We start from the raw sequence: 144,179 nt of genomic DNA on the forward strand, positions 1-144,179 counted from the left end.
TTAAGTTTGAGTTTTCTCCGCTAATTTTACAATTACATCATAATTATTAGCTTTCACGTTAGTTTTATGATTATAAAAATTTCTGTACATTCTTAAATTGATAATATTGGCATTTTGATTTAAAAAAAATTTTTTTTTGAGAAACGATAAACAAACCAAATTAAGAAATATATTCAAAACCTGTTAATCCTGTTTATTTATCTCTCTCTTTCTCGATTTGGAATTATTAAAAATAAATCAGCCATGCATAAATCATGCCGTGACTATTTCCTAAAAGAGAGTATATTTTTAGCCAAATAAAAACATAACTCATTATAAAAAGTAGAATCAACTTATTTTTAGTATTCAATCTTTTTTTTTTTATTTAGTCGGTTTCTTTGTTTGTTGCTTATGCAAATAATATAATATAATTAATTATTTAAATACTTTCAAAAAAATCATTTTAATATCGTTTTTGATATCATAATGATATCATAATATAATTTTATTGTTATGATAAAATGATAATTTTAACAATGTACCTAGCTACGATAATCTTAAATAATATCAAAACGAGATAATTAAGATATTTTATAATGATATCTTATCAATATCATATTAACGACCAATATCATTAGAATTTTTTATAATTATACCGAATTGACCTCGAATGATAGCCCCATTGAATTTCTACTGGTTAATTAATAATAAATAAATATTATTTGTATGTTATTAGACTGGGCGTCAGGCATTTCTGATATTTTGACGCCCAGTTAAATAACATACTAATATTAAAAACTACTTAATACCAATAAATAACTTGTAACCATAATTTATAGTTAACAGCTTTCACAATGCTAAACTTTTTTTACCGTTTCACAAGAAAAATTCCAGCCGATCTGAATATAATCCGTCTATGTATTGTATTCCTATTTATATTAACGATTTTTAATAGTATCTAATATAAGTAAGTAATCACCGGGGGTGATCATCATCGTTGGCCAGAATTATCAATTTTTACCGGAACTATATTTTTTAATGCTGGTCGATCGTCATAATTTCAGTCACCGGCGATCATCTCCCTCCGGTGATAGTTAGCAAAATTCTATAAGTAATATTGTAAGATAAATTTTTTTGAAAAAAATAAAAAAAAATAAAAAACTCTTGACAGAATATTCTAATATAATTAATGATTTTTACAAATCATCAAAGATTTTTTTGACAGTAAAACCAGTACAAGAATTAAATTTTTTTTTTAAAAAATCACAATCTTTACAGCAGCAGCATCCATGTAAATAATCCGTTATGAATAAATTATTTTTATTTGGTATTGATAGCGGCGAACTGGAACGATGATCTTAAACTAATTAAGATAATTGTGCGACAGTGGAACTAATCACGAGTGAATATAGAGTGTATGTAGTTCTTCGTTACTCCGGACTACTGTAATTATTTAAAGATCGAAAATTTGTCTATTAGTTTGCAATATATTATAATATAATAAATTACTTTAAATAAATTACTACGCTTATCAATCAATAAAATATTAATGCTCATCAAAGCTCAAGAATTTTAATATTGTATTATGTTCAGTTATAAAGTTGCACAATAGACCAGTTCACATCGCAGAACTTCAGCAAAAGCTGGTAACCATCGGCATCGCTGTACTACACATACCAATACCGCCATCACCAGCCACCATGTACAAGAATGGAAAGGGAGAGATAGGGCAAGGATTAAGGCAATGTAGTAGGATAAGGGTGAAAGAGAGAAATTAGATGAAGAATTAGGGTAAAAGATTAGGTCAGAGTAAAGAGAAAAAATGAATGAGTTTGATTAAAAAAAATAAGAAAAAATCGTATATTATTTTTTAGTCGTATAAATTAGTCTGTATTTGAAAAAATCTTGTACAGTATATGAAAAAACTCGTATATCGTGAAAAATAATTTATTTATCATTTGAGATGTGCAAGCTTTTTTTCATATTCACAATTATAACATGTTAGACTTCTATTTTCTAACTAAGAGAGAATACATATAGTTGAGATATTTGCTACATAATTTATTGTCAGGCTAAATACGTTTTAAGAATTCTTTATTAAAAATAACAAATAATAAATAAATGAGTTTCGTGTTGAGTGTTGATAAATTAAATTTTAAATTACAACTAGCAGTGACATGTTGTTTCGCACCAGGACCAATCAATAAATATTGATAAATTATGTGCTTTTAAAATATATAAGCAGATCATTTATCGGTATTTTTTCAAAAAAAAATTTTTAGAGCTAAAAGGCTTTATTATTTTTTTTTGTTATCTACCAACAGTCCAACGGATCAACTTTTATTTACAGGGGTGTTCTCAAACAACTCAAATGATAAATTGATAAGTGATCTGATCAACCAAAAAAGTATCAGTAAGGTTCAAAGAGTTTTGAAAAGCTTCCTATTTTAATTAATAACAAGCAAGCTAAAACCATTTTTTTCTTCAAATGATCTCAATGATTTTCTATTGACAGAAAATTCTTGATTATCATTTAAGTTTATATTATTTCACTTTTAACGCAAGAAATTTTTAATAGCCTTTTAACTTTTACTCAAGCCATAATTATCATAAAAAAAAAATAAAAAAACCTGTTGCTTAATGCCAAGCTATAAAAAAGATATTCTCTGTGATACTTGAGCATAAATAACATTACTATATCAAATTGAAGGAGACCTTTGGGCGATATGATTAAATCTGCAATGCTTATAATGTCTACAAGAAGTTCAAGATGCCAGTCTATAATTGCAGAAATTGGTAAATATAGTGCAACTATATAATGTAAATATATAACTATAATAAGAAAAAATTAATAATTATGCTCTACTTCGTTACTATTTAGAACTAAAAGTCTGCATTGACCACTATTTTACAACCCAGCCCAGCCCGCACTTGGAAATTACAGCTGTTTTCATAAGACCTAGGACAAAATAAATTTTTGAACCTGACCCACCGATCCAGTTCAGTTGTTATTTATATCAGGATCATGTGCCCAGCTAAAAATACCGGATCGGCGAATCGGCGGATCGGGTTCAAAAATTTAGTTTGTCCCAGGTCTTATGAAACCAGCTGTAACATAAAGTGCGCGGCCCGGCCCGGCCCGGACTTAAAATATTAAAAACCCAACCCGCACCGGACCCGGGCTTTTATTATATCATTTTGTTGTAAAAACAAAAAAATCGGCCAACTTAATTTTGGCCAGTTTAATTTCGGCCGGAATTAAGACGATTTTGGCCAGAATTACGAAAATCTGGGTTCAACGAAAATTCATGTACCGGCCCGGACCCAGCCCGGGTGAATTTTGAAGAAAGTTTGCCCGCCCAAACCCGGATTAGGGTCCGGGCCAGGTTAGGGTTTCCGGGTTCCGGGTCCCGTTTGTAGACCTCTATTTAGAACTATCTAATCGTCATCAAAAATCTATATATCTTTTAATGGTAATTATTTATTTAAGATTATTAACTAAAATAATTTTAAGCAAGTTTGACGACAATCAAATTGAAAACAGTTTTAATAAAAGTATGATAAAAGTCAAAATTTTATATATCAACGCCATTCAATATTTACTAATTAAATAAAATATTTCCAGACAAAATTATTAAAAAGATTAAATTAATCGAAAATGAAAATAATGGTAAAATATTTTGCGTAATTACAATAAATATGATTTATGCTTCATTAAATTAATTTTTTTTTTGTTTTTGTTTGTTTAGATTATATTATGAAAGAATTTGAATTAGATATTGATACAAATTCTGAAAAACGCGCTCAGAAAAGCAAGGAAAACGTTCAGTCAAGAAGCGAAGAAGTTAATCTTGAAAGCGATAGAAAGGAAAAGACAGAAGGTGGGAGGAAGACGAGCAATAATGGGTCATACTCTCAATAATTGGTCACGTGATATCACGTAAAAATTTTTCTGATAAATAATAACATAAAAAAGAGTGCGACAGAGACCAAGGACAGTAAGGAGTGATTGTGATTTCAGACTGACGACCCCTCCCAAACCAACCGTACCATTGCACGTCAAATTGCTTTAATTGTTTTATTATCTTAGTGTTTAATATAGGGGTTTTTGATTAGTTTAGACTGTGGGATTTTACTAGAAAACCAGACCGTAATTTTAGTAATTTTGTTTGGTTCTATAATACCCTGGAGCACAGTTTTCTTTTCTGTCTTTTTTTAGTGTTAGGTTTTGTCTGTTAGACTTTTTATTTTTTTTCTTTTCGTATTTTATTTCTGTTTTCATGGGAGAGTATGGAGATTATTTATTGCGCTTAAGACATTGCATGCCTAGTACATATTATAGAAGCAATCCCTTTGCATATATTTAGATTACACTTTGCTATAGAGTCGCATAACCTTTTGGTCTGCGATTCTAGGTATTTCCAATATGTACTCGTTTTAAGTTTAATAAAGAAATGCATTGCAATTTTTTTTTTAAAAAAAAAAATTCTAAAAAACGCGTCGACAATGAAAGTAAGTAATTATAATATTGTTGAAAATTCTGTATCATCTTAACCTAATTTCTTTAAATTGAAAATACAGGTTATATTACACATGAAATTGATTTTGATATTTGAAATGTCGGTATTTTTTAAAACTTATTAAAGTCCAACATTTATACTTTTTTTTAATATTATATATATTAGTTGAACATCATATAAATTATTAAAAAATAAATTTATTATTATTTTAAATATAGCAAGTTTAAATCAGTTTAATCTAAAAAATATGATTATGAAAAACTATCTTATAAAAAGCGCCAATTATAACGAAATTTTTCAAAAATTTTTTAGCATCATTTTTTCAAATAAAATATTTGTTTTCATTGTATGACATTATGGGATCCCACTAGTTCTTCTTTCTGTTGTAGGAAAAAAGGACAAAATTCTTTTATAGGGATAAAGTCCATTTTTGTGTTGCTAAACCATATAAAAAAGTAGATACGTTTTTATACTGAAAGATACATTTTGTATATTGAGAGGTACGTCTAGATACATCTAGATACTTTATGAGATACGGAAAAATGCACAATTCCGTATCTTGCAAGACACGTTTTGTATACGGAGACACTGAAAAAACATATCATGTGAGATACGGAATTGTGCATTTTTCCGTATCTAAAAACGTATCTAGACGCGTTTTTTATATTCCATCTTTTTTTTCCATAGTAAAAGGCTCATATTTCCGGAATTTATAACCTTATATCACGGAATTTATCGAATTATTTACATTTACTATGAATGGATCCGTGGAAGGCGGATTTTTTATAGAAATAACGGATAAAATTTTTTATAGGGCACAAATAAAATAGTTTATCAATCTAAATTAGAAATAGGATAGAAGCATTAAATAGTAAGTTGTTAAATACTAGTATTGATTATGCAACTTCAATAAATGAATTTCATGATGATATTTTAGGTGTTTAGCTGCTTTTATAATTTATAAAAAATAAATCATGATTATAATATTACTCCAAATTTTTAAAGTATGGATTGGATTTAAACTTAAATCTGCTAAACAAATTGCATAATAATTATCAATATTGAATATAATAATGATTACTTTATTGTAAAAATGGTAGAATAACACAATTATTTACTATATAATAATTAATAACTGATAAATAATCAAATATAAAATAAAGAATAAACAATAGAAATGTTAATCTTCAATTACACATTCAAAACCCTGAGTCTCTTGAACTAAAATTTCAGCAAGCTTGCGACTTGTATAATGTGCTTGTGGATGAGATTGTGTAATGGAAGAATTTACTTGTTCCTGTGATAAAGATTTGTTAGCCATAACAAATTCCAACATAATATCTTTTAATTGATTATCAATATTAGGTACATCAAATTTATAATTTCCATCCCTGTTTATTCTATAGTAATCACTACATCTAATCCATTCAGATATAATATTCTCAAGCATTATTATAGTTGGTCTATTAGCAGGATTTGAATCCCAACATTTTTTCATTAAATCTACATAACATTTTGGAGTATTTTTTATAATTTCAGGACGTTCTCCTTTACAAATATTCAAGATCAGATCATGATCATGTGCTTCATATTTAAATGGGGGAATACCTGATGTAAATTCCCACATTATCATCGAAAAACTATAAATATCACTTGCTGGAGTATAGGGATTATATCTTAATATTTCAGGCGCCATATAAGGTAAAACTCCATAAATTTCATTATCAGAATCCTGTGAATCATTTACAGGTTTACATAATCCTAAATCAATAATAAATAATTCATTGTGATTATCTGACATTAAAATATTGCCATCATGTAAATCACCATGAGTTAAATTTGATTCATGAATTACTTTAAGTCCTAATATAATTTTTTTTAATAATTGTAACTTGTCTTGCCACTTAAATTTAATTATATCAGATAAGCATTTTCTCAAACTTCCTTTTTTTGCATAACTCATTACTACTATATAATTTAAGCTATTTGGATCTTGAGTAATTCCAAAGAATTGAATAAACTTTGAAAATGATTTTTTCTGACAGTTATAATGATATTTCCACTATATAAATAATAAAAAATTATTAAATTTTTGCAAGAGAAAATAAAATTTGATATTAAATAATATAAATAACATACCTCCTCAAGAAATTTACTATTTAAATTTGATGAACTATTAAGTGTTTTAAGAATAACCTCATAGCCTGTTTGAAAATTACATCTATTCCATTGTTTTTTGTCAAAATTCCAACTAAAAATAGGTCCATCTAACCAGATAGCTTTATGAATTTCACTGAATCCTCCTTTATCATAATAATTAACACTTGTCAATTTATTATAAGGTATCCATTCCAAAATTTGATAACTATTTTTAGCATTTAATTGTGCTTCTTGAATAAATTTATCAATAAACTTATTTTTACTAGTCCACTTTGAAAAATCTTGTTGAAATTGTTTAGCATTACATTGTTGACACCACTGGTAATCAGTATCTGGTTGCTTGCATTCATTACATAATTCAACTTTAGTATTAGGGCTCACTTTATTATTACTTATTGCTACTTTTTGATGCCAATAATAAGCTTTTTCTAAATTCTTTTCTGTTCCTTCTCCATTGTCATAACATGTGGCTAATTTATTCATTGCTTCAATATGATCTTTTTCTGCTGCTTTTTGATACCAATGAAAGGCTTTTTCCAAATTCTTTTCTGTTCCTTCCCCATTATAATAACAAATAGCTAAACTAAACATTGCTTCTTTAATACCATTTTCTGCTGTTTTTTGATACCAATAAAAGGCTTTATCTAAATTCTTTTCTGATCCTTTTCCATTTTTATAATATGTGGCTAAATTAAACATTGCAACAGTATGACCATTTTCCACTGCTTTTTGATACCAATAAAAGGCCTCATCTAAATTCTTTTCTGTTCCTTTCCCATTTTTATAACATATGGCCAAACTAAACATTGCATCAGTGTGACCATTTTCTGCTGCTTTTTGATACCAATAAAAGGCTTTTTCGAAATTCTTTTCAGATCCTTCTACATTATAATATCTATTGGCTAAATTAAACATTGCTTCATTATTACCATTTTCTGCTGCTTTTTGATACCAATAAAAGGCTTTTCCTAAATTCTTTTCTGTTCCTATTCCAATCTCATAATATACGACTAAAATACACATTGCAATATTAAAACCATTTTCTGCTGCTTTTTGATACCAATAAAAGGCTTTATCTAAATTCTTTTCTGTTCCTTTTCCATTTTCATAATAAAAAGCTAAAATAAGCATTGCTTCTTTAATACCATTTTCTGCTTCTTTTTGATACCAATAGAAGGCTTTATCTAAATTCTTTTCTGTTCCTTCTCCATTTTCATAACATATGGCTAAGTTAAACATTGCATCAGTGTAATCATTTTCTGCTGCTTTTTGAAACCAATAAAAGGCTTTTTCCAAATGCTTTTCTGTTCCTTCTCCATTTTCATAACATAAGGCTAAAATAAGCATTGCTTCTTTAATACCATTTTCTGCTACTTTTTGTAACCAATAAAAGGCTTTTTCTAAATTCTTTTCTGTTCCTTCTCCATTTTCATAACATATGGCCAAATTAATCATTGCTTCTTTAACACCGTTTTCTGCTGCTTTTTGATACCAATGAAAGGCTTCTCCTAAATTCTTTTCTGTTCCTTCCCCATTTTTATAATATATGGCCAAATTAAACATTGCTTCTTTAACACCATTTTCCGCTGCTTTTTGATACCAATAAAAGGCTTTTTCGAAATTCTTTTCTGTTCCTTCTCCATTATAATATCTATTGACCACATTAAACATTACCTTTTTAACACCATTTTCTGCTGCTTTTTGATACCAATAAAAGGCTTTTTCTAAATTCTTTTCTGTTCCTTTTCCAATTATATAATATATGGCTAAAATAGACATTGCAATAAGAAAACCATTTTCTGCTGCTTTTTGAAACCAATAAAAGGCTTTTTCGAAATTCTTTTCTGTTCCTTCTCCATTTTCATAACATAAGGCTAAAATGAGCATTGCTTCTTTAATACCATTTTCAGCTGCTTTTTGATACCAATAGAAGGCTTTTTCTAAATTCTTTTCTGTTCCTTTTCCATTTTCATAACATATGGCTAAATTAAACATTGTATCAGTGTAACCATTTTCTGCTGCTTTTTGATACCAATAAAAGGCTTTTTCTAAATTCTTTTCTGTTCCTTCTCCATTTTCATAACGTATAGCTAAAATAAGCATTACTTCTTTAATACCACTTTCTGCTATTTTATGATACCAATAAATGGTTTTTTCTAAATTCTTTTCTGTTCCTTTTCCATTTTTATAACATATGATTAAATACATCATTGCAATAATAAAACCATTTTCTGCTGCTTTTTGATACCAATAAAAGGCTTTTTCTAAATCCTTTTCTGTTCCTTCTCCATTTTCATAACGCATGGCTAAAGTAAGCATTGCTTCTTCATTACCATTTTCTACTGCTTTTTGATACCAATAAAAGGCTTTTTCTAAATTCTTTACTGTTCCTTTTCCATTTTCATAACGTAAGGCTAAAATAAGTACTTTTTTATAACAATAAAAGACTTTTTCTAAATTCTTTTCTGTTCGTTTTCCATTTTTATAACATATGGTCAAATTAATAATTGCTTTAATATAATCTTTTTCTGCTGCTTTTTGATGCCAATGAAAAGCTTTTTCTAAATTCTTTTCTGTTTCTTCTTCACCTTCATAATGTATGACTAAATTAAGCATTGCATCTTTAAGACCATTTTCTGCTGCTTTTTGATACCAATAATAGGCTTTTTCTAAATTCTTTTCCATTCCATTTCCATAATGTATGGCTAAATTGAACATTGCTTCTTTATTACCATTTTCTGCTAATTTTTCTAAAGAATTAATGCATTCTTTACACCATAATTTTTTAGTAAAAGGTTTATTGCAATATAAACAATTTTTGATATTTAAATTGCTAAATTTCGTTTCCATTTTATAATTTAAAAACTTACTTTATTGAAAGAATTTATTTTTTGACAAATTTTTTATATCATCATGAATTAGTTACTAAAAAGGAATACTTTACCAAAAGTAGAAGTAATAATAAAAAAGTAAAATAAAATTAATTTTTTTTTGGGTCATATTTTTTCCGGTAAGTGATCTGCATTGAGTTAAAATCAACGCACCGACAAAAATTTAGCGATCACGTGACATACTTTTAAATCATCACAGACAGCACACCCCGTCAGATTTCTATTTATCTGAGGGACTTAGGTTTTTTTTTTTGAGTAGGTAAAATCTTATTTGTTTATTTCACGTGTTTATGCATAAATGCCGTAGTGCTAAATTTTTGTCGGTGCGACTAAGGTAGTTGTTAGAATCAATAGATAAATAGTCACTTTTTCTATCATAGTTAGATAATATTATTTTGAACTAAAAATTTCAGATGACAAATTAATTTCACTTAGGCAAAACTACATTCTATGCCAGAAGTTTTTACTTATTTAATACGTGATTCATTTTGTTCAGCTGTGTCATAAAGATCTTCATGTGACACAAATTTACTGCGCTCTAAAATTTATATAATCAACATGTTTAATTTTTGATTTACATAAGCATTACATAGGATCATTTACACAATAGAGGTCTGCATTGACCACTATTTTACAACCCGGCCCGGCCCGCACTTGGAAATTAACATAAGGTGCCCGGCCCGGCCCGGCCCGGACTTAAAATATCAAAAACCCGGCCCGGACCGGACCCGGACTTTTATTATATTATTTTGTTGTAAAAACAAAAAAAATTGGCCAACTTAATTTTGGCCAGTTTAATTTCGGCCGGAATTAAGACGATTTTGGCCAGAATTACGAAAATCCGGGTTTGACGAAAATTCATGTGCCGGCCCGGACCCGGCCCAGGTGAATTTTGAAGAAAATTTGCCGGCTTAAACCCGGAGCCGGGTCCGGGCCGGGTTAAGGTTTCCGGGTTCCGGGTCCCGTTTGCAGACCTCTAAGCCACAATATGATTGGGGGACAAACATTAAAAAATTTTTTCTATACAATAATTTGGTCTTCTTTTAAGCAAAAAATATATTAAATATGATTCTGATAATATTTGATAATATCCGTTGTGGGTCACACTTTACACAATAATTTCTGGAATTTTTTATTGTAAAATTGAAAGTACACATGTTTTACAATCAGTTTGAGTTTAAAGTTCCTATAATATGTATAATAAATTAATGTGAATTAGTTATATTATTTGAAAAATGTAAAAAATAGACAATTTTATAAACATTATTAGTTTTAAAATATTTTTAAAATATTATAGATGTTGTTTTATCGGCAGGTAGTAATTGTAGTAATTGAGACCTGGGCGATCATCGCTTGGGTTTTTTTTTCAATTATGTCACAATGTCACATGATGTACAATATATAGAGTAAATTTATCAATCGACTGATGGCTGATTGTCTTAACTTAGCTAACTTTTGATCGGTTAAACTTAAAATTTTATTGCGAAGATATTTTTAAAAAATTTTTTTGCAAACATATTTAATTCAAAATAATCTTATTTAATGAGATTTTATTTGCAAATATTAAAACTGAATTTAAGTCACATTTTCGATTTTAAAGAAAAAAATCACCATATTTATTTTTAATGAATTGATACAAATAGAAAAAAACAATAACAATAAATAAAAAGATAAGTAAATTATAATGATCAGGGAGCAAGATGCTAATAAAAAATGAAACAACAATGGAGTAATGGAAAGTAATAGAAGATGAAAGGGAGTAAAAAAGAGCAATAAGAAGTGATAGGAAACAAAAAGGAGAAACAGGACATGATGGGAGATAAAAAGGAGTGATGGGAGACGAAAAGAAGTGATGGGAGACAAAGAGGAGTGATGAGAGACAAAAGGAAGTGATGAGAGACAAAAAGAAATGATGAGAGACAAAAAATAAAAAAATGATCATGATAAGAGGTTGGGTAATGATAGGAAACCAAGTAAAAAATAAACCATAAAGTAAAAAAAAATGAAGTTAGTAAGAAACGAAATATAAGATAAAAACGAAATAAAAAAAAATAAATAAAAAATAAAAAAACATGCCTTTATTAATTTTAGAACTGAAAGAACTAAAATATCTAAAAAAAAAAATAATAATAAAATAACTGAACCTTAATTGCAGAACCGGAAGGAACCGAGGAAATGAACCTATATTGAAACGAGATTCGAAAAACAAATAAACATGACGCGATCATGTGGCAAATATAAGGAGTAACGTAAAGTATTTACCAAAAAAATTTACGTTCCGTACCTATAAGAGAAGTAACGTAATAGATCATGTGACTTTACGTTACTTACTTTGCCAATTACTTTCTGTATATTCATGGAAAATGCAAATTATAAATATTTTAGTTAATTAATTACCTTAAAATTCAAGATAATCGGTATTTATTGATTGATTAGTAATACATTTATTAATTATTAATTGTTTAAATTTTTTTTTCAGTAGGTCGCACCCACGTTCTGAAATGGATCGGGTACTACTTTGCTGCGGATGATCGGTAAGTTATTCCACTAAAAAAAAATTTGTCAATTATTTCCTAATAAACAATATTTTTTTCTTAGGTTCAATGAATGAGTAGACCCATCGGAAAGAATTGTTTTTCTCACCTTAGATTTGGTCTTAGGGTTTTAAATGGAAGGAACCGATCATAATGGAAGCTGCTGGTAGGTAATGTTTTTATCATCCGTTTTTTCATTTTTTTTATTTTTGAACTAAAATTTCTTTTATTGCATTAAAAAATACTTTTTAGATTCTGATTCTTGATTTTTTTATCTTCCCATTAAAAAAATGCTTTTTTAGATGAAAAATTTCCGAATTTGGTTTTTTTTTATCCAAAAAATTATTTATGATAATGCATTTTTTGTACAAATTTTACTAAATAATAAAAAAAAAACAATTAATAAAATGGATAAAAAAAAGATAAAATGTAATGTTTTCATTAATTAAAATTATAAAAAAAATTAGGAGAAAAGTAATTTTTATTTTTAAAAATAATAACAGTACTGTACGCTTATATTTATCAAAATTTTATAATAAAATGCTTTAATTTTTATATTGTTTGAAAGCCATAGTTTTTGAATAATAAATATATGAATTTTTTATATTTTTGTCTTTTAGAAATTAACAAGTATCTAAAAAAAAATGAAATATTATTCAAAATTTTCTTTTCTTTTTTTTTTAATTTAACGATCAATCAGAAATTTTTCATTAATACAGCTCTATAAAGTTTAAAAAAGTATGAAAATTTGACCCTATATTCTTTAAAATCTAATGTTATCACATATTAAAATTTCAAGGGTCCTCTATTTTTGTTTAAGTAATATAACAATTACCAAATTTCTTTTTTAATTAACATAGTTATATGAAAGCTAGAAGTCTAGAACTATGAAATTTTGAATATGTTTTGTAGGGAAGTTAAAGTACTATTAATTAACAAAATAGAAGGTCCACTACTTTTGTCTAAGTAGTGTATTTTCAGTTGTGATCGTCTTATTTATTTATTATAAAATTTAAAAATAGCTAATTTTTATGATATTACGCATTACATGATTTATATATCATAATAAATAAATTGTTTAATTTTATAATTTTATTAAATCATATGTATACTCATAAATAAGTGAATTATTCTATGAAACTTTGCAAATATTGCTACTCTAAATCTTAGAGTTTAAATAATTCTAAATATAATAATAAAATTTAATTTAATAGATAGTTAAGATCCATCTTACCTAAAAATTGAATATTAATCATACTGTAGTACGCAAGAAGATATTTTAAAAATATACTTACAGTCAGAAACTTTTAATTCATCTTGTTTATTATTAATGTTTCATGTCCAAAGTCGAACAATCCTGAAGGCTTTGTGATTATCAACAAGATTGTTGTTGAAATTGTTGTATCTGTTTGTTTTACATATATTGTTATTGTTATTTTTATATGTTAACGTCCAGAATTTATGAAGTGTTTGAGGGGCGAGGGGGGGGGTCTACAATAAACAAACAAACATAATATAACTTTTGGGAAAATTCGGGAAATTCTGGAAAATCGGAATTTAAATTTAGAGGGGATATTTAAACATATTTACAGATTTTTGAAAAAATCGAGGGAAGGGGCACGTTAAACAAATAATTAAATTGTCAGTTGGAACAATTGGTTGAGAATAATAATTAGAATGTATGAATAAAAAGAATGTATTAATAAAGTAGAGAAATGTATTAAATATAAGGAATGTATTTGGATACAATAATTAATGTTAATAATTAATTTGCTCAAATAATATAACCATAATTTAACTGATAAAATCACATGATTAATTCTCTAAACACGTGACATTTGAGGCCTAGCGATATATTGCCATAGCGATAAAAAACAAAACCCTTTTATCTCCTCTCTCAGAAATAAGACAAACCCCTTTTATAAATTCATTTTATGCTATTTTTAATCCACTTTATAAACTTTTCCTATAAAAATTTTCATTTACATCATTTTTTTACTCCACCTTATTATATCAATTAATCAATTATGTAAAATCATGTGTTATAATAAAAATATCGGTCTATGAAAATCTGCATGGGCTGAAAGATGCAAAATATTTTACCATTATTTTCATTTTCAATTAATTTAACCTTTTTAATAAATGACGATATAGTAGAACAAATTAATTCTTTTTTAGGTAGAAATGACATAAATTAGGCAATAATAGAAATACTAAAAGCTTAAAAAGACCATTTTTTTCTTTTACAACTTCACGGTACTCTCATATTACTTTTTAACTTGGTTATTTTTTTCTAATAACGAAAATGGCGCTTAAAAGAATTAACAAAGTAAGTTTATGCGAGGTTATTAGGAGAATGAGGGAGAGAAAAAAAAAAATTTTTCGTTGTCGATCGTTATTTTTAATTCAATTATTCCTAATTTTATTTTACGTAAATGAAATACGAAATATAATTAATATTTGTTTTTGTAATATACTGTTTATATTCTATATTCTATATTAAGCTCTAAGCTTATCGTTATATATACTTTTTTTTACGTTTCTTTTTCATATAACTTTTATAATAATGTACTAAATAATTATTTATTTTTAATTTATTTACTAGGAATTGAAAGATTTAGAAAATGACCCACCAGAAACTTGTACTGCTGGTCCAATTGATGATGATCTTTTCCATTGGCAAGCGACAATTATGGGTCCCGTAAGTAATATTTTCTTTTATTACTTTTTTTCAAGTATAAAAGATTATATTTATCTTCATTTGGTATAAATTGGTTTAGGAGGATTCTCCATACAATGGCGGTATATTTAACCTTGATATTCGTTTCCCTCAAGATTATCCGTTCAAACAACCAAAGGTAAATTTTTATTATGCGTGTTTTTATACTTAATAGTATAACTTACGTTTAAATTGTCATTTACAGGTGACGTTTCAGACAACAATTTATCATCCGAATATTGACTGTAAGGGAAATATATGCTTGGATATTCTAAAAGACCAATGGTCGCCAGGACTTACCATCTCGAATGGTAATTTTATATATTGTTCATAAAGTAATTGAAGTTCTTTCACAAAAAGAAATAGAAAAATATTAATCAAATCTTTTATATTCTATCAAGTACTCTTGTCAATTTGCTCAAGGCTAACTGATCCAAATCCAGGTAATTAATAATATATTAACCTTTATCTTACTTTGTATCTTTTTCTCCGATCAACATTTTCTCTTTTTTATTTTTTTTTCGATTAGATGATCCACTCGCACCCGAAATTGCTCATATATACAAAACAGATCGCTCTCGTTTTGATGATACTGCTAGAGATTGGACACGTAAATATGCTTCTGAATAATAATATGCGTTCAAAATGTTAGTCAGTATGGTTTAAATTAGTTTATACTTTTGTATTTATTTAAATAGTTTAAAAACGTAAATAAATTATTGATAAGAGTAACTTTATTATTAAGATTATTACATGCTTCTGAGTTCTGATGTTGACTATTTATAAAAGTTTGTTATCATTAACAATTAAATTTTATAAGCCGTGAATTCGTTGTTAGAAATATATATCATTTCATACCCAAAATCTAGATGATTTGCGACCATAAATTTAATTAATCATCGGTGTACTTATTGAACTTTATTTTACTTGATTTTTTTTGATGTTGAAAGTGAGAGAGACTGCTCTAGATGAAAATGAATTTTCATAGTCAAGTTCGAAATAAGGTTAATCTATTGAACATCAAAAATTTTTTTTTTTGTGCTAATTTGGTTATTCATTTTTTTACTAACTAATCAAATATAATTATGACATTCCTTCATGATATATTTTTTTAAAAAAAGAAGCGATAATTTAATTATATTTTTTTTATTTATTTTTGTACATACTTCTTTGCTAAATCTTTTAAGAAAAAAAGTATATTCATCAGGAAATTTAAAGATTACTAAAATTATATAAAATTAAACTTTTATATAAAGTTAAATAATTTCTTATATGATATTTATATACTTTTAAAAATATATAAAAATAATATTTTTTAATAGAAAAGCTACCTATTTTTATTATAAATGTAGCTTTGTATCTTTATAAAGTATAAACCAATATAAAAATTATAATTATAATTATTTGTATTTTTATTTTTAAAAAAGAAGTAGAATATTTCATAATTTTATGTAAAATTGTTAAAAAGAAATATAATCTTTTAAAATAATTATTTAACATATGTAATAATTTATATACGAACCTCGCATTTTATTAATTACTCGAAAGCGTACATAATAAGTGGGTTAAATTTTTAATTAAACCATATATAAAACTAATAATTAGTTGGCCAGCCATTATTTTTAATACATACCTCAATTCTGTGTGGCATACTTTCAATTAAACTTATTAAAATATTATTAGGAATTTGGTTCCATTCTTCATGCAAAGCACGCTCAAATTCCTTCAAATTTTTTTCAGGGTTGGGACGTTTTCTAATGCGCCTTTCCAGCTCTGACCATAAGTGTTTAATGGGATTCAAGTCAGGTGATTGACTTGGCCAATTTTCCAAAATTTTGATTTTTTTTGTTTCTATCCATTTTTTAACGTTTTTGGCGGTGTGAGCAGGAGCATTGTCATCTTGGAATAAATAATCTTGTCCATTATAATTATTATTAATAAATGGAAGCAAATGTGATTCAAGTATTTGAATATAATCATGATGGTTCATGGTTTTCATGTTTCCACCAGCTTTTACTAGCGGTCCTAACCCTTTTCCTGAAAAACAGCCCACACCATTATACGTCCACCATTTTCTATTGTAGGAACCATTCTTATAGTACCAAATTCCCTATCAATTTTAAATATTTCAAAGCAGCTTTCATCACTCCAAATAACTGTTTTCCATTTACTAATAGGCCAGCCATTTCTTTCAATACACCAGTTTAAACGATTTTCTCTTTGCTTATCGTTAAATTTGGACACTGTAATACGGGGAAAATTAAGTTCAAACAAATTTCTGCTTATAGTCTTGGTAGAAACTTGCATTTCAGTTTTCTTTGATTATTTATTTTAATGAATTTTTTTTGTGTTTTTTGTTTTTTTGGTGTTCGCAATTCAAAAGTTTAGTACGACCACCTCGTGGCTGAGTTTCAAGACCTTTTCCTTAGTATCCTTAGTAAAAGGCTTGAATAGTGTTGTTTTAATCATGTGTGCTTTTTGTGCTTTTGTGGCGCCACCCTTCCTTAAAAGATCTTTAATGAATAATCTGGTTGCGGTTAAATCAAACATGGTACGAGGTAGTACAAATTCCTATTTTGTCGAAAATATTTTTATAAATAAAATAAATTACATCATTGTTTATGTAGATCATAAATCCGCCACGTGTCAAAATTTCAGCTCATGTACACGTAATTACTAAAACTGATCTCAGTTTAGTAAATAACTAAGTATTTATCTTATATCTTAATGCATATTCTTTCCAAGAAATATTTTCTTAAAACCTTCCTTATTATGTTTATTTCCTATTTTCATATTATGATAATGAATATTATTATTGTCTAATATTGCGAATGAAAAATTTTCTTTTAAATAGTTTCGAAGGGAACTTATATTACATTTCCTATTTAAATATAAATAATTATTCGCTAATATGATATTAAATTATCATATTGTTTTTTGATATTGCTTTTGATATTTGAATTTTTATTATTATTGTAATTGTCATTGATAATTAAACATTTTTCATCCAAATGACTTGATATCATATATATATCTACTATCTTTACTTATCAATAATGGATCAAGGAGTAAAATTATAAGATAATTTTGTTAGTGATTCCATAATAAAAATGAAATATTTAATACAAAAGACTTTCTCCATAGAAACGAGATGGATTAAGATGATAATATATATTATTGTTAATTCTTGTTTATTATTATTATCAATAATTGGCTTCCCTATGAAAAAAGTCTGTGTGATTTTTGTTGAAAAATCATTCAATTAAATTCACTACGATTTCTGTATATTTGACCATACAATAATTGTGCTAAAAATTGCAATAAATCACACAATTATTGCATGGTAATTCATTCAATAATTATCCTATTTTTGACCTGAATTTATACAATTATTGTGTGATTTTTGAGCCAAATTTTTTTATGCCATATTTTAGGAATTATAGGTTAAATTTTACAGTAATAACAGGCAATTTATAAAGTGAAATTATGAATTTTTTTTATTGACTTAAAATATAAAAAATATACACAATATTTCATAAATAAAATACTAAATTTGATATAATCATAAATATAAAAATTTGTAAGAAAATAAAATAAATAAAGTATGTTAGTAACATGAAAGTAAATTAGTATTATCAAAGAAGAAAGTAAATTATTAGTGTAAGTAAATTATTAGTATTAAATAAAAAAGTATGAAGTTAGTGAAGAAAGCAAATTAGTAGTGTTAAAAAGTACTAAATTATTAGTGTTAGTAATAAAAAAGTATGAAGTTAGTGAAGAAAGCAAATTAGTAGTGTTAAAAAGTAAATTATTAGTATTAGTAATAAAAAAAAGTATGAAGTTAGTGAAGAAAGCAAGTTAGTAACATTAAAATGTAAAAAGTTAGGAAAATAAAAAGATAAAGAACACAAGTTTTTCTTACCTGATATTTTAAAAGAAAGTTGAAGAAAAGTTAAAAGGTTAAAAAAACATAAACAAAAACATTTCGCGTCGTCATATTTATTTTGACGATCAGATCACGTGATCAACATATATAATTTTAAGAGTTGATTTTTACCGCATAATTCTGGCCAAATTATAATTCCGGTCAGAACTAATTGTGTAACCTAATAAAAAGTTTTTGACTTTTTTTTAGTTACAAGATGATACAAAAATTTCACCAATGGGTCCAGAAGATGCCCATTTATAAGCAAATATGCAGTTGAATTTTATGTAACCTTACTGCATAAATCACTTTACTTAGGAAAATCTATTTGTAATGGTTAAAAGTGGTCTATTCGACCCTAAAAGTGGTCAAATGTAACCATACAGGTAAGATGGAAAGTAGTATAGTAGGATTACCCAAAAATTGCTTTCTGTATCCTAAATTTAAGTCTATTTTCAAGTTGTACAATAATCACAATTTTTATTGTACAAAAATTGAATGTTTTCTGTATCCTAAATTTAAGTTGTATAAAAATCACACAAAAATTGAACATTTTCTATATCTTAAATTTAAGTTGTACAAAAATTGCATACTTTTAATATGCTTTGAAAAACTTCATAGCTATTTTTATCTAAAAATCTGCAATAATTGTACAATTTCCACACGGACTTGAACAAATATTGTACAAAAATTGGATGATTTTTTTTCATAGGGCTTTACAATTAACAATAATTCCTTTATTATCATCATTACATCAATATAATCGTGTTTACTATTAACTAACATATTTTCATTATCATTTCTATGGTTACTATTAAAAAAAAGTAACGTGTCAATTTGATCAGCCGGATGATTTAATGATGATCTGCAACACATTAAATTATCTGGACGCGCCAATTAAATGATATAAATTTTTTCTTTTTTATTTAACAATGAAATTTTACTACTTGTGTATTAATATTATTTAATATAATCTTTTAATTCTAATATTTGAATGTTATATATCATACCTAATAAAACTTTTATATAGCTGGTTGGAGGTCAAAGTCAAAGTCAACATTGTAGTAAAATTCAAGGTAAAAGTTATAAAAAGAACCTTGTTATAATATAATGATGAAGGAGACTTTGAATGGTATATTACCTCACGTAGATATTATCAATTTCTCTATGATCAATGTGCTATAGCTACTTCCATTTTATTAATTTTACATAATTTATCATTTATGTTTTATGATCATTTTTTCTTTTTTCTTTTTTATTTTTTATTTTTTCTTTTCGTAATGGCTGCTGGCTAGGCATGTAGTACAGTCATGTCCTTTTCCTCTTCCTTTTTAAGATGGTTAGTCTACACTCTACAGGCAGGACCCGAGTTATATATATAGGTCAGGGGAGATCGGAACACATTTACTATTAGCTCTACGCATTTCTTCAGCAGGGCCGGCACTATGTAATGCTGGTCGGAATTATCCACAAATGGAAGCGATCTACATGATGTTGGCTCATTCTAAGCAAATAACCAGGACCCCTTTCTATGTATAGCTCGGGGTCCTCTACAGGCTTCTTGAATGTCAGGTTATAATACTTAGTATTGTAGAAAATTTTAATTTCAATGTAATTGATACTGCTTCAATTTCCCTTGTACAATAAATAAATTGTTTTTGATCTTGTGCTTTATTTTATGTTATAAAATGAAAATTTGTTAACAAGTAAACATTAAACATGTCAGGGAGCTTTAAATATTAACAAATAGTAAAATTTACTATAAATTAGAAGTTATGAAAAATATTTGATGTTTCAGAAAAAAAATTATTAAATTTATTAAATTGTTTTTTACTTCAAATCACCGCGTGGTGATCATCACCGTTGGCCAGAATTATCATTTTTTACCGGCACTATATCATAATTTCAGTCACCAGTGATCATCCCCGGGATAGTTATCGTAGAAAAATTCTATTAAATTTATTTTGCATTTTTTGATGACAGTATATTTATACCAATAATGAATAATTAATACTCTACAATTGAAAAAGGTCTTAAACTTTTAAGAACCATTAATAAACCCATCATTTAATTTATCATAGAATCGTAACAGATGAAGGCATTTATGTTGTTTATTTATTAACTAAATGAATAATAAACGATTATTTATTTAATCATGATAAAAATTTATGTTAATCAATCACTGACTGTACAACTAAAATTTATTTGATTAATAAAAGACATTTGTCATCATAAATCATTTATTATCATTGTAATTAATGAATTTCTTGTATTTTATTTTTGTTTCATCCTAGGAATGATTCCATTCTCTCCAACCAAATCGGACAACCCAGACTGGTATTATAAGTAATACCTTTAAAATTTTCAAAGGATATATTTCATATAAATGCACACTTGCACAGTATTGAGTTGTGATCGTTGAATAAATTCATCAATAACATTATTTTGATAATCCAATTTTTTTAAAGTTATCCTTGAATCTTCTAACATTACAAGATTGACACCAATTTTCTCCTGCATTCACCACATATTCCATATGCTTGTTTTCCTTTTTTTTAAATCTTCCATATAAACTATTTTATCATCTATTCCTTCTGCTGATTCGGTAATTGAACTAATAATAGAAATTGTAACATGTCTATAATGATTAAAATAACATTATTATTCAAATTAAAAATTCAATAATGTTTGATAAAATGATTGTTTCACCTGTTACTTAAGAAGCCCAACAATACTTTCCAATTTCTTTTATTTCCTTTAGAGTTCATTTTTCATTATTCCATATTAAATTAATTTGGATTGTATATATATATATAGATTACAATTTACTTAGCGTTAGTCAATTCACAGATAACGTTAACTAATATAATGAAATGAAACGTAAAAAATTTTTTTAAAATTACGAAGTTCGGATAAATTTATGCACAAATAAGCCCTTGTGCAGAATGTGTAACATTCAAAAATTTTATCTATATGCAAGAGCTAATAAAGACTACTGGTCCTACTAATTGGTTATGTATTTTTCATAAAATGAACTTATGTAAAATATTTCTTACCAAAAGTATGTCCGGCTATGGTAATAATTATCCTAATAATGCAAAGATGTAATGGTGAATTTTCAATAAGATTATAATGAACTAGATTTAACTGAAGAAAACCTTGAACTAGATCTTTAAAATATTATTTTTTTTTTTGGTGGAAATTGAAGTAAAAGAAGGAGGATCAATATACAAAATAAATTACAATACTGTCAAATGGTTCAGAAGGTATAAAAATAGATGTTTGTCAACAAATAGTTACCTTTTTACATGAATAAATATGAAAGCGTTGAAGACATTCTTTATTTTAAAAAAAAATCCCTTAACAATATAAAGATATTAGTTATGAAGATTAAATGACGGAGAATTACCCATCCATCTCTTTTTTCAACAACTTGGTCAAAAAGAATATGAGATGTATTATATAAGTAAGGCTTAACAGAAAAAGACATGATCCTGTCATATAACAGTTATAGAAATCCTTCTTTAACATTTTAGCGTAATAACTAATAATATAGTTAATAGAATTAATAAGTGCGTGCAAGGTCAAATTGAAATATGTATTGATGTAGGAGTAAAATCAAACATTACCAGTAATTTTTTTTATGATTTTCATACCTGTAATCTTCTGATGATATTTTCATGTTGGTTTTTTTTTTGGTGACATTTTTTTATACTTTTTCACGTCTCCAGATAAGAGTTATTCAACGTACTAAAAATCATTGATACCCATAATTCCTATAATATTAAAAAAACTGATAATATTATTGTAAATTTGGGCCGTAGTAATTCATGTTTAATTCTGATCAAATTTTTAATACCCCCTCCGAATAAAGTCATATTTGTCATGTTTTGTGAAAATTTTGAACAACCAGCTTTATCATCATATGCTTATTAAATCGCGTAAATTAAAAAATTACTAAACTTTTTATGACTGTATTAATCAATTATGATTCATATGATTCATAAATCTTTAATGCGGGAATAATTAAATAAAACTCGTACAATAAATATTTTCAAATTCATAATAAAATGGGAGGCAGAGGATTTGTCAAAATAATTATATGCACATACTATATAAGCATATAATAAAGCTTAGCAGTTAGCTTAGGAATTTATTTTCTTAATTATCTTAATTATCTTAATAACATATAGCATTCATCGAAAAAAACGAATGAAAACAAAAAAATGAGGATAAAAAAGATCGAGAATAAAAAAAAACGATCGGGAACAAAAAAAGGTCGAGAACAAAAACAACGATCGAGATATAACATTCATCGAAAAAAATGGATGAAAACAAAAAAAATGAGAATAAAAAAACGGTCGAGAACAAAAAAAACGATCGAGATATAACATTCATCGAAAAAAATGGATAAAAACAAAAAAAAGAGAATAAAAAAAACGGTCGAGAACAAAAAAGACGATCGTGAATAAAAAAAAAAGATTGAGAACAGAAAAAACGAATGAAATCAAAAAAAAACAACAAAAAATATAAACGAATTTGAAATTAAAAAAATACTTAAATATATTAAGTATACGAATCAGAACTAATAATTTCATTAAACAATATTTCGATTGCATCTTCAGCGTTCTCTTCGAATATGTTTATGTAATTCACCGAAGATGGAGGCAGCTGGGCCGAATGGTAATTTTGCATTGCTCTCTCTTTTGTAGCATGCAAAATGAATGAGTTTTTCAATTTTGGAGGGGAGGCCCTCCATCTTTCGCCCGCTTTTCTCATGATCTCTTGGGGCGTGAGTGTAGGAAATTCTTTTTTTAAAAAATTTCGATACATCTTAAAAAAAATTGAAAACCCATTAGGGGACTTTTTTTTTTTATTATATTCCGTCGAAGGGTGATTTGAGCGAATCCTTCTTAACGACCGCATACTGCCTACCGAAAAAGGTGAGCCAAATTTTTGTCATTTTATACTTTTTTTTCATAATTAATTTCTTGCTGAAGTCAATGAACAGTTATTCGCTCCGATTAAAAAAGTAAATGTATCGAAATTTGGAAATAGATGAAGGCAACTTCATTCAAGGACAAGCTCATTGCGTCAGCGAGCATTAAAAAAACTACATGCGTTCATTATTTCGATTCTCCAAATCAAAATAATGACAATAGAAATAGATTGATAATAGCGTAAATGTTAAAAAGGATCTATTGTCAAAATATTATTAGTATATTAAACAAAGTTCGAATGTAAAGTAATGAGAAAAAAAAAATAATTTTATTGTAATCTAATTTTAGGATATGTGAACCGTATTTGTAAACTATAGAAATGTTTTATAATGATCCAAAAAAAAAAAAAAAATTACGATAATAATGGAAATATATGGTGTCATTTTTTTTTTAATATATAAACTGATTATGTATAGGAAAAAAATACGATCGTACAAAATGAAAGATCGGCATTATCTGTGTAAAAATGTCACAAATTTCCGAAATAGGATACTGAGATGATTTTAATTTTATTGGTGTAAAAAGAAATTATGGTGCGATCTACTTGATACTATCACGATCAATAATTCTAACAACAAATTTAGTAATTTTATCAAAGCATTATAATGTTATAACTGAATATATTCGAAGAAGATTTCATTCGAAAATTATAATTTTATTAGCCGTAATGAAATTCTAATAAAAATTCTTTTTCGTACGCCGCAAACATTCTTTTTTCTTCCCATTTTTCTAAATATTTCCAAATATTTCTTTCATTTTCTGTTATTTATTATTATTAGTTAGCGCTGTGGTATAGTGGCAATATAATCATTAATCTATTGAATTCTCTTACATTATGCGTAATCTTTCATTGCTTGTGACAATATGTTACATTCCAAAATTGTTAATTTCTCGGAGTTTTGTGTGATTATTAACCTTTCTTGTAATTATCATATAATAATAATAAAAATGATAAAGTTTAAGCGAGTGTTTGACCGTTTTAGTAGCGCTGTACCTTTCACAACAAGGAACCACCAGGTAATTATTGAATGACCCGATAATAGGAGTGTCCGGTTCGCTTAATAATATCAAATTGAGTTCTAGAAAGTGAACAAAAGTTTTTTAGATAGTATTGTTCTATATCGAATGTTCAGATTGTTATTGATTGATCACAATGCAAAAAAAAATTATTTTCCATCAATTTGGTCCTTTTTTATATACTCACCCCATATTGACGCAGATGACGCTGGTAATCTTCATTAGAAGTTTTTCCGATTGATAATCGGTCCTTAAATCATAAGAAAACATTTATGACTTAATTCTTTCAAATATTGCATTCTAATAAGCTTTTACGTTGCGTTACGGAGTTTGGAATATACATAATATGGATTAATTAATTAATGGAAGTGGAAGTATCAAAGGTTTACATCTAGAAAACCGGTACCTGTATATTTCATGATTTCCAGTGAGCTTGTTTTAATACAAACTAATTATGTACACAATTGCTGCAGTAAAAATATAAAGAAAAAAATTATGTCATGAATATCATACAACTTTACCACGTGTTATAAACTTTAGAATCCGCAGATGTGAGAATATGAACAACAATCTGTTATTGACGTTACTGACGTTACTGACGTTACTGAGATAGAAGTATTATTACGCGTGCAAATATTTTTTTCATATTATTAGATTGTTTTGTGTATACGTAGCTTTCTCCCTTATTTATTCCTCTCTCCCTCACACTTGTCTTTTTTCCATCCTTCTCCCTTTACACTTACCGTCCCTCTTTCCTCTCCCAGCCTTCTCCTTCTCTTCTTCTCACTCACTCTTGCCATCTTCCTACTATTTCTTACTTTTTTCTTTCTCTCTCTTAGCATCTCACCCTCTTCCTTCTTTTCCTTTTTTTACCCTCCTTTTCTTTTCTCCTTCGCTACTCTTTTCTTCTCCCTCTTTATCTTCTTCACTTTCCTCCTTTCTTAATTACTTCCCTCCCTCTTTCTCCTCTTTCCTTTCCCTTCATCTCGTTCACATTCCTTATATTTTGGGTACTGTCGATGTCGATGTCATGTGATCATCATGTGCCGGTTCGGAATTGATCGATGTTACGAAAGTTTAACATGAATATATATTTAACCAGTACGGTACGAATTTGCAAACCAGTACGGTACAGTTGATCAATTTTTGTAATTTTGTATGGGTGATCAACCGTACCGTACAGATTTGCAATTTCGTACCGTACCGATTATCCTACTACCTGTTTAACATGATTAACATGTTCAACATATTATATATAAGACATATTAAACATATTAAACATGAAGATATATTTAATGTATTAAACATGTTAAATATGTTAAATTTATTAATTATTTAGTATATGTAATTTTGGTCAATTTTTTGTAGTAATTTTTTTTGGAATTGTCAAATTTTCACCGGTGGTGATTTTCACCGGTCATGTGATCATGTGATTACTTATGTTACACAACATAACATATATTTATCATATTTATGAAATTTGTTTTTGCTTTGCTTGCTTTGCTTTTCTTTTAATATTTTACGTGTTTTTAATACAAAAAATATTACTTTTGTTACACTATTAAACCCATAGGAGTATATTTCAATTTCATAAAGTTAGATATAATATTTATGAAAAAAAAACACATTTAAATATTTGTTTTTCTGTTTACCAACTTCAAAGCGTAATTTCAACACTTTAGTCAAATGAAATCAGCTTTCTTTATTAAGTGAAAGTTGTTCAGCGAGGTTGAAACTAGTTGTATATCAAATTTCATGAGTGTAAGTTTAATACTTGTAGAGAAAATTACGTTTTTCATAACGGTACTAACTTTCGAATTTTTTTTTTCCGTTTGTAAACTTCAGAGCGTAATTTCAACACTTTAGTCAAATGAAATCAGCTTTCTTTATTAAGTGAAAGTTGTTCAGCGAGGTTGAAACTAGTTGTATATCAAATTTCATGAGTGTAAGTTTAATACTTGTGGAGAAAATCACGTTTTTCATAACGGTACTAACTTTCGAATTTTTTTTTTTTCCGTTTGTGAACTTCAGAGCGTAATTTCACCACTTTAGTCAAATGAAATCGTCTTTCTTCATTAATTGAAAGTTGTTCAGCGAGGTCGAAACTAGTTGTATATAAAATTTAATGGATGTAAGTATAATACTTGTGGAAAAAATCACATTTTTCATAACGGTACTAACTTTCGAATTTTTTTTTTCCGTTTGTGAACTTCAGAGCGTAATTTCACCACTTTAGTCAAATGAAATCGTCTTTCTTTATTAAGTGAAAGTTGTTCAGCGTGGTCGAAACTAGTTGTATATAAAATTTCATGGATGTAAGTGTAATACTTGTGAAGAAAATCGCATTTTTCATAATGATACTAACTTTCGAATTTTTCTTTTTTATTTGTTAATTTCAGAGTGTACTTTCACCACTTTGGTCAAATGAAATCGTTGTTCAGCAAGATTAAAACTAGTTGTGTATCAAATTTCATGAGTGTAAATGTATTACTTTTGGAAAAAATTGCATTTCTCATAATAGTATTAACTTTCAAATTTTTTTTTCTGTCTATTAAATTTAAAGTGTAATTTCCTTACTTTGGTCAAATAAATTAAGTTTTTTTATTAAGTAAAACATGTTCAATATTTAAAAAAACTACTTACATTTAATTTTTTTTCTCGGTAAAAATTTGCAAAAAAATTTTTTATAATTCTGGCTAAATCATAATTTCTGCCAACATTAATAACGGTGAAAATCACCGCCGGTGAGAATCACCACCGGTGAGATTTAGCAATACCCATTTTTTTTCAGATAACAATAGATAACAACAGAAATAAAGATTTATTTGAAGTTATAAAAGGTTTTCTCAATTATTGTTTAAGTATACAGTTTATTTGTGTGAAATACTTTATTCGTGGTTGGACGTATATGCCGACGTACTTAATAGTTATTCGACACGAAGTGCCGAATAACTGTTATATTGGGTAAATCAAATTTGATTCAAGCTACCTTTAGATTATTAGGTAGCGTTAGTTATTCGGCTCAAAGTGCCGAATAAGTGATTTATCCGGTGTAACCATCAAACTTTTTTAAACTTTTTTTAAACTTCATCTGATACACATGATATTTTGACCATCATCAATTATAAAATACCGGATAAAGTGCTATACTACACGTCTGATTGGATATTATTTTCAATATACTGGTTAATTATATACCATTTAATACATATAAACTTTCTGCTTACATAATTATAATATTTTTAAGTGTAAAAGAACTGACCTAACAGTACTTAGCATGATAATGTGCATTGGTGGAGCATGTTGTGTTTACTTTGCAAGCCTGTGAGTACCAGCTTTCGGTAGGGCTGGTTGGGAACTTTTTGGAGCAGTATAGTACTATGCAAGGGTTGGAGCATAGGCACTTGCTTTAATAAGCTCGTGGTACCAGTTTTTGCTGCAGTCCTGCTGCGATAGGACCAGTTGGTTTTGCTATGCGTAATTTTCAAATTTTCATGGGAGGAGTTCTATATTTAATACATATTTCAATATTTCACCATGATCAATTTTCAGTTTCATTTAATAAAATTCTTTTTTATAAATTATTTTTGGTGGAAGAATTAAATTTAATTAATTAAGAACGATTGATTTATTTTTAATAAAGCAAAAAATTTTATGGCAATTAAAAATAACTTTAAAGTACTGTATACCTTCATCTTATTTTTTACATATTTTAAAATGACATAATGATTGATTATTTGAATCATTTAATTTTTTCTTTTTATTTTTAAAAACTAATAAATAATTGAATAAATAAGGTAATATAATAAATAACTGAGAGGTAAAACTTTAAATAATTGCGAAATTGTAGTCAAACTTGTGAAATCTACAATTTACTTTTGATAGTAATTGATAAACACTATTGACTTCAATTAACGGATTTGAAATGTAAAATTAGCCATGTATTTGAATATGAAAATTTGTATGTTTTGTTTTTAATTTTTTTATGACATACTTAAATAGTTGGTTTTTGATTTATAACAAGTAAATAAATACAACTAATACTAATCTTAAATTAGGTACAAGAAAGTAAAAATTATTGATTCCTGAAAAATATAGTGAAGCATATCGCTATATAACTTTGTCATTTTTTTTATTTTGTATTTTTATTTTTAAGGAAGGAGAATGATATACTGAGAAAAGTTAGGAATTTAAAGCGTGTATTGATGTCGAGCGAGTCGCGTGATTCGTGTCAGATGACAATGTGACAAATGATTAGTCATCCGGACGTGTGATTTTGTATAAGCCACTTAAGCCATAAACCAAAAAACTCGGATATGTTATTATGTTATCTGTTTTATCTGTTCAAACGCTCATTTCTAGTATTATTACATTTTTTATTCTCGCGTATTACTTTATGAAAAAATACAATAAAGAATTTTGCTTTCAAACTTTTTAACTATTTTCTCGCATTTATCAATACTTGATTTTTCTTGAAATATCAATCATGAAAAAATATCACGTTCATTACACAAATAGAAAAAAATGTTTATTAAATAACATGCAAATTTCTTTGAATTTGAAAGATCTTCCTTATCTTCCTGCCTAAATGTCTTTCCCGTACTTATTTTCCTATTGAAAGCAATCACTATACTCCGTGCTTTGTTTTCATATTCAATTTATGACTTTGCAAATAAATTACTTTAAATTATAAAGCCACGTTTTTGTATAATACGCAAGGATAAAGATAAAACCGAATGATATGTAGATTTTCTCTCGCCGTCTCGCCATAATATTATGTCCAATCTTAAACAAAGCATTGTTTATTAATACAGTATTTATTGATTTATTTTTTTTTTTGAAAAAATAAATTTTATTGAATACTCGAATCTAAACTTTAGCTACTACCATCGAAATGTTAATATAATAGAACAACATTAAAAAATTTGAATAATTTAAATAGTATACTAATTCATTAAATCAATATACGGTATTTGTACCGAATAATTTTATTAAAATTATTTAAATTACAAACTAAGAATTTTGTAAAACATTTACTACTCTAGTCTTAGTGTTTAAATAATCCATGATAAATAAATAATGTGATAATAATTTAAAATATAAAAAAAAAATATTGTTAATTTGATTTATTAAAAGACAATTTAAAATCCATCTAAAGATAAAAAATAGATTAATTATTTGCTTTATAAAGAAATTACTTTATTTTAAGAGCTTACCATCAGGAATTTCCAGTTCATCTTGTTCGTTTGAATGAAAGTTTGGATTATTATATACTTCATCATCTTCTGTAATAGATAAGTAAATAGAATTAAAACAGTATTAAAATCGTTCGTTATTACGTAAAATTTTCACCTACCATCGACATATTTTTGAGTTTTTTCTTTTTCGTCATCTAAATTTTAAATAAAAGTCGCATTTAATAAATGAAATTGATATAGTAACTTTATTTGTTAGTAATTTACTTACTATTTGACTTTATTTGCAACTCTTCAAATGATTTAGATAATTTTTTATTACTATCTAAAAATTAAGATATAGAATTAATATATAAATCAATCTCAATTTGACAATAATTAAAATATATTACCTCTAAAAATAGTAATTACTTTTGATGATTTGCTACTATTCTGCTCATTTGATTTATTAAAATCGTCAACTAAAAAAAATTAATTATTAAGCATCATTATATGATAATTCAACGCTATAATGTTATTAAATACTTACTATTGTTAGGAATGTTAAAATCATACAATTTACTATGAAACACTATTAGCAGTAAAATAAAGTATTTTAAAAATTAAATTATGATAGTAACTAAAAAATAGTAGAAATTATTATTTATATGGTTATACCTTCTTGTTCTTCTATTATAATAAAGAGATAACATTAATAATGTAGTTAAAATAAATAATTCATTAATAAAATATTATATACTTATACCTTCCGTTGCATTTCTTGGTTCAGGTAGGTTTCCAAAGTTGTGAATTTTACTTGTAAATAATCTGCTACTCGTATAATTTTCTTCTACTTTATTCATTTCTAAATTATCCATTTCTGATTTGAATAATTCATCCGGCATATTTTGATAATCTAAATTAATATCATTTATTTTTGCCCAAAGTGCATTAACGTCAGGTCTTTTTAATGGATCAGCATCCCAACATTCTTTCATTAAATTTTTATATTCTAATGGAGTTCCTGGCACAATTTTTGGTCTTACACCGTTAATAATATTCATTACAAGATCATTTTCATGTTCACAATTTACAAATGGTGTTTGTCCAGATGAAATTTCCCACATAAGAATTGCAATACTATAAATATCAGATGCAAAAGTATATTCTCTTCCAACAATAACTTCAGGTGCTATGTAAGGAAGATTTCCATATATACTTGTTGAAGATTTATCAGCAGGTCCACAAAATCCAAGATCACTAATATACCAGGAATCATTATATTGTGAAAATAATATATTTCCAGAATGTAAATCTCTATGCATAGCTTTCTCTTCATGAATATAATAAAGTGCAAGAGATATTTTATCAATAATATTCATTTTATCTTTCCATGTAAGTTGATTATGGTTTTGTTGTAAATATTTTCTTAAATCTATATCCATTTTATTCATTACAAGCATATAATGTCCATTTGATGGATTTTGCGTTAAACCATAACATTGGACAACATCCGCCCATTTATTACTTATATTTAAATGTGATTTAGCCTAAAAGACAATAATTTGTAAAAATACTAGTGCTAATACAAAAAATTACAACAATTTTATAAAATATATAATACAATAATACAAACCTCTTCAAACCAACTTTGATTTGCACTTTCAACATTTTCTAATTTTTTAAGCACTATATCATGATTTCCGTGTCTCGTTAATTGTTTTTTTTCAGAATCCCATTCTTCACACGCTCCGTCAATCCAATCTGCTGTATAAATTTCAGAAAATCCACCTTTTGTTAAATATTTAATATTTCTTAAATTACTATATGGGATCCATTCAACTACCATATTTGGCATAAGTGTTTCCATTTGACATTTCTGTATTAAATTATCAATATCATTATTTCCAGATGTCCAATTTGAAAAATTTTCTTTTAAATAATTTTGAACACAATATTCACAATATAATGTGGCTAAACATTCTTGGTTACAATCTTCACAAATTCTTTTTATACCATCGTTATCCATAACTTTATCTCGATCATAAGCTTTAGTTAAATCTCTTATTGCTTCAGTTTTTTCATCATTTGTAAGAATTTTATCAGCAAGGACTGTTTGTTTTCGAAATTCAAATTGTTTGTGTATATCATTGTAAATATTAGTATCTAATAATGTATATGTCCTACTAATTGTTGCATAAATTAATTCATATCGAAGAGTGGACATAATGTAATTTATAAATTAAGGGAAGAGAAAGAATTATTTTAAGTTCGTTCATTCAAACCGTAATAAATTAATAAAATGCAAATTGTTGATCAAACTTCATGTTGTGCCCGCATAAATTTGTGACCTTTAGGCGTAATATTTTACGCCTCATAACCAAAAAAAGAAAAATATTACCATTTACATATTTAGTATGATTTACGTTTTTTTTTATTTTTTACACAGTATTTATTTTTTTTCAGCGAATGTAATTTGCGTTTAACAAATTTGATTGTCTACTTAATGAATAAATGGAGTATCCTTATTTAATATATTCGAATAATTTAATAAACAAAAATCAATGATTGGACTATTAATTTGTAGTTATTTTTAAATCTTACTTAAAAATCAATATAAACATGATTGATGAAAAGCCAATTTTCTTTTACTTTATCGTAATAAATATTGTTAAATTAAATTATGTTACAATAAATTTAGTAATAAAAAAAAAAAAATTCTTTTTACATAGTGTTTTAATTTTACTATAATAGGACTGAAGAATATATTAATATTAGGACCTAATTTTGTAATAAATAAACTTACTATATAATTTTCCAGTTAAGTCAAATTGAAAGTGATTTATTGTAAGATTTTTTAATATTCATCTAAAATCTTTTTATTTTAAAATAAAATTCATTTTTTAAAAAAATCTTTTTTTTAATGAGAAATTTTTTTTTTTATAAAGTCTATGGAAATTTTTTAATAAAATCCATTTAAATTTTTGATATAGATTTTGTTTGAGAAAAATTTAATGTGAGAGATTTTTTTTGAGAAATTTCTGTATTAAGTAATTGATGCATTTTGAAAATTTTACAAAATTAATTTATTGTTGAAAAAAGGTATTTAAATTGAAAAATCTTAAAATATTAATAATTTTTGGTAAAACAGAAATCGGAAAAAATGGAGTTGGAAATTTTTCATGTCCAAAAATTTTAGGACGGAACAAAAGGTGGAAGAGTCCAAAAAAGTATGTAAAATTTACATTTTTAACGCATTTCGACATGACAATGTATTTACTATGATTTTCAAAGAAGCTACAGTAAAATAAACAGCATCTTAAGTTCCACTTTTTATGACGATTAGAAAATTTATTTTTTATTGTTTTTTTTTAGAGCTCAAGCCATTTTAAATATTGAATTAGAATTTTCATTACATGATAGTAACAGGTTTTTCAGTGACTTTGGCGGTAGGTGGTTTAGCGACATATGTAATTGGATTCATTTTTTCTTAGGAAGTTTGTTAAAATTATTCGAATTGTTTGATAATTTTGTTTTGATAATCTTTTGAAATATTAAAGCTTTTTCAAGTGCTCATTTTTTTTGTCAAAAAATTAAACATTGCAAGCTGGTTATTTTATACATTATTCAAGTTCATAATTCACTGCGCGTGTACGAATGATTCTCATTGTTAGTGTTTATTGCATGTCGCCGTGTTTCTTGAACCATTTGATGCGACCACCATGTCGATCCTATTGTGCTTGTAACTGATTTTATTTGAACAATCGCGTGTGAAAAGTAAATTTTCCATGTTACATGATAAACTGGCCAATGGAAGTAAGATTATACAATTTAAAATTTATTTATCTGTCAAATTTGAGGAATTCCGGTTTAAGGATCGCAAAGTTTTAATAGCCACTCACTACAAACAGTCACAATCTTATTTTCTGTGTAATTACGAATACACATTTGTTTTCTTAGGAGGTTGAAACGCAAATATATCGTTCTTGACCTGTGCGACGTGTCTGACTTGACCAGCATACAATTGGTAAAATTAAAAAATATTTCCTTAATTGGTAATAAAAAATAGATTGTTTATTTTTAAAAATTATTTTTTTTTGATGTCGTACCATCTTTTTATTATTATTGTTAAGGTTAAGGGAACTTGAATAATATTAAACATAAATTATTTGCAAATTTTTTTTTAAATTTTTTTTAAATGGTCTAATAGGGAAGAGAATAATGATTAGGACGAGATTTACCTTAATTTTGTCAATAATATTGACCTGCTTATAAATTTCTTATGATCAATATCTGATATCAAATGTATTATTTTTTGAAGAAAACTATTTTCATAATCATTAATCTGACTTTATTGATTACACTGGCGAATAAATTTGATCAAATATGTGAAATTAATAATATTATCCTTAAATAATACAAAGTATCCGTAACGAGTCAAATATTTTAATTATTTCATATATCAATAAAATATGAAGATTGCAATTTTCAAGGATATATCGTACGCAAACATTTATATTGCGCAAATAGCAAACTATTTAAAATCGGCGTCTTGACGCTGACACGCGTCAGTAATTCAATGATACTGAATTTAATAATATACGACATACAAATACAGTAGTATTGATACCAACAAACACATATTTCTGGTGTAAATTTTACTTATTCCTAATTAGCCAGGAGTTAATTGAATTATCCTCTGCCATTTACACAATAGTAAGTGTTTTATAGTTTATTGTGAGTATAATATAGTATATTTTATTGTTGAATCTTATTTTTTCTTTCGCTTGGTTTTTTTTCATTTTAAAAGATTTTTAAAAAATAATTAAATTTTAAAAAGCTTCGGAGCTATTACTATTATAGTTGAAAAATAATATTGAGATTACAAATAAATCAAAAGAAAGTTTTTCTCATTTGGAAACTCAAATTTTCAAATCAGTCCATTATAGTATAATCAATAGTTAATTTTTACCGCAAAATTTCCTAGAAACGGATAAATAAATACATATAAAATTTCTACCCAGTAGGTATAACTACATTTGCATAATCGTGTAAATGGTGCTGATATATCTATTATGAATTATTATGACCAAGGTGATAATTTAGTTAGTTTAAACTAGCTTTTCATAAATTTTTGATGTTGCCTTGTAAATACTATAGAATTTAAAAATATTTTGCTTCTTACAAACGAGGTGTCAAATGTAAATGATCATCTTTTGGATCATATGTTTTCAGGTGGGAAAAATTATTTCTGTTGAAGAATTTCTTTTTCTTGCATTTACAGTATGTGCTTTTTAAAGCGACAATATTGTACTCTTTGAAAAGGATATTGGTAAGAAAAAAATTCTAATGGCATGGCCAGATTTGAAATTAATTTATTGGAAATTCTGCAAAGTTTAATGAAATAAATCCATTTTTTATCAATAATAAAATAAAAAGATAGCGTTCATATTGCATTGTTGCTATAAATTATTCATGATCCCTTTTTTATGATTATACGAAAATTTCGCTCTATTAGTTTTTGATCCGTGGATAAACGGATAATTTTATCCGAATTATCCGGATTATCCGGCGGATATCTGATTATCCGATGTACAGTATATACAGGTTATCTGAAGTGTTAATTCGGGCCAATTTATAATTCCGGCCAGAATTATCATTCGTGAAGACGATCGTTTCCTTTTTTGGCGATAGCTGCCCCACAAAAGTCGAAACCAAAATTTCCTTATAGAGACGTTGTATAACATGAATTCCTAAACGGCCTTGTACAATAATTTTGGCCGGCACTAATGTTCTGAACCGGATATCCGGGATAAATTTATATCCGGAACTCTAATTAGTTTATGTGCACGTGATTTTATTGACAAATTTACTATATTTTTCAATAATGATCGACATTATATGTAGTACATTGTATTTTTGTACCTTCTAGGTTGTGAAAATTTTTTTGCAGTCATCTTTCCATATTATTTAGTTATTCTATTACCCTATATCTACTGTTTGTAATTTTCTCAATGAATTCTATTATTAAGGGTTTTAAGATGCTAATAACTGAGTCGTCATATATTAATGAGATATGTGAAGAATGTGATTATACATGTAACACAATACATTTTAAACGAAATTTTAAAAATTGGACTAGTGGTAACGACAATATTGATAAACTTATTCAGGATACTCAGTTATCAGCTCATGATAATTACGATTTACTAAATGTATTAGAATGGATACCTAGTGATAGATTGTATAATATCAAATATGTTGCAGGAAAGAAAATGTATAGAGCAAATTGGGTTGATGGATGTATGGATAAATGGGATAATGAAAATGAAAATTGGAAGAGAGTAAATCAACATATGACTGTGGATCTAAAAAGTTTAAATAATTCAAACAATATCTCATTAGAATTTATGAATGAGGTATAATTAATTATATATTTAATAAATTTTAATATTAATTTTACTAATTTATTATATTCTCTTTTTTAGATTAGAATAGATTATGAATTTTACGGAATAACTCAGGATTCTAAAACAAAAGCTTTCATGATGGTTTTAAATACTAAATGTAGAAAATGTGAATGTATATGTAATATAATACATTTACAACGAAATTTTGTAAACTGGACTAGTGGTAATGATGATATTGATAAATTTATTCAATTTACTCAGCTGTCAGCTCATAAAAATACACACAATGTATTAGAATGGATACCTTTTGATAAATTTTATGGTATTAAATATATTAAAAAAATGGAAGTATATAGAGCAAATTGGATCAATGGATATATTGATGAATGGAATAATATAAATCAAAATTGGAGAAGAGTAAATCAAAATATGATTGTGATTCTGAAAAATTTTAATAATTTAGAAAATATCACATTAGAATTTATGAATAAGGTATAATTATTTTTATTTAATAAATTTTGATATTAATTTTCACTAATTTTATTGTATTTTTAGGTTAAAATGAATTATAAATTTTATGGAATTACCCAAAATCCAGAAACAAAGAATTATAAAATAGTTTATAATTGTAAAAAATGTAAGCATGTATGTAATGCAGTGTATTTTCAGCAAAATTTTATAAATTGGACTAGTGGCAATGATGTTATTGATAAATTTATTCAGTATACTCAGTTATTAACTCATAATGATATAAAAGAAGCATTAGAATGGATACCTTATGATAAATTTTATGATATTAAATATATTGAAGAAATGGAAGTATATAGAGCAAATTGGATCAATGGATGTATTGATAAATGGAGTGATAAAAGTCAAAGTTGGAATAGATTAAATCAAAATATGACTGTGATTCTGAAAAATTTAAATAATCCGGAAAATACCACATTAGAATTTATGAATGAGGTATAATTATTTTTATTTAAATAAATTTTGATATTAATTTTCACTAATTTATTGTATTTATAGGTTAAAATAAATTATAAATTTTATGGAATTACCCAAAATCCAGAAACAAAGAATTATAAAATAGTTTATAATTGTAAAAAATGTAAGCATGTATGTAATGCAGTATATTTTCAGCAAAATTTTATAAATTGGACTAGTGGCAATGATGTTATTGATAAATTTATTCAGTATACTCAGTTATTAACTCATAATGATATAAGAGAAGCATTAGAATGGATACCTTATGATAAATTTTATGATATTAAATATATTGAAGAAATAGAAGTATATAAAGCAAATTGGATCAATGGATGTATTGATAAATGGAGTGATAAAAGTCAAAGTTGGAATAGATTAAATCAAAATATGACTGTGATTCTGAAAAATTTAAATAATCCGGAAAATACCACATTAGAATTCATGAATGAGGTATAATTATTTTTATTTAAATAAATTTTGATATTAATTTCCACTAATTTTATTGTATTTATAGGTTAAAATAAATTATAAATTTTATGGAATTACCCAAAATCCAGAAACAAAGAATTATAAAATAGTTTATAATTGTAAAAAATGTAAGCATGTATGTAATGCAGTATATTTTCAACAAAATTTTGTAAATTGGACTAGCGGCAGTAACATTATTGATGGATTTATTCAAAAAACTCAGCTATCTGCTTGTACCCATTATGATTTAATATACGCATTAGAATGGATACCTTTTGATAGATTTTATAATGTAAAATATATTGCAAAAGGTGGATTTGGCAAAGTATATAGGGCAAATTGGATTGATGGATATATTAATGAATGGAATAATGAAACTCAAAATTGGAAAAGAAATAATAAAAATATGTGTGTAGCTCTAAAAAGTTTAAATAATTCAAAAAATATTACATTTGAATTTATAAATGAGGTAAATTTAATTATAATAAAATACTGGAATTGTGTAATTTTTATCTATAAAAAAAATTCTGGAAAAAACTTCAATAAATTGATCATTTTTCTAGTTTTTAACTCAGACGTGATCATTTTTCTGAAAAATTTTCCATAGGGTTATTAATATATTGTTTCTTTATTTTTTGTACAGATTACATTACATAAAAAAGGAAAACAACACAATGCTTTTATTATTGGGTTTTATGGAATAACTCAAGATCCAGAAACAAAAAATTATGTGATGGTTTTAGAATATGCAAAAGATGGAAGTTTACGAAATTATTTAGATAAAAGATATCATGAATTAAATTGGGAAAATAAAATTAGTTATTTACAAGATATTATACTTGGACTTAAAGGTATTCATGAAAAGGAACTTATTCATCGAGATTTACATATTGGCAATGTATTAAAGTTAAAATATAATACTGCTATAGCAGATATGGGATTATGTAAACCTGCAGATTATAAGGCATCAGAAAATGCAAAAAATAATATTTATGGTATTTTATCTTATATAGCTCCTGAAATTTTAAGAGGACAAAATTATACCCAGGCAGCCGATATTTATAGTTTTGGTATAATTATGTATGAAGTAATTGCTGGATTACCTCCATATTATGATTTAAGCCACGATAAAAATTTAGCAATAAAAATTTGTATGGGACTTAGACCTAGGTTTAATATCAAAGTACCCCAATTAATTGTATCTTTAATTAAAAGTTGCCTAGATGCAAATCCGTCAAATCGACCAGAAGTAGATGACATTTATGAAATGCTAAAATATGGTCAATATGGCCGAACAGAATTACAAGAGCAAATTAAAGAAATAGAGGAAACAAATAAAATTTTACCAACTAGTTGTATATCTTTAAATTTAGGATTATCATATAAAACACACTCGGAAGCTATTTATACAAGTAGATTACTTAATTTTAGTGATCTTCCTAAACCAAAAAATTCTGATGATTATTACGAACAAAATGATAATATAATAAGCAAGGAATTTTCAGGTATTACTTTAAAACTTGATTTGCATTTTAAAATAATAATATTATTATGTTACTAATAAAATTTTAAATTTATTAAATAGAATCTTTACAGATCGATATTTCTTAATTAAGATGATGGTATTTTATTTATATGAGAATAAAAATTATGGCATAAAAGTAGTTGACAAATTTTGATGTTTCAAACGTTATGTACCTTTTATTTTCAAGAAAAATTTTTGTTTAATGTTAGGTTTATTAGCCACAGTGTGCTTCAAAATAGAGCATTTTATTTATTTACATCTTCCCCAGCGTAATCAACAAAAAAATGCTCGGGCACGTGATCCGGGATGTGGCTGTGTTTGATGCGATATAAATAAATATTTTTTTTCTCGCGTCAAATATTAACTTGCCCGTTCACTTATTTCTTTATACATTTTATTAGGAAACCTTGGAAATCTATATTATATAAATACTGTCTTTTCTTTTTATTTATTTCTTTTTATTATTTTTATCACATATTATAAACAATAAATATTAATATTTTATGTTTCTTTGAAATTTTTAAAGATTGTTTTAGCAAGTATTAAAGTATTAATATACATAATTTTATATATTTTGACGTTTTTTGTATAAATAGCACAAACTTGTATATTTTAGTTAGGTAGCTGCTACTTTACTTTATCAGTTATACAGAGAATTTTAAAAACAGAGGAAAAAAAAAATTTTTTATTTCATTAATATATCAAGAGTATTATTCAATAAAAATATAATAAAACTATTTAAAACTTAAAAAAATTTATTTTATTTTTATAAAGTCTGAAAAAAATAAAACATTCGCGAAAAAAAAAATTAAAAGTTAAATGTTACACAAGATCAACCAATCAAAATTTAGGCGCCACACTTTATATCACGTGTCCGAGCTTTTTTTGTTGGGAGTTATTTATTTACTATATTATTTATTAATTAATTAATTCTTTTATTTTACTAAATCAATAGAATATCAAATTTTTTTAACTAATAGGTGAGAGTTACGTTTAAATTTTAATGGTCATATGTTTACAGTAAATTAATACTGTTTTTATATTGAGGTGATTAAAAATTTAAAAAATTTAAATTAAAAATGTTAGTAGGGTTTACTGGTTTACATACTACATACACCACAAAATATCATATGATTGTGATTTTTTTTGATGGGTTAGTTGATGAAATGGTTACATGCTTTCTTTTATAGCAGTTTTTCATTTAAAAAGTTTAGCCAATAAATATTATTTTTACTAATAATATTTTTTTAAAATTAAAGCATGATGAAAATTTTGTGAAAAAATATCAAAAAAATTCTTTATTATTTAGTATATTTTTATTTTCAGTGCATTTAGAATTAAATTATATTAATAGAAAAATGAAATGGGATAAGGAATTTTCCATCCCATTAATATGGGTAACATGTATATATGTACAAGCCTCAGTATACCAAGAGATATTGACTAACCCTATAAAAAAAATGTGTCCGGAAGATGTCTGGAAAAAATTGCACAAATTCTGGACATTTTCATTTTCCAGAAAATGTCCAGGACATGTTCCAAATCTTGGCATAAATTTTCAATTGAATGAAACCAAATAAAAATAATTTCAGCCAATATTAGCTAATAATTTTTTTTATTAACTGGATTCGATTTTTGGTACCATTCCTTTTTAGACTACTAATAAAAGTGTTAATTTATTCTTTTTTTTTTTTTACCTTTTTTTAGGATCAACTCTTACTTGAATGAAATTGATTGTATGGATTTTATTGACAATTTTTTTGATTACCAATTTGAGAAATTAATTTAGTGAATTTTATGGCAAATGTAATTCAATGTTAGGTTTACTTAGCGAATAATTTCCTTTTAGTGACACTTAATTTGTTCTAGAATTAAAATGATATTTTTAATAAATAAATTTTTAATAAATTAAAAAATTTTAGAATTAAATTTTTATAATAAATATCATAATTATAATTAAATAAAATTAAAATTTTAATCGATCTGGCGATGATTTAACAAAAAAAAAAAATGTAAATATTATTAATATTAGATTAAAATAATATTTTACAATTACCTGTTAAAATGGTTGGATCAAAATGCAATACTTATGTCATGAAAGATAGGACGACTTACTGTATATACTGTATTTAAACTACTCAAATAACTAATTAAAAAATCCCGAAAATAATTGTGTAAGTTAAATAGGTCAGCTGATATTCGTAAGGAAAGTTAATTAATCAAGAATTATAAAAATTACGATGACGTCAACCTTACTTATGTAAGGGAGCATTTTGATTATTTATTCGTTAACATGTTGTTTATGGTTATTACAGCTCTGGGAAATTATTTATCTATATAATTAAAAAGTTTGATTATTCTGTATAAATTAATTTGACGCAATTGTCTTGACTATATGACTATATCGCGAATTTTTGCAGATTTGATCATTTTTATTGACGAGATTAATAACTTTATCATAAAGATAAAATTATATATATAGTTCGTATGTAATTAATTTATTTCCCAATTTTTTTTCAACTACCATTGATATTCACTTTAAAATTCTTAATTATAGACCTATTGTTTTAAAATATTATTTATTTCCTTCATTTTAGTATCCGTCTTGGATCCGTAAAATAAGATTTTACCTTAATAAATTATATGTTTATGGAAAATATTTCGAGTTGAAAGGTAAGTAATAATATGTAAATTTTTAAGAGAGGTATGATTTAATGTATTTTTAATATTTTTCGTAATCTAACCCACGATTGGACCTTGGTGAAAGTCATTTAAACTCGTAGAATATGTATCATTAAATTGTTTGAATTATAACGAGAAAAATTTTATTTTCTTTTTTTTAAGTGATGGCGATACAGTAAAAGATTGCTGATTGATATATTTTCATATATTTGGGATTGTATTTAAAAAAAATTTTAAGAAATACATACTCGTCTATAAGAGAAAGGTAGGTTCCAGGAATTGAGTTTTGAAAAAACTATAGTATATACTATAATAAAATCCCGCCCTAGTTTATAATAGTCAGTCTGGTTAATATATTAACCATGTGTTAAATTTCCAAACTATGCAAATTTATAAGAATAGTGACCTATAAAATAATTTCATAGAGTATGTCTGTCATTCGCGATTGCCAAGTACCTTTAGCACTTTCTTTATGAACTCAACCTCTAATAGAAAAGCCAATTTCTCTTAGATTTAAACGTTTGGATAATAAATAATGTATGTGAATGAAATAAACTATCATCATTATTATTATTTAAATTATGTAAATAAATTTTCATAAATTATAATTATTAGGAAGTTTAGAAAATTTAATTGAAAATAGATCTTCCCATAATAATGAAATTGCTAAGTGTCACCATAATCTATTTACGAATATAATGGTTTATAATCATGATGAAAATTTATAAAATTTATTTAATATTCGGGAAAATCTCCCGAAAATATCCCATACGTTAGGCGAAAAGAGAGAAGGAGATTTTCCGAAATTCTTCAAAATATGGCAAATTTATTTTGGACCGGTAACTCTGTTTTCTACACAAACGTTATACAACGGTTTCAAAGTTCTGATTGGTTCTTATTATTTCCTATTTGCACAGCACAGTGATTGATCACTTTTTCTCGTTCCTCTTACAAGAATCTAAGTTTTCCACTTTTTACATTAATAAACAAATACAAAAGATATTTATAATAATCATACGTTAGATACAAAGTAACATTGAGAAAACTGATAATACTAAAAAATAACGAAAAAAAGATGTAGACAATAGTTAGACTAACAAGTTTACGAAAAGATTACAGAAACTCCTTTACAAATACAAAAATCAAAATATATCTTATATAGCTCTAGAAGTTTTGAGAGGACAAAATTATACTAAAGCTTCTGATAATTATAGTTTTGGTATAATTATATATCTGGATTACCTCCATATCATGATTTAAGCCATGATAAAAATTTAGCAATAAAAATTTGTCAACAAGATTTAAAATACCAACTAATTTTAAACTTAATTATAAGATGTTTAGATGTAAATCCATTAAATCGACCAACATCAGACGAAATAAGCAAAATTTTAGAAGTTAATTTGCTTGAATCACGTAAATCACGTAAATCACATAAATTGTTATCAAACAGAATTACTAAAACAAATTAATGAATCAGATGAAATCAATAATAAATCATCAACTAGTAACATGTTTCAACTAGTTTGTTATTATTTATACAAGCAGATTACTCGATTTTAATAATCTTCCTGAACCAAAAAAATTCTGATAATTACTATGAACAATATGATAATATAACATTTATGAAATATTCAGGTATTATTTAACAGTCCAATTACCTCAAGAAAATTTAATAGTACTAATGATTTTATTTTATCAAACAAATTTATATTTTTAAATTGAAAATAAACGAATAACGTGACGCGTCCTTTTAACTTTTACATGTTATTTAGAATATGAAAGAAATATCAATAATAATAATGCAATTGTAGTTTATTTATAGCTTTAATAAAAAAATATCAACACGATGAAAAAAGTATGATCCTACTTGGCTGTAGGATAGCGAATATTTTAGTAGTGTTAATTCCTATTGGTCACAGCAGCATTCTTAATGACTGTCAGTTATTGGATGGGTCTTCGACCGATATCTCGCTATTTATTATTAGTCCAAATGTTTTAGTAATATTTACTTTGATTTGTTAATTACATTATAATAAATTTAATAATATTACATATAAAATTCCTAATATTAAAAAATTTAAGCTATAATCATCTCTAGTTATTAATATGACTCAATTTTAACTCTTTACAAACATTATTACATCTATGATTTCCCAAGAATAACTGTTTGATTCCATTTTTACCAAAATTTGTTCTTCCAAATCTTAAAGGATCAATACAATGTATTGCTGGATCAGTCAATAAGAATTCATTATTAAGTTCAATTCCTTGAAGATCACAAACCACTAAATATCCTTTTGTGTATTCATATGTGAAGTGAACAAATGCTTCAAGGGTAGGTCGAAGTTCTGTAATTACACCGGTATTTGCATTGAATCGTTTATACTCTGTATCTTTAAGTCTTGGTTCAATAGTATAATATCGAGTACAAAGGTCAATAGTTCCACAACGTAAAAGTTTTGTATAAAGAAAATTTACTTTAGGAATACTTTTTCGTTCTGAAATCAAATTAAATTTTGTGGCGAGAAAATGTGCGACTGTAGAGACTTCTACCGCCTCAAGATATTTTTCAAAAGGATCATTTCGACCAACATAAAGGTATTCTTTCATCACCATGTTTTTTGCTGGATTACTTTTAATACTTTTAATATCGAAAGCAAAATATGCATATTTTTCAACACCCGCAGAAAATGGTTGTGAGGCAATTTTGAAGGAGAAACTTTCAGAAAAGAGATTCGATTTGTCGAAATAGTTGGAGTCTTTAAGTTCATTCAAGGTATCGGGAATATGATACCACATAACTACCCCTTCTTGCAATGGAAGAATATTCCAATCAGGCTCATTTAAATTCATATCAAGTTTTTTTTGTTGCAAAGAATATATATCCTTGGTTTTGCTTCCAATAGTACTAGTTAGTGAAACGGCACAAGTGATAGATGATGAGGTGGCCTTAACAAATTTGTCTAGTAATTTAATAGGATCCCCTCCTACAAGATCAAATACCGGAAATTCACCAATTATACTACGGAATCCCTATGAAAAAAGTCTGTGTGATTTTTGTTGAAAAATCATTCAATTAAATTCACTACGATTTCTGTATATTTGACCATACAATAATTGTGCTAAAAATTGCAATAAATCACACAATTATTGCATGGTAATTCATTCAATAATTATCCTATTTTTGACCTGAATTTATACAATTATTGTGTGATTTTTGAGCCAAATTTTTTTAGGCCATATTTTAGGAATTATAGGTTAAATTTTACAGTAATAACAGGCAATTTATAAAGTGAAATTATGAATTTTTTTTATTGACTTAAAATATAAAAAATATACACAATATTTCATAAATAAAATACTAAATTTGATATAATCATAAATATAAAAATTTGTAAGAAAATAAAATAAATAAAGTATGTTAGTAACATGAAAGTAAATTAGTATTATCAAAGAAGAAAGTAAATTATTAGTGTAAGTAAATTATTAGTATTAAATAAAAAAGTATGAAGTTAGTGAAGAAAGCAAATTAGTAGTGTTAAAAAGTACTAAATTATTAGTGTTAGTAATAAAAAAGTATGAAGTTAGTGAAGAAAGCAAATTAGTAGTGTTAAAAAGTAAATTATTAGTATTAGTAATAAAAAAAAGTATGAAGTTAGTGAAGAAAGCAAGTTAGTAACATTAAAATGTAAAAAGTTAGGAAAATAAAAAGATAAAGAACACAAGTTTTTCTTACCTGATATTTTAAAAGAAAGTTGAAGAAAAGTTAAAAGGTTAAAAAAACATAAACAAAAACATTTCGCGTCGTCATATTTATTTTGACGATCAGATCACGTGATCAACATATATAATTTTAAGAGTTGATTTTTACCGCATAATTCTGGCCAAATTATAATTCCGGTCAGAACTAATTGTGTAACCTAATAAAAAAGTTTTTGACTTTTTTTTAGTTACAAGATGATACAAAAATTTCACCAATGGGTCCAGAAAATGCCCATTTATAAGCAAATATGCAGTTGAATTTTATGTAACCTTACTGCATAAATCACTTTACTTAGGAAAATCTATTTGTAATGGTTAAAAGTGGTCTATTCGACCCTAAAAGTGGTCAAATGTAACCATACAGGTAAGATGGAAAGTAGTATAGTAGGATTACCCAAAAATTGCTTTTTGTATCCTAAATTTAAGTCTATTTTCAAGTTGTACAATAATCACAATTTTTATTGTACAAAAATTGAATGTTTTCTGTATCCTAAATTTAAGTTGTATAAAAATCACACAAAAATTGGACATTTTCTATATCTTAAATTTAAGTTGTACAAAAATTGCATACTTTTAATATGCTTTGAAAAACTTCATAGCTATTTTTATCCAAAAATCTGCAATAATTGTACAATTTCCACACGGACTTGAACAAATATTGTACAAAAATTGGATGATTTTTTTTCATAGGGAATATTTCAAGCATTTTGTCGGTGTAATTTGCAATTTTACCAAAAAAGTAAAGGATATTTTTTGATTGCATCTTTTCTAGTACATTTTCTGCGGTTAAGCCATTTGGATCGCCATCTGGATAGTTATCTTTTAAGTTTGTGAAACGACGACCATGTGGTGGAAAATCACCAATATGAAGGAGAATTCGAGTACTACTTTGCCAATTCATTTGAGTTATTGCTGCATTAAGACCTCCAAGAACGTCCTCTGGTTCATCACTATATTGTGAATATACACCAGGTGATACTTCATGCATATATTTTGTAAATTTAATATATTTGTCGGTAAAATTAAAAACTTGTAATTGATCATGAGGTTTATTATTGTGGTCTCGATAGCCACAAAAACCAATTCGAAGTTTAATGCTTGGATTTGTACATTTAATGTAGTTTGAAACATGTGAGATACAATCTTTTGCAGCAGCAATATGAGGTTTCATAGAACCAGTGCAGTCTAAAACAAAACAAAGATCGACTTTCATTGAACGTTTGATGTTGTTAAGCGTTTTAGAAATAGCCTTTTCTCGTAAAATTTTCGCTTTATTCTTTAATTCTTTTTCCGTATTACTAATCAATGTTGTATCGGAAGATAGAGTATTTGCCTCATCTACATAGCGTTTTAAACGTTCTTCAGTGAGGTTTAATTTGTCTAAATCAGATACAAGCGAGGAAGGGATAGTGGAGGTGGATGACGTACTAGTGCTTGCATTATTTGAATTTCTTTTTAAACAGAAAAACTTAGACATTTTTTAATATTTAAAAATTATTTGAAGAGAGAAAAAAAAAATTTAAGTAATGATGACTTCAATAACGTTTGATAAACGGCGCTTTTCCGTATTAACCAAATAAAGATTTACAAAGATTAAATGATGTTACTAAATTAATAAATATAAAGATTAATATTTGAAAGAAATTTCAAATTATTAATGATTTTTATCTTGAAAATGAAAACTTCGTATTAAAATAGAATGTTAATAGTTTAAAAAATAAAATTTAAATGAAAATAATGTTACGAAAGGAATATTCTTTTTATTTTCGTCTTAAAATATTAAAAATAAGCAAGTGAAAAATTTCTTTTTCAAGAAAAAAAACAAAAAGAAATTTTTAATAACAATGATATTTGACTTTGAATGAATTTCCAAATTAATAGCAAATGATTTTCCCAAATTAGTACAAACAATAACGATAAAGATCAACATGAACACGTAATCTCAAAATTTTGATTGAAATTTGCTTTCTTTATCATGGTATGATGTTGAGGGTACAAAAAAATTTTTTTTGTTTATAAATAACTCGGTAAGGTTTGTTCTATAATTAGAAAACTAGACATTAATAATCATATCACCTCCAAAATATATCACCTTTCGTATACAATGATGGGCAATCAGACGTATCGTGATAAGGCGATTCGTCAAAAGAGCAACAGCCCAGAACAGATGTGCAGGTACCTAACAAGCTACTGAGTGAATATTAATCTATCACAATGATCGAGAACGAATCTTTGAATTTTTTGACTCAGGAGTAACCATTTGTAAATTGTATCTAAATAGTGATCACATGATTATCACATATCACATGATTGTGATTTCGGATAAACGGTTACGTACTACATAAATTAAACTTCCCCTTCCAATCAAGGTTCCGCATAAATCTGGTCCAACAGGGATCTAAACTATGAATATGTCCTTATTTCAAAAAGTCAAGGAAATGGTAATTTATTCTCCATGTAGTGAAACTTCCACTTTTTTTGTCGGTTTAAAAGAATCTTTATGATATGGATATGTTAACAGATCGTGTTTCGTCTCTGTAATGCGTTAAAATGTAACGAAAAAGTAATTGCGACATGAACACGGAGTTATATATTTTTAGCAGCTGAAGAATCAATTCAATATCCATTCTATAGTCCAAACAATGGTAAATAGTAAATAAATATCTTATGCATTTTAATTAGGGATGGCAACGGTCACGGTCATTAACCGGTTATGACCGGTCATGACCGTGACCGATATCGGTCGGTCAAAGACCTCTGACCGACCGTTTGACCGACCGGTCTGACCGACCGGTTAACCGACCGTTTGACCGACCGTTTAACCGATCCTGAAAACGTTTGCGAAACGTAATTTAATAAAAAAAATGTTTTGCAAACGTTTTTTTAATTATTTTAATAGAAAACGTTGCGAAAACGTTTTTTATTAAGTATTTCAATTAAATTACGTTTCGCAAACGTTTTCAGGATCGGTTAACCAGTCGGTCAAACGGTCGGTTAACCGGTCGGTCAAACGGTCGGTCGGTCGGTCAAAGGTTCTTGACCGGTTATGACCGACCGATGACCGACCATGACCGACCGTTGCCATCCCTAATTCTAATATTAACAAAATAATTCATTTTTAATTTTTTTAGATAATGTATTAAATAATGTAACGAATAAAATGAATATGTAATGATGAATCTACCTAACTTACAATTGTAAATTCAACGAGTGACGATGATTACAATCATTTAAATAAAGATTAAAAATTACTGTACGTGAAAACATTGAGAATTGCAGAAGCACAAGAAAATATTTTTAATAAATGATGAACACAAAGCAGTTCAGACAAGTTCAAGGATGCTAAAAATTTAATAACTAATGTTAATAAATACGAAAGACAAATTACAAAACCACGTACTTAAAAAGACCACAATAAGCATACAATATTTTTTAGAAAAGTGATTTACTTATAGGTAAGATAGTAAATTAATTGACTAATGAAATGTTTGTTTTTTAAAAACAGTTTTAATGTTTTTTTAAAGGTAATTTTAAAATAAAATGAAAAGAATGAATAAGAAATAACATTAAATCAATCGTTTTCGAAAATGAATTTATTTTATTAATTGCTTATGCTCATTATAGAAATAATAATGAAAATATTCCATTTGTTAGATTTAAATTTGTTTTATTAAGTTACTTATAGTAAATCTTCGTACTAACCGCTGTAGTTTGCAACCGTTAACGACATGGAGACATCATAAACGCGTTTTCCCGAAAATTATTAAATGAAAAATGTACCATTATTATTCATTATTTTATTGCAATATTTTATTATCTCCAATACTTCTCCAATCCACATAATATAACGCTACTGGATACTTTAAATTTTGAGCTATTACGTAATTGATTAAGCATTGATAAGATTGAACAATTTTCATTTTGAAGTGTAACTCCGATTGCTATTATCGCCTGCTATAATATTTGAAATAACCTTAAGCAGCTCTTTTCTTGGAACCAAATCTCATCATCATGCAAACTATGTCGGCAATGTATCCTGTAAAAAAATTAATAAGAAATCAATGTTATAGTTTCGCTTATTAATACATTTCATTACCTTTATTTATTCTGTAGTTGATTGAATTGTTAAAACCAGATATATAATTATTATAAATTCGTTTTTGTATTACTTTCTTTTTTATGAATCTCTGTTGAACTTTGTTAAACTTTATCTTGAAGTTCTTTACTCAACGTAACGCAAATTTATTCTAATACTGCGACCAAGGTATATATATGTAACTCTAATCTAATCACACTCTGTTTTTCATAATAATCATTAGATGTTGAATCCACCAATATAACTAAAGAATTAAGGTGAAAACTGATTAAGTTGGTTTTCTAAAAGTAATTTAGGAGAAGAGACATTTTAATTTAGTTAAATTTTTAATAAGTTATTACCGCCGCTTTTCCATTCTTTTCTAACTCAAGAACGATACAATTGTTAGAAGTGTTTTCAAGCAGTGGCTTTCTGAATTCTATAAAGTCATCAGATGAAGAACTACCGTGCTATATATAATGTCATAATACAAGCCTGATAATCTTAAATTATCAAATTATTTATATTTACATATATTTTATTACCTAATTTGAATTTGTTTCCATTTTATTTATTGTAAACTGTTAAAAGTCCAAAAGCGAAAAAAAATCATCAAAACTCACTGTCACTGTATTTATAAAATCCATATCAGAATTTATATAACTGAACTTCATGCATGAGTTGTATATTACCTTTTATTTTAACTCTAAATTTAATAAAACGTTCTATTTAAAAAATTTAAAAAGGAAAAATTAAAAAAATTAAAAAATATGATGCACCAATGAGGCAATGATATAATGAGACTACATAAATGAGAGCTGAACATTCGTGCGTGAGATAATATTACTAAATTCTGTCAGAATTATTTGTTTACTAGTAATTATAATTATATATGGGCGGACTTGTAGCAAAATGGGGGCTTGGCCAAAAATTTTTTTTTGAAATTTTATTTTAATTATATATTACTCTATTTAACTTTTTAGAAAAAAAAAATTTTGCTTAATAAAAAAATTTTTTATTTAAGAATTTGCAAATTTTGTATTTTTCTATTATTGCATTTAACAAATAACATAGATGCTCTAGAAAAAAACTAATGCTTTTAATGAATTCCTTGCAAAATTTTACCCTAGTTTGCAAAAAATTGATTTTAAAAATCTTTAAAAATGATGGAATAATTATAACTGATAATATATTAAAATTAACCAATAATATTAAAGTTCGATTTTTTTCGAAATCACGTGATTGTTCGAGCCCCACCTTTTGCTATAAGTCTGCCCATATACTGTTCCAAAGGTTTCGAAAATAAATAATTATCGCTTAGTTTGATTACAAGAAACCTAAGCCATCATGAGGTAGGGAATCTACTAATAAGATTTGGAGTGACTTTTTTTATAGCTATACATATACAATGATTAAAGATATATTTTTTTCCATTTCATTTTAAAAGGTCCGTCTGGTAAGCCTTAGTTAACCATTTTTCACACGGACTTCCCAAGATCATTAACTTTCATTTTTCTCAACATTCTAACCTATTTAAACGTTCATTTTTTCTTTGAAAATCGATTCCTTGACACAAAACACCTTAATACATGTATTTATTTAACAAGTTTTTGTATTATGTAGAGGGCACATCAAGTGCAGAATTTTTTCAAGGCCTCGTAATGAAAAGTTTTGGCTTCTATTTACTTGTGGTTTTGACTTTTGAAACAAGGAAAGCGGTTTTAAACGGTCCCTGGCTAGCTCTAGAGACGAAGTTACATTGGAACATCAGTACTTGGAAGTTAAAGGGTCGGTTTGGACGAAAGAAAATGGGCTTTTGGTAGAATGAGGACGAGAAAGTGAGGGTGTGCGCGTGGTAAGAAGGTATACTTCGAAGTGGTGCGTTGGTGGAAGTGGTAAAAAACTTTTCTGATGGTAGTTTTGTTTGGTATTTTTCCTTTCTTATTTGTTTTTCCTTTCATTTACTTTGGGTTCATTTGGTTTGGCACAGTCATTTTTAGTGCATATTTTAAATGTCCCTTTAATGTTGTGATGCAAGGTGGTGGTTTACCGTGCAAGGCGATTTCAAGCATAAGGCGCTGTAGCCTGTAGGATCCGAAGTTACCTAATGAAATTATTAATTTTGGGGCGCAGTATTATTTTAACGTGTAAAATTTGTTTTTTTTTTGTACTGCGTCTGTAATGACGTAAAACTATTTTGATGATTTTATTGGTTACTTACTCGACACTCTTGAAATGATCTACATAATATAAGGAAATGAACGAATCAATTTATATGGACGTCGACGAAAAGTACTCCTCTACTTCTGAGAGAAATATCTACACTCACTTTAGGCCCTCGGAAACCTTCACCGGAAAGTTTGGCCTCTCCTTACATCATACCTACACTACCAACTTGCGAAATATGGGACCGGGACTTCGCTTACGATGAAATTAACGTATCTATATTTATTTATTTATTTTATGTGAAGACGGACAGACTATTAACAGGACATATACGTAACCGTGCTATCCTACTTCTAGCTATCATCCCCCCGAGGACGGACCCGAACTTCTTTAAATCCAACGAACCAGGATGATCCCCTCCCCTACTAGAAAGGAACCAATGAACCCAATGATATCAAGGACGAACAAAACTAAAAAGGGAGTTCAAATCTATCATCCGTATTTTTCTTTTAACTAAAACTAGCTATTGTATGTAAATACTGTCATATACAAAATAATATACGTTACAAAGGTCCATGATTGTTTTACATATAGTAAAAAATAAAAGTAGAAACTAAGTAAACTAATGAGGAAAAATATTCCAATTATTGGTCAGGCCCAGGTGTGGGCGGAAGTATAGTTCTTCGTTTTCTTGGTTTCCTGATGGGTCTTTCATCACCATCTTTGATCCATTTGAGAGGATCAGGTTTAGGCGGAGACGGATATTGATGTAGAGTAGGAGTAGAACGAGCAAAATGTGCTCTATGGGAGTTCGAAATAAGTTTATCTGAAAAAAAAGTAGCTTCAGGTTGAGTATTAGTATCAATGGTCTTGTCCTCAACTATTGGAGGTGGGGGTGAACGTAAACGATTTTGATATTTGCCATAACGTCTGATCGCTTTGAGGTAACCAAATTTATAATCAGGGATGCTGGACAAATTATAGCGTCGTCGCACTTTATACGCAGCGAGATTAATATTATGTGTATTAAAGTAATAGGATATGGCTTTCCCAGTAAAATTATCTGGTAAAGGAGGTAAAGGTTTCCTTTTCTTGTTACGCATTTTGGTACGGCGTTTCCAGTTTTTGGTCCTTTTGCGAATAATCTTATCGCTTTCAATTTCCAATTTGCTTTTTCTATTATATGGAGGAAAACGTTCAACTGCATGTTGAATTTTTTTGTACACATGTGAGTGTTCATTGATTAGGAAGGGTCTGACTTGACCCAGGGATCTTTCCGCTTTAAAATTCGAAAATTTTAGGCGATTCCACCGATTGATTTGTTGTTGTGTACGGTTAGCGTCAAGCTCAAAGTTATAATATTCTTTATAAAACGTGCGTGTGGTCTTCACACCTTTCTTCGTTTTAGTAGATAGTGGTTCCATAACATTTTTAAGATAAAAATCTTGTTTTCCTCTCCATTCATTGTATCTTCGAGTGATAACATTGTATGAGATACCAAGTCGTGTTGAATGAACTTCTTTTGCGTGATTATGAGTCTGATATCGATTATAGGCAAGAAAACTAGGGTTTTGAGGTAATATACCAGTTCGGAATCTCCCATGTATTATAAATTTAGGGAGATGTTGATTATATTGTTGTCGATTGTGTGAAAGTACGACAGCAGCTGGTTGTTGACAACATTTATTATTTTCTGTAAATCCGCAGGCGAAGTAGTACCCCAGGTAAATCACGTGGGGCCCAGAAGAAAATCGAATAAAGGTCTTTGTTTGTCTATTTTTATTTGATATGGAAGAAGTTCTATTTTTAACTGCCAATATTTTGTCTAATAATAATTGGCGTAAATGATAAAAATATTTATCTACAATAGCAGGAGAGAATTGTTTGTTTAAGGTAAAGACGAAGGTCAGGTATGTCCCTATAAGGTAATTCAGATTGAGCTTTTTGCAGTTTGAATTGAAGATCCTATGATGATCATCGGGCAATTGAATATCATTGGTGCAGACGTTGAAAAAATTTTTCTTTCTTAGATCTACATGTGAGGAGTTATCTAACTCGATAAGGAAATATCTTCCTTTTTTAGTGTTATACAGAGTGCCACATCCACGTGTGTCCCTAACCTTGTATGGGTTGATTTTCTTGGTACTGAGCGAAAATTTGAAAGTTGAGAAAGACGAAGGTAATGAGAAAAGCAAAGGAGCGTTGGTTATAATTGTTGAGAGTATATTATCCTGTGGTTGTGTATCCATATCTAATACTATATTTTCAGCAAGTCCACCTTCGGAGATTTATATGCCGCTATTGGAGTGAGTCCAACTGTAAATATGGCTCAGAAATGTGTACGAAACTGGGGAAAAATTTATCTCGACTTGATATAAAAAGAATAAAATAACCTTTTAAGTATAGGTAATATTAAGAGAACAAGACCTCGTATAGAACTGAGGCGCCCTCTTGGGCCTCCTCCCCTTTGGTGTTTCAAATAGAAACGAAAAAAAACAAACTTTGCAGAGTTACTGCGGAAAACTAACAAAATAGAAAAAAGGGGAAAGAGTTTTTCCGCATGCCAAATTAACGTATCCTCAACCCTTGTAGGGTCAACTCATATTACAAGCTACACCCACGTGACTTAGAGCTTTGGCTCTTGAACGCAACTTTTAATACTTTTGACCCAACTACTCTTCGCTAGCTCTACCCAGCCTACCTGCTGTCCGCACTTAATTGGAATGGCTATGACAACTTATTTTGAGATGAAACAACCTACACATCCATTATGGCAACCATCGGTGGCTCCGCCTTTACTGGCTCTTTCTCTTCCCAGCTTTTCTTTTTTTATTACGTGATGATGAGTGATGATGGTCAATCGGCTGGTGGCAGCCGTTTTATTTCTTTCACATATAGATGTTAATCTTATTTTTCTGCATCTGGGTTTCCTTGTAGAAGGCTTTTTCACTCTCTTTTCTTTATATGTATATATTTAAATCACATTAATTTTTTATTCCTTGGTGTGTCTGTCCGGGAGATGGTTTACCTGATCCTGTGCAGTTCATTTAACGACCAAGGAGAAAACTCCCTGATTTTGCAAGGGCCAGTTCGAGTTTTAGTTTCAGTTAGCATAGTTACTTACAGGTTCTTGTTTATAGAGTCTTTGTAATTTTTACTGTAAACTTGATTTGCCTTAATTATTTGCCTTGTGATTTAAAATAAAAATAAAAAAGAATCATTTACATGATAAAATAAGAAATTAATATTCGGTTTAGGGGATGTTGATCGAAATGACTATTCATGTTGTTTTTTAATAAACTTGGAATTTGTCCAAAATTTTATGCTGGACAAATATTGGACAAATTCTGGACAAAGTCCGATATGTCAAAATTTTGAGTTACAGATTTGTACCAAAAAATAGGCATTTTTTGGATGTTTTTCGGACATGCCAGATTTATTCTAGACTATTTTTGGACATTTATTTTTTATAGGGAAATATTAAATTCTGTTTGAGTTTGATTGCTCAAGCTAATTAACCTATATATGATAATAAAGTCAATCTGCATCTACGGTGATAGAGATGGATCATAACACTAATCATCAACATCTTTAATCATCATTTACAATTTTCAAATGTTATTTCTATTCAGCATTTTTAAATATTAAGGAATGAAAGTTTAATTTGCAATTAATAAATATAATAATTATTACAATTCAGACCAAGCATTTTAAAAATATTTTATTCAATTTAATGAGTTACAAACTGATTCTATTTATTATAAATAAAAACTTACATATCTATTTATAATAATGTTAGATAAATATAGCAGATCATCACGCACACGTACATTAAAAAAAATTTAAATGCAAATTTCCTATAAAATAACAATTATATTTAAGATAGAATATCAAATCAAGTTAGCATATTTTTTTTAATTAATGAGAAAATTTGTATTGTAAAATACTCATTTATAACCTAATTTAGATTACATAATCTAAAAGGTCAGATTCATAATCTTCATTATATGATTGTGAAAGATTTTTTGTAAAAGGATTAAGTAATCGAGATGTGTAAATAGCCTGCGGATGAGTATCTGCTTGGTAATTTTTAATGGATGAAAGATTTGCCTTTCTATATTCTTCTGCTTCTTTAAATTGCATTTCAATTTCTTCGTTTTCTACAATAAAAATATCCACTCCAGATGACTTATGCAATGATGTAATCACTTCATCCGCTTCATTAATGTTTGGTCTATTCTTTGGGTTTAAATCCCAACACTTTTTCATCAAATCAATATAAAATCTTGGTGCTTCTGGTTCATTTATTTCAGGTCTACCTCCATTACAAATATCTAACGCTAATAAGTTATCATGTGCACGATTGTAAAAAGGTTGTCTTCCAGTTGCTACAAAATACATAATCATACCAAAACTATAGATATCTGCTGCTTTAGTATAAGACTTTCCTCTTAATACTTCAGGAGCCACATAAGGCATAACTCCAAAAATATTTGTTTCATCTATATTACCAACTTCTCCACATAATCCCATATCTGAGATTGATATACAATTACCAAAATCATCTATACTACTTAAAAATAATATATTACCTGTATGAAAATCACGATGAACTACATTTTTTTGATGAATTTCTTTAAGGCCATTAATGATATTAAGTAATGCAGATAATTTATCTTGCCAATTAAAATATTCGTAATTTTCATTTGTCCATTTAATAAAATTCCCATCTTTTGCATAATCAAGAACCATAATATAGTCTTTTGTATGTGGATTTTGAGATAAACCATATACATTAATAATATTACTTCTTTTATTTATTGAGTATTCTTTAACCTATTAAAATAAATTAATAGCAAACAATAATTATTACATTTGCTTAAATTTAATTTATAAATTAAATTCATAAAAATTATTCTATTATAATGATTTTTTTAAAAAGAAATTTCATACCTCATTTAAAAATTTATCAGTAATGTTTTGGGAATCATGTAAACATTTCAAGACAATTACTCTATTTGAATCCCTATTAGTATATATATTTTTATCTGCATCATACTCTAATGGGCCATCTTTCCAAATTGCTGAATATACTGTAGAGAAGCCACCTTTACCTATTTCCTTAATATTATTAAGCTGACTGTCATATGGTATCCATTCAAATACTATATCATCATAGTCATTTATCTTTAATTGCATTTCTTGTATAAAATTATCAATTTTTTTATTTCCGCTTGCCCATGCAAGAACTAAAATATAATTATTTGTATTTGGATTTTGAGATATTCCATATATATCACGAATTGCTCTTCCAAGAATTTTTGCTGAATATTTTTTAACCTAATATACAAATAAAGGAATTAATATATTTTATTTATTTTATTAAGAATGATAAAATATTTATACCTTATTTGTTAAGAAATCAGTGGAATTTCCTGAATTATGCAAATATTTTAGGGCAACTTCTTTATTTGAATTTCTTGTATAATTACTATACTGATCATTATAATATAATGGACCATCCTTCCATATTGCTGAATACATTGTATAATAACCATTTTTGCCTATTTCCTTAATTTCATTAAATTGATTATATGGTATCCATTCAAATACTGTATCTTCATATTTGTTTATTTTTAATTGCATTTCTTGAATGAAATTATCTATTATTTCATTTCCACTTGCCCATGCAAGAACTAAAATATAATTATTTGTATTTGGATTCTGAGATATTCCATATATATCATAAATTGCTCTTCCAAATATTTTTACTGAATACTTTTTAACCTAATATACATAAATAAAAGGATTAATATATTTTATTTATTTTATGAAAAAATGATAAATATTTATACCTTATTTGTTAAGAAATCAGTGAAATTTCCTGAATTATGCAAATATTTTAAGGCAACTTCTTTATTTGAATTTCTTGTATAATCACTATACTGATTATTATAATATAATGGACCATCCTTCCATATTGCTGAATACATTGTATAATAACTATTTTTGCCTATTTCCTTAATTTCATTAAATTGATTATATGGTATCCATTCAAATACTGTATCTTCATATTTGTTTATTTTTAATTGCATTTCTTGAATGAAATTATCTATTAATTTATTTCCACTTGCCCATGCAAGAACTAAAATATAATTGTTTGTATTTGGATTTTGAGATATTCCATATATACCACGAATTGTTCTTCCAAATACTTTTGCTGAATATTTTTTAGCCTAATATACAAATAAAGAAATCAATATATTTATTAAAATATATATAGCAGAAATATTCGTAAAATTTTGTACCTTATTTATTAGAAGATCAATTGAATCTTCTGAATTATGTAAATATTTTAAAGCAATTCTTTTATTTGAATCTCTTGTATAATTACTATACTGATAATTATAGTATAAAGGACCATCCTTCCATATTGCTGAATACATTGTAATAGAATCATTTTTACTTATTTCTTTAATTTCATCAAATTGATTATATAATATCCATTCAAATACTATATCATTATAGTTATTTATCTTTAATTGCATTTTTTGAATGAAATTATCAATTTTTTTATTTCCACTTTTCCAGAAATAATTATTTAAAACAAAAATATAATCATTTGTATATGGATTTTGGGATATTCCATATATTTGAAAAATCATTTTATTAACCATTTCTGAATATTTAGTTGCCTAAAATGTAAATAAAAGAAATAATAAATATACTGAATTAAAAAAAAATAGTGTTTGAAATATCTAAAAAATATTATACCTCATTTATTAGGGAATCAATAGAATCTTGTGAGTTATGTAAATATTTCAAAGTAACTTTTTTATTCGAATCTCTTATATAATTAATATACTGATTATTATATAATGGACCATCCTTCCATATTGCTGAATATATTGTAATAGAATCATTTTTATTGATTTCTTTAATTTCATCAAATTGATTATATAATATCCATTCAAATATTGTATCATTATATTTATTTATCTTTAATTGCATTTCTTGAATAAAATTATCAATTTTTTCATTCCCACTTGCCCAAATAAAATTTTTTAATACTAAAATATAATTATTTGTATATGGATTTTGAGATATTCCATATATTTGAAAAACCATTTTATTAACCATTTCTGAATATTTAGTTGCCTAAAATGTAAGCAAAAGAAATAATAAATATGTTGAATTAAAAAAAATAGTGTTTGAAATATTTAAAAAATATTATACCTCATTTATTAGGGAATCAATAGAATCTTGTGAGTTATGTAAGTATTTTAAAGTAACTTCTTTATTTGAATCTCTTATATAGTTAATATACTGATTATTATATAATGGACCATCTTTCCATATTGCTGAATATATTGTAATAGAATCATTTTTACTTATTTCTTTAATTTCATCAAATTGATTATATGATATCCATTCAAATACTACATCATTATAGTCTTTTATCTTTAATTGCATTTCTTGGATGAAATTGTCAATTTTTTTATTTCCACTTTTCCAGAAATAATTATTTAAAACAAAAATATAATCATTCGTATATGGATTTTGGGATATTCCATATATCTGAAAAACCATTGTATTAACCATTTCTGAATAATTTTTCATCTAAATATGGCAAAGAAATAATAAATATATTTTGAATTAAAAAAAATAGTGTTTGAAATATTTTAAAAAATATTATACCTCATTTATTAGATAATCAATGGAATTCTGTGAGTCATGAAAATATTTCAAAGCAACTTGTTTATTCGAATTCCTCGTATAATTACTATACTGATTATTATAATATAAAGGACCATCCTTCCATATTGCTGAATATACTGTAATAGAACCATTTTTACTTATTTCTTTAATTTTATCAAATTGATTATATAATATCCATTCAAATACTATATCATTATAGTCTTTTATTTTTAATTGCATTTTTTGAATGAAATTATCAATTTTTTTATTTCCACTTTTCCAGAAATAATTGTTTAAAACAAAAATATAATCATTCGTATATGGATTTTGGGATATTCCATATATTTGAAAAATCATTTTATTAACAATTTTTGAATATTTATTTACCTAAAATATAAATAAAGGAAATAATAAATATATTGAATTAAAAAAAAAACTGGTTAAATATTTAAAAGAATATTTTACCTCATTTATTAGGAAATCAATGGAATTTTGTGAGTTATGTAAATATTTTAAAGTAACTTTTTTATTTGAATTTCTTGTATAGTTACTATACTTTTTATTATAATATAATGGACCATCCTTCCATATTGCTGAATATGTTGTGATAGAATCATTTTTATCTATTTTTTTAATTTCATCAAATTGATTATATAATATCCATTCAAATATTATATCATTATATTTATTTATCTTAGATTGCATTTCTTGAATAAAATTATCAATTTCTTCATTTCCACTTGCCCAGATAAGATTTTTTAATACCAAAACATAATCATGTGTATATGGATTTTGGGATATTCCATATATTTGAAAAATCATTTTATTGACCATTTCTGAATATTTATTTACCTAAATATAAATAAAGAAATAATAAACATTGAATTTAAAGAAACAGTGTTTAAATATTTAAAAGAATATTTACCTCATTTATTAGGAAATCAATGGAATTTTGTGAGTTATGTAAATATTTTAAAGTAACTTTTTTATTTGAATTTCTTGTATAATAACTATACTTTTTATTATAATATAAAGGACCATCCTTCCATATTGCTGAATATGTTGTGATAGAATCATTTTTATCTATTTTTTTAATTTCATCAAATTGATTATATAATATCCATTCAAGTATTATATCATTATATTTATTTATCTTTGATTGCATTTCTTGAATAAAATTATCAATTTTTTCATTTCCACTTGCCCAGATAAGATCTTCTAATACCAAAATATAATCATGTGTATATGGATTTTGGGATATTCCATATATTTGAAAAATCATTTTATTGACCATTTCTGAATATTTAGTTGCCTAAAATGTAAAAAAAAGAAATAATAAATATATTGAATTAAAAAAAATAGTGTTTGAAATATTTAAAAAATATTATACCTCGTTTATTAGAAAATCAATAGAATCTTGCGAGTTATGTAAATATTTTAAAGTAACTTTTTTATTTGAATCTCTTATATAATTAATATACTGATTATTATATAATGGACCATCCTTCCATATTGCTGAATATATTGTAATAGAATCATTTTTATTTATTTCTTTAATTTTATCAAATTGATTATATAATATCCATTCAAATATTGTATCATTATATTTATTTATCTTTAATTGCATTTCTTGAATAAAATTATCAATCTTTTCATTTCCACTTTTCCGGGAATGATTGTTTAAATCCGAAATATAATCATTTATCTTTGTTTTAAGCATTATACTTTCGTTTGATGGAAAAAACTGATATAAATTAGTATTATACTTATAAACTGTTAGTTGATCATAGACATTTTGATAATATAAATTTCTTATTTCAAATATTTTATTATGAAGATAATCTATATCAGGTCTCTTTGATGGGTCAGCATACCAACATTGTTCTATTAACTGTTTATATTCTAAGGGAATTTCTGATACCATTTTCGGTCTAATTCCATTGATAATTTTCATTGCAAGATCATAATCATATTCATAATCATTAAATGGTGGTTTGCCGGAAGAAATTTCCCATATAAGCATACCAATACTATATACATCAGATGCAAAACTATGAGCTTTTCCACTAATAACCTCAGGTGCTATATAAGGACATATACTATTCAGTGATTTATCAGCAGGTCCACAAAATCCAAGATCAGAAATGCACCATAAATTTGCACTTTGTAAATATAATATATTCCCGGAATGTAAGTCTTCATGAATTGCTTTCTCTCTATGAATTTCGTAAAGTGCTTTTATTATATCACAAATTATGTTAATTCTTTCTTTCCATGTAAGTTTATTATGATTTTGTTGTAAATATTTCCTTAAATCAATGTCCATTTGCTGTAATAAAAGCATATAATACCCCTCTGGATTGGTAGTTAAACCAAAACATCTAATGACGCCTGAAATTTTATTACTTATTACTAAATGTGATTTGGCCTGTAAAGTTTTTTGTTGAAAAAAAGTTAATTTACATAAAAATTAAATAATCGATAATACTTTAAAAGAATAATATATTTTACCTCCTCAAACCAACTCATATTTGCACTTTCAACATTTTCTAACTTTTTAAGTATCACTCTAAGATTTATACGGCAAAATGGACTGATGGACCTTATGATAAATGGGATTCTAAAAAACAATAATTGAAAAGGTTTGGTATGCTTAGAGCATCCACCTTTAGTTAAGTACTTAATATTTCGAAAATTATTATATGGTATCCATTCAATTATCCTAGTTGGAGCAATTGTTTCCATTTGACAATTCCGTATTAAATTATCTATATCACCATTTCCGGATGTCCAGTCTGAAAAATATACTTTTAAATAATTTCGAATACATATTTCACAATAAAATGTGGCCAAACATTCATGTTGACAATTTTCGCAAATTCTTCTTTCGCCTTCGTTCCTAATGATTCTAAAATAATCGTAACTCTCAGTTATTATTCTTACTGTTTCTGCTTTTTCGTCTTTTGTAAGAGATTTATTAGCAAAAATTATTTTATCTAATAATTTCTGTTGATTGGTTAAGTCGTAATTAAGATAAGGATTCTTATCCGCTTCACTAAAAGTTTCTTGAATTACCGTATAAATCAATTTTTTACGAATAACAGCCATGAAGAGTGCAAAAAACACTTTAGAAAATTTGGGTGAGTGTTGAAGAGAATAAAAAAATTATTCACCAAAAAAAAGAGAAAAAAATATTATTCACCAAAAAAGAGAAAAAAAATTATTCACCAAAAAAAAGAGAAAAAAATATTATTCACCAAAAAAGAGAAAAAAAATTATTCACCAAAAAAAAGAGAAAAAAATATTATTCACCAAAAAAGAGAAAAAAAAATTATTCACCAAAAAAGAGAAAAAAAAATTATTCACCAAAAAAGAAAAAAAAATTATTCATAAAAAAAAAGAGAAAAATTATTCACCAAAAAAAAGAGAGAAAAAACTTTTTCCCCAAAAAAAGAGAAAAAAAAATTATTCACCAAAAAAGATAAAAAAAAAATATTCAAAAAAATGAATTTCTAAAATTTTAGATAATTTGAGCGCACACAAAAATTTTGTATGTGCGGAGTTTGTGAAAAAAAAAATTTATGTAAAAAAAAATTGAATTTCGGATAAAAATAAAAAAAGAATTGGTCATTGTTAATTCACCATATTCTTTCGAAATTAAGCACACTTTTTTTATATAATGCCGACCAAAGTTATTATAATTGTCGTCATAATTTAGGCTAGGGCCTAGGGATCAAAGATGCTTATTTAGGGAAGATTTGAATTTCGGGAGTTAACGTGGTTAAGAATTAGTGATCGAATTCGTGATACAAACAAAACTACGATTTATGATATCTCAATTATTATAGTGGAGATTAATATATATATATTACATGATCATAATTATTTTAAAATAAAAAGCGAAATAAAATCCGCTTAATACACATATGAAAATTAAAAGGGGTATGTACGAAACCTGATCCAAACCAAATAAATAATAAGAATATATTTATACAAAAAAAAATTAAAGAACTGAAAAAAAAACAAAAAAAATTCGGTTTAAGAAAACCGAAAAATTTAAAATACCGATGGCCAGCCAAGCCGCCAAGGAAGCTTCCATATATACTTTCTGATTATTTGTCTACCACTAAATTGTGAATATAATACACTTAAATCTTCTTCATGAATCCAACGAAGTGCATCGATTGAAAAAACAATAATTTCCCTTTCTTTCCGTGAAGTTGTCAATGATATTGTTGAAATATTTCTCTTAAATTTACGTCCATTCCGTCATTACAAACATATAACTTCCATTTGATGACTTTTGTGATTTGGCCTATAAAAATATTTACTGTATTTGTTAAAATAAAAAAATTCGATTATTATCGAATGATCGATGCTAATCAATATTCAGACGTAAAATTGAAAAGTTTTACAAAACCTTTTTATCATCATAATTGAAGAGAGGCACATTTGCGCAAGAGAAAAGGATTTATTTGCTGGGAGGATGTGATGTACAAATTTTTTATTCAAGCTGTCTTATGTATGATTACGTTAAAAAAAAGTTATATTTTTATATTGAAAGCTGTAAATAGAAACAAAAAATTTAGTTGTTTGTCTTAACAACATGAATTATAAATCAGTACCTTAAAAATTGTAAAATGAAATTTCGGGATAACTTTAATGTCAGATAGTCTTAACTCTTAACCTACATAAACAATAAAAATATCTTTGTTCGGTAATAAGGCCATATAAATAAAATAGTTCGTTTCTCATGAATATAAATAGTAAAAAGTAATCCGGCCGTTCGGGAAAATAATTTATTTTAAAAAAAAATTAGACGATTTCTGAAATATGATTGGTTAAAAAAAAAGTAAAAATTTTTTTCCTACTCGGGAAAAAAATTTATTATTTTTAAAAATTTTTTTTTCCTATCCGGTGACCCGCATGAAAAATTTAAGATCGATTAGTAATACAAAAAAACCCTTAACTATATAAATTAAATAATAATAAAAAAATATTTATTTTAAAATTTTTTGGACCCGGCCGGTATCATGTGATTAAAAAAATAAAAAAAAGTGTTTTTCGTGACGTTCATGTGACCTGGCCGCTGATGAGAAACTAACAATTTTATTTATATGGCCTTAAATATTAAGTATATGTTTTTTTTAAGGTCGTAGTGAATTTTTTTAAAAAATACATAGTGCCATACGATGGTAACAAATACAACTAAGGATTTTATCATCTGAAAAATTTCGTGGATAGGTAAATATGTAGGAATTTTTGTTAGGTCAGAAAGTTTTAGTAAACGACTTTATATTAAAAGATTTTACCGAATTTTTTGATGAATAATACATTTATTAGCTAAACATTTAATATAGTGAATGATGTGAAAATTCAAATTACGTTTATCTTTATTATATTAGATAAACTTTTTTAAGCTTTCTATATTTGAAATATCCAGTAAATTCATGTTTTATATAATGTATGTTTGATAAAAGAAAATAAAAATAAATTAAGAATATTAAATAAATAAATAAATAAATAAAAATGATGAATTCTGAAAATCATTAGTAAATTTAAATATCAAAATGTAGTATAATCTATAATTTTAAATTAAAGGAATTAGATTAAGGTAATACAGATTTAGTATTTTACTTACAGTATATAGTATTTACTTACTTTCATCAATGATACATTTTTTAGAATTCATATCGATATTCAATTCAAATTCAAATTCTTTCGTAATATAATCTAAACGAACGAAAACAAAAAAAAAAATTTAATTTATTTAAAATGAAGCGTAAATCGCATTAATTGCAAAGATACAAAATATTTTACCATTATTTTCATTTTCGATTAATTTAATCTTTTTAATAATTTTATCTGGAAATATTTTATCTAAATTAATAAATATTGAATAGAGTTTATATATAAAAATTTGACTTTTATTCATACCTCCATTATCAATTTGATTGTCTTCAAACTTTCTTTTGACTTAAAGAGGAAATTTATTAATATTGCTTAAATTGTATTAATTACACTAAATAAATAATTACCATTCAAAGAATTATTGTTTCTTTGGTGACAATGAAATAAGTCTAAATAGTAATGAAGTAGAGTATAATTATTAATTTTTTTTATTAAAGTTTAATCTTCCGTGTTATTATATTTACCAATTTCTGCAGTTATAGACTGGCTTCTTAAACTTCTTGTAGATATTGTAAACATTGCAGATTGAATCATACTACTCAAAGGCCTACTTCTATAAATAGCACCTGGATCATTTGCCGAAACAGGTCCAATGTCTGATGATTTCATAATTTCACAATTATAACCGTTCATTTTACCAATTCTATTATATATATCAGTAGCTACTGGTCTTTTATTAGGATCTGAATTCCAGTATTCTTTCATTAATTCAATATATGTTTCGGGTGCATTTGTAACAATTGGTGGTCTTGAACCAATAAATATTTCTATTATAAGTTCTGCATCATGACTTCTATTCCAAAAAGGTCTTCTACCTGTCATGAACTCCCACATAATCATTCCTAAACTATATATGTCTGATTCTTTGGTATATTTTTGTCCTTTAAAAATCTCTGGAGCCATATAAGGAATGATACCATAATTATCTTCATTATTATCATCATTTGCAGCTTCAGTTGCAGATTTACTTAATCCCAAATCTCCTAAATATAACTTATTCTTACCATGAAAAAATATATTTCCACTATGAAAATCTCTATGTAAAATATTTGCATGATGAATTTTAACAAGACCGATTGCTATTCTTCTTAAATTGTCCAATTTTATCCTCCAATCCATATTATAATAATCATTGGTTATATAATTTGCCAGATCACCTGATTTATAATATGGCATAATGATCATAATATCTTTTGTAACGGGATCTTGAGTAATTCCAAAATATTTACTAACATAATTGAAATGATCATAAAACTTTTCAAAATTTCTCTTTTTCCAATTTAAAGAAAATTCATGAAATATCCTGAGCTAAAATAAAAAACTGAAGTTTATTAAATTACTTAACTCAAATTTAGTTAAATTTATTTGATAAATAATTACAATATAATCACCTCATTTAACTTTTCAGATGTGATGTCTTTAGAATTTTTAAGCTTTTTAAGAACAACTTCATAATTTTTATTACAAGCAGGTTTACAAAAACTTAATTTTTCTTTATTCCATTTAGTTATTATTGGGCCATCAATCCAAATAGCTTTATAAACTTTACTAAAACCTCCTTCAGCAATAAATTTTACATCTTTAAATTGGTTATAAGGTACAAACACCATTTTTCCAGCTAATTTATTGCTACTAGTTAGTGTATGCATGATAAAATCATCAATAACTTTGTTTCCACTTGGTATATATACCGATTTCGCTTTATAACAAACGTGACAAATCTGATGATTTTCATCTAAACGTTTCCTTTTTTTGTTACATTCGCTGCATACTATCATCATCATTTTACGCATTTTACTTTTATGATTTTGTTTAATTGTGGTTTGTATTGGTATACCTAAAGATGTGTTGTCTGATAATAAAAAATCAATTTTGTGTTTATGATTTATTAATTGTCCCATCATTAATTTTTGAAAAAAAATTATTTCTTTTGTTTGAGACAAAAAGCCTAAATATATATATTTTCTTTTAAGCAATTTTAATCCGAAGTCTAGAAAATTCTATAATAATATAATATTCGTAGTAGAAGTTTCTAATTATGAGAATCGTGCTAAGGAAGAATCTACTAGAACTGCAATATGGAAAGAATTTTCGAATGGACTTTCCATCAAGAATTCTAAAAGATGCGGCGTGAGTGGATCACATACTTACTTGTACAGGTACAACGTGACATAATTTCATAATTAATAAAACAGTTATGACTTATGACGTACATACGAGATACAACGTACAAAAACATTTACTCCAATCTCTTTTTAATAATACAAAGTAGTACTAATCATCAAATCTTCGGACTTATTGCTTATAATTTACCAAAATAAGTAAGATATTAATCAGTAAAATTTGTACGTTCTTGAAAGAATATTCCAAGTTAAATAATGATTAATATAGTAAACTTTATAACTAGAATAAAAAATTTCATGCAAAAGTAATATTAAAGCTAAATCTTTTTATACTTTTAATACTAAAATTTAGAACATAGATAACTTTACAACAGGAAGTTAACATTTTTTTTACCTGGAATATTATTTTCGTTCTTAACTAATGGACCGCCAATATAAAGTGTTTCAGTTATTATAAGATTTGATATATAAAATGACGTCATCATAAACTACAGCAATAGATACCAATAATTATTCATTTTAGGTATCCTTATTATGACATAGTAGCTTATGGGTTACGTAAAAATGACTCATTAACTGTCAAAAGCATCTGCATAATTAAACTAATGTTCGAACAGTTTGCCTTGTTTTCCCATCAATCACCAAAATTAATGAAATAATCAGGAAGCTAGCGTCTAAATCAAGCGTAGCTTACAGCTTACTGTTCTCTCATATTTTTAAAATAAAATTTTTTCGATAACTTTACTATATAACTTCAAATATATTATTATAGGAAAATTTAAACGTTTATTCTGTATAAATCTCTATAACGATAGTAGTTATATTTCGTATTATATATCTTATTTTATATTTAGCTATGCTAAAAACAACAAGAAGCGATATTATGAGGCAATATTGATGATAGTTTAAGGTCATTCCGGACCGCAGTCCCTAATATTATAATACCCAATCAGATAAATGTAATAGTTTAACGTCATTCCGCCGGATCACAGTAAATAAAAATACTTGAAAATTTTATACACTAAAACTAAATATAATACTGCGTCCCACAATTAATAAATTCACTATATAAGTTCAGATATTACAGTCGTTACACCGTATCCTGATTTGTCGATCATCCGGGTCCAGAAATTTTTTAATAAAACTCGGAAAAATAACAAGAGTTTTTGTTTTCTTTCTTTCTTTTTTGTGGCTATATTTCAATGAAACAGTTAACTTGAAATATCTAATATCTCGTAGTAATACCTTATAAACTATATTTATCCTTATATCTGTAAGTCTGCTACGTTTCACGAGGCACGAGCGCAAGATTCGTCACGTGATATCTCTCATATAACAAAAAGTTTATCATATTCGATTTTTTATTCTTTCGCTTAACGTTCAAATTCAAATAATAAAAAAAATGGATGATAACAAACTTTTACGTGAAATTTTAAATGATGAAGAATACTGTGATGTTATTATTGAGGTCGGCAATGATCCTCATGTAAAAATATTTCATGCTCATATGGTTATCTTGCATTATCGTTCTCAATATTTTCAAAGAATTTTATCAACTAATAAAAAGAAAAATGATGGAACTTTGACATATATCAAATTATCAAATATTTTACCTGAGATATTTCAAATAATTTTAAGGTAATATTTAAATTAAAATTATATACTGTAACTATTGATTTTTTTTATTTTATTAATTTTATTAAATCTAAAATTATTAATTTTAGATATATTTATTGTGGTAATCTACCCTTTAATGATTATGATGCTTCAGATATAATTAAAATTCTAATTGCTTCCAGTGAACTTTGTCTTCAAGAATTAATTACAAGTTTACAATCCTTTATGATCGAAAAAAATACGAGCTGGATAGAGAAAAATTTATATTTTGCTTATCAAACAAGTATTGAAAATAATTCTTTAGTGGAACTACGAGAATATTGTACTGATTTAATAACAAATGAACCAAATAAGTTATTCAAATCACCAAATTTCCCTTCAGCTTCAGAAAATCTTTTGATTTCAATCATTCAAAATGATAACCTTCAAATAAGTGATGTTCAAATTTGGGAGAATATTCTTAAATGGGGACTTGCTCAAAATCAAGAACTTCCTTCTGATATTACAAACTTTTCAAAAAATGATTTCAAAATTTTAAAGGATATCTTACAACAATATATTCCATTTATTAAATTCTACAATTTTACATGCAAGGAATTTTCTGATAAAGTACTACCTTACAAAAAAGTTTTATCAAAGGATTTATATAAAGATTTATTAAAAACTTTTCTAACACTTTCGGAATCTGATAGAGAACTAAGTGATATTAACCTAAGAACTGTTGATTCAAAAATTATTACGTATAAACATGCTGAATTAATTTCAAAATGGATCAATAGATTAAATATTACGGATGAGTTGACTTCTCCATTTGAATTTAAATTATTATTTCGCGGATCTCGTGATGGACTTACAAGAAATAAATTTCATAGAATTTGCAATAATAAATCTCGCACCGTAACCATCATTAAAGTAAAGGACAGTAGTGAAATTCTTGGAGGATACAATCCAATTGAATGGAAATCTGATGAAAGTTATGGAACTACTAAAGATAGTTTTATCTTCTCTTTTAGTAATAATGATGGAATTGAAAATTATATTTTAAGTCGTATAATGAATGAAAAACATGCTATATTTAATAGTCCTTATTATGGTCCAACATTTGGTGAAGGTGATCTTATTTTATGGTACTTATCATTTTATTGTAATTATTGTGTAAAAACTTCCTATATAAACCCGATTAGAAAAACTGGAAATGTTTTTACTGTGGAAGAATGTGAAGTATTCCAAATCATATAATTGAAGGTTATATAATTTAACAGATATATACTATACTTTTCTAATAGTGATTAAATATTGGAACAATACTGTAGATTTACTTATAAAACAAAATATAGAGTTCTTACAAAAAAAAAATAACTTTGCAATTTCGATGGTTTGCACTGACACTAAAAAGGAATATTTCAAAGAAGTGAACTTATCCCCATTGCTTGTAATTTATTCATCACATTTGCTTTCCTTTTATTTATCTTTATTGCTTATTAATTTCTGTATTATTTTTCAAATTGCGAGAATTGATAATTAAAGATTTTTAGTAAATTTGTTTTATTGCTTACCATATATCTATAATTGCTAAACATGTATAAATATTTTATTTCCTAATTAGAAATTTTGAAAATATTTTAATCTTTAATATGTTTACGTCTCGTTTCTATTTACATTTGATTATCCAATCGTCTAATAAAGGAGTGGCAAAGTACATTTGACATTAAATATAAAACCTATGGGATGACGCTTTATTAAACCAACTAATGATTTAATGACTATAGCATTTACTTTTTTCTTAAAATAATAATTGAATTGGTAACACGTTCAAAGGTATAAGCAGCAACATGTTCAAATCACAAAAATAGATGGAATAAATTTTTAAAGGCATAGAATAGTTATTTGAATAGTTTAAATACAGTATATTGATCGTCCTACCTTTTATTAAATGATTATTACAACCATTTTAATACAAAGAATGACCAGGTTATTTATTGATAAATATAAAATATTATTTTTAATAATATTTACATTTTTTTTTATCTCTTAAATCGATCAGCCAGAATAAATTGCAAAGATTATTTGTTAAATCACAAACAGATCGATTAAATTTTAATTTTGTTTAGTTATAATTATGATATTTATTATAAAAAAATTTAATTTCTAAAATTTTTAAATTTATTAAAAATTATTTATTAAAAATATCATTTTAATTCTAAAACAAATTATGTGTCGCTAAAAGGAAATTATTCGCTATTTAAAGTAAACCTAACATTCATTGAATTACACTTGCCCATAAAATTCACAAAATTAATTTAATCCATCCTGAAACTACCTAAAAATAGTACAATCAAATGTAATATCGAATTAGTAATCAAAAAAAATTGTCAATGAAATCCATACAATCAATTCATTTAAGCAAAGAGTTGATCCTAAAAAAAAAAAAATAAAATAAAAAATTTAACGAATAAATTAACATTTTTATTAGTAGTCTAAAAAAGAATGGTACCAAAAATCGAAAAAAAAGATTATTAGATAATATTGGCTGAAATTATTTTTATTTGGTTTCATTCAAATTGAAAATTTCCTTTTTTTATGTCGATCAATAATGTAACATGGTGTTTTATTTTTATCATCAGATTACTACATATAGAATTTTTGTATCAAATTTTTGAATGTTACATATGCACAAGGGCTTATTTGTTTATTTGTTGAATAAATTTATCCGAACTCCGTAATTTTAAAAAAATTTTTTTTTTACGTTTCATTTTATTATATGGTTAACGTTATCTTTGAATACACTTAATATATACAATTCAAATTAATTTAGTACGGAAATATCAGAAATGAACCCTAAAGAAAATAAAAGAAATTTATGAAAGAATGTTTTTGCTAGTATATATCAGGTAAAACAATTTATTTTATCATTTAATAATATAACATGAATAATAATGTTTTTTTAATCATTTATCTTTAAAAGTACCATGTTACAATTTCTACTATTGGTTCAACTACTGAATCAGCAGAAGAGATAGATGATAAAGTAGTTTATATGGAAGATTTAGAAAAAAGAAAACAAGTATATGGAATATGTGGAGAATGTAATGAACCTGGCACAGGATCTAAATGGTGTCAACCTTGTAATGCTAAAAGATTTAAGGATAACTTTAAAAATTGGACTGGTGGAAATAAAGATATTGATGAATTTATACAACAATCACAACTTAATGCTGTGTACTATAAAAAATATCTTGAATGGATACCTTTTGAAAATTTTAAAGTTATTACTTATATTACCAAAGGTGGATTTGGTAAAATTTATTCGGCTGAATGGTCTGAAGGATGTATTTATTTTTGGGATATTGAAAATCAAAAATGGATTAGGCATAGCAGAAAAGTTGCATTAAAAAGTTTGGATAATTCATCTTGTATAAGTGCAGAATTTTTAAATGAGGTAATTAAAATAAGAAAGGCAATCTATTTAATTTTATTTTTTATTTATATATTAAAAATTTCACTTTCAATATTTTCGTTAGATTAAAACTCATCTTCAGATTTATCTTTATAATGTTATTCAATGTTATGGAATAACTCAAGATCCAAATACCAAAGATTATATGATGGTTTTAGAATATTGTGAAAATGGAAATTTGAGAAATTATTATATGAATAATGAATCAAGTTATGGTCCAAAAATTGAAGAATTAACGCGAATTGCAAGTGGACTTCTAGATATTCATAATGCTGGAAAAATTCATAAAGATTTTCATTCAGGCAATATATTATATGATATGGGTTATCCATATATAAGTGATTTAGGAATGTGTAAACCAGCAAATAATGAAAAGCAATTAGTTAAACAAGAAGGAATTTATGGAGTATTACCTTATATGGCACCAGAAGTTTTACGTGGATATCAATATACAAAAGCATCTGATATTTATTCATTTGGAATAATGATGAATGAATATATATCTGAAGAAACTCCTTATAATAATATTCCTCATGATTATGCTTTATCTATTAAAATATGTAAAGGACTTAGACCAAATATTTTTAAATATACACCAAAATTACTTGCAGATTTGATTACTAAATGTTGGGATGCTAAAGCAGAAAATAGACCAACTTCTAAGGAAGTGTATAAAGAACTTGAAAAATTGTTCATTGAACAATCTAAATATCATTCTCAAATAAATGAATATGATGATAAAATCAAATTAAGCAGAACAAGTGAAAAAAGATCTAATAACATTCAAACGCATCCACAAGCAATCTATACTAGTAGACTTTTAAATTTTGAAAATCTTCCAGAACCAATAAATTCAGGTAATTTAATTTAACTTACACTTTGATAACCAAAAAAAAGGTTTACATTACTAATAACTTTATATTTTAATAGATGCTACTAAAACAACATTACGTAAGTAATTATTATTTATAACCAATATAAATTTTTGTATTGTTTTTAATATTATGTTAATTAATTCATAGATTCAGAATGTTTAGATTGTCAATTAGACGAATTAGGTAAGATATTTATTCTTTAGTTCATTATTTTGCTTAATATTTATTAATTTCAGTTACTTATTTTGTAGATCTTAATGAAATCAATCAAGATGAAGAAAATAATATTGAATGATTTTTTTTATAAGAATCAAAGAATTTAGTTTAACTAAAATTATATTATCATTAAATTATTTCTTTTATACTAGTTATTATTTATAGTTTTGTATGTAATATTTTGGTTTAATAAAAATAAATTATAAATTGGTTAGCTATTGATTGTTCATTTATAGCAAATCAATTTTATCATTAAACTACCCAAAATATTAATTGCAACTTTATTTTTGACGTAAAAGATTTAATATACAGTACGTAATGTAATTTCAAATTAAATTATCAATTATTGAATTATTTTTTTTTTACTTGATTATATTTAAACGAACAATGATTTTGAAATTTTTTACAAAAATGGTTTAAAAGATTTTAATTATTGAATTATAAATTGGAAAATTACACTGAATCACTTAAAATATTTTTGATTGCAAAATAACATAAAACATAATGGAAAAACTGAACAAAAACACTAATGAAGGATTATTAAATTAAACAAAGACCAAAAATGAAACAAATCAAAACAATAAGATAAAAAGTGAAACAAAAATAGAGAAACCAAATGATAAAGTTGAATCGACAAAAAATGAAACAAAATGAAAATATAATTGAAAAGAAATCCGAGCATAAAGTACTATAAAACAAATATAAAATGAAAGTCTAATAAGTGATAATAACTCTCATCCAGATTATTTATCCGGATTGATCCAGATTCTTTATCCGGGTCAAAAATCCAGATAGAAACCGAAATCCGGATTGGTTTTACAACTGATCAGCAGTACAAATTTGTGTAACATTAAATTTTGTCCGGTGGCTAAACTATTTTCCGATGTCACGTGATATATTTTCGGCCAGAATTACAAATTTGGCCAAAATTATCTAAGACCGCTAAATTTTCATAATTACAGACTATTGTTTGACATTTCTTTGAAAATTAACTAATTACGAAATTTTGGATAAACAAGATATTTTTATATACAGATAAAGATTACTATAGATAGATGTGTTGGGTTAGTAAGGCAATGTTTAAAATGTTAAAAAGGATTTGTTTCTTCTTTCAAAAATTAAAGAATCATTTGAATCATATTATACAATATTAAGATTTTAATTTTTAAAAAAAGTTGTTGTAATTATATAATTATATAAATTTTATAATATTTTAATTTTTTGTAATTTGATTTGAATAATTTTTCATTTAAAAATAATAATTATTATTTCATTGTAAAAAAAATAATAAAAGTTTTTTTTTTGAATGTTTGGGTAAATATGAATATTTAAAATATTTGTCTATGGTCGCACTTTGATGAAAAAAAATATATACTTAATTCTATAAATAATTTGTAAATCTTATTATATAAAGTTACGGTGCTATGCAAAAAAAAAAATAAATAAAGATTCATCTGGATTCTGGTTTAAACTGGATATTTTTCATCTGGATTAAATTCAGATGAAAACCACAAATCCAGATATCTGATTGACAACAATCACAACTTAATGCTGTGTGCTATAAAAACTATCTTGAATGGATACCTTTTGAAAATTTTAAAGATATTGCTTATATTACCAGAGGTGGATTTGATAAAATTTATTCAGCTGAATTGAAGGATGCATTATTATATTGGGATATTGAAGATCAAAAATGGAAAAGGTATAGCATAAAAGTTGCACTAAAAAGTTTGGATAATTCACCTTGTATAAGTGCAGAATTTTTAAATGAGTAGCTTCATCAAGTTTACTGTGATTATAGAGACTCCATCAAAAGGCTTTGAAGAATGGTCATTCCCGAAGGTGTGTCAGCTTTACGGACTCAGCGAATCAGAGGATCCTTCATATCTGTCTTTCCGCCTTTCACTTATGAGTGCAAAGACCTGGAAGATGATTTTTCTCAGGAAATACTTAGAAATCTTATAACCAAACTGAAGGCCCGTCTCAAGTCCATTCCAATCAGTGGAAATGAAGCATCGAAATTGCAATACGTGTGTTCTTACCTTGTTGCAAATGCAAATCTATATGAAGGGAAATTTGAACTTCAACCAGAAAAAAATATCACAGGGCCTAATGGACACGGACCAGTTGATTTTGCAATAGACTTATTCCAAACTGCAAAAACTGTTGGTGTAATAGAAGTAAATGACAAGGATTTTTTTAAGGGTATTGCTCAGAATGCTGTACAACTTGAATCAGCCTTATCAAACCGTAAGCGTAAAGCAAGTAAGATGGAAGAAGGAGATACTTTTACGGGAAAGACTTTTGGAATTATTACAGATGCAAAAGTATGGTATTTTATGGAATGTTCGTACAATAAGGGGAAGCCATCGTTTAAGCTATCAGAACTGTATGCAAATTGCAAAGATTAGGATTTGCAAGCTAAGGTGGAAAAGGTCCTCAGACATATTGCATAGTTATTGGACTCAGCTCTTGACATAGGCAAAGAGAGGGAAATAAAAAAGGTAAGGTCGATAGGCAATCTTGCGAGAAAGTCAAATTAGAAATTAGGTTTTAGGATATAATTTTAAGGAGTTGTTCCAATTATGTAATTTGTTTTACGTGTATACTTTTTTATAAATTTTTGTGTTATATTTTTGTGTTACATCAACAATACACACAACACTGATCGTGACAAAATGTTACAGTTTTCTTACTGCATGCGGGACAACTTATGTGAACGCTTATTCTTAATTCTAAATTTTTACATGATTTTTGATCTTCACGGTTACACCTATAAAATATATGTACTTGTTTATCTTATAAGGATATCAAATTGTATAAATTACTACGTCGATACCAGGTATATGATTTGCTGATGTTTTCTAACATAAAAAATTACATCAAACTCAAATCCCATTCTAATATAATTTAGTCACTAAAACTTATAACAATAATCAAGTGAAATATGAAAACATTACAGAAGTAAGAAATGGCTATATTGACCTTGATTTACTGAAGGAAGTTAATATCAAGAGATATATTAGTTTGTGTTTCTTAATACGCCTGGCGTCAAAAATTTTTTTATTTTGAGCGGATCTATTGATTGGATCTTCATGTTAGATCAAGTTAGTGTAATTCACTAATTCACATTCCAAATTTGATTATGGAAAGGTGATCCATCTCAAATTTATTTTCAGATTATTCTCATTTAGCAATTTGAGTTCGTGATATCATTTGACTTTGCTGTTTTACTTGAACAAGGCTTGATTATACTCATTAGCTGAGCCACTTCGAATTCTTACATACTGTATATACTATTTAGTGATTTTTGGATTTGGATTGTTCTTTTTCAGTTATATTATATCGAAAAAAGTCTTTTATTTTGGTTGTATTGTCATATTGTCGTTATGCTATGTTATTACTATTACACTAGAGGTCTATTGGATAATATACACAAAAAATTTTTCTACGAACCAAGTAATCAAGTGATTATTGAATTAAAAGTGTACAATTTTTTTCATTTATATTTTCCTTTTTTTTTGACTTTCTATTTGACTTTCCATTCTCCTTCTCTTTCGTTCTCCCCTTCTTTTTCGCCCTCCCCTCCCCTTCCCTTTTCGTTCTCCCATTTTCCTTTACTTCCACTTTTTCTGATTCATCTTCATACTTTCTCATGGTATTTTTCATTCAGCACATTAAAAAATGTGAGATGATCTGGTTGAAAAACACATGATGCATTACTACGATCAATTATTCCAATGAGTTGTTGTTGCTTTTCAGTTATTTGGTCATGTTGTTGTTTATAAATGGTTGAATCTAGGCTTTTTTGTTCTTAAATTATGTGTATCATTTGTAATAATAGGGATTTGATTGAACACATCTGCTGGGTATGCAACCAATACCCCAATAGAACCAACTTTTTAACATAGTTCTATTACTTTTTGAATGGTGGATCTGTTCGATTTCTCATTAGTAATCTTTCCATCCTTTCTTTTATAAAACATTGTTGGATGAAGTCCATTTAGCACATTTTTACTTATCTTAACTGAATAATGCAGTTTGAGTTGAGCGAATACAGGAACCACAATTTGATTCTCAAACTGAACAAAGAAAATCAAATCAGGACCACAAAAGAAATCCAGGAAATAGAATGTTGGATGCAACTCTGGTTTTTCACTAAAGAACTTATCAAGTTTGTAACCTGTGGTTGAATTTGCCACTCGTTTTACAGGTGATCTAACAATCTTTGGCGATCCCACGAATGTATCAGGAAAATCATTGATACCAACAAACATTGGCATGTTTCTAATATTAGTAGAGCCATCGAATTTTTTTTCAAATTCCGTTGTTAAGTATGTTTCCCATAAGAAACCACATGAACTTGCGTTATTAACTTTAGACATTGTACTAAGAATTTCCTTCGGTAGACTACCATAATCATTAAAAAAGTTAAATGCAGCCTCAAGAGCAAAGGGTTCATCCACCAAAGCAACCAAAAATCCTCTTCTGCACGTGCGTAAAACATTAAGTCTGTATTTACACTTGAAGTATACATCGCACATAGTGTGGAATGCATCATTATTGTTTATGTATTTTTCAAGGAATTGTCTGTGTTCACTTTTAAGGAAATTTTTGAATACTTTATCAGGTTCTAAAAAGTTTATGAGACATAATAAAATAAGTATTATTATCAGAAACCTTCGCTAGTTACTGAAAAAAGATATTGTACCTTGTGTAATTCCTTGCTGGAGAGACGCGAGAAAAAAAATGACGTCAGGTTAAATTGATATTTCGTTTCTTGTTTGAGAGGTAAATTGGAAGACAGTTACCAGTGGTGTGGTGGCGGGCTGGGGCAGTTGGACGATGATGTGTATGTGCTCCATACGAATATCAGAAAAAGATGTAACAACATTCCAAGATTCATCTAGCTCCTCATCTCCTAATTCTTTTAACGATTTCTAGACGAGGGTCCTCCTTAAGTTTATCATGTTTGCCATTTTTTTTTCTGGTTGGAATGCTAACTTTCCATAATATAAGCATATTGGGGTTAATTTGGCCGAAGGAATCCTATTGCTCACAATATATCATTTTCTTGAGATGACCAATGGTGAGAATATTAAAAGGAATTTCGCGACTACTGTTAGTATTAACATCGCAAATGTCAACCGAAAACTTAAGAGTGCTACAGCCAAACACTGAATTGTTATCCCATTAACCTTCATCATTACAAACAGAATAGAAGAAAAGTTATGTCCTCGTTGTGAGAAATTTAATGAAGATTGGGAACACATTTGGATTTGTGAAGCGAATGAGGTAGAAGTAAGTCTTTTGATTAAGAATTCGATTTATGAATACAAACTAAAGCTAATAGAAGAGAAAAAGCAGAGATAGTGAGAGATAAATTTCGAATTTATTAGAATTTAGAACACCCGTCAATGGTTCTATTAGGTAAGAATAGATATTGGGAATTAATACGAGGGATATACAACCAAAATTTTAATAAAATAGCAAAGGGAAGGAATATAAAAAAAGCTATAGAGAACCTTTGGTGTTTTTGTTACGATCAGATTAAAATAAAAATTTGGAAAAAAAAGATGTGATAAGATTTATGAAATAGAGAAAGAGCGAGGGATAACAAAAAAGGATTTAAAGAAAAAGAAAGTAAGGTCAAGGGAGAAAACATCAGGAGAAGAATTAGAATTAGAAGGAAAAAATAATAATTTAAAACAACGAAAAAGATGAGAACGATAAAAATGAAAAAAAAATTAATTAAAAATATAAAGATAGTACCGAAGGATAAAATGATAGGTCACATAACAGATGGGAATACGATCAAGCATAGTTGGTCAATGATAAATAAAATAGTTTAGTTATTAAATTAGAGTAGATTATATAATTATTTTTATAGATTTGGATTGAACTTAGTTATAGAGGATATCGTAATTTTATGTAATCAATTTTATAATTGTTCTTAATTAATAAACGCGTTACTATTTTTTTTTTAAAAAAAAGGGATTAAAAATGAAATTTATAGAAAGCTTATTTGTGTTGTTATTAATTAATGCATGATCAAAAACGTCAGAATGATAACACTATCGGTCACAGGGACTCATTGGTTGATGAAAACGGTCACTACGTGGCCCATTTTCATCCAATAATTCGGTCCTGTGACCGATATAGCTCATCCCTCATCCAATAACTATTTAATAATTTCAATAAATTTTCAGTAAAACCAAACACACAAACCTTTACATAGTTTATCATTTCTCAAAAAAATAATTTAATTAGGATTTCATTAACAATCTAAATAATTATCTGCAAAATGATATTCTAGAAATTACCTTGACAAATCGAATAACTATTTAATATAAAATGAAACTAAAAAGAAAAAAAATTATAACTGTAAAATTTTATTTTTTTTTTCAATAAATTTATGCATCATTATATTGAAAAAATTGGGAATATATTTTTTTTTCATAAATAATAATATAATAGGGTTAAATCTTCAATAATTATTTTATAATTCATCAGAGAATAGAAATTTCTATGATTTTCCAAATGCTCACGAAATTTCATGATCGATTGCGTTATTAGTCATGTGTTTAAAGCATAGGTTTAACGTTACACATGACGTAACAACTAAGTTATTAAGGTTTGGCCATTGACAAATTTGAGAGTTGATCCTTTCTCATTTCTTTTTTCGCCAACGTTAAAGTAAAAAAAATGGAAGATAGTAAATTATTACCAAAATTATCGCAAAATTTGCTTGAAATTTTAAATGATGAAGAATATTATGATATTACCATTGAAGTTGGTAATGATCCAAATGTAAAAATATTTCGTGCTCATATGGTTATTTTGCATTATCGTTCTCCATATTTGAAAAGAATTTTATCAACTAATAAAAAGAAAAATGATGGAACTTTGTCTCATATTAAATTGCCGAATATATCACCTGAAATTTTTCATATAATTTTAAGGTAAAGAATAAATTATTTCAAATAGTTAATAATTTTAATTTTTTTTTTTAATTTATATAATTTTTTTATTTTAGATATATTTATAGCGGAAGACTTTCTTTGAATGAATATGATACTTCAGATATAATTAAAGTCCTAATTTCTGCCAGTGAACTTAGTCTTCAAGAATTAGTCACATGTTTACAATCCTTTTTGATCAAAAACAAAGCAGATTGGATGGAGCAAAATTTCAATTTCATTTATCAAACGAGCTCTGATAATTCTTTTGTGGAACTTCAAAAATATTGTACTGATTTAATAACAAAAGAACCAGATAAGATATTTAAGTCACCAAATTTCTGTTCAATTTCGGAAAGACTTTTAGTCTCAATTATTCAAAATGATAACCTTCAAATGAAAGAAATTCAAGTTTGGGAACATGTAATTAAATGGGGACTTGCTCAAAATCCAGAACTTTCTTCTGACATCACAAAGTTTTCAAAAAATGATTTTATTATTTTAAAGAATACTATTCAACAATGTACTCCTTTTATTAAATTTTATAATTTAACTTCTAAAGAATTTATTTCTAAAGTGGTACCCCATAAAAAAATTTTATCAAAGGAATTATACGATGATTTATTAAATACTTATTTAAACCTTTTAGATCCTGATAGTAAGCCAAGTGATAAATCAAAGCCTAATATAATTAAAGAAATTAAATTAAGAACTGTTGATTCAAAGATTATTACATATCAGCATACTGAATTGATTTCAAAATGGATTGATAAATTGGAAATTTCAGACGAGTTAACTTCCTCATATGATTTCAAATTATTATTTCGCGGTTCTCGTGATGGATTTTCAGGCGATAAATTTCATGAAATTTGCGATAATAAATCTCGCACTGTAACAATCATTAAAGTGAAAGACAGTAATGAAATTATTGGAGGATATAATCCAATTCAATGGACATCTGAGGGTGATTATGGGACTACTATTGATAGTTTTATATTTTCTTTTAATAATAATGATAGAATTGAAAATCATATTTTAAGTCGTGTAATGAATGAAGATCGTGCTATTGTTAACGATCCTTATTATGGTCCATCATTTGGTATATTTGACATTATTATATGGCCTAAATACGGTGGTAATATTTGTAAAAAATGTTCTTATGAAAAACCAATTAGAAAAACTGATGGCAATTTTACTGTGAAAGAATGTGAAGTATTTCAAATTGATATTTAACTTTAACAATTCGCTCTTAGATTTTTAACTCTTTCTACTTTACTTAAAAGATATGAAATACTGAATAAACACAGTAATTTTAACATATTATCATATAAAGTTATATGTTGTACTTTCTAATTATAAATAAATTATTTATTGAAATATAAGTTCAGCAATTTTCAATAATAAATTCAATTAAAAAAATTTTTTAGACTAATAAATATTTGTGTTTTATAATACTATTTTTAAGCTTATTATTTGTTGCAAAATTATTTTTACATGAAATACTCTAACATATAGTTTGTTGGCAATAGTTCTTCTTTGATCCGAACTCTTTAAATGAATATATATTTATCAGTGAATAATATTAATCAACTTGGACGAATTGTATTTTTGAAAATGTTACTCTTGTCTGTTGCGTGCTGGCACATTATTTAAAATTAAGAAAACTAGGCTGTAAGATCAAATACTGTATATATACGAAACAGGAACTCAAAAACGGTCAGCAACCTTTTACTACTATCTGAAGTTAAAAGAGACAAGTGTCGTGATGATATTAGTTTGATGACGATCTTTGGACTCGTGTACCATGTTAGTATGGGAAAATATAACATGAGTTACAACGGGTATCGTCTTTCGTACATTTAATAAAAATATTTTACAGTTTAATAAAAATATGAAATAATCAGACAAAAAATGGGAAAATGTAAATTTAAATGAAACAAAATGAAAATCGAATTTGACAGTGTGAAAAAAGTAAAAAAAATATTACTTTAAAAACTTAAAAACATTAATAATCGTTTCAAATTATGTAAATAACACTTATACGATTAATTATTAATATAAATTTCGGTTTGTGTTCATTGTATTTTATTGCATTTTGTTATTTACTTATTATTTATGGCAAATTATTCATAAATAAATCGTTAAATGTTAAAATAAAAGTAGTTTTTATGAACATAATATTGCAAGTTTAAATCATCTTTCATTGGTTGGTATTAAACTTATAACATTTTTTTTATTTTTAAACGTGCTTGGAACTTTAATAATCATTAAATTTTCTTAGTTGCATTCAAAAGTTTATTATTATGTTTTTTTTTCTCTTGAAAAATTCGATATCTTGCTGTGCTACATTATTGTATAAACCCAAAAAATTCCTAGGATTTTTTTTTTATTGCACAGTTAATTTATCCGTATATTCTTATCCTAAGACACATGCAGCAACTGCGATGACACATTTGATCACAAAAAAAAAAAAAAAATTAATATCTTAAAGCTAATTTTAATCGTAACAGCTTCACAAATTTTTACCTAAACGAACGTTACAATGACTTTAAAATTTTTGGAAGAGTTATCTAATGATTATGATAAACTTTTTGAAACAAAAATAGGATATGATGTTGTCATCTATGCAGGAGAAGAACAAAACATTAAAGAAATTCATGCTCATTCAAATATTTTGTGCATTAGATCAAAATATTTTCGTACAGCATTTTCTAATGAGTGGGCTGAAAAAGAAGATGGAAAATTTATTTTTAGAAAACCAAATATTTCACCTCACTTATTTAACATAATTCTAAGGTAATAACATAATTCATATATATATATAATTTTTTCATTTCATTTATTTTGTTTTAAATATCGTTAAAAAAAAATAATAATAATTTTTTTTTCTCGGATTTACAGTATTTATAGTGGAAATATTGAATTGAAAAATTTACAAGGATCAGATATATTGAAATTATTGATAGCCGTGGATGAACTTAATATTCAACAATTAATTCCTCATATCCAAGAATATCTTATTAAACATCAAACTGAATTTTTATATCAAAATCCAATTGATATTCTTGAAATTATTTATCAACATGAAACATTTACAGATTTGTGGAATTTTTATCTTAAAGAACCCAAAATTTTATTTAATTCTGATAAATTTATTAACTTAAAAGCTCCATTATTGGAATTATTGTTAAAAAGAGATGATTTAAATATGGATGAAATTGAAATTTGGGAAGGTTTATTGAAATGGTGTTTTTCTCAACAAAATATTGATAATGATCCGATAAAATGGAGTAAAGATGAAATTACGAAAATTGAGAGGTCGCTAAGTAGATTTATTCCACTAATTAGATTTTATGATATCGAAGCTAGAGATTTCTTTTATAAGGTTTATAATTATAAGGATATCTTACCACAAGACTTGATTCATGATCTTTTAGAATTTCATATCGTTCCCGACATGAAACCTAAAACTAATGTATCACCACCAAGAAAACCAAATTTAAAGTTTATACTTGATTCAATCTTAATTCACTCAAATTATATTCCTCTTTTTGCTTCATGGATTGATAGAAAAGTTTCTTCACACTATAATAACAAAGATATTCCTTATGATTTCAAATTATTATATCATTTATCAGGTCAGGATGAATTTAATGCTGCATCATTTCATAGAAATTGTGATAATAAAGGACCTACTATTTGGGTAGCAAAAGTTCGAGGTTCATCACAATTAATTGGAGGATATAATGGATATAATCCACATGATTGGAGCGGAAGTGATAGTGATGATTTTCTATTTAGTTTTACAAATGGAAAGAATATTTCTACTGTTAACTTAAGTTATATTAAACATCCAGGACATGATTTTATATGGTCAGATGGTGATAATGTTAGTGCTAATTACTATCCCAATATAGATATTCCAAGTGGTTTTAATTTTATATTAGATAACTATGAAGTATTCCAAGTAATTAAAAAATAAAAATAAATATATAAAATGCTTCAACTTTAATTATTTTTAATGATATTAATTAACTTTTAAAATCCTAAAGTTAGATAAAATGATAAATAATTAAAAATAAAAATTATAATATTAATTCATAAAGAATATACATTTATTAAATTGCATTTGAATTTGTACGTTTGGAATTCTTAAATAAAAGATATCAAATTTAAGAGCATATTTAAAATATAAATTTATTGAAATTATCAAAATTGTGATATTGATCCTCGCGATATACAGTACTTTCAAAATCAATTAACATCATATAAAATCATTAATGATTGTTATGAAAAAAATCTTTTATTTATTTATAGTTTTAAGAAGAAAAAGAAAATAATTTCCATTCTATTTTTTACTAAACATATTATCGTAACTTTTTTAATTTCTACTAAACATATTATCGTAACTTTTTTCTATTTTCTAATACTATCAAAATATTTCGAACACTTCACATTCTTCTATATCAAAATGCATATCTCTTCTAATCTGTTTTTCATAAGAATTTCGTATACTACAATTACCTGAAAATCCAAATATAATAAGATCACCGTCACCAAATGTTGGACCATTAAAAGATCCATTAAATATTGCATTATGATTAATCATTACACGACTTAAAATATTAGATTCACTTCCATCATCATCATTAATTTTAAAAGAAAATATAAAACTATCTTTAGTAATTCTATCACCACCATAAGATTTCCATTCAACTGGATTATATCCTCCAATAATTTCTTCACTATTTTTCACTTTAACAATCGTTACAGTTTGAGAATGATAATCACAAATTTTATGAAAATTATCACGTCCAAGTCCATCACGTGATCCACGATATAATAATTTGAATTCGTATGGAGAAATCATGTCATCTAATCTATCGATCCATTTTGAGATTATTTGAGTATGTTTATATTTAATAATCTTGCTTTTTACAGTAAACATTTCCTTGGTTGGATTATAATTAGTATTCAAGAAAAATTTTAATAGATCAAAATATAATTCTTCGGGTAGTATATCTTTATAAGGAAGTACATTATTTAAAAATTCTCTTGGTGTTAAATTGGTGAATTTTATAAAAGGAATCCATTTTTGTAAAGTATTCTTTAAAATTTTGAAATCATCCTTTGAATAATTTGTTGGATCAGAGGGTAATTCTGGATGTTGGTCAAGTCCCCATTTAAGAACGTGTTCCCAAACTTGAATATCACTTATTTTAAGATTAATATTTTGAATATTTGATAAGCAATTTGCTCTTTCCACGATCAAAAAAGATTGTAAACATAAAACTAATTCTTGAAGACAAAGTTCACTAGCAGCATCCAAGATTTTAATTATTTCTATAGTATCATATTCTTTCAAAGAAAGTTTTTCACCATAAATATATCTAAAAATAAATAAAATAATCGAATAATTAATAAAATTAATAAAATTAATTAAAAATATATATATATATATCAACAGTTTAAATTTTTATAATACCTTAAAATTATTTGAAAAATTTCCGGTGAAATATTAGGTAATCTAATATGTACCAAATTATCATAAACTTTCTTTTTATTAATTGACAAAATTCTTTTTAAATAAGGTGAACGATAATATAAGATGACCATATGAGCGTGAAAGGATTTTACATGAGGTTCATTACCAACTTCAATGACAATATCATAATATACTTCATCATCTAAAATTTCAAGTAAGTTTTGTGTTAATTTTTGTAAAAATTTATTTTCATCCATTTTTTTTTTTATGATTTATTTTATTTTTATTTTTTTTTTGAACGTAAACGAAAGAAGAGCGAAGAAAGAATTAATTCAAATTCCCAAATTTGTAAAATGGCCAAAAAACCTTGCATATTTATTTGTTATATTTTTGTGCAACGACAAATTTTTTTCTTTATTCTCAATTTCTCATCGATGCAAATATCACGTGGAATATAACTTTAACTGGATGTTGAGATGTTGAGTTACAACATTTTGAGAAACAATCTTATCTTCTAAGTCAATGACCTGACTGCGTAATTATTTGTCACTCGGGATCGATTTTATATAATATTTGCATGGTTATAAAAAATCGATAGATTTTATTATATTTACCATCACGTTTTTCAAAAGCACAAAATATGTAAGTAGTATAATGTAAATATTTATTTTAACACATTATAAATACGAATTTCAAATAAAGTTATTAAAATATAATACTATATGTAACGTATCGCATTTTTTTTTTCGGGTGAACAAACAAGCACCAAAAAAATAATCCTATAAAACCTATGATTCAATAATATTTCCCGTTAATTTAACTCGTAAATCATTTTTATTCGATAATTTAATAAATAATTCATGCATAATTTATAATGTCATAATTAACGAAAATTCATTAGTGGACCCACCAATCTTAGTTCTGACCAAATTTTTCGCAGGAAAAAATAGTGCCTATAAAACGAATTTTCATTAAATAAACAAACAAAAATAGCATCAAAAATGGAGTCAGTATACAATTTTACAGAATATAGATATAGGTAAACAAAAACTTTATATCAGAAAATATTCGTAAACACGACTCGTAAGGTAAAATAACGTTTAAGGGAAGCAAACGAGAAACGGTACTTAACGGGGTAGAAGAAAAATTTATAGAGTCAATACAAAAGTTTACAGGACTACAAAGAACAACTATTACAGCTTTGATATTATGTTGTGCTAGAACGTCCTTCGACATATATACTGACGAAATAAAAAGACTTTCGAACGACGCGAGAATGACTGCGGCAGGCACATGAAGAGATAAGACAAATAAGGAAAAAATTGTAGAAGGAAAAGAACGAATAATAAGAAAGAATTATGGTGTGATAGATGAATTAAAAAAGAGAGCTTTTTACGGAAAGACAAAAGGTGAATAAACTAAATAAGGATATGTTGCGAACAAAGAAATTAAAGAACGAGTTGGGGGAACAACTCAATAAAGCTAGATCATCGTTGAACAAGACTAATCAAGATCAACATCAACAAAAAAAAAAGAGTTGGTCACAGATATTCCAATTTTGGTAGACGATCAGACAAAGAAAAACCATGCGACATATTTTTCTACGACATACTTCCGAAGTATTGGAAAGATGAGGATATAGTGAATCAGTTGTCGAAACTAGGAAAAATTTTAGTATTAGTGAAGGTGCAACACAAATACAAATCTGTTAGAGCAAATATTTTATTGAAAGAAAATTTTTGAAAACAAGTTTTTGTACAATTCTTTCGGTGTTGGTATTAACAAACATTGGATCAGATGATATAGAGGCGAAAGTACGGTTAAGGAGAGGAAGGAGCGTGATCGTTGGCAACTAACAAGAGATCTAATTGATGAGGGGATGGAGTAATGTAAAAATAATGAGTACGAGTTCATTGGAAAAATAGGTCGAGACGCGTGACGCGTCAATTGGCAAATTCTTAAAATATCAAAAAAATGAAAATTATAGCATATCTTAAGGATCAAAAAAAATATGGAATTAGCGGTGGAAAAGTCGATAGCAAATGGTGATATAGACAAAATTTGAAAGATTAGGAACAAAAGAAGAAAGAGGAATTACAAAAAGATTATAAGTAGAGAACGAAAAAAAGGCAAGACGAGGACGATGAAAGAATTTCGACAGAATCTTTGTTTGATACGCCGCCTCAAAGAGTCTTTTCTGAATTGGAAGGCATTGGCAAGTATCAAAATACAAAAAATATCAACAAAGGGAGTTCAGCGGATGATAAAGGGAAACCGTCGCTAATAACTGAAGATACAGTAGTGGACACAATTAATAGATTCAGGAAAGGAGTAGAAAAAGAAGTGAATGAAGAGAAGAAGGTAACAGACAAGAAACTACAAAAGGATAACGTTTCAACAGAAAAGGTGGTGAAGATTAAGATTATTAACGAACAAAGAGATGGAAAGAAAAATAAATAGAAAATTCCATATCGACGTTTTAAACTCTCGCCACTTTTATCCGAAGAAAGTGAAGTGAGATTTCAGAAAAGATGGAGAGTGGGACGGAATAGATAGATTGAGTTAGTTTGAGTCACGTGATTTTACCTTAAAAAAAAGATTTCCAACGAAATTTGTCATAAGGATTACTAATGTTTTTGTTTTTGTTTTTTGCTTTATTTATTTTTTTTATTTTGTATTTCAATCAAAAGTTAATAAATTGTCTAGACTAGCAAATTTTTAGTCTTATATTTAGCATAGATGTTTATGAGGAAGATACAGGCACGGGATTAAAAAGCGAGAGTCGAGTTTGGTTTTTGAAATTATTTTTTCATCTAACACGATGCCACTGGTAGCGTATATATAATAATAGCACACAAGATTAGGCTCTGATAGGATTCGCTGCTAAAATTTCGTGATTAGGTAATTAGTTAGGGCCGATAGTTATAAAAATAAAAAAATTTTATATAAATTAAAAAAATTTTAGTTACTTTATTTATCAAATTAACTTGGCGGGTTAATTGGTAGTTTAGGAATTTTCTTTTGTTTTTTCTTGGTTTTTGTATATATTCTTATTGATACTTTATTAATTGCATGAACGAAGCACTATTACTCTTTACGTGTACATGAAAGTTCCACGTTTGTGAGAATTGTTATACTAATAAAGTTTAAGATTCAAAAAAAAAAAAAATTCTTTAGTGCAGTAATAACCTTTCTAAGCATTTTTTAGGATAACCTTAAAATGTGAAGCATTTTTTATTATAACCCTCTCCCAACTCAATTCGGTAAATTGCTAATATTGATTAATATAAGTGACTTGGCAATTTAAAATTCCTTGTCACAGTTCGTTACATTAATGTTAACGTCATATTCAATCTTTACATGATAACAGGAAAAACTTTTAGTCAATTTGAAAATATTTTTATTGACCGAGAACGAAATGTTTCGTAAGCAAGGAAATGAAATAATTGTAAGGTACAGACCAATTTGTATTTATTTCATAATATTCGTTATCATTCAAAATTTCAAGTAAAATTTTTACATTTCATAACAAAAATAAGTCATAAAACAAACATTCCGATTAATAATTTAAACTATCATTATATAAAGATTGAAAGGATAAAAAATCTGGTATCAGGACATTTTGCCGGAACCCGTTTTGCCGAAGTCATTTCGCCGAAGGGATGTTTCGCCGAAGAGACGTTTCACCGAAGAGACGTTTCGTCGAAGGGACGTTTCGCCGAAACCGAATTTCATTTTGCCGAAGCCATTTACGCCGAATGGACATTTGCCGAAACATTATTTATTGCATTTGTTTATTTTATTGTTTTTATACTAAATATCATACAATTATTTACACCTAATAAGCCACTTTCGATCATCAGTTAGCTAATCTTCCAGTTCTATGCTAAATAAACTACAGTATATACTAAAATAAAAATAAAAAAAATAAAAAAAATACATACAAAAATAAACTGCATAAAAGTAAAATAAACTAAATCCATATTATTTATTATTATTTCTAATAAATTCACGTAACAATTCATTACTAATGATTTCACGGCTTAATTTTTTAACGATAGTCTTTTGTTTTCTTTCATGTATTTTTTTATTAAAGGTCCTGATGTAATTTAATAAAAAAATTTTTATTTTCATATAAAGTGATAATCGCTATCATTTCAATCATTTTCGGCGAAATGGCTTCGGCGAAATGGAATTCGGTGAAATGACTTTCGGCGAAATGGACGATTCGGCGAAATGGCTTCAGCGAAACGTCCATTCGGCGAAACGTCCTTTCGACGAACATCCCTTCGGCAAAAGATGCCTTCAGCGAAATGGCTTCGGCTCGGAGAAATGTACCGTAACCAAAAAATCATTAAATACTGAAATATATTAATGAAGTTTACAAGTTAAAATTTGAATTCATAAAATTTGAAAAAAGGAATTTTCACGCAAGATGATAATCATTAAAGCATTTTTATAACTTAACACATTTCTTGTAGAAGAATTACAAATTTAGTATCGATTGTTCCAAATGACAACTTGATTTATTGAAAAAAGTTTTATACGCTGTATTCCATATAATGTAACTATCTTGAGGCAGAGTTTAATCACATGATTTAGATTTTGGCCGGCATTACGACACTAAGGAATTTCATGTGACAAATAATGATGTGACAGAGTGTCAGATGACAAACTTTTAAAAAGTGAAAACTCCGATGATTTAAGGACTACTTTTTATATTGTACATCATTAAGAAAGAAATTGTAGTTAATAAATATTCACGCTGTATTACAAAAATCGTCATATATTCTCCCAATAACTTGTAGAGAATAAATTTATTAGTATATAAAAAAGTTGATAATAAATTAGTATATGTATCAGTTGTAACGTGGTAGCTTTGATAAGTCAGATTGTTAAAAAAAAATTCATTTTATGATTAGTATTAAAAAACATAATTTGAATTTTTGCATCGTTCTTTATAATTTAATAAATGGTTTAAAAATTTGTTAAAAACTATTAATTAAAGTCATTTACCAAACCAACTGACTAATGAACATATTTTCTATTCATGAAATATTTTTAAAATTTTTTTTAGAATCATTTTTCTTTGGCAGAATCTTTAGTAATATTGTTCCCATTGTATGACATTTATGTATTTTAAAAAAAATCACTACAAAGAATATAGTTTAATGAGCTAAATCTTACCATATGGATCTTTAAAATGAAGCGTCGAAAGCGGAAAAGTTTATATTTTTAATATCATGGCATTTGTATAACCAAATAAAAAATCCCGCAACATCGTTTTAATAAAACTCGTACAAATTTCTCCGCAAATTGACCAAAATTATGAACCGGCGAAATGCATAATTTTGCATACTGTACAGTTTAACTGCGTAACCTTTAAACTTGTCATATGATATGGGATTATATATAATTAGCAAACAATCAAAACAAAAATAGACGCTAAAAATGAATAAATAAAACATATACTTTTAGAAAGATGACTTTTTATTAAAATGTGATCATTCACACTTCTAACATAGTGATCCTCGATTTCAAAATTCATAACCAAGTATTTCAATATTAGAAATTGGTCGTTTACATTGTTGGACCATTTTCTGAATGAATATATCTTTTCCCGAAGTCAATTACCATTTACCTGAATACATATTTCCCGAACTGATCCCTTTCCTGAACACATACAATTCCCTGAATCCTTATTTCCCGAACTCCAATTTACTCTCGAATCTCGAATCCCAAATCCCAATATCCCGAATTCCAACATTCAACATAAATTGCTATTTTTAACATTTTTGCCGAATAATAATACAGTATTTGTAGAATTGCTGAATAAAAATTATATTAAACATAAGTAAATCTTGTGTCATAATGATAATTTTTAAATTTAGAAACTTCGGGTATAATTATAGCTAATTATTAATATTTTAGAATATCTTATAGATAAAGTGTTTTGTTAGTAATTTTTTATGAATATTACGAAATTAACAAATGTTTAGTAATAGTTGACTTCAATTTCCAATATATTGTTATGCCACTTTTAAAATTTTTAATAGTATCTTAAATGTATTGAACTGATGCAATATTTATAAATTAATATGTAGTAAATTTTAAAAAAATACAGTTGTTATATGTTTCAGGAAATTGTCTATTCAGGGTATTAGGATTCGGGATATTGGGATTCGGAATTCGGGAAATAAGATTTCAGGAAATTAGAGTTCGGAAAATAAGGATTCAATTGTATATTCCAGGAAAATGTTTAGTTCAGGAAATTGATATTCAGGTAATTGATTTCGAGAAAAGAAACAGTATATTCGGGAAATAGATTTCGGGAAATCGTACCGTAACTGATTTATTGTTAAGAAAATGGAAAGGTTTGCTTGTTATAAATTTTATTTCTGAATAAGCCATTCGGAACTTCTTTTTTTGAAGAAAGTTCAGCTGGCTAATTCTGCCTAAAATTGGATTAGCCAATTTTGACAATTTCGACCATACAAAAAATGATATGGTATAACTGATAATATTATTAATAATAAAATAAAATATATCTCATAAATAGCTATGGGTGGGTACCGCATATTTGTAATATTTAGTATTAACTTAATCATAATTATATAAACAACTAAGTAATTTAATGAGATTTACCAATGCTAGAATGAAATTAATTATTTTTTTAGTAAAGAGATATATTACTAGGCTAGTTGTTCTATATGCCAAATATCTAGACTACCAGAGAATTTCCATTCATAATCCTTGTTATTCTTGAATGGTCCACGATATTTATCTTGTTCAGATGAATCTTCGACAGAGAATGTTAGGTTAAATTCTGATGTAATATCGGATACATAAACATTAAAACCTTTGCGAGACCATGAACCTCCAAATCCCGCTTGTTGTCCATTTACCATGACATAAACTTCGCCACGTGTAGCTGGCGCCATTTTGTTATGGACCCAAATAGTATTGCTTGCTTAATATATTTAGAATTGTTAGAACATAAGAACATGCAATTAATTTTTTTTTGCCAAGTTATATTGTTTAAAGTATTTACCTTCAATAGGAGTCATAACAAGGCCAATCGTTAAACTAAAAATGATGACAATTATTAGGTTGTATTTCATGTTGAGAAAAATGTTAATAAATTTCATGGCAAAAGTGGAGGTGTATATATACTGAAATTTTATTTCTGTTTGAAATGTGTATGAAACTTGGAGACATGTGATAAAAATTTATTAAATGAGCCAAAGTTCATAATCGACCGACAAAAAGGATCACCACTGAATCATACGCATGGTTTCGCAATTTCCATCGTGATATCACATTTAGCTTGGCGCTTACGGACCGTTTCCCGACAATATACTTTCCTGACAGCCCAGCCTTTTGATCACGTGTTCATGCATAACTCTGAGTAAATCTGGAGCAAAATCGTCCATCGGGAAATCGGGAATTGTATATCAAAATCCCGAAATTGAAATCCAGACTTGTACAAAATTCAGACAATTAAAAAATTCTGAAATGATATGATGAAACTGAAGTAAAATTTACATTGAATGACTACAGTCACTACACTGAATTTGAATATTAATTTTTGGCCATGCCGAAATATTACGGCACATTACACCAATTCGGCATTACACCGGTGTATACTGGTTTTCATATAAATCTTCGAACAAAAATTTGGTGTAATATATTTCAACATTACACAGCCTGAATGCCGAATTATCTGAAATAATAACGCCCCCATGTATAAATTCTACCTGTCAGGATATTAAACTTCGGGATTTTGTAAATGTCTGGATATTGTCGGGATTATGAATTTCGAGAACCTCATTGATATGTATCATATGCATGTTTCAAATATATAATATAGTACAGATCGGGATGCGGTCAAAATCCTGACGGGCCAAAATCACAAATATCACAAATAATCACACACCACGTGATTTTCAAACCGCGTTGCGGGAAGCTTCTTCATTATCATAAATTGAGCTTGCTAACTTTTTTGAAGGTATGATAAAAGCAAACATTTACATATAAGTGTGAATAATTCAATTTTTAGTAATTAAAATAAAATATTCACAGACAAAATTATTAAAAGAGTTAAATTAATCAAAAATAAAATTAACGGTAAAACATTTTGCATATTTACAATAAATATAAGCCATGCTTAATTTAATTATTGTTGTTTCATTTATTTAGATTATATTACGAAACAATTTGAAAAATGTATCATTGATGAAAGTAAGTAAAATATTATATTTCTAAAAATTTGTATTATCTCAACCTAACTTTTTTAACTTAAATTATTGGATACACTACGCATAGAATTGATTTTGATATTTAAATGTCGGTCTATACTTTCTCCTTTTAATATTATTTTTGGTGATTTGGTTTCAACTTTTATCAGCTTTATATATATATTATTTAGTTGAACATTATATGTTCTGAATGACTGCCTCTACCAGTGCTAAATGGCTTCGTATGGCACTTTCTCAAATATGACCCGGGCTATCGAGAAACCGAATATATAAAGAAGCCTTTAGACCTTGCACGTCCCGATAAATTGCATCGAAAAAGTTGAGCGATTAGCCCAAAGCATGAATTATATAGAAATTAAATTTTGATAATAAACTAGTATATTACTATATGCATCAATTGTAACGTGGTAACAGTCTTGAAAGGCATAATGTCATAATTTATCAAGAATAATAAAGACTAAAAAACGTATGCAAATATGTCAAATTATAAATATAAATCTATTACTAAAAACCGTCTGTCTAACTTAAATATAAAGAGATTACATATTGTTTATCGTTCACCTAAAATGTTTAATCATTTTTTTCAATTCGTAAATATGGATGGAGAAATCACTGATGCTTTTCAACCCTATAAAAAATTTTATCCGTTATTTTTGTAAAAACTTCGTAATATGAGCCTTTTACGCATACCTGAGTTTTCTATTAAATATAGAGCGTACAATATTTTTATTGCGAGAAAGTTTTAAAGATAATCAAATTATTTTTTGAATGAAGAAAATGTATAAATTTGATAAAATTATTTCATTCGGTATTTGAAAAGTTGCAGATTTCTAATATTTGATAGACTCTAATGTGAAAAGCATAGCGGACATGCTCATATCACCTTGCCGATCATTTGCTGATCACTAATTCCGGATTTTAAAAACTTATTGCAAAATCACAAATATTTTTCAAATTATGTAGCAAAAAAATAATGGAAATCTAAGTAAAAACACTAAATTATCATATGACTTTAATTATGTAATTATTAGACAATTTTTAATAATATCATAAAAATATTATTTGTATATGGTAATTCACTAATTATTGCCGATCATCAGACAAAAATTGAAGTGCGAAGATGAATATGTGAGTGCGAAACTTAAGAATTTGCACAAATATTCTTTATATTATGTAGAATATATAAAAAAAATAATGCAGTGATCTGATTCATAATGCAGGTTTTTTATTAGTAACATAATTAGTGAATAATTTCGTAAAATGAATAAATATATGCCAAATAATAATAAAATCTAATGAAATTTAATACACAATAAATTAAAACTAAATTTAAGTTATTTGTGAAATTTGAACATATTAATTATTATGTAGATTTTTTTAGCAACGGTATTTATATTATGTGATAATTGAATAAATGATCGGCAAATGATCGACAAATGATCAGTCAGTATTGTGATAAAATAGGGATGTCCGCTATGCTAATGTGAAACCAGATGCCAATGTTAATTATTAGATATTACAAAGAATTTCCTAAACAATACAAAGAATCCAATCACTTTCAATTTCACGCCAACCAACTTATTTAATTAATTTTTTGCACTGAAGTATAATTTCTACTTGAACCTTTTGGTTTTATAATATGTTGAAATTTTTTTTTTAAATGTTGAGAATTGAATATTTAATGTGACATACTATAAAACGTCTAATATCAAGAAGCTATATAATTTTTATGGATTAACTAGTATTAAGGATATTGACAAGTTGATGAAGATAATTTTTTCCATGTCAATAAACGCTTAGCTGTTAGATATTTAAGAGAAATTGGATTATTATAAATGTAATTTTGAAGGTAATATGTGGTTTACTGTGAAAATAATATTAAATTGTCTTTGGAATTTATTTGTCTATACGATCGTAGCGTAGGACCGTTTACTTCTAGGCATTTCAGATGCAATGTCGTTCTATCCCGCATGCTTATTGACCAATTGGATTTTGTATTTAGTTCACATTTTCTGTACATGTAACAATTGCAACATGATGTAAATAAATTGATAAAATGATTATGTTTCTATGACTTTAGCCGATTATCTAATCCACAGCTATGTCACATTCTTTATAAATTAATAGTATTTTTAATGGGTATCCAAACTTTTCATTGAAGTTCATTTCTTCGAAACCATTTTGCCGATGCTATTTCCAAAGGGGTATTTCACCGAAGGGATATTTCGCATAAAGGATGTCTCGCCGAAGGTCTCGCCGAAATACCATTTCACCGAAAACCATTTCGCCGAATCATGAATATTTCGCTGAATGGACATTTTGCCAAAAAATTATTTGTTCCATTTTGTTATTTTATTTGTTTTCTTGAATTAGCTGATTTTTATTAAATTTATCTCGTTGTTTATAATATATTGATAGTCTTTTTTTTACTTACTTTTTCGTGAATAAATGTTTTCAGGAAAATAAAGTTATTTATTTATTTCTTATCATAACAATTAATATCAGTTACTTGAATGTTAAAGTGATAGTATCCTGTAAAAAAAAATCTCAATAAATAATTTAATTTTATTTTCATTGCGCCATGATGAATATTTTTTATTAAAATGTTAATCGCTACCATTTTTGGTGAAATGTCCTTGACAAAATGGCATTCAGCGAAATGGACGATTCGGTGAAATAGATTCGATAAAATGCACTTCGGCAAAACGTCCCTTCGGTGAAATATCCCTTTGGTGAAATGTATTTTGGTGAGATGTACCGTAACCTTTTTAATGTTAGCAAAAATTATTCTTAGCTATACATTTTATTTAATTGGTTATTTATATTTATTAACTTTTCTATTGTTTAATTATTTGTAAATAAATATCTGTATATGAATTATCATTGTCATAGGTTTATTCTTACTTATGTATAGAACCATATTTAAAGATTTCACTGAAGTGACTAAGCAATGACTTTTATTTCTTTTTAAGTGGTTCATTAGCAATAATACTGTGTTTTTGCTCACAAAAAAAAGTTATTTGTTTTACTATCTAATTTTTTTTTAAATATGTTTCTAACAACAAAATATTTGAATAGTCAGTTAGCTATAACTTCAATATTAGTAATATTAGTTCAATTAAATATATAATTTCGGATTATGAAAATATTAAATATCTTATTAAACCTAAATTTTGAAATTCTTTGATTTAAAGTAATGAATGACTAAATATAAATGGGCACTTGTATAATATTAATAATAAATATGTAATAAAACTTAAGAATTTTCAACCTGATGTACCTGATGACAGGCTGATGTGAAATAAATAAGACTATAATAGTAAAATATTACTTCGGAATTTATACTACCTAATTAATACCTAACTTCTATCCTTGATACTGACTCTCATCTGATCCTAGTAATTCCAGTTAAAATATTATTACCGGCGATAACACTATGGCGCAATTTTAAATTAAATAATAAATCTTAAAAATCAAAGAAAATTGAAGAAAATTGCTAAATCTTGCGTGTAATAATTACTATACCAGCATTAGGGAGAAATTTCGGGCAGAATTTACATTTTTAACTCTGCCTGGAACTTCGCCTAATTTGGTAATGTTGATCGTAACCGTTGGTGATATTTAGCAATACTCAAAATTAAATTATTTATTTTGAAATAGTTTAAGTATATTAATTTAAATAGATTATCAATATCATGATTTAATAGAAAAATTGAATTGCAATTTTGTGGCTGTGACTGTGACTTTTACATAACTATGCCACAAGGCTTTGATATTACATGTGATAATGATGGTCTAAATGTAAACATTTAAATGTGTAGACTTTTTATTTGCTTGTTTGCTAAAAGAATTTAAATATAAATAGATCAGAAATTCATTGATTTATGCCTTTCAAAAAAACTACATTTTCTTTATATCTTTCTAAAACTTAAATTTTATTAAATATAATAATTTCTTTTAATATATATACCTTATTTAATAAATGTAAAATTTTCAATATTAAATAAAAATTTACCATTAGTCAGCCATAGAATAGAGTTGGGTTTGTAAAGCTCTTAATTATATTAATCCCTTGACATATTCACTCATAAACATCACTAAAAAAATCTTTTAAACATATATTTATTTTGATGGTTACTTTTTCCAATATCAAAACCCATGACTAGAATTGTAAACTTCCAAACACTGGACCCATTATTCTCTTAGAGACACCTCAGAAGTTATTAGTATCAATAATCACCACTAAAACTTAATCATATATTGTCATCCATTGATATTCTTCAATTTAATAATAAAGCTGGAATCCTAGGATCAATAATATAAGAAATTCACATATAATCAAAGAACGCAAAAGAAAAATGATTTTGATATTATAGAATTGATCATAGTAGTAAAGTAAAAATAGAGAAATTGGAGAATTCCAATATGTTTAAAATTGAAATTATAAAGTCAGAAGAAAATAAACGAAGAAAACTTTTACCTGAATAATCGACATTTGGTCCTGAATTATATTTTTTAAACAAACTAGAATATGTTATGTATACTTCATGAATAAAGAACATATAAATATGATAAATATTATATTGCTATATTGTAATTTATTTAAAATGAGAGTTAAAGGCCAAACCATTAAGAATCAGACAAATAATAAGATAGTTGAATATGGTTCACAAAAAATCAATTAAAATTACTTATCAATCATAATCAAAGCAGCGAAACGGATAGAAAGATTAATGAACCTCTAAAACTTGACTACACCAACGCATATAATACTATTCCAGATTCATTAGACATCTCTCACATTCCTTCATTTTAGCATCGTGTATTAACGATGAAAGATCTTAAGCCACAGGTTATAAATATCATTAAAATATTATGAAAAAGACAAAGTGGAGGAGCTAAAAATCTGGAAAACTGCAAGGTAGAACTATTAGATATAAAAATTACTTTATCAGAACCACAAGTTGCAATGTCTGATTTTTTAGAATATTATTATTGTCAATATGTCTTTACTATGCCATGCACCCTTATCAAGATCGTATAGACAAGTAGAAGGTGTATGTATCTTTTCTACTATAATATTACTGTTATACTTAAAGCCTATTAAGAATACTGCAATAACATTTTAATTCTGCTGAGATGAGCCCATCATAATTCAATTGTAATTTATGATATAGTCAATATTGACAAAATAGTGAAAAACATACTATGTTTTCTGTAAATATATGCAGTTAATATTTTACTATATATTTATTGTGTTGTCCTTATATTATATTTAATAATAAATCTTTTGGGACTTTTTAACATGCTATCAAGATGTCACAATATTGGCAATTTCTTGATTTATATGTTTATATTTTTTCACCAGACAAATTATTTGAATGTCATAATTTGATTTGTTATATGTTCATATCTTATTTTTACTCAAAAAAGGATCTCTCTTCGCTGATCACTTTGTCAAATTTTCCAAGACGATATAGAAAAAATCCTTACCAAAAAGAAAAGTTCCTTCTGAGATCTACACGTCACCTAAGAAACAAAAAATTCACTTCACTATATACAACCTCACTAAACTTTCAACTAAACATGCCTAACAGCTCTAGTATTTGTTCTATAAATTTTGATATTGAATACCCAAGAGAAGCAAAATGATCCAAGACAAATGAGTGAACACAATAATATTATAAAAGGAAGTGTAGCAAAAAGCATTACGTACCGTCCATGGATTTTTTCATGACCAAGATGGAATAATATAATTATTGAAAGAAATTTATGAAAATTATATCAACTTAGTGCTAAAACTATTAGGGCTACTAAAAAAACTATTTATCAGTTGAACACTCAATGATAAGTAACTTTTTTGAGCATAGTAATACCAATGCCATTTACTACTGATTAAGTATAAAATATTCATATAGAAAAATGATATTAATAGCAAAAAAAAAAGATATAAATCCTTCAAAAGGTTACTAGATACAAAAAAATTTATAAAATTACTACAGAAAAAAGCTATAATATCAAACATTTTTAATCCAATAAAGCTTATGAAATGAATGTATTAATATAAGAAAATATATATTAGTATTCAGACTAGAAATTTTGCAAACTAAAAGAAAAGCATTACCTACAGAAGAGGTATTATGATGAGTTTTAAAAGGATAAAATGGCGAAAGAACCTTAAATAGATATTAGGAAAATGGCAGTAGGGAATAATAAAAATTCCATTGTTGCTACATTTCATTCACCAAACTCCTACCATGCAATTCTTATCAATATTTTCTTATAATAAAAAATATATTTTTTTTACGCTTCATCATTCTTTATTTGGGTGGATTCAGAATTAAAGAATATATATGAGATCGATAGTGAATGTACATGGCTTGAGCAGAAAGAAACTATCATCACCAAATTACTTCCACCACTTTATAAATTAGTTAACAAAAGATATAGTGTTTCGAATGGTGACTTATTGTTCTATAACATTCAATATTCTACCAACTTTAACACAACTTGTTGTGATTATGGAGATATTCATATGCTTTGTTAAAACCATAAAATGGCGAACACCTTAAAGAAGGTGAAAACAATTAAATAAGAGCATTTTTCTGTGCCTCTCTCACAATCTCTTTCACTCATCATTACCAACCAATATTCTAGAAATAAAAAGATTTAGTAATAATTATTAATTATATTTTAAAAGTAATTTGAGACAATAATTTTGGAAAATAATTGACTTACATAGTAAATAATATAAAAGCCTTCACAAAGAATATGTTAAGAATCCCTGGATTAAGTAATAAAAAAATATTGAAGTTCAAATAATGAAAATAGCAAGTATTATTTATATAAAATACACAATACTATGTTAAATTTCTAAAAAAAATTCAAGAACTGGAAGAGATTAATTACAGTATTTAAGATTTATAATTATCTCCATTCAACTATGTGATAATTTCTTAATGCCAGTTATGAAGTAATAATTAAATTACAGAATTATTAATTAAACAAAAAATATATATATCTACAAAATTTCTGTAGTTTATTATTAAATTAAAAAAATATATATTTTACCAGTTACAAAAACATTATGATTGATTAACTTCAGTTATATATGATATAGTTTAATTACTAAAACAAAGATAGTCTTGTATTACAAAATAGATTAATATAATTTCTTCAAAACTAGAACCACTAGCTTCACATATTTGTAATACATTTAAAAAGTAAAATAATTTCAGGATGATATTGAAGATATGTTTGTAATTGAGCTTTTAGGACTGTTATTTACTAAGGAAGATCTCAATTTAGAATACCTATTCACAAGGGGGATATATAAATTTCAAAGAAGAATGATAGAAGAAGAATGATAGAAGAAGAATGATAGAAGAGTTATGAGACATAATGTAGTTAGCCATATTAGGCATCATTTCATTTATACCTGTAAACAGACAAAAATACACTTCTGGACTGTAGGGTTTCTTAATGAAATAGTACTAAAAGTACTTTGTTGATGGATTCCAAATGAAGTTGAAAGTATTTCATCAAAGAAATAATTTTATTTACTTCAAAATTAAAATAAGCTGAGTTTTAAGGAATATGAGATATGATTGTCTTTATGTGATATTATTATTTGAAAATAAAATTCTTTAATGCATCAGACTATTAGTATACTATCAAATATTGCTAATAGGAAACAAGCATGGTCAACAGAAATCAACCAAAAACATACTCATGAGATGTCTAAAGTCTAGCAAAAATTATCCAATGAAAATCATTTACATAAAGATTAAAGCATTTATCCTCTTAGATTAAAATATAATAAAAATTATTTGCTATGCAAATTATTTTATTTTATCACACACTTTGATAGAGTTAGACTTGTAAGTCTGTAAGGTTATCATTGATAAATTCTTTAGTTTCCTGCTAATTAATCTAATTAATGTGATTTGAGATGCTATTTTTTTCAATACTAATAGGATTTTGTGGGTTAAAAAAATTCCATTACTATTTATAACCACTAATGGTATTAATGAATTTTACTCATAACCACAAATGGCATTTATGAATTTTTATTTAAATATGATTGGCTCAAGAGATAGAAAAGAAATACAAATACATGCAAGGAAAAGTAGATGATCCAACAAATTGCACATTAAATGATTGTAAAATTCTTGAAACTTTTCAGCTCATAATGAGCCTGGAAGTTTGACAATCATAAAGATTTCAAAACGCTAAAGAAAAAGCTAATTTGAATAAATATCAAAAGTATAGAATGAGGTCTCCAATCACTCCACAAAAGTTGGCAAGAAACAAGGAGACAAATCCTCCAAAAAACTGGAGGCGCAAAAAAAATTAGATAGAGCCATAATAAATTTAATTGATGCGTTTAATGATAGACGTTTTTGTAATTTTATGATCTATTTTCCATAGATAGTCTTTATCTGATCAGAATCAATCTACTTCCGATTATCTTTTATGCACCTAGTTATTTTTCAACTTATATTATCTATTTATTACATAAATCAACTTTTTGATAGAGAAATAATCTATAAAAAAACTAATTTAAATTTATGAAATAATTACATATATATAAAAAAATATGCATATTATGCAAAATTATTTTTATATTTTAAATTTAAATTTACTTATTTTCTTTGATATTATTATCATATTATTAGTATTCCTTAAAATTTTCACCACTTTTATTCTATTCACATTATTATTTTTGTTATAACAAGAACAAATAATTTCTACAATTTGTAGTAAATATTCATTACCACCATTATCCTTAATATTAATGATGTTGCCACTTTAAATATTTATATTATAATCATCACCTATAATTTCTCAATTATCAACTTTACCAATTTTCTTTCATTTAGACGAATAAATATTATTGAGGAGTCAAGAAATTGAGAATCAAGATCAAGATTTATAACACTTCAAGAATATTGTGTATGGTTGGAGAGAGAGAGAAAAAGCCAAATATTATTCAAAAACTTCCACTATGGCTTTTATAAAAAACAAACATCTCCATTAACTTTGCATGAATTACACATTAAAGATTACATAGGAGAGCTGATTCTATCCACTGAATTAGAAATTTATACAATTAATAACAAAAATATTGATTGGATAAATCAATTTACCTATCACAAGTGGAAGGACAACTCGACAAGATACGACAGATATGGTCTCAGGAGATACGATGGAAGGAGTCATTAAGACCATTCTCCCACAAAGCATTAATAGCTACGTTTTCGATTACAATGAAAAAGAGTTAAGATGAATTTAAAAAAACAAGTGAATTACATATTGTGAAAGACAACTAGTTTGTTAAAGCAATTTAATTGTGATTATTTTCATTGTCCTTAACAAGTTACTTATAATTGATTATTTTCTGACTTATTGGTTAATTATAATGATAATTACTACTTTATAAGATTACTAATATTTTGTTGAAGCAACTAATTTTATCATACATATCAATTTTAAGATTTTTAATAATTTGCATGCACAATTTATCTCAAAGATTAATGGTTTCAAAAGTCTTCAGAATCATATAAAATACTAGTAGTATTAGATAATGTATCAATTTATAAGAAACAATAATTATATAATACTTATTGATGCATTTAAATACTTTTCTTAGCTACAGTAATATTCATTTTATTAATAATAGAACATAAGATTTTTAAGCTAAATAGTAGGGAGAATTGTACTTTGAAGCGGCGGTCATTCAATTATAAAATAATAAGGTGGAGTTAGAAAAAGATAAAAAGACTTGGAGTAGTTGGTCATGTGAGCTTGAGTTAGAGTTGGAGAAAATGGGATACGAATTACATAGTCCTAAGACAGGAGTTAGCTCTAAAAAGTTATAAAAATGGTGTAAAACATATCAGTATCTTTTTATGATAATACTTTATACACTATTTAAGCCACTTTAATATAATCTCGAATCTGTAGAATGACTGGAGGATACCAAGGACACCAAGGACAACTCTGATGATTATAGTGACTATGTCAGGGTGGACAAGAATCTGGGTAATCGCAAAAATGTATTAGGTTGCAATATCTTGCACGTAGTTATCAGAGATTAGAGGGTGGTAAATAAAAATGTATATAATGTGATTGATGATAGATTAATGATAAACCCACCAACTTGGGAGAAAATAGAATATCATGTAGCAAATGTCAAGTCATCACATCAAACTCCCAAACGTCAATAGTTAATAGGAATCATTTATCAATTAAGTTTTTAAAAATAACTTATTAAAATATTAAGAGTTATAAATGATTCACCATTCAATAATTTGTGGAATATTTCATTTAGTGATAAATGGAATTTCTCAATAGAGGGGGTGAATTATAAAGAGCATTTGTTAACAAATTGCCTTGAAATAAAGGTTTTTATATAAATTGTTGGACAACTTCTAATCACCAAGCAAAAATTGCACATTAAATAAAAACCTAGAAACTTGGATTTAAATTATAAGTAAAATTTCAAACATAATGGGTAGTAAAATAATTAAGGTTAAATAATATATTAATATTAATTAATATTAATAAAACTTAATAAATTGTTTTAGATATGGTTTTATTCATTTTGACACCATCAAGCAGAAAAATAATTTCTTAAATTTTGTGAAAACAAGAATAATTATCAGACCGTATGGCAAAAAAATAATATTTAATAACTACTATATCTCAAGCAATGAATGGAAAATATAAGCAGAAATTTCTATAAACTATTTTCTTTTACAGTAAATCAAAGAATATTCAACAATGTTAAAAATAATACAAAAGAGTAATTACAATAATATGGAAATGGCAATAACTGTAAATATAATATACTTTAACAAGTAGTTGAATTGTTAATCAAATATCAATTATCATTATAATAGTTATAAAAAATTAAATCAACCAAAAAGATTTCAAGACATTTATGACCATTTATTAATAAGATGAGAAAATTTGAAAGTGAGAATTTTGATTATTATTCAAAAAGTAGATTAATTACTGAAACTTAAACAATCATATAATTATGACATCAAAATAGATATCTATATATAACAAATTTGTTAGTTGAAATAGCAAGTTTTTATTCAATATTAATTTAAATAATATTACTAAAATTGAGGCATGAGAAAAGAGAAATACTGCAACAAACAGAAGGGAATTTTAATCATCCTACAAATCATTTCTAATTTAATTATTATATGAAAAGTATAATTCAACAAATAAAACATATTTATTATAGTTATTATGGGAAATCATATAAATTCAGAAACAATTATGATGAATTATTATATAACAGATGAAAATTTTACAATTTTTTTTTTATTTTAGGGGAAATCTCTTGCTACAATGCATATACCAAAAGTGAATTTATGCATAGACTGGTGATATAATAATTGAAGTTTTTCATTTTAATGACGAGTATACATATTATATATATATTCATTTTGATCAATTACTTGGAATAACTTGAAGTTTGATGTGAGTGTCAATAATAAAAAAAATGGACTAGATGCAATGATTTCAAAAGCTTGTATAGCAGTCCCTGGAATAGTTTTTCATATTCTGATACATATGAAAAATTTCAACAAATTATTAAAAATGGTAGTATTATTCAACAAAAAAATGAAAGAAATGAATTAAGAAAAGAACATTATGCAAATGAGAGAAAAGAACTTACTAGCTCTTACAAAAACAATGAACATTACTGGTCATAATTCATATCATGGTTGCAGATTTTGATATTGAATATAAAATTATATAAAAAAATTTAAAAAATTACAAAGACAGCAGGCGTATCATGTATTTATTGTAGTGAAAACCATTGGATTTTTACTGCAGTTATATACTGTATAATTACAAAGGAAGTTGCATAAATTGCTGGAAGAGCAATTCACGAAATACTTATGGAAGTAAGAGAAATAGCAATTTGCCAGTAATTGAAAGACCTTCCTAGCAGAATCAGAAATCCCCAAATTAAGACAAAAAGAGAATAATAGATGTAGTGAATGTGGTGAACAAAAAAGATATTTGTAGTAAATGTGAGACGAAAAATTAATTAATCAAGTAAATGCTTTGGACATTCAGTTGGTCCTAAAAAGTGCTTTTATGCTAACTGTAAACTTGAATTTGATTTAAAACAACTTAGCACTATCAGTGATAAAAAGAAGTATTGTTCAGATTATTTAGAAAGATGAAAATACTCTATTTTGTTGTTTCTGCATGATATCAAAGGAAAATATATCAAAATGGTGCAGGAGCAGGTGCACTCCATAAGAGATTTTGCTTTTTGCTTCGATTGTAAAATGCAAGGGGTACATAAACTCTTTTAAAAAACTTTTTTTTAGTTTACATTTTTCAAATAACATATTGTTGAATTTCGAAGTTTTTTAAAGAAATTATGGTAGATATTTCAATAATTTATTTTATTATTAATTAATATTATTTATAAAACATTAAGGGCAAAGCATCTTGTTTGAATTATCATCAATTAATTTGCCTGGATTTACTTATTTTACATTATTCTTTGAAATAGATATTTGAACAAATATCATATTTTGTGTAATCATATCAATATTTTTTCTTCTGATAAAAGAGTTTAGTCAAAATATTTTGGATGAATATATCTGATTTATTTAAGAAAAATCTACTTATAAAAATAGCATAAATGAAAATAATTCTTACTCTTTATACAGATGGTAGACCAGATCATCAAGTTACTTATATTTGTCTAGTCAACCTTAAATGCATTATTATTAAAGTTAAATTTGGATTTAATAATTACTACAAAACTCTACCAGCAGGCTACTCTCAAAACATAATATTTTATGATGATTATCCTAAGCAGATAAAAGATATGAATGAGCCATTAAATGATACTAAACAAATATGCGTCAAGTTCTTGTGGCTAGGGACCAGAACAAGTTCATGACAAAAACAAACCTTCCATCATGGGAAGTATGTGATACTTTAGGGATTTTTCTAGCACAAGGATATCGTAAATCATTTTCAAATATTAATAATATTGGTGTATAGATTGTTTATATATCTTAACATTTAATATAAATTAGGATTATTGTCTGTAATGGGTTGGGTATGAACAAGTTATGTAACAAGTAGTATTTTTTAAATTTACTATGAACTTGAATCAATTAATTATGAAGTCAAAAAAATTATATATTATAATCTAAAAGGTTCTATTTACTAATAAGCTATACTCAGAATTTGTTCAAATACACAAGATAGAAAAATTAACAAATGAGAAATTAAGATTATAGTAAGGATTGATATGAAAACGTGTAAAAATTGCTTAAGAAAAATGCATTGTAGAATAGCAAAGATAAATAAGAACTATTATACATTACACGGACAGAATTTCGAGCAGAGAATTTAAGATTTTAGAAGTCCCTAACAATGTTGATAAAAATATTATTGAAAATAGCATTCAACGATTACTACATGGAAGTCCATTCTTTATTACGGATAATAATTATCCTCACCTATCATATGGGTACCATCAAACGCACACTATCACAATTGCAACCATATGATATTGACAACTATATCAAATGGCAAATGAATTTTATAAACAATATCAGATATGAATATAGCCAACCACAACCGATAAAAGTTTTAAATATAGATCCGACAATATTTTATTTTCTATTGATTCAAATCTTCTTCCATCTGAGGTGTAAAATATTAAGAATATCATATTGTTAATGTTTTATTTTTATCTATTGTTCATTATTTTAATATTAGAAGTCAAGCCAATATATAGACCTATGTACAAATATAAACTACAAGATAGAATGATATAGGATCAAAAGATTGGAAGCAACACTGCCTTAGCCGTCTAGTACTTAGTATTGAGTTTTTTGTATTGAAATTTATATAGTAATCTCAAGTATAATCACTAGTAATTTCCAGGAATTATTCAGAATCATTCTTGTAATCATAATGATGGATTATCTATAAAGGAACTTTTACATATAAAAATATTCTATAACACATCCTTTAAATACTCTAATCTATAAAGTTTAGTAAAAGTTAAATAGTTAACTAAAAAGTTTTTATGATATTAATTAATATACATTTAATTTATTTATATGATTTCAATTAGCAGAATCGTCAAAATGTAGTTTAAAGTAAATAAATCTTGGATAATTTGAATTAATAAGTTGTAAAATTTTCTTTTTCTTATTTCTTAATATTGTCTTAAATTATAAATAAGAAATTAAGAATTAATTTTTATAATTATGCTAGGTACAATTTTGACAAAATGTCAATAATTTATTTTTTGAGATTTATCTGTATTAATATATTATCAATTTGTTATATTTAACTTACTTCTATCAGCACCATTATATTCAACAAAAATTATAAATCACATCACTGGTGTTCAACACCACAGTTATATGTATTAATTATTTTTTTTTTATTTATCATATAATTTTTTATTCTTTATTATTATAGTCTAATTAAGATGTTTCTATTAATAAAATATTATAATCCATATTGCAATATTTAATGCTGTATCATATACTTACATATATTTTTCTTAATTTTTCAATTTTTTTTTTTATTTTGCAATATTTATGGTATAAATAAAAAAAAAAGTACTAAGTGACCATTTTCAGGGGTGCTGAACAATTTTAATTAAAGTAACTTCTTTAATTTAAGCATAGTTTTCATGAAAACCACATACTATGGTGTTGAGCACCAGTGGTGTGATTTATAAAGCTCCATATCCAATATTTAATTTGGTAAATTAGTGCTATTAAAATATATAGTAAAAAAAAATTACTCATCTGCGTGCCTATTTTTTTTGCTTTTAAAATATTGTTACTTAAATTATGAATTTTATTTATGCTTGATAAATATGAATTTTTGATTATTATCATTGGTACTAAATTATCGTTTTAAGATTCCTGTCAATTTTCTATATTTGTTAGTTTAATACTAGTAATATCTGATTTCTAAATTTTAATTATATTCTTTCTGTTCTATTATTTTAATATCAGGATTCAGGAGAAAGTAATTTTTTTTTTAAAAATTTTTAAAAGAAATTTTCTTATTATGCATATTCATGCATAATTAAAACGCTTAGACTTTTTTTGATATCAAAAAAAAAAAAAAAAAAATTTAGTTTTGGGTTTTCTATGCCACCTTTGTTTGTATTATAAATTAAATAGTAATAGGATTTTATTAAGAATTTTATTTTTGTTGATTGTCTTAGATTAATATTTTATTTTTACATTGAATATTTGTGAATCCGTTATCATACTTTGATCAAAAATTCAATTTTAAAGTTAAATATCATTAAATTACGTAATTTGTTACAATTTAAAATCCATTTTGACAGGAATGGAATCTTTATTCATAAAATATTCTGGATATACTCTTGTATGTATTATTATAAATAAAGGATTAAGGTTCTTGCCAATAAATAACATCATAGTTAATATTAAAGATGCCTAAGTAAAAAAGTATATTTATTGTATAACTAGTCAAAACACAACTCAAACTTCTACAAAAAAAAAGAATATAAGTGTAAGTGTCTTATTAATGAAGAAAAAGCAACAAGAGAAAGCCAAAAATAAAATACCAAAATTAAAATCTCAAATATTTTCTCGTAGCGTCAACCTACAAAGTCAGAATCCAATAGCAACAATACAAAATTAAAAAAGTGATTTTAAATGTTTTAAATAATAAAGACAAAATCGATTCAATAATAAAAACACCCTAAATCAGTCCTAAATCAGCCTAAATATATAAAATTAGATACTTGTTGGCAACAAAATCGCCACGCATCAGCCTAATCCAGTTGCTGCGTCATCTGATCAGATGATTATTTGCTGTTCTTAAAAAGAGATCATATTGAGATGAACCTAAAGAAGTGGAGTATTGTAATTATTAGTCAATTTAATTATAAAGGAAAATTTAATTTATTTAGGTTAATAACAAACAATTATGGCTATTAAAAAAAATAAATTTTTTTTTATACCCTTTTGTATCCGATTGGTATGTTCCTATATATATACAGTATGTTGTGCCCCACGATTTGCGTCATATGTCAACTGTAATTTTTTTAATTTCTACAAATATAAATCTGATTGTACTGAAATTTGAATTATATATTTACAAATATGACGAATAAATTTAACTAGCCAATAAAGTAATAAAGTAAATTATAGTTACAAAAAATAGAAATAAACATTATTTATAATAAATAATTCAAAATATAAAATATTTATTCCAAATTTTCAGGATATATGTAATTTGTTATGATGCACAAGTTCGCTTATAAAAGTAAGTAATAGTTATTTTACGAGGAGTCATGATATTCATGCGACACGTGAAATAACAACTCTTTTCTCTCATGGAGACTAACGTCCAGAAAGGGAAAGGTACAAATAAATTATAAATACACGTGAGCATGAAAAATATCATCAGGAGAAATTACAGGCATGATAAAAAAAAAAACTTAAAAACGCCGGAACCCGACGTTTTTTCATTAAAAAAAAATAAAAATTCGCTTTTTTTTTAATTAAAAACGTCGAACCATGAATATATATATCATCAAAAAAATCACTGGCGACCAATTAGTAAATATGAGATAAAATTGATTTAATCAATAAAAAAAAAAATAGTTTACATAGTTTACTTATATCAAACTATTCAAAATTGACCAATGTCAAATACTGGGCTATGGATCCGTAACTTACCTTGTAACACCCGAAAAATCCCGAAATCTGGGCAGAATTATAAATGATCGGCGCTGCGCTGCATAATTGTTGGGTGTAATTGTTATACAATCGGAGAATTCCGATCATCATTCAAACAATCAAATTTGAATGTAATATTGTTTACTAAATATAATTATATGGGAAAAAAATTTTTTTTTATAGGTATAATTTTTTTTTTATCGCACAAAAAAAAAAAAAAAAAAAATTTAAAATCTTCACTTTATATAAAGATTAAAACTTTTTAACGATAACAGATAATGAAACTACCTTATTTATCAGATGATTGTATTTATTATATATTAAAATATCTTCGAGATGATCATTCAACTTTGTTCAATTGTTTATTGGTTAACCGATTCTGGTGTAAAGAAACGGTACCTTTCCTTTACGCAAATCCTTTTGAACATTTAATTGGATCAAAAAATAACACAACTCATAAATGTTCAATAATTTTTACATTAATTTCATGTTTTGATAAAGCAGAAATTTTAAGAATTAAAAATCAATTAAATGAGTATAATGATAATATTAATTATTATATTAATGAAGAAAATGAATCATTATTTGAATATTCAAAATATTTAGAAAATTATAATTGTTTAACTATAAACAATATAATTTTTGAATGGTTTAAGAATTTTTTTAACATACCAAGTAATCATGAAATTGTAGCAAATTTTATTCCAACATTTCATCAATCAAATTTAAGACAAAGTATTAATATAAAACGATTAGATATTTCATTTTACTCATTTTTTTTTAATAAAAATAATAATATAAGAAGTTTTGATCAAAATTTAACAAAATTAAATTCATTAAGTTTACGAGATATTAACGAAAAATGTAATGATTTTACACAAGAATTTTTAGAAAGTGTAGCAAATATTTGTTCAAATTTGAAAAGATTAGAAATTTCATCATTACCGAATAATATTTCTATGAAAATTAAAGAAAATCTTTGCAAAATAATTCAAAATCAAAATAAATTTAATGCACTTAAAATATCAAGATGTGAATCTTTTTTAAATAATATATTTTTATCATTAGAATTTCAAAAACATTCTTTAGTTTATATTGAATTTGTAGGTATTAATTTTGGTAATATTCCTTTTAAGAATTTTATAACTTTATATAATTTAAAATATTTAAGTTTTATTTATTGTGGGGAAATATCAAGCGAACAATGTAATCTTTTAAATTTTGCAACGTTTAAACTTAAAGAATTAACACTTTTAACATGGTCCAATAATATTGCACTTTCAATGATAAAATATTTAGGTAAATCATTACAAAAATTATATTTTGATGGAATTAGTATAACAATAACTATTATTGAATATATATCAACATATTGTTTAAACCTTAATAGTTTAAAACTTAGAATTGGTTCAGGTATTAATTATGTATTTCCTTATTTTAAAAATTTAAGAATTAATAATTTAATTCTTATTATACATAATCAATATTTTAGAAATAATTTGTTAGCAAATTTATTTGAAAATTTAGCTCCTATTAATGTTAAAGAAATTTCTATTTATTTGTTTTATTTTAGTGATACTACACTTAAGGAAATTTTAGAAAATTGTCATCATCGTTTAGAAATGATTAATTTAAATATTAATATTGATTTAGAAAAACTTCAAATTATTTTAAATTATATTGAAAAAAATAATAATAGTTTGAAATTTTTGGGTACGAAAAAGTTAGAAAGAGTGTTAAAAGATGAAGAAACGAAATTATTGGATCAAATTAAAGCAAGAGGTGTAACATTATTAGATTTTTATAGTGTTTATCATGAATGTAGTCCACTTATTTATAATTCATTTTAAATAAATAAATATTTCATTTTTATAAATTGGATGTTTTTATTATTAGTTGTGTAAAAAATTGCTTAAATATCAAATATGGTCAATAATAATCATATTCTCAAATCAAACGTTCTTTCTATTTGTAGTTATTAATATAAAAAATGACTTGTCGGCTATCCGCTTATACAAAATTCGCGCTAAGCAATAAGAGCGGCATATTGTTAATTCGTTTTAACTTTTAAGCGCCATTTCGTTTGTAAATAAATAAATTGCGAGAAATTAACGTAAAAATGCTTTAATTTGTTAAATTATCACATTATCACGAGTATTTTTTTTTCAATGAAATCTAAAAAATAAGTATGAACCTATAACTTAAGACAACATTTTTATGTTTTTATAATTATAAATATCTCAAATATCTAGCCATAGATGTTTGCTTTTAAAGAGAAAAAAAATGGCAGAGAATTAAACAAAGTATTGTTAGACTCGAATACTTAATATTGTTGTGAATTACATGAAAAAGTAGATACCAAAAAAAACAATAGTAAAGAAAACTTGATAATTCTTCAAATTCTATAAAGTAAAATTGTTCAATAAATGTAGTTCACTTAAAATAAGTGTAACTTTTAATTTCTTCACTTTTTTATTTTTTTATTCCAATAATTCCAACTTCAATTAATTTTACAATATGAGAATAGTTTTCAGTTTCATAATTAGCCGTTTTCATGATTACTTAAATACCTATTAAAACAAACGTTATAATATAAATCTTAGTAGTTCTTTAAGTAAAACGTAAATAAAATATTTATATAATTTTTAAAGACCTGAAAGGTTATATAATTAGTAACATACTTATTTATTTTAGTATTTTTATATGTATTAATATGTCTTTATTATTGTCCTTATTATTGGGAATTTTGTTTTAGTTAACGCTAAGGTTAAAAAACTGCGATCAAAGGCCGCAAAATTTGAGTAATAAAAATTCAACTTTTTTAATAAATAGTACGTACCGCTTGTTTAATCGCATTTAATGATATACAAAATTTAAAAAATTTTACATCAACGGATAAACGTTAGTTTTGATGATTTAAACTTGTGAAACTAGATTTTTTAATTTATTTAACAAACTATATTTAGTTTAATTGATTTTAAAGTCAAATGCAAAAATGAAATTTTTTTTTTTTATTTACAAATTTATTCGATTCATTTTCATCTTTACTTTCTGCTAATTACAAATATGTACTATAACTAATGATCCAAATTTTTTTTTTTCAGATCGTACTATATTATAACGATGATGAATTTATTTAATTTTAATTCTAATAAAATTTCATAAATATTATTTGTGGTTCCTATAATTAATTAAAATTTTGCAAACTAGGAAAATTAGAGTTTATGATAATTTTTGTTTACTATCATATTCATCATATTCATCGGTATCGCATGACAATTCCGCTACGGATCGACAAAAGAGAAAAGTCATATGATAACGAAATTTATAAATGATAACTCATTTAAGTAAAAAAATTTTTTTACATGATAATAATTAATAACTAAATCATCCAATTTAATTTTACGATTTTATATTCAAAGAAAAGTCTAGCCATTCTTTATTTTCAATGCCTACTAGGATTATTTCATTTAAGTAAAAGTAGTTTATTAATTACAGGGCTGGATTAGAAATTATTAACTTTATTAACGTCACTATATGAATTTTTGCAAGCAATTTTAGTTAATTTATTATTATCAAAGCATAATATTGTCTAAAATGATTAAATAATGACTTGACCCATTTGCGAAAATTTTTTATCATTTATGCCGATCAATTGTAACCCAGGTTTATACTATACTATTTATAGAAATTTTAAATAAATGTTACACATGTTGCACGAGAGTTTATTTGCGAATAAATTTACCCGAACTCCGTTAAATTTTTTTTTTTTTTTACGCTTCATTGATTAAAGTAACGTTATTGAATTTAATAAATAAATTGCAATCTATATATATACAACCCAAATCGTATGGAAATATCAAAAATGAATTCTAAAGAAAATCTTAAAAGTTTATGGAATGGCTATAGTGGTTATCAGGTAAAAACAGTTCACTTTATCATTATTATTAATAACATTATTTTTTAAATAGTAATAGCTTTTTTTTAATTATTTATTATAAAAGGTATATGCCATTACAAATTCTACCATAGATTCCACTACTGAATTAATAGAAGAGGCAGGTCACAAAATAATTTATATGAATGACTTAGAAAAAAGAAAACAAGTATATGGAATATGTGGGGAATGTAATGAACCTGGCACAGGACTTGTATGGTGTCAACCTTGTAATGCTAAAAGATTTAAGGATAACTTTAAAAATTGGACTAGTGGAAATAAAGATATTGATGAATTTATACAACAATCACAACTTAATGCCGTGCACTATAGTAAAAAACTTGAATGGATACCTTTTGAAAATTTTAAAGATATTACTTATATTACCAGAGGTGGATTTGGTAAAATTTATTCAGCTAAATGGCCTGAAGGATATATTGATTCTTGGGATATTGTAAATCAAAAATGGCATAGGTATAGTATTAATATAAAAGTTGCATTAAAAAGTTTGGATAATTCTTCTTGTTTAAGTACAGAATTTTTAAATGAGGTAATTAAAATAAGAAATATAAGTTATTTATTTTAATTTTTATTTATATATTATTTATATATTTATTAAAAATTTTTCACTTTTCATTATTTTATTAGATTAAATCTCATCTTCAGTTTTATCATTATTATGTTATTCAATGTTATGGAATAACTCAAGATCCAAATACCAAAGATTATATGATGGTTTTAGAATATTGTGAATATGGAAATTTGAGAAATTATTTAAATAAATCTAAAAATTATATAAATTATTTTTCAAAAATTAGAAATTTAATGAAAATTGCAAGAGGACTTTTAGACATTCATAATGCTGGAAAAATTCATAAAGATTTTCATTCAGGCAATATATTATATAATTTTCATGGTCATCCATATATAAGTGATTTAGGAATGTGCCAACCAGCAAATAATGAAAAGCAATTAGTTAAACAAGAAGGAATTTATGGAGTATTACCTTATATGGCACCAGAAGTTTTACGTGGATATCAATATACAAAAGCATCTGATATTTATTCATTTGGAATAATGATGAATGAATATATATCTGAAGAAACTCCTTATAATAATATTCCTCATAATCATGCTTTAGCTATTAAAATATGTAAAGGACTTAGACCAAATATTTTTAAATATACACCAAAATTACTTTCAGATTTGATTACTAAATGTTGGGATGCTAAAGCAGAAAATAGACCAACTGCTAAAGAATTGTATCAAACATTAAATAAATTGTATAAATGTGAGAATGATAGTGATACTGAATCTCAAGTAAATGAATATAATGATAAAATTAAATTAAACAGAACAAGTGAAAAAAGAACTAAAAACATTCAAACACATCCACAAGCAATCTATACTAGTAGACTTTTAAATTTCAAAAATCTTCCAGAACCAGTAAATTCAGGTAATTTAATTACTTTTTAATAAAACTTATATTTAATATGTTACTAATTATTACATATTTTCTATAAACAGGTGCTATTCAATCAACATTATGTAAGTAAATTATATTTATGAGTAATTTATATAATTAATAAGATAATATTTTATTAATATTAATTTAATTGATTTATTATAGTTTCAGAAGGTTTTGATTGCCAATTAGATGAATCAGGTAAGATATTTATTCTTTAATGTTTTACTTTATTTGTTACTTTATATATATTTATTTATTTGTTTATTTATTTTATAGATCTTAATGAAATGAATCAAGATGATGAAAATAATATTGAATGAAGTTTACTTTTCAAATCAGAGAAATTAGTTTAATTAAATAACATTATTAAATTATCTTTTTATGTATTTTATATATGGTATATTGGTTAAAATAAAATTTAAATTGTTATATTTAATAAAAAATCATGATTATAAATTAGCCAGAATTAAAATTAGATAATATCATCTGGTAACAATTTATTCTATGTATTTCCAAACATTTTAAATGTTCTTCATGAGTAAGATAAAATCTGGAGCTCAATGTCTTAAATTGTCTTAAAGAGCAAGAAACAGTTAAATATGAAAACAGCATATAATTGAAGTAGTAGAAAGTGAAATAACTAGTGAAACTCAATTTGAATCAAACCTTTAAATGATAGTTATCGCGACATTTAGATAAGATTATGATGATAATTTAATAAAAGTATATAAATAAAAAGTATAATTTAAACGTCTGTTGTACAGAAATTGTTTTTCTCTGTAAAGTCTGTAAAGTAAAAATAGTTTAAACGTCTATACTGACGTTTTGATGTTAAAAATTAATTTCATATTAAAAGAATTTGATATTTAGCCATATCAGTTCGTCCGAATTAGCGTGATCCTAATATACCGACCAATAATATATCAGTAGTATCTTATAAAAGTATTAAACAAATTCAATGTCAAAATGTCCCGACATAATGATTAATTTTTTTTTTGAGCAAAAAAATTTTGTTTGATTCTTTAACTTAAAAAAAATCGGAAATTTTGGAATAAAAATTACCTAATTTGAGAATTTCAAATTAACTACTATTAATTGCACATGTAAAAAAAAAATTTTTAATGAAAAAACAAACATAATTTAAAATATTTTACATTCAGTTAATGTTAATTGATCAAAATTAGAAATGATGTTGATAAGTTTGCGTGGTTTCTTCAATGATCAAAAGTATTAAAAGAAAACTATTAAGTGTAAAAAACAATGAACTTTTCTATACTATTTCAATAGACATAATATGATGACTAATTGGGCTATGCATCATAATTTCTTTTTGCTTATAATCCATCACAATTTTATAAGGCTAGGAAACGGAAACCGTTTAAGTCCTCTGGACTTTTTTGGTATTTGTGTAATGGCATGGGTACAACTAAATTAGACATTAATATATTTCAAGGGCTCGTATTAAAAAAGGAAATAAAAGTGATGTTTTTATTGGGACAAAATAAAACAGGGGATTAAACTAATTTACTAACACAGTACGGTAAATATTCTTTTGGACTGAACGGAATAAATTTTTTTTTTCTTTTTAAAGATTATCGAAGATTATCGTTATATATTATCAATCAATTTAAGTAGATACACTATAATTATAATAATTTTTTTATAAGTAATGTCTAACATCAGAAAACTTTTGCATAAATTGACTATTGAACTGAAAAATATGGCGCAGCATATAGGAATTGTGAAAATTTGATTATTGCAATAAAGTTAATAAAGTTATAAGATAACTAAAGCAAAATAAAATGATATTAACTATTAATATTATATGATAATTACGAGAATTGAACTTTTATTTCCTTATTATAAGAAATACTACAAATTCTTTATAGATTTAATTTCAAAAAAATACTCTTAATAATAGGAATATTTATTTACTAATATTATTTTTTTCAAATGTTACTTTAAAGAATTAATAATATACGTTTATTATTTCATTTACTATTTTATGTAAATGAAATCTTTTTTTATACTTTTCAAGTTGTGGATTTTATATTAAATACTAAATAATGGAAAATATTATTCTTTAATTTTTTATATTAAGTTTATAGAATTACGCTTATAAATCATTCTATAATTGTAAATTAATTTACTATAATAAATTCTTCAAATTTTGACGTAGCGATGTATATAAATAATTGATACGTTGCATTTATTAGTATGCACAGAAATATGTCAATTTCAAAACAAAAATTTGAAAGAATGCAATCAGTTTTGATTATTAATTTTATTTTCTAGATTGGAATCAATTAAATTAATCAAATTAAGAATAAATTAATAACTATCTTAAAGTAAATTAGCTATTTCACAGATACAATTTTACAATTTTACCTTAAATTTTATAACATTCTTCAGGTTATATAGTCAAAAAAAATCTTGACCAATATTTTTACCGGTAGTCATATATACTGTAGTATATGGTTAGTATTTAATATACTATGGTCATTGTCAAACTTTTACTTTATATCTTGTCTTAATTAGATATGATTTAATAATATTTAAAACCATTTTATAATTCTAAAATAATTATTTTTAACTTATTTAAACAAAATTAATAACTATAAATAAATTGATAAACTGTTTGATTTTTACAGAAAGAAAAAAAACTTATTCACTATTATCATCATCATTTTGATTAATTTCGTTAAAATCTATAAAATAAATAAATCAATAAGTCATAATAAAATAAAGAACTAAGAATAAATATCTTACCTGATTCGTCTGATTGACAATCAAAACCTTCTGATACTAATATTAGGTTAATATAATGTGAATATTATTAATTATACTGGTTACCAATAAATAATAAATGTATTACTTACATAATGTTGATAGAGTATCTATTAAAAATAAATACTGTAATTAGTAACATAAATATATTTTCTGTTTAATATCAAAATAGATTAAATTAATTACCTGAATTTTCTGGAAATTAAATGTCTATTAGTATAGATTGCTTTGTGGATGTGTTTGAATGTTATTAGATTTTTTTTCACTTGTTCTGTTTAATTTGATCTTATTATCATATTCTTCATCATTACGGTATAACCCTACGATAAAAATAAAATACAGCACGAATGATGGGTGATCGGCATAATAACAACTAGATGGTTGGTAAGATGCAAAAGTAAAAAGGATCCATTAAAATTTAAGATATAAAATTAACGAAAATTTTAACTAAATAAAAAATAGAGATAAAATAAAATACGTTATAAATGAAATAATTTAACTGTGCACCACGTGATTATTAATATGATTCGTGATTGTTGTTTCGATCAAATTATTTAAAGAAATAAAAATACAGAAATTAATAAGTATAATATAAATATGTCTTAAATAATAATAATTACAAAATGAATTTATTATGAAAGGATATCAAGTAAAATTATATAACATTTTTTTCGTCAAGAGTAAAATCTTCCTTTAAAAAACTAAACTTTCTTTAAACACTAAATTAATAACCAATAAAGAAGTTAAAAATAAAAAACCTTTTTGAAGTTAGAATTACTGGATGTTATATAGAATACAAATTTATCGAAAAGGATATATTTTATAACACCAAAGACACAAAAATAAATTTTTATAATAAACTCACAGTGAAATCATTTGGCCGGGATCATCTATGATCGCTTGGAAATCATTTGAGCAAAAATACTAAAAAAATATTTGGATATGCAGCTTAACAAAAGTTAAAACACTTTTCTATCGCATTATTTCTTATATATCGCATTATTTTTTTATAAATGATACTAATTCGAAAATAACAATAAATGGTTTGTTTTCAATCCATCTATCCTTTTTGTTTATATTTAATACCCTTTATAATTTACCTGTTATAAGAACAAGTCGTACAATTTGATCATCCGAGTTGATATTTTTTTCTTAGATTAAAAGATGTCCTTAAAGTCTTGAACTTCTTAATTTATATACCAATTAACTGTTAAACCATTTTTAACGCTCTAAACTTTTCTATATTTATATTATGAATAATTTCTATTTATAGCTTTATCTTATTTAACATTTATCGTTTGCTAAAAGTTATAATAAAGTTTAAATGTTAAAACCTACATTTTAAAATTAAAATTAACTTTTGTATACAATATACAATACAAAATTGTCTTCATTATAGAATAATAATAAAATAGAGAATTTTAAATATTGTGAAGTTAAATTTTTATATCATTAAAAAAAAAGTAATATATAAATATTCGAGGCCAGGATTACATAATTCCATCTGCCATTATTAAAAAAAGGAAGGATCTACACGTTATCTTGGCTTTTTATGTTATTTCTCGTGTCCTATTACAACTTACATCTTAATCTGCTTCATGAGTTTATAAATATTAAAATAATTGTAATTAACTCACCTTTGTTACTTTGTGAGGCTATTGTTGTGATGTCTAAAGTGTAAAAAATTTTGTCAAATTTTGTTACATTAATTTACCAAGTATTTCATAAGAACAATAATTAAAATAATTTCAAGATTTTGAGATATTCATATTTAAGACTTACTATTCTACTATTACATAGAATAAAATTCGGATTAATTAGTAATTGTGATAAAATAATTATCAATAAAAATTGATTAATTTTTTTAAAAGTATGTTCATTTCATTTATTATTATTCTTTTGATACTCATTCGATAAATTATTAATTTATTTAAACCATTTGAATTAAAAAAATCTGGTGATTATTTAGAGAATTTTGGATATGGATTTGGTTATAATAGGTCTATTATTAAATCAACAATTTCTTTAATTAATTAATTATAAAAATATTATAAAAATATCAAATTTTTTTTTTGATTTTTATGAATTTGAAAATCAAACTATTTATCTAGCGTTCAATTTAATTAATTTAATTGAAAATCTTAATCATCTTTCTATCAACGTCGGTCAATTTTCCTACATGTTATATTAATTTTTTTTTTAAAAAAAAATAATAATTTTGTAAATATATTTAATATATAAATATTTTATTTTTTTAAAAAAAATTGAAAGAAAAAAAAATTAAAAAAAAAATTGGGGAAAGAAAAATGATAAAAAAAGAAAAAAAGGGAAATTTCCGAAAAAAAAGGAATCTGAAAAAAAAATAAGTACAGAAAAAAATTCTGAAAAAAAAGGACACGGTCCAAAAAGAGACAAATAACAATACAGTCTAATAAAAAGATCGAAAAAAAATAAAAGACTGAAACAAATAGGATTATTTAATAAAAAAAAAAATATTTTCAGTTTGGGAAAAAAAAATTAAACCTAAACGGGAAAAGAATGAAAAAAACAATTTGAAAAAAAAACTAAGCCAAAAGTATTAGTTGATTGGGAATGACTGGAATGTACATAGATAAATAGATCAGGTGGAGGCATGTCACGGGTTTATGGCATGGGATTTCAAGTTACACAATTCAAATTATTTATGCAGAGACTAATCCAAACGTCAGACAAATTTTTTTAGACTGTGTATGAAATTTTCATACGCAGTCATACGCATGGTAATATCTGCCCAGACCGTCAAACTCATTTTTTGAATTTTTCATATGCAGTCATCCGCAGTTATATCACATAATTCTAGCAGTTTACTATGCGTGTATGACTGCGTATGGCTGCGTATCAGCGTATGAAAATTTCATACGCAGTCGAAAATCGAATTATGTGGTCCGTCATTTTCGCAATAGCTGTAAAAATGGAAAAAAACCAAAAAATTAACATAAAACCATTGATGATTGATAAAATCAGCTAGTTTGATTATTAAAAAAGTGTAAATTTTATAATTCAGAAAGTAATTTTTTTTTTCCTTAAATTCTTGTAAAGATGTTCATGCAGTATTACGGTAACCCAGTGTAGAGTTTATATCCGTTATCCGTTAAAAAACGGATATTCTGATTGAACGGATACAGAATTCTGGATATCCGGATAATTCGACGGATATCCCGTTTACAAATTTTATAATGCCGGCCGGCTATCGCCAAAAATGGGGGCCCGTTAAAGCGGGGTAGAATCACGTGATTTAAAATTATTATGATTTGATAAATTTTTTATAAACTAAAATTAAAGTGAACTTGAAAATCATTAAATAAGTGTATTTCGGCCTGCTCCGCAAGTTTACTTAGGGAGAAAAAGTGGATTTTGAACAATGTTTTTGACTTTACATATGAGCAAACGAATTTTGCTGATTATACCCAAAAAAGGATAGATCAATTTTAACGAAATTGTAAAAGTTGAATAAATCGAAAACGGTGTTCTAAACCTCATTTTGTGCTCTAAGTAAACTTGCAGAACAGATAAAAATGCACTTAGTATATGTTTATTTGGAAGGTTTTATATATAATAAAGAGTTTTATTTAAAAAAAAGAAAAATTTCGAAAGTCACGTGATTCTACCCTGCTTTAACGGTCCCCCAAAAATGGAAATGATCATCTTACCAAGGCGTAATCCTGGTCGGAATTATAAATTTGGCCTGAATTAGCCTACAAAAATAATTGGATATCAGGATAATTTAGGTATCCAGGTAATATCCAGATTATCTGGATTATATCCGGATTATATCCTGATAAATCAGCTGGACCGGATAAACGGATAACACTAACCCAGAGTTACGGCAGTATAATAAATGCAACGTTCAGTGTTAGCCAAATTAAGGATTATTTATATTTTGTGGAACAAACGGAAATCCAAAAATACTTGAACAGCAAATAAAGCTTTTAACAATTTAATTTTTTAAGATTTAAATTTTCGCTATTATGTCAACCATACGAAATGATTTAGTTTATGCTGCATATAAAAGGGCACATGCCTTGTTTAATCTTTATGATAATATTGATAAACGACATGAATTTAAACACAAACTATTCTTGTTGATAAATCACTTACAAAAGATGAAAAGTCAAAAATAATAAAATACCTAAATGAAGATTATGATTATAATAAAATTCTTTTTAATGAAGGGAAAAGAAGAACTTGTGAAATTTGTCAAAAAGAATGTTTAGCAACATTATATTGTGAATATTGTATTAGAAATTATTTAAAAGCAAAATTTTCAAATTGGACATCTGGAAATAATGATATTGATGATTTAATACAGAAATATCAAATGAAATCACTTCATCCAGAAAAGATAGTTGAATGGATTCCATTTAATAATTTACAAAATATTAAATATTTAACTAAAGGTGGTTGCTCCGAAATTTATACAGCAGATTGGATGATGGAGAATATCAAAAATGGAATCCTACAGAACAACAATTAATAAGATATGGATTTAAACAAGTTATACTTAAAAAGTTGGAAAATGTTGAAAATACTAATAGAAATTGGTTTGATGAGGTATAGTAATTGAAAAATATTCTCAAATCAAAGAATCTAATTATAATACTTAGACCATAACATTTTACTATGCCAATATATTTATTATTTATAATCAAGTGAGATTTGGCCTACAGAAGGTTTTAACTCAAGATCCATCAAATGGAAATTACATACTTGTAATGAGAAAATTAAATGCAAATTTAAGAGAATATTTACAACATAATCATAGTAAACTTACATGGGAAGAAAGAATTAAAATCGTTAATGAGGTAACAATAGCGCTTAGTAGGATTCACAGTGAAAATGCTATTCATAGAGATTTACATTCAGGAAATATTTTATATAATCAATATAAAAATTTTTGGCATATTAGTGATCTTGGATTTTGTGGACCTGCTGATAAACCACTAAAAAGTATATATGGAAATCTTCCTTACATAGCACCAGAAGTTATTGCTGGAAAAGGATATACTTTTGCATCTGATAATTATAGTATTGCAATGATAATGTGGGAAATTTCATCTAAACTACCACCTTTTGCTAATTATGAAAATGATTATAATCTTGCAATGGATATTGTTAATGGTATGAGACCAAAGATTGTATCAGGAACTCCTTTAAAATATAAAAAATTAATGGAACAATGTTGGGATGCTGATCCAACAAAAAGACCTGATATTTTTACAATTAGAGTTAAAATAAGAGCAATTAATAAGTTATGTTACCAAAATACTATACGAGATGTACCAAATGATAAGATTTAAAAAAACAATAAATTTAAATAAAAAGAGTAGTTTAGAAATAATGAGGATTTACTATGCAAGTAGCAGATTATCTATAAGTAAAACTTATCAATTTGAAAATCTACCTGAACCAAGAAATGCAACTGAAGGTATATTATAAATTTTCTTCTAAAATTTATTAAATTAAGTTTTTAATTACTATTTTTTTTTTTAAAAAAAAAATAAATACATATATAATAGAAGAGTTAGAAGGTTAGTAATATTTGAATTTTTTTTTTCATTAAAAGTTTAATTTTATTCTAATATGATGATATTTTATTTTTAAAAAGCATACCATAGTAAGCCCTATAGTTTTAATATTCCTGAAGATAGTAACTAGTAAGTATTTTTTATTTATAATAGCATTATACAATTATATATAAAAATAAGATTTCCTTTTCCAGTTGATGATTTCAATCAATCAAATCAGAATAATGATAGTACATCAAAAATAAATAGTATTGTTAAAGGTAAATATTAATTATCAAATTTTACTTTTGAATATATCAGTTATTAATTATTATTTGATAATATAGGAAATAGTAAAATATAATTATCTAAAGTATTACAAAAATTGTCAAGAGATAGTAAGTTATTAATTTATAAATATGTTTTTTTTAATGTAACTAACTTTTAATTATATGTAATTTTAGATAAACAAGATAATTACGAAAAAAAAATTATAAAACAGCAAGTAAAGAAACAGGATGTTGGTGGTATGTAAACGTTTATAAGTCTAAAGCAATTTCAAATATCCTTACAATTTTTTTTTATTTCATAGATAATGATGATGATATTTTTAATAATCCAAATTTTCATTCTGAAAATCAAGACGAATTTGAAATTCCTGATGGCAATTTTATTTAATTGTTAAGAAATAATTTCAATAATTTAACATTAGAATAGTAGTTTTACTTATTTTAGACGGTTTTTAAATTATTCTATTATCAATTACAATTATTATTTCAATATTATTTGGAATTATTTAAACACTAAGACTATTCTCAGTTTGTAATTTAAATCATTCATTTTTTTTACATTTGTTATAAATTTATACTAACAATATTTTTATTATGCAATAATTAAATATATTTTTAAAATTTCATAAGATAAATAATATGTTAACTGACGCAAATCGACACCTGAAGCGCAACATTTATTTATCAATTTTAAAGTGTTAAGGATGCAACATATGTATATTACATTAGTTAATAAATCTGAATGAAATGAAATTATAAACATATTTACATAATTTTTTTTACAGAATTTCTTTATAATATACTAATTTTATATACTAAAAAAGTGAAATAAAAAATATTTGTTGAAGTGTAAGGGATTTCGCGATTAATCGTTTCTCAAATTTCGATTCTAAATTCGATTTTCGATTTGATTAATCGTTTCTAATCGATTGTTCATCATTAAATTTATGGCCAATAATCACAAATTTAACATATAAATCATTTAATTATTAGATTTATGATTTTGTATTTAAAATAAAACGTTTATTGCACGAATAAATCAGTGATCGGCGGTAACTCTGGCCAAGCTTATAATTCCGGCCAGAATTAACACTTTAATAACAAGATCTAATGTCACGTGATTTATAATTTCGTAATTTGGGCCGGCACTATAATTTCGATAATCGTGATTTAGAGACTCAGCAAATTTTAAAGAAAAGAACTCGGAAATATTTGGTAAAGCTCAAAATAAGATAAAATTATATCACCATTCTCGGATTAGTACTCCAAAATTAGCAAAATTAGCGTATAATTTTTATTTTATATAAATCTTTACCAAATATTTCCGAGTTCTTTGAAATTTGTTAACATTATGAAATCAGTTGTAATCGATTCTGATCGAATCGATTACAGTAATTTTCCGATTCCGATGCAAATAATTTAACTTCACATAATAAATATTTAAAAATCTTAATATCACATAAACGTTTTTCATATATCAGAAAAGATAAATTATGAAATGCAATTCTTTAAAAATATATCAATATTTCAATACAATTAATACAATTTTAATTTATTTAAATTAGAAAAAATCATTAGTCTTATTCCGTTTTATATTTGGTTTTAAAAATATTTTTATTTAATAAATTGAGTAAATATGAGATAACTGAACAAATAAGTTCATAAAAGTTAAAACATAAAAGATAAATATAAAAAGATAAATATTTAAGACCAAAACTTCATAATTGTCCTATTATTCAGTTTTGATCGATATATTTTATAATTTCATCAAAAAAAAAAATCAAAATTATTGAAAAAAAAAAAATTTTTAAAAACTATGATGGCGGGTGGGGAAAAAAAATTCAAAAAATATAAATATTTTAATTTATAGTAACAAAACCACCAGATAGAAATTACTACTTTGGCTCGAAATTATTCAATTGCTTTCAGATTTGTAATCCTAATTTAAAAAATGAATAAATAAAAATAAATATATTAGACACGAGTAAAAAAAAAATACATAATAGAAAATACTATTTACCATCTTTACAATCTCCGCCAATGTTTAATTGAGTAATATCAATTTGAAGGGATTCTATTTTATAAGTTAAAAAAAAAATTAGCGCGTCATAAAAAAAAAATCAATTGAATTTTTTTTTTTTACTAATATATACCTATAGATCCCGTACTGATCATATTACCATTTTCCTCATAATAATCATCAGAATTTTCTGTTTCAGGAAAATTATTATTATTATTGAATTTTAATTGAGAAATATCAATTTTTTTTAAGGATTCTATTTAGCGAATTAAGATTTATTAGTATTTACTTATTATTTTGATTACATTTTTTTCATAAAATATTAAAATATACCTGAATGTTTCATGTTAATATCGTCATTTTTTTCGTAAATATCATTAGAATTTTTTAATTCAAATGGATCGTTAATATTTTTCAATTTGGAAATATCAATTTGTAATGATTCTATATAATGATTATAAAATTATTAGTATTTTTTTACAATTAGAACAATTAATTGAATTTCTTTTGTTAATAAATACCTAAAGTTTCCACGCTAACAATATTATCATTTTCTTTATAATAATCATCAGAATTTTTTGGTTCTGGAAGATTGTCAAAATCAAGCAATCTACTAGTATAAATAGCTTCTGAATGTGTTTCATATGATGATGATAAACTGTTAGTTGATAATTTATTATTGATTACTTCTGCTTCTTCAATTTGTTCTCTTATATTTGTAAAACTAACGACGTAATATTTATTAGGATCTTGTGAATTAAATGATTCTTTAAACCATTGATTTGAATTCTTTTTAATTTCTTCTGCTGTTGGTCGTTTTAATGGGTCTGCATCCAAACATCTTTTAATTAAATGCACAATCAATTGAGGTACCTTAATATTAAACCTTGGTCTAAGTCCTTTACAAATTTTTATTGCCAAATCATTATCATGACTAACATCATGATATGGTGGTAATCCAGAAATTACTTCATACATAATTATACCAAAACTATAAATATCAGCAGCTTTAGTATAATTTTGACCTCGTAAAATTTCAGGTGCAATATAAGGTAAAACACCATATAATTTGTTTTTTCCATTCTCCGACAATTTATAATCTACGGGTTTACATAATCCTATATCACTTAAACAAGTAACACTTGCAAGCCTTAATATATTACCAATATGTAAATCACGATGAATTAATTCTTTTTCATGAATACATTCAATTCCATGCGCAATACTATTTAAATAATGAATCTTGTCACTCCAACTTAATTTGTTATAACTTGTATCTAAATAATTTCGTAAATTTCCATTTTCCGCATAATCTAAAACCATAATATAATTTTCTGTTTCTGGATCTTGAGTTATTCCATAAAATTTAATAACACGCTCATATAAATTTACTTTATGATGTAACGCAATCTATATATTTATAAAATAAAGATTAGTACCAAAAAATTAAATAACGATTAAGTAATTATTAAATAATTCACCTCATTCATAAATTCCAATGTAATATTTTTTGAATTATTTAGGATTTTAAGAGCTACTAACATATTTTGATCCTTTCTTTTCCAAAGTTGATAGTCATTATCCCATTTATCTATAAATCCATCAATCCACGTTGCTCTATACACGCTGCCAAACCCGCCTTTTGCAATATATTTAATATCACGAAATTTATTGTAAGGAATCCATTCTAATGCTTGCATTCCATTCTCATGAGCTAACAGCTGAGAATCTTGAATAAATTTATTAATATCATCATTACCGCTAGTCCAATTTTTAAAATTTCGCCGAAAATATATTGAATTACACAGAACATTGCATTTTTCACATATATCATCCAAAATCAACATATAATTCTTGGTTTCTTGATTTCGAGTTATTCCATAAATTTTATGAGACGTTGCGATCTACAATAAAATTAAATAGTAAACAAAAAAATTTTGAACGTTGTTTAGTTATTAAATGGTGCAATACAATGTGATGGTCAATTTACAAAGAAATAAAAAATAAATTTAAGATACCTCATTTATAAATTCTGATGTAACACTTGCTGGATCATTTAAAACTTTCAGAACCACAAACATATTTTGTTTATCTCTTCTCCAATTTTGATTATTATTATCCCAACAACTCACATTTCCATCAATCCAATTTGCTCTGTACACATTGTCAAGTTTGTCCTTTACAATATCATAAAATCTATAATCAGGGACCCATTCTAATGCTGTTGATGCATTATGATGAGCTGATAACTGAGATTCCTGAATTAATTCATCAATATCATTATTGCCACTAGTCCAATTTCTAAAATTTCGCTGAAATTGTATCGAATTACACACTTCTTCACATTTTTCACACATATCATTCAAAACTACCATATAATCCTTGGTTTCTGGATTTTGAGTTATTCCATAAACTTTATGAGGTGCTGAAATCTATAATATAATAAAATTAAATCCATTAGAAAAAAAATTTTTAGCTATTTTTAGGCTGATCAGCATATTAATGGCGTGATACAATGTATTACAATTTATGAAGAAATAAAAACAAATTTAAGATACCTCATTTATAAATTCTGATGTAATACTTGCTGGATCATTTAAAGTTTTCAGAATCACAAATATACTTTGTTTATCTCTTCCCCAATTTTGATTATTATCATCCCAATGACTCATTTTTCCATCAACCCAATTTGCTTTGTACACCTCGCTAAATTTGTACTTTTTAATACCATGTAATCCTCTATTAGGTATCCATTCTAATACTTTTGGTACTTCATAGTTAAAGTGTGTTGATAGCTGTGATTCTTGAATTAATTTATCGATATCATTATTACCGCTAGTCCAATTTACAAATTTTTGCTGAAAGCGTGTTGCATTACATTCAATATTACATTTTTTACACTTATTAGCATCAAAAACCACCATATAATTCTTGGTTTCTGGATCTTGAGTTATTCCATAAACTTTATAAGGTACCGAAATCTATATTACATAATAAATTAAAATATATTAGTTAATCAAAATTTGAATTATTTTATTACATAACAAATTTATTATACCTTATACATAAATTCTAATGTAATATCAGCTGGATTATCTATAATCTTCAAACCTATTGACATATTTTTTTCATTTCTTTTCCAATCTTTGCTTACGTCATCCCAATGAACTATATATCCATCAATCCATTTTGCATTATATACTTTAACGTTTGTGATATATTTAACATCACATAATCTATCGTAAGGTATCCATTCTAATGCACGGGATTCATAATAACTATGATCTGAAAGCTGATTATTTTGAATTAATTTATCAATATGATCATTTCCGCTAGTCCAACTTTTAAAATTTTGTTTAAACTGTCTTGCATTACATTCATAATTACAATCACATGACTTAATCAATTTTTTAATGCTTTTGGTAAAAGAATCCATTGTCGAATTTTTTTTTTTTCAAAAACTAAAATTAATACATGTAAAAAGTAAAAATCAAAAAGTTAGAAAATTTTGCGGTATTAAGGGGGAAAATTTTTTTCAGCCCGATCAACACTTATGCATAATTATGTATTGTTTGATCAACCATTGGAGATCGTAAATGTGGGCTGAGAACTCAACCGGTTATCTGCAGATCATTCTCAATTTTATTTCACGTGAATTTTTCTTGATAGAAAATTTCGCAGGACATTATCCGATAACCTAACGCTGGCCATTTGATCACGTGTTCGTGAATAACTCTCGTGTAGTAACCGAAAATTATGCCGATTGTTAAGAAATTTAGGAAAACTTTAAGCAAAAATATAATGTGTTCATTCGGAAATAGTAAAATGACGAAGCATATTTTAGGTTATTCATCATATATTAAAGTTTTTTTTAAAAAAAAGTTATTCAACTTGCTTTATTAAAATTTGAGGTCACTTACGCAATTAATAATACATGATAAAAAGACCATTCCCAGATGTGAAGAATAACAGGTTTAATAAAAAAGTTAATCTAATACTATATTTAAGTAAATATTAGTCAATGATCATTTACAGTATAATAATAATCAAGTTGGTAAAATAAACAGTAAATTAATTTTTTAAAAAAAGAAATTATATAATATTCATTGAATTGTATTTTAATTTTCCATCAGGATATAAGAAAATACGTTCTTTTATCATCGTTAAACCCATTTTTTGTGTTAAAGTAAAATACGTGGCACAGCTGCACAGCAAATGTTTTTAACGAATCAACACTGGTTCACACTCTTTTTATTTACATCAATAATAACGGTTATTTAATAATTGATATAAATAAAGAAATTAAGAAAATATAATCGATTGTATTGTTGTAACTTAAAAAAATAAAATTATTCAATGGATATAAGAAATTGTAATAATAATAATCCCTTCAAAACAAACTAATGCATATTATCTTATTTGATTCTTTCCGTCTTCCAGTAATAAAGTTTTGATTACCTGATTTGGTATTTTAAATAATGTTGACAAGGTCTTAGTTATTGTCGCTAATTTTACACAATAGAATGTTTTAAGTTGAACGGTCACTAACATTGTACCCATAAATTCCGCAAGTTCCCTGAATTTTAGAAATAGATCAACCGATTCAGAAATAGATCGAAAGTTCTAATTAAATATTCATGCAATATACTAAATATCAATACGGAGTAAGTAATAAATCTCGTAATTTCTTATTTTATTATTTCTCTTAATTTAGAGTGATAAAAATAACGATACAAATGTGCTATATATATATAACGTAAAAAAATTGATTCTTTCGTTGTATTTTACTTTTCAGAAAAATTTGAATCTTTTACTTGTTCACACCAGAAGAATTGCTCATAAAATTTTTCAATTGCAATATTTTTTTTTTAATCAAAAAAAAAAAGCAAATCTACACAATTGATTATTTAAAACACAAATTTTGGGTAACGGAAATTATGAAAATCATTCAGATTTAATATTTGCCAATATGTTGGTTACTATTTAAATTTCATATCAAAACTCAATAACGTGAAATTACTATAATTACTATGGAGATTACGAAATGATTCAGTGGTGATTTACTGGTCATCCCTTTGGTCATTATGTCGATCATGTAGGGAGGTGACAAAAAAAATTCATTATAGTCTTTTTTAAGGCATTATTACGTGTTTTTTTCTAGTGTTTGTCATCACTTTACATGATCTACATCACTTTCAACCATTTTTGATACCGGTAATAATAAATTTTCACAGGTCATCCAAGTTTCATACATATTTTAAAAGAATAAAGATCCCTTTATACATACAACCCACCTTTGCCATAAAATTTATTCAACACTTTTCTCTTTTCTCATCATGAAATACAACTTAATCATGTTCACCACCTTTAGCAGTCTAACGGTTTGCCTTGTAATGTCTATTGAAGGTAACTTTAAAAAAAATATACTTTGGCGTAAAATTAATTATATTCTAACAATTCTATACGTATTATTCAAGCCATACAATTTGGGTCATAACAAACTGTGGTCAGGTACAAATGCCGTAGTTGAACTCTACACAAAAGGTAAAGAGGGATATCAAGAGAGGTGTATGGTCTCACAAAGGTTTTCATATTGATGTATTCGATAACATAACAGTTTGCATCCTAGCATTTTCTGTCAATGTTTCAACTCAAGGAGACAAACTTCGTGGACCATCATGGAAATTCTCTGGTAGTATAGATAATTGGAAGATAGAACAGCTATACTAGTAATATCTTCTTTACTAATTTTGCTCTCTATGTAATATTTTCATATTATCATAATTATGTAAACAAGTAATTTAATTTTACCAAGACGTATCATTTCACCCGTGGCTATTCATGAGATACATTTTTATTTTATTGTTAATATTATATCATAATTATCAATATTGTCTTTTTTTGTATTTTTTATTAATTGGCCGAAATTGTCAAAATTGGCTAGTCCAATTTGGGACGTAGAATTATGAAATAAAACTAGTCGAATTTTCCACAAAAAAAAAGTCTCCGAATGGCTGCTCAGAAATAAAATTTATAATAAATTTGGTATTAATTCCAGTTTTTTTTTATTAAAATTCTGATTTTCATCAACCTATATTATATTTGCGCAGTCTCTGTCACTAATAAATTGAAGGCATGTGATTGGTCACGGGGAAGGTGTGGAGATCGCGTCGCATCCCCCTGTGTTCACTATATTTTTCATGTATATTTGCGCAGTCTCTGTTATTTGCGCAGTCACTAACAAAATTTATGGAAAGACACAGTGGTTCGAATCCGGGGGATGATTTTTTTTTTACATTTTTTTTTATGAGGTCACGAGACACGGGTTCGAATCCAGGGATTTTTTTTACTTGACATATTTCGCAAAATCACGGGTTCGGCTCTTTAAGCCAAGCCAAGCCGATCAAGCCAAGCCAACCCAAGCCGAACTTCAAGCCAACCCAAGCCAATCTGTATTGGCTTATCAAGAGAAATCAAGCCAAATTTTATCAACTTAAAAGGACATTCAAGCCAAACCGAGCCAAACCGTATCGGCTTAAAGGGCATTCATACACGTATACTTTTCGTGTAGAGACATGTACACGTGATAAAGTGTATGTAAATGCGCATAAACAAGCCGAACCAAGCCAGCCAACCGATGGAGCCAAAATATATCACGTGACATTACACAAATTTCCAAAAAAGGAAATTTTGTTTCTAACGAAAAAAGAAGTTTGGGTTACACAAAATTTCCTAAAAAGGATATTATTATGCAGATCAATTAATTCCGGCCGGAATTAAAGATTTATTTAATTACGCAAAGTATATCACGTGATATTACGCAAATTTTCAAAAGAAAATTCTTATGCAAATCACAATTCAATATTTAACTTTTAACAATACTATATATTCCAATACTATATAACAATATTACAATACATATTAATAAAAATACAGTTTTTAAAATTCTAATGATACTTTTATAATAAATATAATTTAATTTAATAACCAAAATTAATAAAATACAATATTTAAATTTTAACAATATTTTATAAATAAAATTTCATATTTGATTTTTTAACAGCACTATTATTAAGCTAATATTTCAATTTACTCATCAACAATTTATTACAATTATCAATTAAAGAGCATATATTAAAATTTAAAAGTACATATAAATTGACATTATACAAAACTTTAGATTAATGACAATTCAACTGATGCTCCAACCAGTAAAAAACTTTCAAGGTTATAAAACCTTTAGATTAATCATTTATTTGGTGTTAGACATATTACAATATAACTATTTATTACTATCTAACACATAACTTTTTATATATATCAAATATAAAGAATATTAAAATAATGATAATACCTGTAAAATATATTTTCAAAAAATACTTCATCTTACAACTAAATACAAATCCATATTAATAAAATCTTCAAATCTACGAAAATACAATTAGCTCTAATAATATAATAAAGTAGATGTCCAAGCTTATTAAATTTTCATTATAAGAAAATTCATTAATGCTATAATAAATTATTCAGCATTAAAAAATTTTAGTATAACTGAATGCAATAAAATAAAGGAAAATCAAAACATTTGTAAAATGTCATGCTCAAGGAAATTTCAAAATATAATTATCCATCTTTTAATACTTTTGATAAAATGAATTAAAAATGATAAAAATTGTTTATTTAAAAAATATTCCATAAAACCAGCATCAAACTGCCCTTTATATTAAAATTTATTTTATAAAAATCTTTTATATTAAAAAAAAAATTCGTTTTAAAAGAAATTCATTATTTAACTATAATGCATTTAGCTATAAATATGAGAATTCAATTAATAAACAACAAAATTTTATTAATTATTTATTACAAATTGAAAAAGGAAAAGAATCCATATATCCTAATATTAGTAAAAATATTGTAAAATTGCATTTAATAAAGAAAATCTTGAATTATTAATATTTTAAATCTTTTATAATATTAATAATAATAAAGCTATTCCAAACTAATAATTAGTTTAACATTCTTTCCAGCTGAAAAATTTGAGGGGGGAAGGGAATAATTTAAACAAATATAATATTTAAACATATCAAAATTTCTGGAAGGTTTTAGTAAAATCAGAAATATTCAATATACTAATTTCTTTTTTTCAGAAAAGAAAGGAAGTACTTTAAACATATATAAACATATGGGTGCTTTGCAGTAGAAAAGTACGAAATTATTAAAAAAATAAAAAATGGGTTAATATAGCATTTAAAATATTTTTGGTATATAAAGGAAAATTTGAATTTTTTCAGTAGTTTCATTCTTTTTTACTGCAAAGCACCCATATATATTTAAATTATTTTAAAATTTAAATATCCTAATTAATATCCTAATTATAAAAATACTGATAATAATATTAATTATATTAAAGATAAAGTAATATTTATAACAAAAAATAATATTTTAATATTTTTCCTAAAAAAGCTAAAGAATTCTTATTAGCAAATTCAATTAAAAATAAAGATTTAGTTTATCAAAATCTTTATCCTATAGAATTCTTAAACACTTTAACAATTAAAACTCCTTCCTACAAATTGATTTTAAAGTTAGTACTATACCTATCATACTTTTAAGAAATATTAGTTCAATAGAAGAACTTTATAATAGCAAACTAATAGTTAATAAATTTCAACATGTAATAGATGCAGAAATAGAGGTCTGTAAATGGAATTCAGAACCCAGAAACCTAACTGGCTCAGACCTGAATCCAGGTTTAACCTGACAAACTTTCTTTAAAATTCACCTGGGGTGGGTTCAGGCTGGCACATGATTTTTCATTAAACCCAGATTTTCGTAATTCTGGCCAAAATCTTTTTAATTCTGGCTGAAATAAATTGGGTCAAAATTAAGTTATCCGATTTTTTTTGTTTTTTACAACAAATGTTATAATAATAATCTGGGTCCAGTCCAGGCTGGATTTTTAATATAATTTTGGGCTGGACTAGGCTAACACTTTAGGTCAATTTTCAAGTGCGGGCCAGACTGGATTGTAAAATAAAAGTCAATACAAATATCTCTATACAGAAATTTTAATAAATCATATATATATATTTATCATTTTAATTAATACATTATTAATTTCTGGTTTACTTAGCCTTTACTATAATAATAATCAATAAAATTTAAAAACAAATAATAACATATATAGGATTAATCCTATATTTGCTTATGGCAATTATATGTAGTATTATTAAGGATTCAATTAAAAAATAATATTAAACTTTTAGTAAAAAAATATTAATAGATAAAATATATATATAAAAAATATTGTATATAATAAAATTTTTTAATATATTATATATATAATTTAAAAATTCTTTACATTTATAACAAATTTTTACTTCAAATTATCAGGATAATCATCACCATTGACCAGAATTATTGATTTTTACTGGAACTATATTTTTTTAATAATACCAGTCAATCATCATAATTTCAGTCACCAGTAATCATCACCCCAATTAGAAAATTCTTTATAAAAATAAAAAGTAATTTATTTTATATATTTGATATAATTCATATATAAAATATTATTTGGGTTACTTTTTGCAGTTCAGATGATATTATGCATAATAAATTATACTAACAAAATTAATTTCACTAATTATATTGATAGGATATTTAGGATTAGTGTTAGTTAAGTTTAGGGAGAATAAGTAAAATAAGTTAATTATTAGGGTTAGGATTTTAGTACAATGATTAGAATTAAATTGTTTAAAAATTGATCATAATATTAAATTATAATAGTGAATTAATAATATTAAGCTTATATAAATTTTAATTTAAAAATAATTATTCTTACAATTTAATTATAATAAAACAATTAATTTAACCTCTTATAAACCAAACCTTAAAATTTCATCAACGTTGACGAACCTGGGGCAACGCCCAGGCCTACGGGCTAGTCAACCTATATTATATTTGCGCAGTCTCTGTCACTAATAAATTGAAGGCATGTGATTGGTCACGGGGAAGGTGTGAAGATCGCGTCGCATCCCCCTGTATCACTGATTTTTCATGTTGAAGGCAAGACACAGTGGTTCGAATCCGGGGGATGATTTTTTTTTACATTTTTTTTTGATGAGGTCACGAGACACAGGTTCGAATCCATATATTTTTTTGACACATATTTTTTTGACATATTTCACAAGATCACGGGTTCGGACCTTTAAGCCAAGCCAAGCCGATCAAGCCAAGTCAAGCTAAACCGAACTTCAAGCCAACCCAAGCCAACCCGTATTGGCTTATCAAGAGAAATCATGGCAAAGTATATCGGCTTGAAGGATCAATCAAGCGAATCAAGCCAACTTAAAGGGCATTCATACACATATACTTTCGTGTTAGTGCATGTAGAGACATGTACACGTGATAAAGTGTATGTAAATGCGCATAAACAAGCCGAACCAAGCCAGCCAACCGATGGGAGTCAAAATATATCACGTGACGTTACACAAATTTCCAAAAAAAGAAATTTTGTTCCTCACGAAAAATGAACTTTTGAGTTACACTAATTTCCCAAAAAGGAAATTTCTTTGCAGATCTATTAATTCCGGCCGGAATTAAAGATTTATTTAATTACGCAAAACTCTATCACGTGACATTACGCAAAAGGAATTTTGTTTCTCGCGAAACATAAAATTGTGGCTTACACAAATATTTAAAAAAGGAAATTCATAAGCAAATCACACACTAACTTTTATTAGACTTAAATATTGTTATTAAAAATATGATATGATTATTATATATAGTATGTTTCATAATTTCATTATAATTATTAAACTTTTAACAATGTTATAAATTCTAATAATAATACTTTACAATAATACATTTTTTTTTATCTATCAAATCACTATAATAAATACATTTGATTTTTTAACAATGCTATATAATATTTAAATTTAATACTACTATATTTAATTTCTACTGTATTATATATATTTTTTATTATAACAATAATGTATAAAAAAAAATATAATATTTAAATCTCTAATAATATTCATAATACTATTAAATAAAAATACAATATTTAAATTTTTAATAAATAAATTAATAATATTCTATAAATAAATTTACTATATTTAATTCTTAACAATGCTATTTGATTTTTAATAATAAATATGATGTCATAAAGGTGATTGAAACTTTATTGTATTTTATTATAATTTATAACAATACTGTATAAAAAAAATATAATATTTAAATTTCTAATAATATTCTATAATAAATACATTTGATTTTTTACAATACTATTAATTAAAAATACAATATTTAAATTTTTAATAAATAAATTAATAATATTCTATAAATAAATTTACTATATTTAATTTTTTAACAATGCTATTTGATTTTTAATAATAAATATGATGTCATATATTTTATTTAAAAAGTTAATATAAATTCTTTTATTTTGCATAATTTTTTCCCTAAATATTAAATCAAAAAAACTTTTAAGATGACACATAAATCATTACAAGAAATTGAACTTGCATTTTCTGAACCTGAAAATGAATCAAATGAAGCCAGAAAAAAAAGGTTAAAAAATAAACAACAAGCAATAAGAAGGTTTAATCAAAGGCAACAGTCCTCTCAATCTACAACAACTACAAACGCTAAAATAAGAAAACAAAAATCAAGAACTGCTATGACAGATGAGCAAAGAACAAATATTCTTGAACAAGATAGACTTGCACATCAAATTAGGTATACTGCACAACAAGAACTATTAAGAACTCAATTTCTAAAAATTGGGTGTTATAATATAGACAATTATATTGAAGATATGATTGAAGGTGATGAAATAATAAATGGTAGACATAGATTTGAAAGAATGAACAAAATTTGTGATAAATGTTATGCACTTAAATGGAAGAATGAAACAAAAGGATTTTGTTGTTTAGATGGACAGGTTATTCTATCACCTTTACATGAAGCTCCACCAATGTTATATAATTTGCTTACATCAAATGATCCAAATACAGATAAACCTTATATAGATAGTATTAGAGCATACAATAGTATATTTGCATTTACATCATTAGGAGCAAATATTGATGAAGACCTAGCAAATGCCAAGGAAGGTGTTTATACTTTCCGAATTCAAGGTGCATTATATCATAGAATTGGTGGATTAATGCCTAAAGAAAATTATCCACCAGCATTTGCTCAAATTTATTTTTATGATTCAAATATGGATAATCAACTTGAAAGAAGACAAGAAATTTTTCCACATTTGAATTCCAACATGTTGAGTGCATTGCAAACTGAGTTGTATGACATTGAAAATCCATTTGTTCATAATTTTATAACTGCAGGAGAACAAGCTAAAAGTATAAATAATATTGATGATATGAGATTAATTATTCATACTACACATGGTAAGGATATGAGACAATATAATAAACCAACAGCCAGTGAAGTTGCAGTTATACTTCAAGATTTTAATAATTTTAATCAAGTACCAGATCCAAGAGATATTGTTATCAGATGTCATGAAGATAAGTTAAAACATATTAATGAACTACATGGTGCTTATGATCCTTTACAATATCCTCTATTATTTCCATATGGAGAATATGGATGGCATGATAGTATTTTAAAATGTAATATAATAATGCCATCTGAATCTGAATTTGAATATGAAACACCAATGATTAGGCATACAGGAGCAACTCAAGATATGGAAAATCTTTTAATTGAACCTGAAATATCTAGAAGAAATAAAGGTAAAGGTAAAGTAATAGAAGTTGAATCCAATGAATCTAATGATGAGCAAGATGAAGAAGAAGGAATCAAATCTGATAATGAACAAGAAATTGATGATGAACAAATAGAAATTAAACGAAAAAGAGTTACAATTAGAGAATTTGTAGCATATCGAATTCAAGTTAGAGATTCAAATAGATCTAAAAGTATTTTACACCTTTCGGGAAGATTGTTTCAACAATACTTGGTAGATCAATATGCCAAATGGGAATCAAATAATTTAAGATGGTATAGAGACCATCAACAAGATCTCAGACAGGAAATATATTCAGGTTTACGAGATTTTGCTTCAGATGAAGATGCCATTTACAGTAGTATTGGTAAAAAAATAATTTTATCATCATCATTTACCAATTCTGAAAGATACATGCAACAATTGTATCAAGATTCCATGGCAATTGTTAGAGAATTTGGCAAACCTGATCTATTTGTAACTATTACTTGCAACCCAAATTGGCCTGAAATTACAGATGAACTTTTACCAAACCAACAAGCAAGTGACAGGCCAGATTTAGTTACAAGAGTTTTTAAATTGAAATTAAAATCAATCACTCATGATCTTTTTATAAAAGGTGTATTAGGAAAAGTTATTGCTCATATTCATGTAATTGAATTTCAGAAACGAGGTTTACCACATGCACATATATTAATGATATTAGCACCAGAAGATAAACCAAGAATATCAGATGACATTGATAAATTGGTGTGTGCAGAAATTCCGGATAAACAGCAACAACCATTATTATATGAAACTGTTAGCAGAAACATGATTCATGGCCCTTGCGGAAGATTAAATCCTAATTCACCCTGCATGGAAAATGGAAAATGCAGTAAATATTATCCAAGAGATTTTGTTTCAACATCAGCAACAAATAAATTTGGATATATAGTATATAGACGAAGAAATGATGGATGTAAAATTGTAAAAACAAGAGCAACTATTGATAATAGATGGATTGTTCCCTATAACCCATATTTATGTCAAAAATATAATTGTCATATTAATGTGGAAATATGTTCAAGTATGCGATCAGTAAAGTATCTTTATAAATATGTTTATAAAGGTCATGATCGTGTAATAGTATCTATTGAACATTCATATGATGAAATTACAAAATATCTTAATGCAAGATATGTTTCTGCTGCTGAAGCATGTTGGCGAATATTTAATTTTAACTTGCAAGAAAGATCTCATAAAGTTGAAAGACTTCCAGTTCATTTATCTGAACAACAATCTGTTATTTTTCAGGAAAATCAAGATATAACAACAATATTAGAACAATTTTCACATACAAAGTTGACCCGTTATTTTGAAATTTGTGCAAAAAATCAAGAAGATTTGACAATTACAAGTTTACGTTATATTGATTTTCCAAAATATTTTGTTTGGAAAAATGGAAATTGGCAACCAAGAAAAAAAGGTGGTGAAAAAGTAATCTCAAGAATGTATATGTGCAGTATACAAGATAAGGAACGATATTATTTAAGACTTTTATTAACTCAAATTCATGGAGCAACATCTTATGAAGCTATTCGTACTATAAATGGAACTGTTTATAATACTTTTGAAGAAGCAGTACGATACCTTGGATTATTAGATGAAGAGAATAATGAATTTGATAAATGTCTTGAAGAAGCTGCTACATTTAAAATGCCATTCCAATTAAGACGATTATTTGCCTCCATTCTGTTATTTTGTGATCTTCATGAAGTAAATCCCTTTACTTTATTAAAGAATCATTTTGATAATTTAAATGAAGATTATATGCATCAACAAGAAAAATTTAGAAATACTGATGATTTAACTGATAATGATTTTAGAATTGTAATTACAAAAACATTAATAGATATTGAAAAATATCTTATTCCTTATGGTAAAACATTGTATGATTTTTCTATTACAAGACCTGATTACTCTTTAATAGAAGATTTTCAACAATCTAATATGATAATGGAAGAATTAAATTATGATTCAACAGAATTACAGAACTTTTTAGCAAATGTAGATCAATTGAATGATGATCAAAAAAATATTTATGATACCATTATTAAAGCATATAATAAGGAAATAGATCAAACATTATTTTTTGTTGATGGACCTGGAGGTTATGGAAAAACCTTTTTATTTAATATAATTTTAGCTAAAATAAGATCAGAATCTAATATAGCTATTGCTGTTGCTTCATCAGGAATTGCTGCATTATTACTGAATGGTGGAAGAACTGCACATTCAAGATTTAAGATTCCTATCAAATTGTTTGAAAATTCAACATTAAATATAAGTAAACAATCTGAGTTAGCCAAATTGATTAAAATGACAAAATTGATCATTTGGGATGAAGCACCAATGGCACATAAATTCACTTTTGAAGCTGTTGATAGAACATTTAGAGATATAACAGGAGTTGACAAACCATTTGGAGGCATTATTTTTGTAATGGGTGGAGATTTTAGACAAATCTTACCTGTAGTAATTCGAGGAACACATTCTCATATTGTAAATGCATGTATAAAATCCTCATCATTATGGAGAATAGTTCAAATAATGCATTTAACAATTAATATGAGAATTCACAAACAAGATAATGAGGAACAAAAGGAATTTGTTAATTATTTATTAAAAATTGGACAGGGAGAAGAGCAAAAATATGATGATATTGGTGAAGATATTATAAAATTAAATAATACTATGATCCTTGATAATGGAATACTTGAATTATTAATATCAACAATTTTTCCTAATCTTGATAGTAATTATCAGGATACTATTAATTACATTAATTATATTAAAAATAGAGCAATACTTACAACACGAAATGAAGATGTTGATGATATTAACTCACAAATTATTAATATTTTTCCTGGAAATACTCAAGAATTCCTATCTGCAGATTCAGTTGAAGATGAAAATTCAGTTTATGAAAATCTTTATTCTGTAGAATTTTTAAATACTTTAACACCAAATGGAACTCCCCCTCACAGATTGATTCTTAAAATTGGAGTACCTATAATATTATTAAGAAATATTAGTACAATTGAAGGACTTTGCAATGGTACTCGACTTATAGTTAGAGGATTTCAACGTCATGTAATAGATGCTGAAATTATAACTGGCTCTCATCTTGGAAAAAGAGTTTTTATTCCTCGAATCAGAATAGCACCATCAGATTCTGATCTGCCATTCCAATTAATTCGCCGCCAATTTCCAATTCGCTTAGCTTTTGCCATGACAATTAATAAAGCTCAGGGACAAACCATTCCATATGTAGGATTGGATTTACGCAATCCTGTATTTACACATGGCCAATTATATGTAGCTTTATCAAGAGTTCAATCAAAAGATAATATTAAAATCTTGGTAAATAATATTTGTAATGATGATAGACCAGGAGTTTATACAAAAAATATTGTATATAGAGAAGTTCTTTAATATTAATATGTACTATTTAAATAATTTAATTATAAAATTTTAGTAAAATATATTTATATTAATAGATCAGATATATAAAAAATTATTATATATAATAAAATTCTTTAATATATTCTATTTATAATTTAAAAATACATTTATAAAATAAAAAGTAATTTATTTTATATATTTAATGTAATTTATATATAAAATATTATTTGAATTACTTTTACTATAATTTATTATGCAAAATATTCTCTGAACTGCAAAGCAGTTCAGATAATATTTTGCATAATAAATTATAACAACAAAAATTAATTTTCCTATTTATATTAGTAAAAAATATGATTAGAATTAGTATTAAATTTAAGTTTAAAGTTAAGTTTAGAGTTGGGGTTAGGGTTAGTGTTAGGGTTAAAGTTAGATTTAGGGTTAAGTTAAAATTAGGGTTAGAATGAGAGTTAGAATTAGAATATGATTAAAGTTAGGATTAGTGTTTATTGGGACTAAGAAAAGTAAGTAGAGTAAGTTAATTACCAGTATTAGGATTAAAGTAATATGATAAAAAAAAAAATTAACAATAAATTCATATTCAAATAATATTCTAATACCCATATGACAATAATAATAAATTAATAATATTAAGCTTATATAAATTTGAAGTTAAAAAATATTCTTATGATTTATTTATAATAAAATATCTAATTTAACCTCTTATAGACCTATAAACCAAACCTTAAAATTTCATCAATGTTGACGAACCCGGGGCAACGCCTGGGCCTACGGGCTAGTCAACCTATATTATA

General features: G+C 25.8%; 21 protein-coding genes across 21 annotated transcripts; 10 read left to right on the forward strand and 11 right to left on the reverse strand.

Annotated features, from left to right (window-relative positions):
- Window positions 1-3,449: 3,449 nt before the first annotated feature.
- OCT59_001763 (uncharacterized protein) lies at window positions 3,450-3,901 on the forward strand (the record flags this gene model as incomplete). Its single annotated transcript, XM_025324224.1, has 3 exons — window positions 3,450-3,534; window positions 3,605-3,649; window positions 3,729-3,901. The coding sequence occupies 3 exons, from the start codon at window positions 3,450-3,452 to the stop codon at window positions 3,899-3,901; spliced, it is 303 nt and encodes a 100-aa protein (XP_025187402.1).
- A 1,778-nt stretch (window positions 3,902-5,679) lies between these two features.
- On the reverse strand, window positions 5,680-9,509 carry OCT59_001764 (uncharacterized protein; the record flags this gene model as incomplete). Its single annotated transcript, XM_066144059.1, has 4 exons — window positions 5,680-6,002; window positions 6,327-6,561; window positions 6,639-6,703; window positions 6,965-9,509. 4 exons carry the CDS (start codon window positions 9,507-9,509, stop codon window positions 5,680-5,682), a joined length of 3,168 nt encoding a protein of 1,055 aa, XP_065995259.1.
- A 4,827-nt stretch (window positions 9,510-14,336) lies between these two features.
- OCT59_001765 (Ubiquitin-conjugating enzyme E2 4) lies at window positions 14,337-15,557 on the forward strand. The gene is made up of 6 exons (XM_066144060.1): window positions 14,337-14,413; window positions 14,690-14,785; window positions 14,865-14,942; window positions 15,009-15,114; window positions 15,205-15,246; window positions 15,333-15,557. The coding sequence occupies exons 1-6, from the start codon at window positions 14,390-14,392 to the stop codon at window positions 15,431-15,433; spliced, it is 447 nt and encodes a 148-aa protein (XP_065995260.1). The 5' UTR covers window positions 14,337-14,389; the 3' UTR covers window positions 15,434-15,557.
- A 7,737-nt stretch (window positions 15,558-23,294) lies between these two features.
- Window positions 23,295-23,561, reverse strand: OCT59_001766 (uncharacterized protein; the record flags this gene model as incomplete). The annotated part of the gene is made up of 1 exon (XM_066144061.1): window positions 23,295-23,561. The coding sequence occupies one exon, from the start codon at window positions 23,559-23,561 to the stop codon at window positions 23,295-23,297; it is 267 nt and encodes an 88-aa protein (XP_065995261.1).
- Window positions 23,562-29,886: 6,325 nt separating this feature from the next.
- Window positions 29,887-30,782, reverse strand: OCT59_001767 (uncharacterized protein; the record flags this gene model as incomplete). Its single annotated transcript, XM_066144062.1, has 8 exons — window positions 29,887-29,897; window positions 29,962-30,030; window positions 30,102-30,137; window positions 30,212-30,265; window positions 30,333-30,401; window positions 30,470-30,511; window positions 30,598-30,609; window positions 30,686-30,782. The coding sequence occupies 8 exons, from the start codon at window positions 30,780-30,782 to the stop codon at window positions 29,887-29,889; spliced, it is 390 nt and encodes a 129-aa protein (XP_065995262.1).
- Window positions 30,783-38,859: 8,077 nt separating this feature from the next.
- Window positions 38,860-39,392, forward strand: OCT59_001768 (uncharacterized protein; the record flags this gene model as incomplete). The annotated part of the gene is made up of 2 exons (XM_066144063.1): window positions 38,860-39,286; window positions 39,367-39,392. 2 exons carry the CDS (start codon window positions 38,860-38,862, stop codon window positions 39,390-39,392), a joined length of 453 nt encoding a protein of 150 aa, XP_065995263.1.
- A 4,693-nt stretch (window positions 39,393-44,085) lies between these two features.
- Window positions 44,086-44,844, reverse strand: OCT59_001769 (uncharacterized protein; the record flags this gene model as incomplete). The annotated part of the gene is made up of 1 exon (XM_066144064.1): window positions 44,086-44,844. The coding sequence occupies one exon, from the start codon at window positions 44,842-44,844 to the stop codon at window positions 44,086-44,088; it is 759 nt and encodes a 252-aa protein (XP_065995264.1).
- Window positions 44,845-46,300: 1,456 nt separating this feature from the next.
- On the reverse strand, window positions 46,301-47,230 carry OCT59_001770 (uncharacterized protein; the record flags this gene model as incomplete). The annotated part of the gene is made up of 1 exon (XM_066144065.1): window positions 46,301-47,230. The coding sequence occupies one exon, from the start codon at window positions 47,228-47,230 to the stop codon at window positions 46,301-46,303; it is 930 nt and encodes a 309-aa protein (XP_065995265.1).
- Window positions 47,231-52,638: 5,408 nt separating this feature from the next.
- OCT59_001771 (uncharacterized protein) lies at window positions 52,639-54,243 on the reverse strand (the record flags this gene model as incomplete). The annotated part of the gene is made up of 3 exons (XM_066144066.1): window positions 52,639-52,931; window positions 53,259-53,687; window positions 54,102-54,243. 3 exons carry the CDS (start codon window positions 54,241-54,243, stop codon window positions 52,639-52,641), a joined length of 864 nt encoding a protein of 287 aa, XP_065995266.1.
- A 1,714-nt stretch (window positions 54,244-55,957) lies between these two features.
- On the reverse strand, window positions 55,958-61,412 carry OCT59_001772 (uncharacterized protein; the record flags this gene model as incomplete). Its single annotated transcript, XM_066144067.1, has 11 exons — window positions 55,958-56,254; window positions 56,948-57,334; window positions 57,401-57,781; window positions 57,850-58,230; window positions 58,303-58,689; window positions 58,769-59,152; window positions 59,231-59,614; window positions 59,693-60,079; window positions 60,158-60,544; window positions 60,618-61,004; window positions 61,083-61,412. The coding sequence occupies 11 exons, from the start codon at window positions 61,410-61,412 to the stop codon at window positions 55,958-55,960; spliced, it is 4,092 nt and encodes a 1,363-aa protein (XP_065995267.1).
- Window positions 61,413-65,257: 3,845 nt separating this feature from the next.
- On the reverse strand, window positions 65,258-67,284 carry OCT59_001773 (uncharacterized protein; the record flags this gene model as incomplete). Its single annotated transcript, XM_066144068.1, has 8 exons — window positions 65,258-65,274; window positions 65,354-65,425; window positions 65,513-65,557; window positions 65,630-65,668; window positions 65,731-65,772; window positions 65,848-66,066; window positions 66,388-66,691; window positions 66,775-67,284. 8 exons carry the CDS (start codon window positions 67,282-67,284, stop codon window positions 65,258-65,260), a joined length of 1,248 nt encoding a protein of 415 aa, XP_065995268.1.
- A 1,624-nt stretch (window positions 67,285-68,908) lies between these two features.
- Window positions 68,909-70,362, forward strand: OCT59_001774 (uncharacterized protein; the record flags this gene model as incomplete). Its single annotated transcript, XM_066144069.1, has 2 exons — window positions 68,909-69,144; window positions 69,231-70,362. The coding sequence occupies 2 exons, from the start codon at window positions 68,909-68,911 to the stop codon at window positions 70,360-70,362; spliced, it is 1,368 nt and encodes a 455-aa protein (XP_065995269.1).
- Window positions 70,363-71,610: 1,248 nt separating this feature from the next.
- On the forward strand, window positions 71,611-73,750 carry OCT59_001775 (uncharacterized protein; the record flags this gene model as incomplete). The annotated part of the gene is made up of 8 exons (XM_066144070.1): window positions 71,611-71,613; window positions 71,991-72,014; window positions 72,089-72,237; window positions 72,493-72,562; window positions 72,645-73,437; window positions 73,511-73,531; window positions 73,603-73,638; window positions 73,707-73,750. The coding sequence occupies 8 exons, from the start codon at window positions 71,611-71,613 to the stop codon at window positions 73,748-73,750; spliced, it is 1,140 nt and encodes a 379-aa protein (XP_065995270.1).
- Window positions 73,751-75,497: 1,747 nt separating this feature from the next.
- OCT59_001776 (uncharacterized protein) lies at window positions 75,498-76,082 on the forward strand (the record flags this gene model as incomplete). The annotated part of the gene is made up of 1 exon (XM_066144071.1): window positions 75,498-76,082. The coding sequence occupies one exon, from the start codon at window positions 75,498-75,500 to the stop codon at window positions 76,080-76,082; it is 585 nt and encodes a 194-aa protein (XP_065995271.1).
- A 1,491-nt stretch (window positions 76,083-77,573) lies between these two features.
- OCT59_001777 (uncharacterized protein) lies at window positions 77,574-78,536 on the reverse strand (the record flags this gene model as incomplete). Its single annotated transcript, XM_066144072.1, has 3 exons — window positions 77,574-78,304; window positions 78,383-78,398; window positions 78,483-78,536. 3 exons carry the CDS (start codon window positions 78,534-78,536, stop codon window positions 77,574-77,576), a joined length of 801 nt encoding a protein of 266 aa, XP_065995272.1.
- Window positions 78,537-80,376: 1,840 nt separating this feature from the next.
- On the forward strand, window positions 80,377-81,995 carry OCT59_001778 (uncharacterized protein; the record flags this gene model as incomplete). The annotated part of the gene is made up of 3 exons (XM_066144073.1): window positions 80,377-80,633; window positions 80,708-81,053; window positions 81,237-81,995. 3 exons carry the CDS (start codon window positions 80,377-80,379, stop codon window positions 81,861-81,863), a joined length of 1,230 nt encoding a protein of 409 aa, XP_065995273.1. The 3' UTR covers window positions 81,864-81,995.
- A 2,808-nt stretch (window positions 81,996-84,803) lies between these two features.
- Window positions 84,804-86,457, reverse strand: OCT59_001779 (uncharacterized protein). The gene is made up of 2 exons (XM_025313415.2): window positions 86,116-86,457; window positions 84,804-86,020 (listed from the first exon to the last, which is right to left on the reverse strand). Exons 1-2 carry the CDS (start codon window positions 86,370-86,372, stop codon window positions 85,063-85,065), a joined length of 1,215 nt encoding a protein of 404 aa, XP_025187413.2. The 5' UTR covers window positions 86,373-86,457; the 3' UTR covers window positions 84,804-85,062.
- Window positions 86,458-88,089: 1,632 nt separating this feature from the next.
- On the forward strand, window positions 88,090-88,575 carry OCT59_001780 (uncharacterized protein; the record flags this gene model as incomplete). The annotated part of the gene is made up of 2 exons (XM_025331464.2): window positions 88,090-88,160; window positions 88,245-88,575. The coding sequence occupies 2 exons, from the start codon at window positions 88,090-88,092 to the stop codon at window positions 88,573-88,575; spliced, it is 402 nt and encodes a 133-aa protein (XP_025187414.1).
- Window positions 88,576-111,310: 22,735 nt separating this feature from the next.
- On the forward strand, window positions 111,311-112,983 carry OCT59_001781 (uncharacterized protein). The gene has a single exon (XM_025313416.2). It carries the CDS (start codon window positions 111,397-111,399, stop codon window positions 112,966-112,968), a length of 1,572 nt encoding a protein of 523 aa, XP_025187416.2. The 5' UTR covers window positions 111,311-111,396; the 3' UTR covers window positions 112,969-112,983.
- A 2,000-nt stretch (window positions 112,984-114,983) lies between these two features.
- Window positions 114,984-116,980, forward strand: OCT59_001782 (uncharacterized protein; the record flags this gene model as incomplete). The annotated part of the gene is made up of 7 exons (XM_066144074.1): window positions 114,984-115,037; window positions 115,123-115,274; window positions 115,587-115,605; window positions 115,704-116,511; window positions 116,583-116,603; window positions 116,686-116,721; window positions 116,800-116,980. 7 exons carry the CDS (start codon window positions 114,984-114,986, stop codon window positions 116,841-116,843), a joined length of 1,134 nt encoding a protein of 377 aa, XP_065995274.1. The 3' UTR covers window positions 116,844-116,980.
- A 10,088-nt stretch (window positions 116,981-127,068) lies between these two features.
- OCT59_001783 (uncharacterized protein) lies at window positions 127,069-128,649 on the reverse strand (the record flags this gene model as incomplete). The annotated part of the gene is made up of 7 exons (XM_066144075.1): window positions 127,069-127,082; window positions 127,164-127,217; window positions 127,297-127,419; window positions 127,497-127,607; window positions 127,685-128,004; window positions 128,556-128,573; window positions 128,645-128,649. The coding sequence occupies 7 exons, from the start codon at window positions 128,647-128,649 to the stop codon at window positions 127,069-127,071; spliced, it is 645 nt and encodes a 214-aa protein (XP_065995275.1).
- Window positions 128,650-144,179: the final 15,530 nt, after the last annotated feature.

Source organism: Rhizophagus irregularis, chromosome 10 (assembly GCF_026210795.1).
Source record: "Rhizophagus irregularis chromosome 10, complete sequence".
Taxonomy (NCBI): Eukaryota; Fungi; Glomeromycota; class Glomeromycetes; order Glomerales; family Glomeraceae; genus Rhizophagus; species Rhizophagus irregularis.

What these genes read in the sequence shown, in the direction of transcription:
- OCT59_001765 (XM_066144060.1), top strand. Translation starts at nt 14,390, where the DNA reads ATGGCGCTTAAAAGAATTAACAAA. An exon ending in AGGACTTACCATCTCGAATG is followed by an intron (nt 15,115 to 15,204) that starts GTAATTTTATAT and finishes TATTCTATCAAG; the next exon opens with TACTCTTGTCAATTTGCTCA. An exon ending in GCTAACTGATCCAAATCCAG is followed by an intron (nt 15,247 to 15,332) that starts GTAATTAATAAT and finishes TTTTTCGATTAG; the next exon opens with ATGATCCACTCGCACCCGAA.
- OCT59_001779 (XM_025313415.2), bottom strand. Translation starts at nt 86,372, where the DNA reads ATGGATGAAAATAAATTTTTACAAAAATTAACACAAAACTTACTTGAA. An exon ending in ATTTTTCAAATAATTTTAAG is followed by an intron (nt 86,021 to 86,115) that starts GTATTATAAAAA and finishes ATTTATTTTTAG; the next exon opens with ATATATTTATGGTGAAAAAC.
- OCT59_001781 (XM_025313416.2), top strand. Translation starts at nt 111,397, where the DNA reads ATGAAACTACCTTATTTATCAGATGATTGTATTTATTATATATTAAAA.